Genomic DNA, 100,994 nt, shown 5'->3' on the forward strand with positions numbered 1-100,994 from the left:
AGTTAGTCAAGAGACTGTAAAAGAACATTTGCATGTAAGATAAACACTGCAGCCGCTTTGCGTTTCTTTGCCTTCATTTTGTTAGCGTGAGTGAAAAGTCGAGGGAAAAATCGAGCGAAAAATTGAATTGTTTGGCAATCCATGCTCGACTTCGCTCGATTTGGGGATCAAATGTTGAGAGAAAGATCGAGCAAAAAAATCGAATCGTTTGGCCAAGGCTTTAGGCCTATTGTGAAAGGAGCAAGGGGTGTAACGTAACGAATGAGAAATTATTAGATCAATGAAAGTAGGCTGCTTTCTGGAGAACTGCGGGAAAACTAGCTGGGCGGATCCAATTATTGCGGAGTAAACTGCCTCGATTGCGGAAAGACACCCGTTGCACCTAGGAACAATTAGCCCGAGGTACTTTACTTAGTTTAGGCGGATTCTTATCAAATCGAAACTACTGGGAAACTGCCTGTGATGTCTTTATGGAGCTTTTAAGGTATTGTAGATTCGCACTCGATTGTAATGCATCGTGGTGCGATTTTGTGCGGTTGCTTGTGTGATGAATTTATGGTCTCTGGTCAGGAAGATGTTTTGAATTTTTCGGATGCATGTTCATAAAAAACAATTTTCTTCGTATAGTTTTTCTTGGAATAAGTAGGCGATGACATTTACAATAAAGAAGTGAGAAACTCAGAAGAACCAATAAATCTGCATCAGAGATGTGTTTGCAAGATTTTAATCTAAATGGCCTGGTCCACTGCATGAGAAGCCGGAACTCAGTTTTTACAGCGATTGACTCGAAACCGAACAGATCGAATTCCAAGCTCTTTCTCCACCGGAACCAACGTAAGTGTCGGGATAGGCATCGAACTCTTATATAATCGACTGCTTCGCTAAAAGATTTCAATTTGGTATGTCTATGCAACTTCTGCTTGAAAAAAGAGACGTAAATCTAACCAATAAGGTTGTAGGTTGTCCCTGTAATGCTGTAATAGGTCAAGGCTCTTGCGCAACCGGCATGCTTTGCGACTTTATTTTCGAAACGAGCCTAGTATCGTATAGCATGTTAGTACCAAATACTGTTCAGTTCCCTTCACAAATGATGCTGGTTGCAAATGAACCTCTACAGCAAATGATGCTGGTTGCGCAAGAAGCATTTAAGCTGTAATTCATGTAAATTTCTCTTCGCTTTAAAAGAAACAATTCCGCTCTATGATCAATTTTTCAGGATATTTATTCTTATGAGAAGTTTAACATATGACGATGATGGGCATTTTTTTAATAATGGCAATATTTTACATGTCAATGTTTATTTAAAAATAATTAAGGCTAGATAGGTTTATCGAAATGCATAGGCGTGATAGATACTCAACACATTTTCGAAAGCCAGTTGACCAAAGTATGTGAACAAGTGTCCCGTCTCTTTTAACATCTTTACAACACGTGACAAAAGACAAAATGTTACACGAAGCTTATCCAAAATGCAAGACTTCGCAGTAGCATTCAACGGGGTTAAGAAGAAGAAACACTTCATTTTTTGTATTAAATCAAAAAGTACAGAAGGCAGCTGGATTTAGTCTTTTAATCGGCACTTTTTGTGCCTAAATGTAAAATATATGTAGCGAAATATTCGTTTAAGCCGTTTTTGGGGCAGAAAATCTGTTCAACATGATTTCTGCAGCTGCATTTTTGTTACCGATCAGTCTTTACCCCCATCTGACCAAACGCCTGTTTTTTATAAATACCATGACACTGCGCGCATTTCTTACCTTCTGCAAATTCTGAGCTGTTACAAGAAGCCTGAAGATTGCACATCAACAATAACATCGTCATTTCATATTGACAGTAAGTATAAACCTTTTCTTTTCCACTTTTTTGAATGTGCTATGTGAATTTTAGCTTTTCGCCTGAACAACCGCCTAGTATTTTAGCATTATGGATAGTTCATCTGATACTTTTGCTGCATGATTACGATCAGAAAAACGCTTGTTTGATGTTAATGTTGTTGAGTTAATGTAACTATAATTTTAGAAACATTTTGTCAATTCTAGAAAATGTCTGGTCGAAATCTCAGAAAATGTTGGCAATTTTCGCATATCCCTAACCACAAATGACGTACGTTCTCTATTATATTTATTAATAACACATGCATCTGGTTACAGTCGATTAACAAACTAAACAGCAACAGAGTGCAAGCAAAGTGACAGTAGAACATTAGATTTATTACTGACAAGATACACGTTACACTTATCTTTTCATTGTTCGTGTACAGGCCAGTCTATACATAAAAACATTTCAAGTATACAGCGATAAGTATAAATCAATTCGTAGGCCTGAATGCAATTAATGTCTGGCATTATCATAATAATGAACACCAGTAGCCTTTGGTACACGAATCGCATGTGCTTATAGTTTTCCTCGGGGATGCACCAACTTAACCTCTGTTGTGTCATCGCTCTTTTTCAATCTTAATCCAAATGTTTTAAAATGTTTATTGACTCAAGTTCAATCTTTTCTCCTCTTTCGTCAACCTATTAATATCTATCTTTCAGCTTGTAACTCAGACGGAAAAAACCTTAATGCTTGTTATCTTGTACTTAAACTTTCTTCGAAAATACTTTTTTCTATCAATAAACTTTCAGATATGCCAGTAAAATCTTACCCTAGTTCAGGCAGTAAAGTTGGTTATAAATATGGTTCTTTTTAAGTTTCTCTGATGACTAATGTACTTTCTTATCTTCTTCTCAAATCAAAATTTTGAAGTTTCACTCCGTTTGCAACATAATTGAAAAGCAGAAAAGATGTTCAGTTTAGTTGAGAGAAGACTTTGAAAAGATATGTCATGACTATTCCAAAGTTTTTGCCAAATACTTACCCTGTTCTGAAACCATGCCATGGCATTTCATGAAGTGGACCTCTTTCTAAAATTTTCTAAGTGTGAATTTTAGGGAGAAGACAGAAAGTGAATCCTCTATTCCACTCTCCAGGTCTAAAGAAGGAGAGTTTATTGAACAATGAAGTTTTTAGTGGTCGCATCAACAAATTGCTACGAAAAAGAAGGCGTTTACTGAAATTATATATGTTTAGTTGATGAAATAGGTGGAATAGTTTCAGAAACCTTGATTTGGGACACCTTTTTTCTGTTGTCAAGTGAGTTGAGAGTGGTGGGGGACGTATATAGAAGCGTTCGTTGAGGAGAGCAGGAGTTTTGATCAAAGAATACACCGTAATCAATTTTTGAGGTTGACCTTCTCTTCTTAACTAGGAAAGCACCAAGATGGACGACTGCTTATGGAGACCCCCAGCATCTTCTATTACAGTAATAGTCTGTAGCATCGTCTTCATGCCAACTGCTCTCTTTTCGTCGCTGCCTGTCATCGTAGCATTCTTCAAGAGAAAGGCAACAGGAGTCAAAACAGAGATGAATTTATTCGTACTTGCATCTACCATTGCAAGCCTGTTCAGCATTTTAGTAAACATATTGAGAGTTTGGTAAGGAACCTGCACAATTATTTTGTCTTTTGAAAGATCATAAGATCATTGTAAATAATCTTTTGGGAAAAAACTAGCAAGTTACTTAGCCAAAGGCCATATGCTCCAAACTAGCATACTATTCAAATGCTCTAACGTGAATAAAGTAGGCATAGAAGGGGGCCTATTATAGGGGGTCAAAAAGCCCAAAAAATCAGCAAAAAGCCGCAATCCGCAATGAAATTAAGCGCAAAGATTCGACCGCGCTCGCAAAGCGTGCCTTGGGTGAAAAAGCCAATTATTCGCTTATAAGAAAAAAAGGAAACCTTGCTAGAAGTAACTGTGTGTCAAATTCTTAATTGGTTTCCGCTCTCTTAGGCATTGACGTTTCTGTAAGAGTATAGACAAATCCTCCTATGAACCTCAATTTATCAAATAATACTCCAAAGAACAATTTTTATTGTAATGCACGAACAAGGTAATTTGTAAATCTTTTGACGTCAAGTGATATCTTGGGCTAAATCTTTAGCTTTTACGAAATTGAAACGTTATAGGATTTGAATTCTTTAAAAATTATTATTATTATGTTAAGCTAGATTCTTTGATTCTGTTGCGTGTTCATGTCACATGTTTACTCCCTTTCCGGGAAATGTGCGTCACTGTCATCGTGTTATATGATGTTTCACAGTGTTCCTTTGATTATGTGTTAAAATCATGTAATCCAAGTTTCAGAATCATTTAGTCTTACTGTTTTGACGATAGAGATAACATAAACGAAGGAGAATCTTTTGTGTGCTATCTATTTGAGGCTTAGGCCCGTTGGCCTAGCCCAATTGGTTCGCTTGCAAAATCACCGCCATAAGAAAAACCCGTATAAACATTTCAAAGCAAGACAAATAATAGCATATTATTATACAAATATTAAACTTCTATTTTTTGCAAAGTCTTTTCGGGTTTCACGCCGGCAATTCTGAAATCCTAAGAACATTCAGCAGTTATCAATCATTTAGTTGCACATTTGTTTTTACATGATTGAATTTAAGCTTAACTAAAAAATAACTTAAAGCTACATAAGCTATTTGAAATAATTACACTGTGGCTATATTTTCTTTGACGATGTATAAACCTATACTCTGTGTAAGGAACTAAAATGATGAAATCCTTTAATGGGTCTGCTGTTTAACTTATCCTTTTGAAGGTCTACCCTAATATTTCTTAAGCTATTCTTTCTATTCTCCGACTCCAGGCATCTACTTTGCTAATGTTAATAACTCAGTCAGCTGTGGCGAAGTTTTTTTAAGTCTAGTTTCGTAATTTATGCATTATTTTGACGATGCAAGATTTTAAAGCACTTCTTCGGTTGAATAGGCACCATTATTTATCGACAAAGAGACTAGATCCATTGTCTCTCTATCCGTCTGTTGCTCCTGCATTTGTCGCTTGTCACATATTCTGGATCTCCTCACAATTCATCGCAGCGCTGTGCATCGTTGCCATCTTGCTCCTCTACATGTTTGACCGCCAGGCTACAGCTCGACGCCTCCAGAAAACCCGTTCAACAGTTTGGTACACGCTTGCTGTTGTAGCCATCTACCTAACCAGCTTTGGCATTGGTTCCCTGACCACTGCAGTAGGGCTGTCAACAATGTTGAAAATCAAAACCATCGTGTTTTGCGTAATTGCTGTACCGAGTGCTGTTGTGTCGTTCTTTCTGATATACATAAGCTGGAATGATGGAGCATCCACCGAAGGCAGGCAAAGTACTGTAAGCATCAGCGAAAGAGAAATCCAGGCTTCTGGAAATGAGGCCTTGCCAGCAGGGGAGAAAAATGAAAGCATAACTGTTGAAGATAAGCAGGAGCCTGATAGCCGCCAATGTGATGCTCAATTTGATGTCTCTATCCTGTATAAAATATTCGTTTTTTGCGTATTTGCTCTGATGGAAGGTAGGTAGTGCATATAAAAAATGCCAATGGATAGATTACTAGGTGGGAGGATGATCTAGGGTAGGTCCAGAGCAATGCCTCACAGGCAAGAATCTATTACGAGCATGCGCAGTAAAGGGTTGATCCGTGGCATATTTAGCTGCGTCTAAAAGCACCAAAACAGGATTTGCTTGATGGCTGAATAATGTATGCTATCATTGCCCATGACATAATTAGTAAGGCAGGGAAGAATTATCGACAAATAGATAGGAAGAAATAACGATGAATTCTTTACAGATTTAAATAACGATGCAAGTCAAAACGAGGTCTCCTTGATAAACGGAACTTCTATTAAGGCCCCTCAATTTCCATCAAAATATCAGGTATTGAGAATGAATCAAAACAGAGAAAGGCAGAATACGGAGAAACAGTACTTAACAACCAAAAATAGCAAATTATTACATTGCTAAAATATTTCAGTTTTAAAATTTTGCTTCGCTTCTTCCTTGGCATTATGGTTTTAAGACAGTTTTTAAATGAGTTTGCGTCACACACCCGAGGTGATAATCTTTTTTCTGATTTTGCTGCTTCTAAGGACGGCGGTAAATTGCCAAATTTATGCGCTTCTAGCGGATCATAAAATAAATGGATTCAGAATGTATATGCATCTCTCTTCATAGCTTTGCAAATTATTTTCAATCTGAATAAAACTATCTATTTCTTTTTTCAAGTATTACAGTGCTGTGCATGCATTTTTATACAAATTAATTTTTCATCATGAAAGAATAATTTTTCGATTGGCAAATTTGCTGAGCAAAATGCGATAAAACATATGCTCAAATTACTTAGAATTCGTATTACCTGGACTTTCCAGCTTACTAGATGAAACTTAGAGTTCAAATATCTGATCATCTTCCCATCAAATAAACTCATTTTTATCATATCATACCTGTTGAAATCAAAAGTTTAGTAGCCTCTTTTTAAACTGCTACCTTGATGCTAATTACATATCCTGATTGGGCAAGATCCTGAATGTAAAGTATTAGAAATAAAAGTGATTTTTTAGCAACAATTAGCATCAGTTAGTGATGTCTTTATTTGTCAGCAAAAAATTCATCGAAAAGCAAGTCTTTGAAACAGCTTTGCCACATAACTGTCAAAGTTGTCATTTTCTACCCCTGCATCTTCAAAAGCTCATCAAAACCCAATCTTGCTTCTCCGGCTTCAGGGCCATATCTTTGTTGCGGAATGGAAATCAAAATTTGGGAGATTTAGGAAAAGGAATGACATATATTTGCTAATTGTTTCTGGAGCTATGCTGTTTTGTCCACTTTTTTTATTCTTTAAAATCAAATCTTCAAACATATGTCAAGCAAATCTTCTGTCACTGACATACAAATTGTGATTGTTTCTTTTTGCTTTTTCACATAGTTTTACGCCAAGAAGGCCAAACATCTAACTTAAGTTAAACTTCAAAAACTCAAACAGGGTTGTTGTAATCACTAGTCAAAACTTGTTGGGGAGAAATTTTGCAGCTACAGACAGTGGGGTTTGTTAATTTTTCTTTTGTTTTCAATTGCCAGTGACACTTTTATTTTAAGAAATTTCGCATGCCCAGCTGAAAATCACAGTAAGGGATTTTTATGTAATTTTTGAGTTTTTGGTTGCTGTTTCTTAAGTTTTGCTTTCAATACTCAAGTTTATTAATTCTTTCGTATTTTAATAATTCACTATAGCATTTTTTAAAAAACTGGGGTAATTCACTTGGGATTCTGTTTTCGCTTTGTGTAGAGAAACATTTTTCTGATGCTGTTATTCAATTCTAAATGTCTTACTGGCATTGATCTATGCAGCATTGTTTTATAAATTCCCCTTTATCAAATCCACAATTTCTACAACTACAGATCCACAGATTTAATTAACAATTTCAGAAAGTGAGTCAGATTCACATTTTAGGCCCTGGACGTGTCTCAAAGTCTGTTTGAGAAAATTCCTTCAATTATAATCAAATTAAGTGTATTAATGTTGTTGCTATTTTTATAATTCGATTTTGAAAATAAAAACTCAGCTATTGCCACAAAAATCTCACCAGCATCCTCAAAAACCCTTTTCATTTGCAAGTGCGTTGCACTATAGACGCAGTAGGCGCAAATTGCACGAGCTTCCAAAAATTGTTATGCTTGGTGCAGACGAGAGAGGATATTGTAAAATTATTTCAAAAGAGAAACTATTGCAAATCACATGAATGGTATTCTTGTTGGTATGCCTGTTAACACTGTACAACAGTACCTAATTTGTAGTTACCTTATATTATCTTGTACCTACTATCCTATTGTCTTGTTTTAAACTTAAAGATTTCTAATTTTCAGGCTTGCTGCTTTTTGTGGGAGGGTTTATCGATTCCAAGAAGTGTGTTGCATTGTTTTGGATGAAAGACATTGGATCTATCCTCATGCAGTGCTACCTCGCTACCAGCCCGATCCTGTTTATTGCTCTTTGTCCGTGCCTTAAAGCGGAAATAATCTTGATGTTTTGGACACCAAAAGGCAAAGTACAACCGAACGGCATTTAACAAGGTCAAACGCTGACCTTGAATGAAACTATAGCCATATAATGATCTATTCACGATTGCTAAATATTGATGTTATAACGATCGATTGATCATTACTCAAGAAAATCGAACAGAGGTGGGCATTGATCATTTTCTTTGGGGGGGGGGCACGATATTGTCTGCTCAACTGACAAGAATTTTTAGCTCAAAAAAATTATAAGGCGACATCAAAAGTATGAAAATCTACTCAGAATAGTTATATTTGGTTCAGAAGTCAAAGCATGAAGTAATGCCTTACTCCAAGACAAGCTTTTTGCCATATTTTAACTCTTTTTAGCCTTCGCTTTCCATTTACCAGTCTTTCGGCCACAAGAGTTAGCCCAGATCGCAACATTAAGTTTAAAACCCGAATAGCAAATTTTTCCGCCAATTTACAATCTGGTAGGGGCTGTTGCCCTTACAAATCCCCACATGTTCCGCCCCTGGCATCGAATCCAAATGCAACGTTGGATAAATAACTTATTAGGTAATTACCATAATGTATTTACATGTATTGCATGTACTGTATTGGCAAGATCTGTATAGCATTCAATGAACCAAAATCGAAATGCCATTTTCTCAATTAACAGTACAAATTGAGAAGAATGTCAATGACGCGAGCCAAACACTCCAGATGTAGTTTAGATTATAGATAAAGTGTTTTCTTTGAGCAGAGCACAAATAAACTAACACTAACTGTTTATACCACAAATTGACATATCATCTATGTAATAACAACGTCGTATTCAGTATCAAAATTTAAAAGTTTAAATCAAGAACTCGACTATTTAAAATATTCTATATGACGTTATATACACTAAAGCATCTTGGATTAGTGCCCTAGAATTGTTACGTAGGATTAAATGTTCTAATAAAAGAAATTCTAATCAATGTTTGCGGGTATAATCATCTTTTTGAACTCTGAAATAGAAAATGGAAGCTCATTATGAAATTATATAAACTACATCATCATCTTTACTTTACCGTTTATTATAATCGGGAAAACAAATTTCGGCTCTCTCAAAAAACAACAAAAATTCTGTGTCTAAATTTTGATTCTATTTCCCCCAAGGAGATACGAATTCGCAAAAATGAGTTGTATGATAAATAGCCAAAAAGACCACAGTGTGACGTGACTGGGGGCTATATTTTGATTGCATATATTTAAGACAGACTTTGTTGAAGAAGAAAAATATAAGCGGCTTTTGTTTTATTCTAAATTCAAACCTGCATCAAATCGACTCGAATCTCTAAGTTCCAAACTTTCGTCTTGTTTAATGTAATTGTTGCTCAGTGATATTTTGTTTGTATGATATGAAATTAGTTGCTACTTCATTTAGTACTACTCTACCACACCAATCCAGATTTAGTCAACACATGTAGCAAGTGATCCCCCTTGCTAGCTGCCGTTTCATTCTTTCTTATCCTGTTTATTGGACTTTACTTATTGCAAATTCTTATTCTTTTTCTCATTTTAAGTCGTTGTGTATATCAAAAAACACGTCTAGATAGTTTAGTGAAACGAAAGATCGTATCAAGATAAGGCCTATAGTTGCAGAATTTGAAAGCATGCAACATACCTTCGAGAGAGACTTGTCTATCAACATCTAGTTGAAACACTTTCAGAATCTGATCTTTATCTGTTTGTGAGCAGGTTTCCATGACATCGAGCAGCACTTCTCTGATGTCTACAGACGAGGCAAACCCTTTGTTAGTTCTATCAAATGCGCGAAAGGATTCGACTATTTCGTGATCCTCTTTCTCTGTATCACAATGTGTTGAGATAAAGTCTACAAAAGCTTTGAATCCAACTTTGCCACGCCCTACAAAAGAGCACCATGGGTTTTTAAACTCTGGTTAGGTTATGAGTATGCGTATTGTAGCTAGTTTATAGTAGGAGCTAAAGTTCAAACAATTTTTGGAGCTGAAGTTCAAACAAAAGCAAATTTTGAAGTTTTTGAATGCCAAATCAATATCGTTATTTTGCACACGCTTTTTTATAAGGAACCTACCTCAAGGCCTAGTTCCAAAAGTTCCTTATTCGTAGACCTCAAATCATCAAGTAGTACCGAAAGTTCCTTAATAGTTGCTTAATTTGTTTTGACTAAATAAGCCCCTTACACTTAATAAAGAAAAAGGCGAGACAGCATTTGCGGAAACTACTCAATGAAGCACTTGAAAAACGAATAGCAAACAATCTATGGGAGTATTGGCTGCAAATGAATGGAACAAGCTTTTTAGTTCTTGATGCTTGCAGTTATAAAAATTTTTCAAATCGAAAAGTTCCTTAAGGATTTTGTTTATAGTAGTATAAGTTCTTTAAATATCTCGGCCTTCTACATGTAGGTTCCTTAAAAAGTGGTTCCTTAAAACAAAAAAAGGCGTGTATAGGTTGAAATTCGAATGAACAGAAATATCATAGAATAACTTTCTCTGTCATCTTTTATGATAATCGTCTCACTCATACCCTTCAAAGAGTAAGCGTTGTAATCATATTTTAGCTTTTTGCTGTCACTAACCTATTTCTCTCCACGGGTAGTAAAAGACTTAAAGAAAGCTAAAAAACAATGAAGATGAAAATCAATCAATCAAGCCATTAAAAATGCCAGCTCCTCACGTTTATGAACGATTTCGAGCTCAATATTTTGACAATCAGTATCAGTTGGGTTAAAGCCGAGCTTCTTCATCGTCTTTGTTACTTCTTTCTTTGTCAAGTATCCTTTATGATTTGAATCGTAAGTGATAAAGGCATCACTGTACTCTGAAATAAAAACAGCAAGGCATCATTGGCGTTTTTATACTTTAATTTGCGTCAGGATAAGAGTTCAGTCATTTGTGACAGATTCTTGAATACATAGGCGAAAATATACGAATGAATTTTATTTTTAGGAATGATTGCATACTTGTTAACATAGTTTTACCAAGACATCAAGAATATTCTTTACTTTTGTTTCCGTTTTCAAACAATCTTGCATAATATATTCCTCGGTGACCAAACTTTTACCCATTAAACTAATTCAGTATAAAGCCAAATTTTCAAAACAAAATTTTGGTACAACTGTTTCCAAGCTTTTTTGCAAATGTTTATGCTAGGAAGTGCTAATCATGATAAATGGAAACTTAGGGAAATTCAAAAGAAATTCATATTTCCAGCTTGTCGATAAGGTATTAAAAATGTGAAGCAAATTATATCTCAAGCAAGAAAATCTAAAAACAGCTACATCGTTTAAAAGGTTTTTGCTGCATTTTTTGCATCAGCAGATTCTGGGTATTATGTATCGCAGAATAAAAGATTTATTTTGTAGTGATATTTAAGTTAAAATAATCTCGTACCTCTTAGATTTTCATCTGTAACGCATGGGCGCTTTTTAAGCACACGAATTGTCTGCAATAAAGTAAATCATAGCGTGTTTAATCGTGGAACAGGCGTTTCTAAAGCAAAAGTACTACCACGTTTGCACGGGACAAACTTGCTTCAGTGGAATCTTGAGCCAGCCATAAAGTGCGTATATGAAAAAATGGTTTCCCAAAAACAACCAGACCAAAACAGGCTCTAATTCAAAGAAGGGCCAGTACCGGATCTGTTCGGGGCCAAAAAAGAAGCATTTAAGGCCACAAATGGCGAGTTCGTGTCAATACAATCCCCTTTTCGACAAAAACTGGCGCATTCTGGTACCAGAATGCAAGCAAGTCACTTTCTTTCGTTTGAACGTCACACAGACTTTTTAATTAAGCATATATTCAGTGTCTCTTTTTCTTCAATTGTTTTCAATTGAGAAATGCGTCTTCAAAATGATAAAAATGATAGAATAATTTCTTCTGTGACATGCTATGGACAAAACAGAAATAATTAAGCCAGTTCCTAGTCTTATGCTTTACTATTAGAAGTTGTGCGATGTCCAACTTTATCTGTTTAAGATCAGTATGCATTAGATTATTCACATAATCGTACTACCATATCCGTTGTTCATTAAATGCAAAGAAAGAGGATACTTTTGATATGTAACTTTAAACGCTGTTGCTAAAAATAAAAGTGACTATAAAAATATCATACTTTTCGGCTGTGTTTTTTCTCCATGTTTTGTCAAAATTCTTTCATGCTGACTACTAACAGAAAATCGTCTTTGATCGGCTTTTAAGTCACTAGTTACCTGTCCCATATTCATTATTGAAAACAAAGATTACTTTAAGTGCTTAGCAACAAGACCGTTTTCTATCAGCAAAGGTGGACAGAACAGGTCCTAGATATAACAGCTCTGAATTCACGCTGCATGCGTTGACGCAAAGAGCACGATAGGATTGTTCCAGTGATTCTCAATGATTCAAAATGTTCATCTTTTCACAGTCACAAATCATAAATTAAATATGACCCCTCTATCGGCATGAGAAAGATCACGTCATATTGCGTAGTTGAAAATATGTTTACATTTTTCCTATTAGCGGTTTAGCTGTTGTCTTGGGCGATTAAAGAGGAATAGGGTATAGCCTCTATCGAGAGGCATTGTCAAGTGAGAAAATATCCTGACTCAATTTATGGTGAAATATCCTTTGAAATATGCGGTGTCCAGGACCTGCGCTAAAAGGAGGTCCGCGGGGCAAATTTTGTGTTAAATTGTGATTTTTTTTCAAGCAAATTGTGATTGTTTTGCTTGCATTTGTTGCATTTAATACGTACATTATTGCAGCAGAACTCATCAGGTTCAGTGATACATATTCGCCCTTCTTACGTTCTCGCTTTTGCTCTACATTGCGAAACAGTAAGAAAAGACCTTTTCCCATAAAATTCCAACCAATAAAAATTGCTAAAAAGATCCTCTGGAGAAACACTTGGTTTGTAGTTCTGTTTCGGGTTTACAGAGTTCCTTCAAATTTACATTACAGTGGTCAATTTTCCAGGCTGCTTGGGTGTTGAAAGACATCTGCTCGAAAGACCTGACATTGGAGCATTCAAAATGGAACGAACTATATGTAAAAAGTGCTACCATGTGCTACCAAGTGATTAATCAACGCAAATTATTGAAGTGAATACAGCCAACATAGAAATTGTAGAAACAATATCCCGGATTGATTAATTAAAATTGTTGGAAAAAATAAAATAAAATTCAAGTTTTTCAAGTTTTTTTCTAAACACGTGTGAACCGGCGGCCTTTCGGTATATAAACAGCGCCAAATGTTGAATTATCGATAAGAAAAGAAAAATTAAAAAAATCAATCAACGCAAATTAGGGCCCTTCTCTCCATTTTTCACTCATTATTTTGACTTTTTAAAACTGGTCTGCTTGATACAAACAGTGAGTGCATCGAGCATATATGCTGGAAATCCTTACCAAAATTTCTTGCGAGTACATAGAATTAATTTGTCATAGTTTCGATCATTTGGTGAGCAACACCTTTGAACAAGACTTAAAGGCATTGAGTCATGATAAAATGGATTGGGTATACCCTAAGTGCCAAAATCCGCTGAGTCATGATTTTCATTACTGCCATGCTATTGGTTGACCTGGAACTGGTCACATGAACTCACCTCGTACTAATTGACAAAACAATTTCCATCAATAGCAAGTTGTCAACAACGGATGCAAGTATCACATGAAACAGCAGCGATCACGCCGAAACCAAATGACCCCCTATAGAGAAAGCCTATTTACCATGACTCAATGCCTTTAAATCAATTTGTCAATTTTATTAAGATGTTAGGGTATTTATCCTAAAACGTTCTTCAGACATTTATATTTTTGCGACCTCATATCCTGTATGATTTTCTTTCTCAAATTCTTTACAGGTACCAGATTATTTTCTCTATCGAAACCGCTCTCTGATTAAAAGGCAGCTCTTTGTGTTGAAATAAGTAACTTTATTAATCATTTAAGAACAAATGAATGTAATCAGTTGGGAAGGCGCGCCTTATTTTGTTTTCTCACATAGAATGGTTACCGTTAAACGAAAAGCATTTAACTCTATAAATACAGCAACCAGCTGAGAAAAATGTGTAGAATGAATTCTTTGTGATAGAGCAGATCACTTGTAACAGGCAGTTGTTGCTAGAAGCCGCTGTAAGAGCATGTCGTACAATCACAAAAACTTATCAGAATAAGGATTGTTACACACTTTTTCGGTTGTATTCAAAAGCAAAAGCACGAGATACAGACTTTGGTATGACCTTCGTCATAAGTTCACTGAAAGATCGCAGATTTCAGAGTATAGAAAGAAAAATTATAGAGATTTGCAAATCTCCAGAGTTAGATTAGAATATGTTAGACAAAGTTTCTACTTCTCTGGTGTCAAAAACTGGAACAATATCTCTGACAGCACTCGATAGAAAGAATCAATCGCTCGTTTTAAAACAGGATTAAGAGAGTATCTTTTTTAAGGCTTTTAAAGTACAGGACCCCATTTTCGTGTTAAAATATTGATAAATATATATAAAATTCAAACGCTCTTTCAGAAACCCTACAAGGTCACCTTAGCTGGGAAGGATATCGAGAAAAAGTGCTGCACCATTAGTAAGGGCATAAAAAGGTAAATTGAATTGCTTCAGCTTTTTGCGTGTGTCCATTATCAGAGGTTTCTCAGTTTTTGTCTCGTATTTGTTTTCACGTTTCACGGTTAATTCCAGTTTTCTTCCATGTTTGATGCACTGCCCTAGTTTCCTTTTACAAGAAACCTGTCGTGAAAATATTTAGATAAAAAAAATATATACCCAGTTGTTGATCGAAATAGGCCAATCAGAAACGCAAACACGTGACTGTAAAGTTTGCCCAATAAGTGTCGCTTGCCTATTGAGAATGTTACAAATGGAGTCCTAAGGTAAAAATGAACTCCTGCTACACAATTGCTTTTTTCATGTTTAGGCAGATAGATTCCAAAATCGCTAGATTGAACGACGACCTAGCTCTACCAACAATCCAAAAATGTCGCCATAATAGCTTTAGGGACTGCCTGGGTCCATGTTGCTCCAACATAACAAAAAACATTCTTCCTGAGAAAATAGCCTCCTTGGTAATGGCTGAGAAAGTTTGAAATTTCGGCCGCAAAAGATCTTAAAAACATAGATTTTTAGCGAAGCTAGTCTTGCCAAATATATATCTAAGAATAAGCCTTGGATTTGGAAGAAGTTTTAGAAAGTGGTTATGCCTTATCTTGCAAGCTCTATTCAAAAGATCGTCAGCATACTCGATATACAAGTGAGGAGGTTTCTACTGTCACATTGAAAAGGGCTTTGTTTTAAATTATTTACAAAGAGATCCCATCATAGTAATTTGAGATGCTCCACTACTCGACTTATTCTAGGAGTATGTAGCAATTAGAAGAATTCCTTAAAACTTTACTCACACAAAAGTCTATTTTGAAAACCACATTGCACAGCTGCGCCTATAAGAGCTTGGTTGGAAACAGGAGAAATATGGTTTACTCTTGATGTGGTCTCAGAGTAAAATACCATTTCTGTATTATTGGTTTTTTCGAAGGATACCCATGATTTATTAATAATTCTAAGCTTCAATCGTATGTGTCTTTGAATTGTTCTAAATCATGTTAAGGTTTAAATGGTACTCGCATTATTCTCAGCAATAATTGCTATTATTCCATTGAAAACTCGCCTGTATATATCTAAAATATCATTATATTTTCAACAACAGCAACCTTATGCAGAAAATCGATCAACAGTGCGCTGATGCGGCTTGTTTGGATCACACAAAACTAACGTTGAAGCAACACCATCCGAGAGCAGGTCTTTTCGCTCACGACAGCGTATCTTTTGCCGTAAAGCTTCGAGAATTGATTGTTTACTCAACACCTGATCAAAGTGTCCTTCGTTTTAGATTCCATCGTAGTTCGGGTTTTGGATATTCGTATTATAAAAATACGTAAATCGGTGAAGACATTTGGCTGTTTTGTGAGTATAAAGTTTTGGTTTTAAAGTTGTTAGTTGCAAAACGCTTTTAGAGTAATTAGGGAACAGTAATCGCTGCAATAACAGCGCTTTATTGATTAAATGGTTTTTTACACAAGGTAAGAGTATAGTTTACTGTTAGTTGCTTGGTGGGCTGTGTCAGTAATAGCATTTTCGGGGTGAGCTTGGGAATTGGGGGGAGAAAAATATCTAGGTTTTATGAAGCCTTATTGGACGAAAAATTCTTCTTGAAAAAAAAATGTTGATATATTATATCACACTTGACATAAAAAGTTACTGCAATATCTAGGAAAATTGCGATGCAAAGTATGAAAAATGCTTGAGGGATGTTTGATACGATGCCGAATGAGAAGGAATACAAACGAGCTTTCATATATGTTGAAACTTCTTTTCAAAAAATCGGTTCGAAACTCGAATTAATTCAAAAACGTGATGTGTCAGAAAACGCTTTGTGGTAGAACCACCATATCTTAACAGAGTGTCTAGCAATAACCTTTCCTTTGCAAAGATCCTCAGTTCTTTTGATGAACAGTTAAAGCTTGTCACTAACCTGTAGGAAGCTTGTCACTAACCTGTAGGAGCTTGACACTTCTTTCAAAATATAATTAATGCTGTTAGATAAAACTTTGAAAAAAACGTCTAGGTCAACTTGTCAGGAACAGTGCCTTCATATATCCAAACACTGGTGACTGTCTTGTTCGTAGCAACAAAACTTCTTCTGGAATTTTCAAACCAACCCAGTAACTCAGGATGGGACAACCCCTAAACGATAATAGCGTTGCAAGCATAGTAAACTAGTCTCTCTTTATTGGGATAGGGCGATCCTCATATCCCTTTGTGAAAATCTTAAACTCCGTTGTCAATAAGATGCATTCAAATGTAAGCGTATGGTTGACTAAGACTGCAAATAGATGCTAAGACTCTCTTCTTGCAAAACATAATCTTTAGCAGCTACTTGGTTCCCCTATATCATGTTATCCTCAGATCAGCAGCGGTTTTTAATTTACAAAAAATCTTACTTTGATCAACTAAAAAGCTTTGTAATAGATTTAAGTCGATTACATTTTATTTCTAAAATAATTTACTGCTTGAAATGCCTTTTTGGAACTTGAGAAGTAATTTCTTTTAAAAATAATTTGGTATATTATCAAGGTAGATTTGACGTGGGCTGTTTCCCACTCATGTAAGTAAATAGCAGCGAATCAAAAACGTTATTGCTAGAATGAAATCTTCTAGTTTAGGCCAACCGACTCACTTAGATAAATTGTTAAAATGATTATAAATAGCATGGAGAAAGAGATTTTTGCTATCAAATTTATCTTCTTATGAATAAGAATGAATTTAACGCTGCCTCCAGAGAACACATGAATGTAGGACAAATGATTAAGCAAATTTGCAAAGTATGCTGCTAAGGAAATTTTACAATAAAAATCTGCGAGATAAACGACTGGTTAAATAGTAGTTTTCATCACAATAATATTAAAAATATTTTACAAAATTTCTTTTTCCATATCTTAAGCTGATATTTTTTAAGCCACGTTCTAGAAATTAGTCTTAAGATCCAACTATACGTCCTGTGAAAAGCAAAGATTGTCAGGACAGAAATAATTTTTCAAGTAGAAGGCAGTGTCGTAAAAAATCAAACAAACATCATTTATTTGATTTAAGATATTTAGGTTTAAATACTCCGAGTTGAAAATTTTTGTTTACCAAAAAAGCATTTTAACCGAAATCGTTAAAAGGATTTTCGACTGCCTTTCACTACAAATATTTTCCAATGCATACTAAGATTACATGCAAGTTTTTGCATAGTTTTAATCAAAAAAATAAATTTAGATCCTCTGGAGCACTTCAACAAAAAGATTCTGCTTTCTAGATTCTTTTGGAAACTTTGTTCATTATGCAGAATTAGCTGCTAACGAGTTGAATATCAGAAGCTAAATTTTGAAAACAGGCCTGCTAGTTTTGCAAACCAAAATCGATATCAGAGGATGATAAGATAACTGAGAGATAACTAAAAATTCACTAAAGAAAAAATACAGCAGAGGCTTTACATATGGATTACTGGCACTTATAATAAAAGATTGTTCGAAATGTAGTAATATTTCGAAACTGGGAAGGAGCACCTTTGACGTACTAATATGTGTTCTCGTGTTCCGTTTAAAGGCTATGTTGTCAGGCAAGTCGCAGAATACGCTGAAATCTTTAGCTATTATGCTCATTAATAATTTAAAAGTTTGAAGATTAAGGTTGTGAATTGAAGGCTGCTCCTGTTTAGGTTAGTCCTGTTGTGGCGATTATGCAAAATTATGCTCGAGAAATTAGGCATTAACAAAATAACATTATTCGCTGTCCAATTGGATTAAATCTAAAAAGTGGCCTTGTTTGCCTCACTGCTGTAGCGAAACAGCTGGTCAACACACGTTTTTTAATCAAATTTTGTTAATTAGATAACACAATCTTTCGCTCTTGATGGCTTGTAGATCAAAAATCCTGAGGTATGTCTACATGGCAACATCTAATAGCTTACTATTTTCAAACAGTAACCTATTCCCTGCAAAGCAATAGACTGGCAATTTGCTTCACTGCCCGACTTATGTCGTGTTTGTTTATGCCAATGCGGATACGGGAATGATGGAAACTTGGCATTCATTTTTTTTCACAACAAGCTAAGTGGATGTGATGGTAACAAGAAAATGTGATGGCACATATAACGGTCTGTTTTGTTGATGAAAAAAAAGTACGGCACAAAGTGCAATGCTATTTTTTTAATCTATTGATATGCAGACAGAGATGGCCCTTAGCCTACCAACAACATAGAAAAAAATTTTAACTACAATAAGCGTTATTCAACTAATTACAAAGAACTATTAAACTACTGAGCTACATAATCTTAACAAAAAGGAAAATATAAACCAGTAACATCAATAAAGTGATTATTACAATATAACCACGATCATAACTCGTAGAATCCTAGTTCCTGTAAGGCTAATTTAGGCATTTGGATATTTGATAAATGCTTTGCTGCAATATTTTGCAAGGTTGTACTTAGGTCTTTGTTTGCAGCCATGCAAGTTGATAAAAAGCTTTGTGTTTGTGTAGGATGAAAATCAACCCTTCAAAGACCTGAAATTTATTGATAACACGCTTTGTCAACAATCGGCTTGCTTCCCTGAAATAGAATTTCACGTGATAATCTTTGCAAAGCTCTCTCTCCAACAAAGATATATCAACTTTCGTGTCTATTAGTTATTCACATCTGCGTTAAAAGAAGTCTATAAAACCTATTGCATTTTGTTTACCTATACATTTCTTTTATCCAGCCTAAATTCTAGTATTGTACTTTCTCATCACCGATATCTTCCTTTCTCAATAACTCAAAGTAATGGCTGATCACCTGCGTGACGAAAGTCGTAAAAACTCTGTTTCCTCTAGAAGACAGTGCTCAAAATGTTCTCAAGAATCATCTGATAATAAGTTTTAAAAATGTTCTCTATTTTTCTTCACTTGGTACTTTTATGAAAACAATTAAGCTCCTGAGACATTCCTAATTTTAATGCAAATGTTTTCCTGTCTTCAGCGTAACATCACAGCCTAAAGCTAAGAAAACAGAAAATGTCTAGCCTATCATTTCATGTTTGAAACATTGAGATATCTTTGTGTCTACCTTGCCTTTCGCAAAATCAAATCCGCCATAAGAATTAACATAACTGGCAGGCCTACTTTTTACTGGTATGTTTGTAGAAATGATATCTTAGAGTCAATCGAGAAATTTCCATCAACGAGACAATCAGATAATAGAATCCTGTTTGTCTGGTTGATGAGTCAAGTGGAAAACAATTTCTTAAACAACTATTTGTTTGGGGGGGGGGCAAACCCTGATAAATAAGTAAAAACAGCCATATTTTTCAAGATCAAAGTATTTTACTTATAAAGCTTAAGTTTTTGGGGGGGCCAAGGCCTCCCCCCTGAAATCTCGGTCTTTGGTTGCAAATGCTAATGTGAAAGATGCTACCATGTGAATGGAGCAGGCACAGGCTTTTTTAACGCATTTACAAGGGAGACAATACCCTCAATCCTAATGACATTTCTTTGTTCTATACAATGGGCTTAAGATGTCAATTTTGCCTTCGCACTTATGTACATGCCCATATAACGCACTTTTTCATTGGTTCAGACAAATTACAGGGTTAAAAGCCATAAACAATAGGAATTTATACTTGTCTTCCCAACAATGACAGGTGTACTCTTTGCTAAACAGGATGGTAAAAATATGCCTAAACCAACTTGTTTACAGATCAGCATCATACTGTGCAAATTAACCATGATACCGTACATGTATGTTGCTTGAATATTCTAAATTTTTTTGCACCATCACAGAATGTACTTTCAAATTCACGAGAAATCTCACGGAAGCTAAATGCCCCTAAAAACTTTTTTTGAAAAACTTCTATTCCTTTGCTGAAGATCTTATCCCATGTTCCCCACTTTTCGCCTTTAATTAGAAAAGAAAACCAGGGATAAATGAAATATTAGGATGGATGGATAACATAGAGGCATAACTAAAACTTTTGCCATACTTATGTTCAGTCTTCATCTTTCTTTAAGAGCCCCCGCACCCTTGCTTTTTGAATTGTGCAATATAACTGAACTGAATTGTGAAAGTGCAGGGCTGTCTCCTCAAATGGAAGGAGTTTTCACTTGAATTCACTGGAGTAGTACCTTGTAAATATTTTCTAGCACAAATCCCCCTCAAAATGCAAGAAATCTTTCTGCTGACACAAATCTCTTAAAAATTTGTGATTATAAGCGTAAAATTATTCTTGAATCATTTTTTAGAAGAAAATATAAATATTCGCTTCTGTTTTGCTTCATCATAAAAACATTATGGAAAACGAAACATACTATAATAAGAAAAGCTTGATGAGTGTCACCTTTGTCCCTGTTGAGCAAAATCTTATAGAATTAAAAGTCTAGTTTAGCTATCATTCTTAACAAGTATTTAAATTTCGCCAACTTAGAGCCTCAATTCTCCATGTTAATACACAATTGTAAAATATCTTTCGAAATATTCGGAATTTCGATAATAAGTATGTACGAAATACACCGTTAAATAAAAAGTACTGACATAATGTTTCAAAATGTAATCCTTTTTAAACCATCAAAAATTTTGAACCAGTTCAATCTATTCATGAAACGATTTCAACAGGCCCTCCTTTCAAAAAACCCCTACTCCAAATACCTTGCAAAAATACCCACTTTCTTGACGGGCTACGAACGAGGGGTAGGTTTGAAACAGTGCCCGTAAAACTCCGATGCTATATGTTTCGATGCTAGATCTGCGCCTTTAGCAGCTAACAAGATATTTATATTGTACATTCATGCTTTCTCATTTAGTAAAGTTCTCTTCGCAGGAAGAGGCCGAGTTGAACTGCTCAACTGGCCTTAACATTTTCATCGGTCAATCGGTCAGTGATAAATTTTCAAAAAACTGAAATGAAAACCATTTGATGAGATACCAAAAGTAATGCCCGTTATTGGCATCAAATGACCTGAATTTTAGCCATATGCTGATTATTTTGACAACAGAATAAAAAGATTAAGACTGTGGATATATTCAAATCCTAGAATGAAAAACACAGGCAACATCTGTATTCGCAAATGAGGTAGTTTGTGTTCGGCACAAGATTTAGTGTTTTAGGCTGCCTTGTTGATTCTGGAAGGCCTGTTCATCGTGTTTCGGAAAGCAACTTCCAGATTGTTATATTCCGTGCCGAATCAGCCTAGAGAGCAAATACTTTAAGGGTTTGTAGGCTCAATCGACGTAAGTTAATGTTCAGTGGAGTTCTGTTTGCTAAGTGCTGCATAATGGTAAGCTTTTAAGTTTTCACTCGGTTGTTTGGTTAAGACGGTTTAAAGACTTCGAACAACTGAACTTTGTTGCGTTTAATGTGCATAACAGTTACTAACGAACGCTTAATTAAAAGCAACGCAGACATGTTTGTTATCATATTTACCTACAGTATCTATTTAAGAATATCAAATTATATATTCTATAAGAATTTCAAATTAATTCACTTCAAGATTTATATAACACATCAATATAACAAAAAATGTAACATGAATTCATAGAAGAAAAATGACCTATGAAAACTAGCCTTAAGACAATTTAATTCTAATGTTCATTCTTATAAGCATATATAGCTTTTAGAACGCACAACATATTTAAATCGGCATCTGAAAAATTTGAAATATCTCGATTAATCCCCATTGCCAAAACACCTGAAAAAAAAGATACTTGATTCAATTATTATCGTACAAACAAGAATGCAAATTTAGTTACTTTTTGTGACCAGAATGTCCTGCATTGTTCGTAGCTCTGGAGTTAATTGTCAAGATTTTGTTTTATTTGACACTATCAGATCAAGTCTCGGGTCGAGTCGTCGGCGACTAAACCTGCAAACCCACCAGGCGTGCCTGGTGAGGAGGGTAGCTAAATATCCAGTGGCAATGAAAACAAGAGCTATCAAAGGGCGGTGTCCGCGCGGGACGTCACTGGCCGTTAAGCTAGAGATGGTGTCTCATTAAAAACACGCGGAAGAAAGCAAGGGCAAACTGCTTCCGTACTCTGCCTAGTCATGCAAGTCAATAACTCTCGTCTCAACAACGGCGTAATTGGGATTACTCAAAATTTGGGTAATGTCTCGCCCGGTAGGGATACCCGTGCACAGCAGATGGGTCCAGATCGTTATCCAGTGCCTGCTGTAAAGTATAAAACTAAATAATGAAAGTAGCAACATAGAATGTTCACACGTTATTTCAATCTGGAAAACTTGAGTACATTAAAAAAGAATTTGTGAGATACAACATAAAAATGATGGGAATTAGCGAAAGAAGGTGGAAAGGAGCAGGCAAGATCACAACTGATAAACATACATTTGTATACTCAGGAGGAGATGTACACGAAAAAGGAGTTGGTATGCTAATAGACCAAGCAACAGCAGTCTATGATGGGGTATTTGGCACTATCAGATCGCGTAATACTTGTGAAGTTCAGAGGCAAGCCTTTTGACATATCAGCAATGCGAATCACAAGATGTTGTTCTTGTTATGGGAGATTTTAATGCGAAAGTTGACGAAGGCAAAGAAGATAATATTGTTGGGCCACATGATTTAGGTACTCGAAACGAACGTGGAGAGATGTTAGTTAATTGGTGCAAGGAGAATGATCTGATGATAACGAATACCTGGTGCTTGAATCACAAACGAAGAAAATATACATGGGTCAGTCATGTTGTGGCGCAATCAAATTGATTACATCATGATTAACAAAAGGTTTCGTAATGCAGTGAAACAAAGCAACAGCTACCCAGGAGCAGACATTAACAGCGACCATAATGAGATTGAAGAAGGATGGAGGGCCTTCGAAGAGACCTTGAACAAAAGTGCTGAAGAGAAAATACCTAAATCAAGGCTAGAAAGAAACAGAAATATATGACTGATCATATTCTCGACATGATGGAGGAGCGAAGGAAGGCAAAAGGAAAAGATGTATCAAAATACAAGGAGCTAGACAACGCAATAAGACAGAAATTTAAAAAGGAAAAAGAAGCGTGGTGGAACAAACAGTGTGATGAAATTGAGAAAGAGTTTTATAGAAATCCATCAGTAGCACACGCCAAAGTAAAGGAACTAGCAGGAAAAACATACTGTTCATTAAGTGGATGTTTGAAATCCAAAATAGGGAAGTATAATAATGGGAAAAGAAGATATTCTTAGTAGATGGGAAGAATTCATCGGTGATCTTTTTGAAAACGATAGAAGAGAAAGACCAGAAATCAATAAAGAAATGGAAGGACCACCTATTTTGAAAAATGAAAGTGGATGATATAAACCGCCTTACAGAGCATGATATATGAGAAAGCATCTCAGTAGAATTGATAGAGGCACTAGAAGACACTGGAATCAGTAAAGTAGAATCTATCATAAATAAAATGTATAACACCGGCACAATACCAAAAAGCCTGTCTAGATAAATATTTATTACATTGCCAATTACAATATTATTTCGCGATGGCAAAACGTCATGAGACTCTAAAAGCCATCTACTTCCTTATATGAGAGGGGATTGCAAAAAGTAACTGTTTTTATTATCCTTATTATCTGTTACAGCAAGTTAATGTGTCAATCCAAGCCTTTTAAAACATCTATTAACACATGGAAAGCGTGTGGCATTTATCAAAAACAACGAGTCTTTACCCAAGTACTTTTCACATACACACATTTTGATAAGAATACCTAATTTTTTGCTGAGCCTCAATATTTTTTAATTTTTTATAAGCGTGCAAGGTGTCGCAATGAAGTGTTGATGACTTCAAGGCCAGATACATCAATTTCAAGAAGCGTGAAACTCGCATTTGATTTTCCAAAAAAACTCAAGTAAACAAAAAATTTTTGAATCATATGAATGAATCAATATTCGAGAAACAAATTAGCCCTTCTGAAGCTCTACTAAATAAATCGGTTATTGAACCTCGCTGCGCGACCAAACTGTGAATCTGAGTCAACACGGAACACAGCCTTTCTCGCTAGTCCACCCATCATTGTATCACTTCCTCGCTTCTTGGAGACAATAACAAATTCATGAGTTATTGAAACGTTAATTGAAAGCTGTAAAATTTGCTTCTGAAGCTACAAAAGTTTTATTAGTGAGCCGAACAAATACATTTATTGCTATGTATATGGAAAATTAGAATTTTTGTTTAATTCTTTATTGATACGTATGTGTCCTTTATTGATAAGATAACTTCTCGACTAATTTACCCGAGGCGGCACCATGGTTGCCGCAGAAGGGTTAAAAATATTTTGATTATATTTGATTCCAGTTAACTAGAGAATGCACTTCTACCTACCAATTCTACCTATACAACATAATTGGACGGGTTTTCTTCATATCGGGACAAATTCTCTACATTGTGTGGTTGGGACAAAGTCTTGATATCGGAACTAATAAAAGAAGCTAGGGTAATGTGACAGTTCGTATAAAATGGACGCCGCGTGTAAAAATAGGGTCCAGGCCGTGAAGCCGCAAACCTATAACAGGCCCCCATCATTTGGGGGAGATCTAGGGCGGCATTTACTAAATAATTCGACAAAGGAACTATTGATTAATGATTCTCATAGTTTTGATTTTTTGTTTTGTTGCTGTAAAAATCTGACTTATGTTTCTGCATAGGTTGCTGTAGTCTGGATACGCCTTTGCTGTTTACCCTTCCTTGTGACTTGATCTCCACTAAAGATGTTCTCTTTTGATATAGGCACAACACTTCACAATGGCTGTTGCGATGAGGCGACGTGCTGTGAAGCACATTTTATCTGTAAGTTAGATATTTTGAAAACTTAAATTATCATTGTTGTAAAATTGTATTGTGTTGATCAAAGATATCTTATCAAGGCAGTCCCCTCATTGTTCTGAATTTGCAATCATGTTCATTTTATCAGCTTATCAGCTTTGGCAATAGCCACGTCCTTCGAATTAAATTGGCGCGAGAGCCACGTCCTTCGAATTAAATTGGCGCGAGAGCCACGTCTTTCGAATTAAATTGGCGCGAGAGCCACGTCCTTCGAATTAAATTGGCGCGAGAGCCACGTCCTTCGAATTAAATTGGCGCGAGAGCCACGTCCTTTGAATTAAATTGGCGCGAGAGAGTAGGTTAAAATAATCATATCATACTGTATAACAACAAGCACTTTTATAATTACCTTTTTAGGAAAGATTAACAGAGGAGCAAATTAGAGGTATGTGGTGAGCTACATGGCATTTCAGAGATAAACTGGAAAATTTCTTTAATATGGATATTGCTAGTATATGAAAAAACACGCGTTTGAATACACGCATTTAAATACACACGTTAACAATCATTCAAGTCAAGTTAGCTATCGAAAGATTTCTGTAGATTTACGAGGGAGCCGCTAGAAGCTTGGTTTATTCAGCAAAGCGTCAAGAAATTCTTGAACGAAATATGGTTGTTGAGAAATACTGTGGGGAATCCAAGGCCACGTTCGTTTAAATGTATATTCCCTGCGACACACTGAATAGATTCCCAAACGAAGTACGCCTCTTTCAACGCTATGATAAGGTACGATTTCCAGCTTAGGCCCGTATAGTTGTTCTCGGAGAAATCAACAATGCCCCGTGTTTATGTGTCCATCGAATCTCACATAATCCTCAACTAAAAAACCGAATCCCTACAGCAAGCTACTCTACCCTTATAAACTGTTCAACAGGACGTTTTTAGAATATACTCGTGCAACATTACGTGTGCAGGTATACAATTTGGAATAAGCAAGTTACAACATGTTACGTAAGGCTAACTCTGGAGGTTTCTACAATAATTTTAGTCAATTTTACTAGCGTGTTCTACTTGCAAGCATTATTAAGAAATTGCTCGAAAGGTCCAGTTCACCACAGTACCATATAAGCAAGTAAAGTTTCTCAGGTCAAACGTTACGTTCCAGCAACTTTTGAGCAGAATCAAAATATTAGCATATTAATTTGAAGTATCTGACAAACAAACAATTATGATAATTACCTGGTAACACTTCCTAGTTAAATTTATTCTTTTAAACACAAGGTTCACTTGTTGCTTTCTAAGGCAAAAACTTATTCTTTGCTTTTGAGCATTAAGAATCTAATAACAAAATTTCACAGAATACAACGACGCATTTCAAGCCTTCGATAAAGATGGCAATGGATACATTACCACTAAGGAGTTAAAATCACTGATGCGCTGCCTCGGTTGCAATCCTACGGATTCAGAAGTGCAGCAGATCATAAACGAGGTTGATGCAGATGGTAGGTTTCCCACTGTGAAAAGATAATTTACCCTTCTCATTATTGTATACTGCACCGTTATCTTTTGTTCAGTCAAACAACAGAACTCAATATAGACAGGATTAAAGTCACAGCAAGTAGATTGTTTGTTGATACATGGCTCAGGGTAAGGTGATTTTTTAGCAGAATCTAACTCCATCCTATGAATTCTTGTACACTTTCACAACGAATGCTTCTGTTTTATCAGATTCCCTTAAAACATTCCTAGAAACATTTCAATTCTAAAAAAAATACCACACTAGATTCAACGAATAAGAAAGATGATTAAACGACAAGCAAAGAAAGACCTTAATTTTGATCGTTCCTTTTCCTTCAATCTTGATTGTTTCTTGCAGCTAATCATTTTCGAATGTACATCACGTAAACCTTTGCAAGGAAATAAACATAAAAATTACTTAGAAATGTTTTCAGAAATGTTAGAAATTCTTGAAGATTAAAGTGTACAAAAATGAGTAACTTTTGTAGATTTGAAGTTCTGAGAAAAATTGCAAATATTACATTTTAAAAATCAAAAGATAATGAAAATCTTTGACAAGCACTTTTTGACAATTACAACTCGGGATCAAAAATTGCTTTTTGACAAGTAAAACGGCAGTTGATAGTCATACCCCCAAACCAGTGACAGGGCAGCTAAAATGCTTTCTTAAAACTCTAGGTAATGGCAAGATCGATTTCCCAGAATTTGTGCAGTTGATGGAGAAAATGATGAAACCAACAGATGAAGAAAACGCAGCTTTAGATGCCTTTAGGGTTTTTGACCCAGAGGGACGTGGCTACATTCCAAGCACGATATTGAGGGAGATTTTGCAAAGGTCTCTCGATCAAGTACCACAAAGTGAGGTATTCGATCTTCTTGACCACTCTGGCCTACACGAAGATAAAATGATTTCTTTTGAAGGTATGTAAGAGTCATAAATTTGTAAGAGTCATCAAAAATGCAAATATGATTTCAAACTCTTGATTTTCTCCGATCCTTTCTGTTCGATTCCTATGTCAGCAGATTTACTAGATTGATGTCAATCTTTAATGGACTGTAGTATCCAAAATATATGAATCTTGTTCATCTTTTTTCCTTTAGATTTTGCTCGTCTTGTGAAACCAAGAAATCCGTTTCAAGATCGGTTGAATCAAATGGAAATGAAAGATGGGTCTCCTTCAAGCTCCGCATCATAACTAGATGTACTTGAAATTTGACGTCCAGATATCTTAAATGGTCGGCAAAATTACAATTTCATCTCAACTGACCTTCACTGAGAAAGGTTAGCCCCCACCCCCTATCCCTCAACAAATGAGTGCAAGAGGACAGTTTTTTATGCTCATTATCTGTGATCGATAAACCATTTTACATCACAATAGATAAATGAAACATGTCCTTTAAATCATACGAGAGAAGGCGTGCTCATTTCAACGAAATAAAAGATCTTCATGTGTTGCAGCTTTACTTTCTTTTTGTATTCTTTATTGTTGTTATCAATGAATTTATCAAGAAAATCGATAATTATCAGAGGTAAAATCTAAGTAGATCGTAAGTGAATATCATAGTACTTGTAAGCAAATTTATTGAGATTATGAAGAAAAACATTGTTTTAAATTCTAAGAAAAACAGCAATACAGAGGGAGGATCAGTGTGCCTCTTTTAGGCTCCTTCTTTTGTTCAACTTGTGCATTTCTCACATAGCGCTAAAAAATGACTATTCTTTTGTTGCTCTGGTAGTTAGTTGCCAGAAAATAAACGAACTGCACGTATTTTTTATAAGAAACTAAGGTCCGGTGCTGGTAGGCAATTTCTTAAATTTTATGCCCATTTTGCTATCAAAAGTTTCTTACATATTTCTTAGATTTCTTAGTATCACTCACATTTAGAGATAAACTAACAAAGTGATCAAGGAATTTTGTTTTCCTAGAATGACTAACTCTGTTGATATCTATAAACAGTTAAACTCTTTGAACTTCATCAATGTAAAGTTGAAGTCAAAACAAATTTTTTAATAGAAACTTCTTGAGTGCGCAATTTACTGAGAATGAATGCAAACTGCATGTCAAATGTAGTGTTGCAATATACAGTGGTGTTCAATGTCAAGTCTGTTTCGAGTTTTAACTCGGAAAATTAAAACTGCAAATTATAAAAGTTTCTTAGCTTTTTTCAATTTGGGTAGGGTTGTTTCTTAACTTTCGAAAAATTAAGCCTACCGTTTATTATAACCTGTTTCTTATAAAGAAAATGCGTGTACCAATGTTATTGATCGGTTGGTAGCAAAGTATATCTGAAAAGATCAGTGAGATTTGTTTATCGCTTCTTGCTAATGGCTTTGTCATATAATCATGAAAGTTAATTTATCTATAACACATGTCACCCTTATTAAGATCAAGAGGAAGTGCATATTTAAAATGCATCTAGATCCAGAGCTTGTGTAAATTCCCTTTGTCGCTTTTAGTGTCTGTACACCAATTACTTCGTTTAGAATTTTACTCTCTTTGTCATTCTTCTTCCAATTACTCGTCTGTAGGTTGAAAATTTCCAAAAGTGAGCAATGTATGCTTTGTGTTACTGTGGTTGTCTGCTGCCGTCTCCAAGGCTCTGCAACAGCCTCATTATAATTTGGCTATAGTATTGGTGGCGAAGGGACCTAAAATCTGGTTCGTAATAACAAAATTCTTTGATAAGAAGTCTGTTACACCTTATGTTAATCATATAAGAAGTATCAACAATATAGCTGAAACGTCAGAATTCAAGAGACTAGTTACTAAATTCGCAAGAACAGAAGTTTGTAATATTACTTGAACTATTGCTGGCAAAATCATTGGTTTCACCACAAATCACACATAGTGCAGATGGAGAATATGCTAGTAGCGGGGACCAAAGATTTCTGTCGCAGTTATGCCATGACAAGCCACTTGAAGCAGAGATAGGCCACCTGGCTTTAGACCATGCTTCATTCAGAATAGGCCTAAGAAAGAAGAAAACAAGTCGCAGGCGGTTCTTTAAAAGTAGAATTTGTTACTACTGCACTGATATATGTCAAGCATCATTCCAAATAACAAAGAATTCCTCATTTAATCAACAAATTTTATTGTCTGGGGACATACATGTGAATCCTGGCCCAGTAAGAAATCCCTGTGGGATTTGCAAAAAACTCGATGATATGAATCTATCGAGATATTAAATTAAATGTGGAACATGTGATAAAAAGGTACACATAAAATGTGGGGGAACAAAACACCAAAAGAATATGTAAACCTCAAAAGAACAGGTTGCCATTGCCACACATGCAGATTGCCAAATTTCTCAGACAGCTATTTTGAAGTGGAAGATTCTATCCAATTAAACCAAACTGTGGTGGAACAGATAAACCAAGCCAGTGAAAATGTTAGTGGAAACATGTATGATGATCTAAATGAATAGTTATCAGTATCAGGTTTAAATATTGCACATTTAAACATCAATGGTCTGTTCCATAGCAGAAAGCTGTCTTGGCTCTGATTTGGCTCTGATAGCAGAAAGTGAAGCAGGGTTGCAGGAAAAGTATCGGAAATGACAGGAGGGTATGTTGAAAAAAGGTCTCAAAATTAATAGCAAAAAGATCGAAGTCCTTGCTAGCAGCAAAGAAAAGACAAGAGCGAGTATTAGGGACAATGAAAATAGTTATGAGTCGGAATGTTATGAGTGTTTTTGACATGACTAATGTTATCTCAGAGCCAACAAAGATAACTGCTGATGGCAGCTATTTAATAGATGTCATTTTGACAAGTAATTCATCTGTGGTGAAAGTTCAGGCAGCTATGATCCTGGTATCTCAGACCATAAGTTAGTTTATGCTGTTATAAACTATTTAGAAAGAGATCTAGACAAAGATAAGATTGGTTAGAACTCATGAATTATTTGATATAGACTCGTTACATAAGAATAACGATCAATGTAGGTAAATTGTACCAGGAAAAATTTTTTAAAATAATTAACGACTTTTCGAGCATAGCCCGTTATCAAGTGAGCCCATGGGCTTGATAACGGGCTATGCTCGAAACGTCGTTAATTATTTTAAAAAATTTTTCCTGGTACATTTTACCTACATTGATCGTTATTTTAATTCATCACATTGTACCGCACGCATTTTAGTATATCGTTACATAAGACCTTTGAAAGAGCACCTTGGGATATATGTGGGATTTTTGATGATTTAGATGACATTGCCTGGGCATGGGAACAGCTTTATAAAGACATCATACAAGAACATTTGCCTTTAAAGAAACTCAAAACAAGATCTGATAGCCTGCCTTGGTTGGATTCAAAGCTGCGCAAAGAGGTGAATATAAGATATAAGATCCTGAAGAAAGTTAAACAATCTATGAATAAAGATGACTGGTCAAACTATAAGATTCAGAGAAACAAAGTAAAGAGTTTGATTAGGAAAGCAGAAGCAAGGTACTGGAGAGGCAAGATTGGAAATGTTAGAAACTCCAGTGAGTATTGAAAAGTTATAAAGAAAATGCAAGGCAATACCAAGAAGTCACATATAGGACCAATTTTAAATGACAAACATGAATTAGTTACCAGTAAAAAGAAAAAAACAGAGTGTCTCAACGATTTATTTCTCAGCAATTGGAGAAAAGCTTAACATAGACCTGGGTCCTCCCCTAAATTCTGATCCTTCACAGCAAATGTATTGAGTTACACCAATAATGTGAGACAAAAAGATGGACGAGAACAGAGTTTCTGAAGCCTTAAAAAACATGTCAAAGAGGGAAAAAGTTGTAGAGCTGACTTTGTGGTGTAAAGAAATGTAGCTTTCCTTCCCAATGGAAAGTCAGTAGATTGAAGGCCCTATTTAAAAGTGGAGCTAAAATGGAGAGAGAAATTTTTAGGCCAATATCTTTTCTATCTATTCCAAGTAAGGCTGCGTACACACTGACAGCGAAAAAGCATAGCGAAGCGAATGAGCGAATTAGCGTTCAGATAGTTTGTACTGAAAACAATGCGCCTGTTCACATCGAGACAGAGCGATAGCGGCACGTAGCGAGAAGATTACTTCTCATGTATTTGCTCGCTAAGAAGGACATAAACAAAGCATTATAAATTGATATTAATGTAACCGTTGGAAAGAGGTTCCTAACCCTGAAAAGAATGCCACAGGTTGTTGCCAGTTTTTTGAGAGTTCAGCAAGATGATATTTCCAATGAAGTTGGAATTACGATCTAGCTAGTTGTTGGTTGGAACTAGCCACGCAATTGCTAGCTTTTTCGCTCCAGGGAGGTGCCCAGGCCTCATTTGCCAACAAAGTGAGTGAGACAACTTTCATTTACCTACAAATTTGAGAATTCACCGGAAAAGCACTCCCACATAACTAAAAATTCTCATTTTTGAGGTAAAACGTTGTTCAAAATTAAATTTCAAATCAGCTCAGCCTCAAAATACAAAGTCTAGTCACTGAGTCACACTACAGAGGTATAGAGTTAATTACTCGCAGGTACGTAAATATTAGGGGGCGTGGGAGTGTGACGCTCCCCCCTCCCCCCCAAAGTTTTGAAAATCCAATTTCAGTTGGAAAACTTAACAGATTACTTGGTTTTTTTAAGACCAAACTTGTGAATTATATATGTTAGAAATTTTGGGATTTTAATTGTAGATACGTTTATCTTATCAAAATAACAGGGTAGAGTGGACCCATCCAGTAATCGCTTTCTATGGTGAAGCCCTGTATCCACTGAATTTTAAATTGCACCATTGCACCATTGCACCATTGCGCCGTTTATTTTTTTTTTGACGAGATTTAAGTTGAATTAAATTATTTCTAACAGGCAAGGTGAATTTCCGTATAAGAAAATTGAAACTTTACAATCAGTATTGAGCCTACAGTTTTGAAAAGTTGATATCCTGTACTGATAAGAAAAATTTAAAGTGGCAGCTTTTTAAGAAACTACAAGTAGATAGTCAATCAAATTAAAAATTAAGAATCTTTCAATACTAGAAATGTTCAACGCTTTTTATAAAAACGAGTGTATGCTTTGCTGCCCCTGCTGTCTGTGAATGTCTTTAACTTCTTATGATAAATAAAATCCCTCTTATAAAGCTGATGTGAGGGCAGAAAACATTACAGAAGCTGCAGCAGAAGAATTTGACCAAAGAAAAGTGTTTCATCTTACGAATCCGGCATATGATTTGATCTCGAATCGCCCATATCATTTGTAAAGAAGCGAAAGGACATTTGGCCCTCTGAAATTGTTAAAAATTTCCTTCGATCAAAAACAAAGGTGCAAGACTCACTTCCTTGATGCTTTTGTATTGTTAAAGACATTTTTTTAGATAAAATTGATATGCAGCAAATTAGCTTTAAAAAGGGTAAAGTAGAAAAAGAAGAATCGCTGCTAATTGAAGCGAGGTCTCGTTAAAGATATATTATATTGGTTATGCTTGGATGTTGTTTTACTTCTTACGACCAGTTTAAATTCTTGTGTTATATTACATTAATCAAAATTTAGAGATTTCCTTCATCGTCTTTAGTTTTTTATACTTCAGGCTAATTAATATGAGCAAAATGTTGGTTGTGATAAAGACACTAGAAATCTGGAATCAGGGATATTTCCAAATATCTATTCTGTAGGTACAGTAGCTTCAAAGATCGAAAAAAAAATAACTCAATCAAAGTTGAATTTTCAACCTTCTACGACCCCCCAAAATTAGTGACTTGTTTTCGAATCGCAGAGGGGGTGAGTGTAATTCAAAACATGAATATATCGTTAAAATGACATTTTTTTTCTTTCTGAGAAAACTAAAATAGATAGAAAATTGTGAAGATTGGTGAAGATTGAGAGCCTGACATTATTCTTAAATTATTCTTCAATTTTAGCGATCTTGAGCGTCAGTCCACTTACAGACTATATCCTTATAACAATAAACATTACGTTTGTAGGATAGAAATCCACATGTTTGTAGGACTGACTGTAGGACACTGTGGTAAAAATATGAGCCAAACTCTCTGGTTTTCAATTGCTTCCTCTGAATATACCTGATTAAAGATTTGAAGTTTCAGGACACGTTCAAGTCATCTGACTTTAAGGATGAAGCAAGCGGGATTTTAAAACGATGTCTGAACTAATCCTTGAAAATCATTATGAGCAATAATTCTGTTGTTTTGTAGCCATAAAAGGAAACGCCGCTTGCTACCTTTGTTTATCTGGATGTTGGATGAAGTTGTTGCTGTTGACGTGTTTCCGAAACCAAAATGTTGTCACCCAACCGCCGGTATTTAGTATGAGGTGTCAACACGTTTAATGCAAGGGAGATTGTGACAAACTGGTAAAACTTTTAAACAGAAATTAAAGCATATATTTTGTCAGGGTTCCTTGTGTTCGGGGATGTATAAACGAATATTCAGGCCATAATAGGATATGGCGATATTCACAAAGCGGATATAGACTCATATGCGGAGAACTTTTGTATTTCCAGGTAGGCCTAATAAAACCACTTGAAATTTTAGATATTTTTTGTAAATTGTAAAGTCCATTGTGATATGTCACCCCTCAGTATTGACACACAATTCTATGAAGCAAACAAACAAACTCACAAGCAACAACAAATCATAACATATGTAAAATAGCCCTTGATACAAATTCTTGGGGAGCTTGCTAAAAGCCAGATTTATAAATTAACAGTTGAATAGCAATTACTCGACCATCCAGTTTCTGTTCCTTTTTGCTCACGAGTTTGAAGAAATTCTTTCAAGGGTTTAGTTTCTATTTGTGAGCAACAATGCTACTAAATTGTTCTTCAAGACTAAAATTTTTCACAGATTTCCAACCACAGTATGTTTACCGAAATCAAAAGAATTAAACATATGTAATATTTCCTTTTAATGATTTCATAGTTACTTGGTTGCAAAGCCATGTTCTTGAGAACAGTATTTTTTATGAGAAACTGTCTATGAATAAGAAGAATTTGAGAAATCACCCGAACTGCTTGATTCACATTCTTTTTAAGAATGCGCAGAAACTATTATTTTAGGTGGTTAGGTACCTGTACCTGTTTTAGGTGGTGTGACAGGGAGGTAAAAGTAATTGTACTTTTGCATCTTAAAATTGAAACTTAGCTGCAAATTCTAGGAAAACAATGTTTGCATTTAAATGCCAGACTTCATGGAGAAGTGACCAATTTCTCTACAAAATGCCCCTCAATAAACCTCAGTTACAAATATGAAAAAATGCTGCATGTGAATTTTTTAAATGCTATAGCAAGCAGTGTGAAGTGACACTAAAGATCTTCTCTAGCACAACAAGGAATACAGGCAAGAATTAGGATAGAAGAAGAATGGAGAGGGAAGATGGTTTTATTTTTTATATAATTGATAAACAAAGAGATTTAGTGTCTATTTTCATTTAACTGTATCAAGATTCTATGATTTTTCATTTTATTCAGTGCAAACACTGACAAATATGGAGGAAGATGCAGAAAACCTCTCTTGGGAAGAAAAGTACTACCAAGCAGAAGGCCAATTGCAGAAGTTTAGAACACAAGCTGGAAAAATCAGAGAGCTGCTCAATGAGAAGGTAACTTCAGTGTTTTGTTGCAAAGTTTTCTTTTGATATAGGCAATCAGACAGAGCAGATGTTTTCTTTCAATACAAACAATCAACAATAAAAATGTCCTTCAAATTAACAATATATTGATTGCTCATTTTTTAAAAGTTTTCATAGTTAAATAGCTAAATAGCTGATACGTATTTCCAAATATATTGTAACATTTTCCTAATTTTGCTTTCAAAACGTATGTTGAAACAGCACTTTTCATGAAGCACCAAATTTTATCCCGGCGGGTCAGTCCACCACGGGAATATTTATTAGAACAGAACGTTCAAGAGATACTGCTACCTGTAGTTCCAACTAAAAAGTTTAGCATAAGAATATTGGAAGGTATATTTCCCATTTGTTTGTGAGTAAATAGAAATAATTCTAAACCTTTTTCACATGTGTGCATTGTTTGCAAAAACAGAGAGGTAATGCTTTTTAAAGAATGTCAATATTCTTTACTTATTCTTGACAATGTATTAAAAGAGTATAAGTGTAACAATTGTTGCTCTAACTAGTATTTTTGTTTTGTATATCCACATAATAAATTATTTGTGTCATTCCAAAGCTTAAAGAGTTTGATGACAAACTTGCAATTTCCGAATCAAAAAGAGAGTTAGTCGAAGAGAAGGTTAGTACTGACTAAAGAAAAAATACTAGAAAGTGTTTAACTATATTTTTTAAAATTTAATCTAACTACCTCAAAATATTTTGCATATAATTTGGTGCTGGCATTTTCTTATACTCCCTCCATGATATAGAAGAATCCTATTTTGAAAATTTTGCCCTCTCTTGATTAATTTATATGCCTAAGAGGTCCTCCGCAGGCAGTAATTTCAAGATGCAATTTTGTAATTCTCTTTTTATTTCTTTATTGTAGTTTTTTGAATCTATTTCCATTTTGATGTATATTGGTATTTTTACTTGTAATGTAATGTAAAACCATGTTTTTGGAAATCTATTCAGGCCTTGCAAGAATAGGCCCTCAAGCTCTATCAAGCGCCTCTGCATGCCCCTAGAAAGTTAGGTGCTGGATTTATCTAGCACCTAGCCAGTTTATGCTGTTTAAAAACTAAATGTGAAAAACCAAGTTTTTTTATGATGATTTTTGATAATGCTCAGTCGAGTGCCTAGAAAGTTAAAGGTGCTAAGGTTTGTCAAACATCTGCTTTTTGCTCCTCACAAGGCCTGTAAATTATTGATGGTCTGTCTGGCAGAAATGACACTGTGAAAATCAAGATTAAACCTAAGAGGAGCATCTAGTTCTATTGTATAGGTACTTGCGAAACTTGTTTTATGGGGGCATGGTGTCCATTTGGCTTTTATTATTACACTAATGCTATTTTAATTGCTTTATTTCCTACGCCTCCTGAAATATTACCCAGCTTCACAGAAAAATACTTTTATTATTTCATTGTGAGGCAGGGAAACTTTTAAGTGATTTTCACTGGTGGGGAGCTGATACAAAAGGGCATTTTTTAACTTGACGCAACTGACTGCGAAAACAAAAGCAAAGGTCTACATAGTATTTAAGGTACGCATAGTATGTAAGGTTTCAAGGTCTTACAGATCAGTCCTTATTTCAATGCAGCAAAAAGCTACATATAACAACGAAAACAACATACAAAGCAGTTATTGGAGACGCGTCTAATTGGTTGTCAAAACAATTTTTAACAAAAGGGCACTTGCTAGTGGGAAATCATGGGCAAACTAGTGGGGAGATTTAAAGGCCTGGTGGGGAAATTCCCCTCTAGTTTGTATGTTAAAAGATCCCCTGTTGTGAGGTTTTACATTATAACCCACAAATTGATATCATCCTATTCATCCACTGGCAGTCTATTCCTAATTAATTCAATTTTAGAATAACAAATCAGTTTCTAAGAAGTTGCTAAGTGAATATATTTTGTTTAAATATTATTTTATGTTTTCTTTTTTATTCCTTTTGTCATAGATTGTTGAATGTTTGATGATTAAGACATATAAAGCTACTATAAAAGAATATTTCATCATTAGGCAAAAAAGCTGAAAGCTTCTGTTGCTGACAAAGATGAAGCAATCAGTGCTTTGCGTGAGAAAATAACTCTCTTGGTAAGTGTGTTTTGTAAATTACGAATTAGTTTCTTTCTTCCTTTGTTTATTTCCTAGTGAGCTCCTCTTTAGGCAAATATCTCTAAATATATATTTTGTATTTGAATGTTTTACTTTTTATATTATTCAATGTACATTGTAGTTTGTTTCATCTGTGTAGTTATTTGTTTTCTCTATTTTGGTAATGTTTCGTGTATTCTAAACTGTACTTAGATATATTTGTCAATGTCCTGGATTGCACCCTGCATATTTCAAATATATGTTGGATTCAGGCCTCTCCGGGAAAAAATACAACGTGGGCTATAAAAAGCTGTTGCCAGTTTGGCTGCGTGAGCTATTTAGCCCTTGCTGAACTGTTGTTAATTTTTTTATATTTGGGTACTTAAAAAGCCAAAGATACACTTCCTTGCTAATTCTCTAAGCACTATTCAGATGAAGAAGGCATTTTGTGTGTATTACTACCTTTAAATGTTGTATTACCACTCCTCAAAATGAGACAGAAGAGGAACATAACTTTTTTTGAATATAGACAAATTTTTTTAGGTTTTGCAGGTTAAATGTGGCGTTTTTGCGAATGCCTAGTTTATATGTTTTGACTTGAAAGGAGTTGTTTTGCATTTGACAGCATGGTGTAACATTTCTCACTTAAATTATTTGTAGTATTGATCACGCTTTATGTTGTTTCTTTCGTGCATACACATTTCCTATTCTATTGCAAGTTTTAGCAGCTAATACAATAGACATGTCCTATACAAGGGAACGGAAATCTCCTATATATAACGTCATTTGATAAACACATAGACATGTAAGACCTCTTTCTCTTTATTTCCTAACACCCTGATATTTAGCGGTAAGTAGTAAAAATATTGGGAAGCTAAACTGCGCGGATTATATGAGAACGTTGGTTTGAAAAACTACGCAGGCAGAAAAAACTCTCGCAAATTTATTTTGCGTGGGGTTTGCGCGGGCGCGGGCTATAGCCCTCGTCTACGGGAAAGGCCTGGTTGGATTGGCAATGTTTCCAGGCCTGCAGGTTATCATACTAAGGTAAAGCTCCAATCAAGTTTTAGACAATACATTTCTACCAATAAGTAATTTTTGAATCATCATGTGACCCAGTATGGTTACACCCAGTATGTAGAAATCACATCAAAGCTTTTTGTTTATAGAATTGAGCAGCATATTCAAAGAGCTTCTGCCATGTAGTTTTTTAATAAATGTAGATTAATTATAAGCAGCCTGTTGTCGACTGATCTGTGCAATCAACAGCTGCACACACTTTCATGTGTGGAACAGGAGAATTCTAAACTGCTTTACAATTTTTTATCAACTGAATGTTATTCTTGCCGATCATCTAAACTCTAAAAAATTTGGGATTCCGAGTATAGAATTATTCTTAAATACTTCCTTAGAAAAATTTTCAAATCTTCGCTACTGCTTTCTTCATCACAAAAACATTGTAGGAGATGAAACATACTAAAACACTTCAAGCTTGATGAGTGTTAGCAAACATTGTGCGCAGAAGTCACCCTTGTCTGTTTGCTCGAAAATTTCAGATCGATTTAGAGACAAAATACCAATGAAAATCCAGCTTAGCTATTATTCTTTATCAATTCTTAAACTTCGCCAATTTTGAGCCTCAATTTTCCTATACTATCTATTATTATGGAAATGTTGTGTACTCAGAGATTCAGGCTAATTGGTTGATACCTGATGATTGCATCAAGTGTGAAACCTATTTCGACACCTTAGAATCTTCATGTTTTATATATAAATAAAATCTTCTAAAAGTTTTATGGCAGTAACAATTGAAATTCTTGTTAACGAAGAGAGGGGTTTCCAAGTTCCCAATAACTCGATGAAGAACAAGTGCAAACACTGCTTATGATTTCCGTTATCCATCAAATGTGTACACATAGGTATACTTGTATCATATGTTTTGAAATTTTAATAAATAAATTATCTTTTAGCGTGATGAAAGAGCCAAGGAGAATGAAATCTGGGAAGAGAGAGAACAAGTTATGAAGAACTGGATAAAAGACAAAATGACTATGGTATATTATTTTATCAAAAATTAACTTAACTAGCAAGAGTATTAATTTCCTTTTAGCTTGCAAAACAAGATAGTTCACGGATATAATAGTTTAAACTAATTTTTTTTTCTTGTTTCGAAGCTGTTACAAGAACTTGAAGTTGCCAAAGAGGAAAAGAAATCAATTGAAAGAAAACTTCTAGGTAGACTTCTTCTCTTTTCCTTTTTTCTGCAAAGTTTTACAATAGGAAGGCAACATAATGTAACAGTACCTCCCGCTGCTCTCCTTAAAGGTTTCAAGCTTCCCAATCATTGCTTACAAATCCAGCCAGCACAAGTTTGCTTACCAATCATTAGCCCAAGTAACTCCAAAGCGATTTCCTTTTGAATTTTTGCGCTTTAGGTATTTTAGTCTCATTCTGCCAAAGATGTTTTTTCTGTTAACCGGATCAGTAAAGTTTCCCGCCAAATGCTAAAGTATCTCATGAAATCTAAAGAATCTTGGCCTAGCTACCTATGAATAAAAACATGATATTAAAGTAAATTATATTGTTTTAAAGTAGATAAATTGTTACGCTGTCGTTTCGTCCTAGAAAATGACAAGAAGAAGAGGGATACAGTAGACGAAAATTTTTACGAGGAAGTGTTCGATCAAATATTAGGAGACCTAAAGAGACCAAAGTTTGCTTCGCTATGGGATCATTCTGTACCCGGCTCTCCTGCTCCACTGTCACCTAGACGATCTCCAAACGATGAGACATCTTTGATCAGGCCTAAAGTTGCCACACCAGAACCTGTCATTCGTTCAAAGGCCATCCCAGTTATGAGGCGATGTGATTCAGACGACTATGGCCTAAGGAAGAGCCCGGCGTCTCCAAAGCCAGATTCGAGGCTAGCAGCTCGGTTTTCAGAACGACGCTTCTCTGACATTACCAATCCATTGTCGCCTGGTAGCGCGTCTCCTGTTCAAACAAGGAAGCGTTTCAATTTCACCCCAGGATCCCCATCTTCCATTTTAAGAAAGGGATCCTCTGCGGATGCAGTCGACATAAAATATAGCGCAAAACCATTCACTGTCGTCAAGGGCTATGAAAAGCGCATTTCCATAGGGAAAGAAGTCATAAATGATGGCCGAGAGACTTTGAAGGTAGTAGCAAATAGAATATTTTTTACCTTCTCAAAAAAGCAGAGTTATGTCACGTGATAAGCAAAGTAGCCTGCAACCAGGCTACCCAGAGCTACGATAACAAACGATTTAATAGTTGGCTAGGATAGCTTTTTTCAAGTCTTGGAAAGCTCCATTCCCCTTTTCATGGTCCCAAAACATTTTAAATAATCGTGCTTGTTGAGATTGGGTTGCTGTTTGAATATGTTTTCTTTCAATGATATGCTTTTCGTTAAGCGGTCGGTAGAACGCCATTTTGTCCGTCCAGACTTTTTGCAAGTCATCTCTATTGCTTTTTATAGAAATCCGCCATGCCCCTTTTTTGAAAAGTAGCTAATGCTTCTTGGTTGTCTGCTGCGAGGCAGGCTCACCGATATACGCGCCAACTATCCTGAACTTCAGCCCTACACTTGATCTCTCGATATTTTTCTGTCCTGACATTTTTTTTCTTACGTGTCATTCTTTTTCTTCCTCTGCCCCTTTTACCGTGTAACCTCCCCTCGACGACACCCCTTAGCAGTCCTCAATGGCTTATATTTTAACCAATCCACTTCTTAGGCCGGTTAAAGATAGTCGAGATCAATGTTTTTTCTTTCCAATCCTTTGCAATTCTGTCCAACTGATCTTCTCTTAAACTAGATATCTGCACTTTCCAAATTCCAGATATCCTCCTCTTTGAGTGCCCACCACTCTGACCAGTATAATGACACACTCCACTCCAAGTCCGTACTCTTATCTCTGTACTGCAATAGCCGTAAATTTGTATTACTGAGGACTATCTTAAAAATGTTATTCATCGTCACTTAACGTTATTTTACCCCCAGAGAGCTCAGTGTGAAGCTGAATTCGTCCTACCAACTTTCTCTTATTTATCGCCATCTCTGCACTTTCGATAAAGCTACATTTCATGAAAGTCATTTTTTACTTAAATGTTAATGTGAAGAATTCGTTTTTTATTCTTCATTTCATTGTATAAAGAGTTTGTTTTGCAGAATGGAGAGAAAGATGAAAACAACGAGGAGGAAACGTTGAAAAGAAACGAGTCAGGTAGGCCAATATTTTCCTTAGGAGCTCGTCGTCATGTGTGATTGAAGATAGAAATATCAAAGTTTTGGGGATGAATCTCCCAGAAACCCTCTTGACAGAAAGCATGGTTTTTTCTCTCACTACACAAAATAACTTTTGGGAATCGGGGTGAACATCTCTGAAGTCAGACCACGTATTTCGGACTCTCGCAAATCTCAGTAGCCAATGCTGAAATTTAACCACCTCAAGCAGTTATTTTGAACAGTATTATGATGTGGTCAGATGCTGCAAATTTCAGGTTTTTTTGTCAAAGTGGGCCCCTATGCCCCCTTTATTTATGATGCACGAAATTGTATTCGACTAAATGTTACATACAGACCTGTCATAAAGTTGTTTTGAAAGTTATCTATAGAAAATTTTCACTGCACAATTTTACACCATACACTACTACTTCGCCAATAAAAAACTCATTTTGTAAAAACAGCCTGCTTGGTTTCATATAGCCTAAATGGACAAAAAAATAGAACAGCTTTAATAATTTTTTATATGTAATAACTGCATTTGTGTTTGAATAGAAACCATGAAATCTGCTTTTATGTGGGTTATATTAAACCAAGTAATGGACAGATTGTTCAAATTAGGCTTTGACGTGATAATACTATGTAAAATAAAAAGCAGATAATATCAACTACCGTAGGTATAAGCCATGCGGACTAAATTCAAGGCTTATTAATTTTTTATATCAGAGTAGATATATTGCCATCTGACAGGCTGCAGTTCCATGCAAGTCAGTTTCGTATTGCCGGGGTAATACTGTATCACAAAAAGTTAAAAAGACAGCAGGATTTAATGTCCTTTAAATTTGTTAATTTTATTTGTCGGGGCAAATTTCTATGGGATTCCGACAAACATCTATGGGGTTTTGTTTTTTTGAGACTTGTTTCTCCATCGCCAGTTGGAATACAAGCCTCTGGCATTTTACCTTCACCGGCTAAATCAAAAGATTTTGTATTAGACTGTGTGCTGAAAATATTTTCTCATTTTTAAAGAGGGAAGTGATTTTGTCAGAACTCACTAGTTTCTTCTGTGTATGAAATATTGTTGGTGAGTCTTTTCATTTGTTCCATAGGATCGATAAATACACGCGGATATCGTTTATAACGAGCATTCGACAATTCTTGTTTCCTCTGTTTTTCTTGTCGGTAACGTAATTTTGTTGTTTGCAATTTCCCATTTGTGGTTTCCAATTATGACCTAGATATAATATGAAATTACATTTTCCGTAGATGCTGAGCCCTATTACTTTGTTCTGAAGGAAACTTACTGCGGGATCGAGTATGAGGTATGAGCAACAAATATCAGCATACCAAATTTTGACTAAACTTTAAATTTCTCAGTGAGTTATTTCAATACGCACGATTTATATGAAATAGTGAAACCGTTATTTTATGAGAGATTTCCGAGTCTTGCCTTAATGATCAGAGGGTTATGTTCATGCTTCTTCGAAAGTATACTTCAGGTAAGAAAATATCGCATTTTTAAATTGTCTTTTTTATTGCGAAATTCCTTTGCGCATCAGCGATCTCCGCATTTTTAAGCTCAAAAATATTCACTTTTTCCCTGGGAAGTCTGCACTCGAAGAGACTAACGGGGGCAAATGGCCAAGAAAAAGGGCAGACAATAGTAAAACAGAATAGTGCTCGATTTCATAAGGGCAAAGGGGAGTCACAGCCCCTCGCTGCCCCCAGGTGTTGGCGTCCTTGCTTATTGCCCCGATCATTCTTTGATGGAACTGATTTAGGGTCAAAACCTGTCAAAATGATAGCTCTATCTATGCCTCATACTATCTGTAATTCTGTTTTGCATTTCTTTGATAAATTGAATCACAAAATTAGTAAACATGAAATTTTTTAATCGAACTGAGCTCAAATCGATTACCTTTAAATCTTCAGGGCGAGAATCAGCCACCAGTTTATGCCACGCTGCGAGGGGTAAGTGAAGGCCTAGTTATTTCATCTAATTGCCAATTGAAGCGTTCCTGCTAGCAATCAGTTTTTCTATTTTTCATTATTGGCTACTATCATCATTATTACCTCTTTGCCACTTGTTTTAATCGTCTAACTGTGTTGCCACTAATGGAGGCTCCAGCTTATTTGGTTGGTCTTTTGAATTCATTTAGGTAAATAGCCCGTCTACACGGGTTCGACTTATTTTAGTAGATTCATATGGTATAGCATTTGACAATCACAATCGAAAGTGAACATACTGAACATACTATGTGTGAACACGTTTATATTTGGCCTCTGCATACTTTAAAAGAACCCTGTCTTACAAACGAACGGGTTTTTAAAAAGGCAACGAAAAAGGTGTTTTGTTATGAAATAATGAAAAAACCCGGAAAAATTGAGAAATTAAGGATTGTGGATGGAACCGTTTTGCCTCCATATTCTACCGTCGAAAACTCATCATTCAGGCTATTATGCGATTATCGTTATTAAGCCACCACTGTGTGTGAGCGAAGGTGCTGGAAGACACGGTTTATGTCAAGAAATTAGTGTGAATAGCTGAACTTGCATCGATATGTAGTGGGACTGCCTTATTTGCAGATATTTGCAGCTACTATATAGATTATTGCTTTTAGAGATCAGTTTTGTGGAGATTTTTGCCCGTTGATAGTTTTAAAAGTCGGTTTAACTTCACAGGTTGCTTCCCAAATTCGCATGACGCCATTCACCGGCGAATCAACTGATTCCGAGGCTGACCTCGCTGACGTCGAATCCCCGGCTGGCTCTCCGACGCAGTCGTCAACTTTCAAGAGCTACATTAGCGACACTAAGAGCAAGTCCAGCACTCTGTCGTCTGAAAGCATTTATGATTTGCCGTATGACAGTGTAACGAAAGCAAAGCACAGGGAGACATGGTTTATTACAAAGCAGAGCTCAGCAAAAAACAGTACAATGTCAAGGAGTCCGAAGATATTAAGGAAGTGTGCACCGTATACGGCTGAGAACATGCGGACCGTATGATCAGTTTCTTTCCTTTTGAAACAGTGACTCGTTCTTTTTGCCTTATAATCCCTTTCAAAAGTGATTGTAAGCTAGGTGAAGCACCCCTTATAGCCAATGCAGCGTTGGTTGTGCCGTTTTCTTTCCTGACGACCTTCTTGGTCAACAATGAAAATTACATGAAGAACCATTTTTGATAGGGAGACCTTTTGAAAATTTGCTAAAACTTCGTTTATGATATGAAGACTTGGCAGGCATTGTAATTATGGCTCAACCGTTAACAAAGGTTCACCATAAACAGCTTTCCTTTTAAAGGTCATTTTGATCAACCTTGAATGTGCCCAGTATATATCATATTTGTCTAAAGAAAGGCATCATAGAACAGTCGAACCCAAGCATGCAATTCAATGCCCCTAGCAATTTCTGGGAAATTATCTTCTTTATGCATAGAAAGAACCAACTTAACATTCATTTAAAGTTGGTAAAAATGTATTACATTGCTGTTCATTGTGTATATTGCCTGATTCTGAATTCTGGACTTTCTTTGCAGGAAGTTTTGGAAACGTCTGGGTACTTGATAAAACTCGGTGGTCGTGTGAAAAACTGGAAGAAGAGATGGTTTGTTTTGATGGATGGCAAGCTTAGCTACTTCAAAACGAAAGTATGTTTTTAATGTCTTGTATTCGATAACGTAGCAGAGGCAGTCTATATGCATGAATCTAAAAATTCATTTTTGTCAATGAACAAAATGAGTTTGATCAATGCCGAGGATTAATTGCCTTCCATTAAAAATTAATGTTTGAATTTTCAAAGCACGAAATAAGGTCATCTTAAAGGGGTGAATTAAGCATGTTTGGTCTTCTTTCTATATTGCAAAATCATTTGTTAGTACACAATCTTGACCTCTGTTTAAGTTGGTTTACTAGCCTAAACGCCTGTGAGCTGTTATAGCCAAAACTCTATCAATGATTAATAACTTAACTGTTATTTTATCGTTTTAACTACTCCGGAATGTGTCTGTAATGGCCTTGCTGTAAATTGATGCAGAAAAGCCATTCAACGCGTTATAAAATATATTAAGTTCAAATTCTTAACGTTGGATAAACAGTCTCTTTCTATTTTGGCAGGATGACATGATGCGAAAACCGCTTGGACAAATTTGCTTAGAGACTGTGTCTAGTGTTTCGCGCTCGGAAAGGCTCAATACTTTTGAGGTAATTAATCGATGAGCTAACCGCAATCAGCATTTTGACTATTAAAGTACGGATGATCTCAGTTTTATTCAGATGATATTTGCTTCATAAGCTTGAAAGCTATTAGGTCATGTATTCATTTTGTGCTAAATATACCGTTTATTTACAGTTGCAAAAGCGCCTTGTCTGCATTTGTCATTGTGAATTTAGAGGAACGTATAAAGAATTTATTCCTTTATGCAAAAAACTTGCATTTTGATTGAACTAGTAAGAAAATGATCGCCAGGGCAGGCTATTGTCGGATGGTTAAGATGAAGGCCAACTTTTTCTGTGAAAGTCTGTTACCAGAAGCCGTAAGAATTTATTTTGCCGACCTGTAGAACCGTTAGCATCGGCGTTGCCGATATATAAATGTTCTGACTTAACCGGAAGTAAGAAAAATTTTGTCGACAAACGACCGGCTTGGGTTCGCCACATGAAAACAATTTCTTCGTATAAAGCTCAACTCGAACTTGTAAGCATTTTTTGGTCTAGTGGTACCGTTCTTTCGTCGTGCGAGAATATTTATGGGTACTGTGATGCACGGAATTGTTCTTGCGTCGTATCATGACTCCTGGGTCGTATCACCATTCTCATATCGTATATAAATTCGTGATAGTCCAGCGATCATTCTTGCGACTGATCACAGGAAATTTCTGGTTACAGTTGCTTAAGCCTGGATTTTTAACTAATTAAGCACCGCTTACAATAGAACATGTAACAGAACAGGCACAACTTTCCGTCAACATTTGGTATGACTATAACCAGTTGTCGAGTTCCGTCGACGACTATTTTCCTTTTTCCAAGACAGCAAGTTGTAAACTACTTACTTTTGTATTCAGTGAAAGTAAACACCAATTTTTACTTTTAACCAGCTCAATACTCCAAAAAGAACTTACTACCTGACAGCTGATTCTCCCGAAATCGCCGAAGACTGGCTACGAGGTTTGTCCCATTTTAACTTCCATATTTTCATTTCATGTCTTGTGAAATCCTTTATTCGGTAAAAACCTGCTTATTTCTTAGTTATCCTCAAAAGGTATTGATGTTAGGAAGAAAATACTCAAGAATATAAAAACTTATTATAGTACTCTTTCCAAATTTATCCGTCTGTCTAAAAGAATATCTCCGTCTGTTTTTAAGTTGTCTGCCTTGTATCTAATCTGTTCTGCTATCGTTGTATCTAAAGCTCCAGGAGAAATCCGAAAACATAGATTAGCATTCATTATTTCATTTAAGCTTTGCGCAACAACCTAAAACGGTTTTCTGGTGCTCGTATACTTGCTCGAGCTGGTGAAAGAACTGTCCACGAAGGCTGGGTTACAAGGGTACGCTTTCTCTCCTTCAACTGATTATTTTCTTGTTAATTGAAACAAACTTCAAGATTATCCTAATATATATTCATAGTTGTTTCAGGAATAAACAGTCCTCAATGTTATATATTTACTTGAAATATCAATAATTTTATTTTTCATAAGTTTGATTTGAGAGAATTGATTATCGAAGTCATTTGATGAAGCTTCGCGTTTGTCAGCTGGATAAAAGCGTTATTCATCCAGAGCAGTAATTTTTTATTGCTATTCGGTGGAGGATTGCAACCAAAGCTGTCAAGGCGAAGCTTTGTATGCTAAGCATTGCTAGAAATTTCATTTTAGTTTTATATTTTAATTAATAGTGCGTTATACATCAGTGCTCTATTTAAGAACGATGCAATGGAAATAATTAATAGGATCCATCTTGGTGTATTTATTCTTTAAAAAAACGTCTTTTAAGAAGTCTTTCACAGTGTTTATGTTAGAGAATTACAGCGTTGAGTCTTTTTTTTATTAACACATGAATATGAGCAAAACTCGTGTTAACATTTATGTTATCTGTAGGTGAAAGGAGGTATTTCGAAACATTGCTGGTGTGTCTTGAAAGAGAAGACATTGTTATTCTACAAAAATGAAAACGAACATGTGAGTGGAAACACATCAGTGAAGCATATCTTGTAACAAGATTTTGATTCGTAGATTATCACTTAGAAACTTAAGTTCGGTATATAATAGAATTTTTACACATTTTGTATACTCTAATACGCTTTAAGACGTCGAAAAATCATCTTAAGTCTATTGGTGATGAAAATATTCTTTTAGATGACTATGACAGAAAAAACGAGCACAGAGATTCAACGTAAATTTGCTTTATTTCGTAGTAGCAATTTTCAAAGTGGTTTTCGTAGGAATATCCTTCGCTCGTTCATTAATTTGAAGTAGACAATTATTGGCCCAGTGACACAATGTGTTTTTTGAATGATCAAAATCGTATTAAAGAGTATTTGTCAAACTGCCCCTCGAATCCTGACCTAGACTTCCTCCACGAGCCTCCCTTGCGCTCTTACCTCACTTCACGGACCCTACGCCTCTGTTGTAGTATCCGTAAAGTTAGGCAATAGCGAAACAGAGACTCGTGAAGTACGTCTAGTCCCGCCCCTGTTATTGATACTGAAAAGCTCTGTATTTGTTATGGAGACATAAACCCAAAGTCTTCAAAGCAAAGGTCTTAAAAGCAAAAGTCTTTAAAGCAAAAATCTTTCGTTCGACACGTTCATCAAACTTAATCGTTATCGTACATTTTCTTTTGACTGTGAGAGGGAGGGCTAGGGCCTTTTATTAGAACACCTGTTTTTCTTCCTTGCATATATGCGATATATCAGAAAGAAAGAGGGCAATTTTTCAATTGTCTACTACCAACCAAGCTATTTCCCCTCTTAGTCTGTAATTTTCTTTTTTTTAATACCAGAGCCCCTGGGATGCTGTGAATTTACGCGAGGTTGTAAGCGTCCAACCAGTTCAACAAGGAACAAGCAGTTTTATTGCTGAAGAAGATGGCAGATGCACTCTCATGCTGCAAACATTACGCGATGATCATCCAGTTTATCTCGTTATTCCATCTGCTAGAGAAATGGTAATCAAAAGCTTCATTCTTTCGCACGATGCCTCGGTTCGCAGTCTTTGTAGCCATATCCAACTAAATATTTTGATAAAATTCGTGTTCACCATTTGTTGCTATTTTTATTCATTATAGAACTGTTAACAGTAGTTATACATTTTCTAATGCCTTGAAAAATAATTGCACCCAACGATTCACATAAATACTTTGTTAATACCAGGATAGACAGGTTATAAAAGACAGGTTATTTATACTCGGCGTTTATATCTAATTAGGAGTGAAATTTCCCTATGCATCGAAATTACATGGTGTAAATATTATTGTTTTGTGAAATTTCCATACTATTTCCAGGTTGAAGACAATAGGCTTAAGGTTTGCTTTAAGAATCTTATTCATTGTTTCAGAACTACCAATGTATTTCCAAACTACAGGGCACTTCAGATTCAGCCATGTTTTGCATTGAAACCCAGGCTTAGCTAATTTGGAATTTGATCAGTTTTAATTCCATGCTGCCTTTTCAAACCCGGAAAAATTTTGTCAAACATCACAAAACATGTACCAGTGCATAGATTGTAAATCTGTCAAGCAAATTGAGTGTGTTTTTATACATTCAATCATTGCAGTTATTGCATTATATCAATTTTGTCTTGCAGGAAGAATGGCGTTCCCAAATCATCAATCTTAATATTTGTGATCGTGAACTAGAAACAGATTTCGAAAACGTTGTCTCCAATTTGATGAGCGTTGATGGAGATTTAGGTACTCGTTTTAAGCAATTGTTCTATGACATTTTATCGTTCTAGTAGTATAGCTGCTACACTAATTTCATTATGTTGTATTAATTGAAGGTGTAAACAATCTGATTTTGCCATCTTTCTTAAAGCTGCACTTGCATCGACGACCTCCCTGCCGCATAAGCATTTCAACAGGTTGGACTGAACGCATTAATGTTCAGTCCAACCTGCAGAATTATCAATCATACTTTTGTCGTAGTTTCAAGAAAGTGTACAATCTTATGATAATCAGCCTCTTCCTTGTTACCCTGAAACTATTTCAATAATCCTTTCTGCTCAAAATTGCATCCGTTTGGCTAGCCTGCATGCAAACTCTAGGATTCACCTCCCAAGATTGACTGGATAGAACATAGGTGTTGCAGTGATTTATCACATTTTTCACAAGGCACATTTTTCATTGTGTGTAGTATCAAATTTTGGTGTTGGCTTTAAGATATTTACCGAAGAGGTTTTTGGACCTAAGATTTTTTTTTATTTCCTTTAGGTAGCAGATTCTGGCAAAATCCCTCGCTGATTCATTCCAAAGTCCTAATAAGGTGTCCATTGTCAACATTGCCATCACCTGAATTAAACAACGAAGCAATACGGCTATTCAAGGTATCTTATCATTACCGCATGCTTTATCCTGCCTATTTATGCATCATCCTGCCTATGCGTTATCCTGCATATGTATGGATTATCCTGCATATGTATGGATTATCCTGCCTATTTATGCATTATCCTGCCTATTTATGCGTTATCCTACCTATGTATACATTTTCCTGCCTCTATGTCTTTTACATCCTAATAAAGGAAGACGTGACAAGCATAAGAATAAGGGAAGTTCCCCTCATTTAAAGAATCTTTTAAAATCTTCTCAACTGCAGCTTCTATAACTCAAGCTCCCTATAGTGAAAGAGAAAATTTTTTACTATTTTGCTATTGTGTTTGTCATGCTCTATAGCTTTGGATGCGACTTTTTTGCTATCCGTGAAATAGGGGCCCCGTTTCAATGTTTTTCCTTTGGGCCCCAGATGCTTCCGTTACGCCACTGAATTTGGCGCTTAAAAGAAGACGGATCCACTCCAGCAACGCCACATAGTTTTAGAGTTGGTAGAGGTTGAAGTAGAATCATGCAGGTTTCTCTTACCGCCGGACGAGATAAGTTGTTGTATAGCTGTAGCCGGATAATGTTTGTGACTCTAGCGTGCATTCAACCGGCATTCTGTGTATAGATGAAGTGTCGCATCCTAGTGGTTTAAGTATAAGGAGAATATCTGTTAACAGGGGTGTTTGTAGATAATCAATGGCTCCAGTTTTATGTCTAGTGTTCAAGGTTTTTACATTTATGGCAGTGCTTTTTTATTTTAATGTGATCTCTTGTAGAGCCTTACATTATACTCAACTACACCGCTGAACGAAAAGGCCATTGATTATCACATATCGCTGGCGCAAGATACAATCCAGTCTTGCTTCAACCACCCAGAGCTGCAAACAGAAATTTATTGCCAGTTGATAAAGCAAACCACAAAACTTAAAGTCAAGAATGACAGCCGACAACTTATACAGGTAATTCCCCCAGAATCAAACATGAAATTTTTTTTATCGCAACCTCTGAAAGTAAACTTCTTGGTCAGGTATCATTGCTTCTTCCATTGAGTGTCTGTGTCAGCTTCTTACTTCAGTTATTTGTAGCAATCGAGATCTAAAAACACTCAGACGCACATGTTTAAGTACAGGATGTGTTGATGCTTCCAGAAGAAGCATGTGTAGCAAGAAGCTAGCATTCCTGCAACATTCACGGGCAAGAAAAGCATATTGTACACAGTCCCAAGATATGACTTGAGGGTTCTACTTTGGAACAAGAATATGTAGTTAATAATTACTTAGAGCCTTGTATTTCACTTTTTTGCGATTGGGCTTTGACATGCTGAGAATTAAATTCTCTTTGCATTTTAAGTTTTAACGGAACGGATTTTCTTTTTAGAGCTTTCTTTCTGGTCAGTCAGACTGGCTTTCTGATACTAGAGAGGATCAGACGATCGACTTGGGTCCTGTCCCCGAATTCACTTACGTGCAATGCTGGCATATAATGGCTTTATGCAGCAGCTTGTTTTTACCGAAGCTGAAGATCCTTTGGATGCTCAAAGCGCATTTGCAAAAATGTGCGAATCCAAGGTGCCCATTCCTTCATCTAGCATTTCCAAAAGACATGTCTTTCCATATGGATATCTGAATACTTCATTGGGTTATCCTACGCTTTTTAGAGGGCCTAAAGTAGAATCGGGATTTCGAACACGTGTTGCTTGATATCATATTTGCACTAGAGCGTACCCTCACTCTGTCACTTGCTAATTTTAAATAACCAATGGGATTATCATATCATGATTTGCTATGTCTTCAGGGTTCAATGCTGAGATAAAAGTCTTAAATTGAACATAAAATGTAGCCTTAAGAACAGAGTTGTAGTCTGGGAATCAGATTTTGTCATATGAGATATACCTACATAAAGGTGGCTGAACTAATCATGTATCTTATTTGTTTCAGCTCTGAAACGGGGCGTTATGCTTTGTACTGTATGAGGAGCCTCGAAAGAACCGTTGCTGAAGGTGAAAGAGAAGCTAGACCCTCAAGGCCTGAGGTACGTTCTTACGGCATGCCAAAGTTATCGTCTCTACAGTCCCGTGCTGACTTTCCATGTGGTAATTTGCTAAGCATGTGACTTTCGTTTCCACTGCAAACAATTCAATTGAAGATTCACATTATTAAGTTGGAGAACCTTATCATTGAGACCTGTTATGATCAAGATTCATTCTGGATCATGTGTGCATAATTCAGGCATTTGATAGCTAACCCTTTAGCTTCACTTGTAGTCAGACTCTCCTGGGAAACTATCAAACTTTTGAAGGATGAATTTTTATTTTAATTCACCATCATTAAGAAGTACTGAGAACCCTTGAAGCCAAGTTTTTATTTTGAGTAACCTAGCTGTTTAACCGGATTATCTTAATCGAAATTCTTGAAGATTGACAGATCAATCAACATCTATTGCTGTACCTATATCTGCTGCTTACATTTTGTTTGAACAAAGAAACATCCTGTTATAACCCATCCTATTTTAATTTCTTAGTGTGCTATCTTAAAAGGCTCTTGTGCAACCGGCATGCTTAGCGATAGCTGTCTTTTTACGCGAGTAGAAGTTGACTGTGTTTTGTATTTTCATGCTGTATGATATTAGGCCGGTTTTGAAAATATATTCGCAAGGCATGCCGGTTACCCAAGAGCCTTTAAGTGTGCTACTTCATATAATGTGAACGGAGAATAAAACTGATGATCAATGATTCGCTCATAGGAAAGCCCCTTCCAAGTCACACTGTAATTTGCAGAATCTACAAAAAGTTCTTCTTTATTTGTCTTTTACCAGCCATCTATAACTTTGTTTCTGTCTTTACTTATATCAATACCAGTCGCTGATCGTATCCTGCTCAATAAAGTGAATACTAATTTTAATTTTTCACCACCTTAGGTCCTGTCAATCATTCTCCGCAACCCATATTACCTTCCTTACCCCATGAGCATTCCAGTTTACTTCGTGAACCACGCCTACCAGGTAAGGAAACCTTTTTTTCATATTTGCATTGATTTCTCTGCATTTAAAAGCCATCTTAGTGCTTAGGCTTAAAAGATTGTATTGTCGTTGTAATCTGAGTAGGCAGCTTACATTCCTTGACATTCGCTTGTGTATTCTCACTAGCAGGGGCGTAGTTAGCGAGGGTTGTAGAGGTGTGACGACCCCTATTTCTTCAAGAATTTGTCGGTTAATCTTAAGGTTGGCCAAAATCCTTAGTTTGTTGGTAAAATTGCCTAACGGTAGACCATTGAAGAAACATTTTATCCTTCCATTTCTAAGAAAGCGATATTACATTTTACCGAATCTAGCAGTGACCCTCAGCCTGATTTCACCTTGGTAAGCTAAGCTATTAACTCTTATAGTCCCAGGCCTCTAAAAACACGTGTGAACCTGCGTATGATGCGAAAACTACTATTGGCCGGTACGTTACATAATACTCGATCCTGCATGGGTAGAGCTATACATTCGTTGGCTTGATGAATTAGGCAGTTCTAAGTTTCTTGTTGACTGCGTGTCAGTTACATGTTAGTTGCAATTAAAATAAAACTCAGGAAAATAGCCGATAATAATCCTGTTCTTTTTAGCTACTACGCAGTTAATCTGAATTTAATTTCTATTAACTGTCCCTCTCGTGATAGCTCCCTGTTTGGTTGACTCTTTGGCGTTTTTTCGGCATGACTCCGTTGATTTCAGCCCATGTTATCACTGCTTACTGCCTCTGATTCACAGGTGTTTACTTTCGATGGGTCAACGACTGTGGCCGAGTTTTGCGAGAAGATCAATATGGTATGTTTTGCACCTTTATCTCTATTCCCACCTTGATATCTTTTTATTTTGTATGCAAAAGACTGCGCATAAATCTTTCAAGTTGTATTTGACATGTTCACAAAGTGGCATTTGCCTTAAATCTCAGTGGCTTCTGATATAAGAGACATCTTATATAGTAACATTTTGTGAATTCAGTAACGTTGATTTGAAGTTCTGTAGGGCACTGATGTTTTCTATAATATGTTAACCTCCACTGCACGTTAAAAAGCTGTAAATCTAAAGGCAAGATACCATAGATTGCAAGAGTAGTCTTGTGTGTTTATTTTATAGGCCGTGCCAGTAAGTTACAGATAAATAAAGACAAAAGCTAATGATAATATCTTCCTTTCTTCTTGGCTTCCGGTTCTAGTAGCATTGCTTACTGCAGACATCATTTGTTTATATCTTTTCAAGGAAATCGGTATCCGTGAGTGCTCTGAAAGCGGCTATGCTCTCTTCAGCGATAATCCAATTGCTTCGGTAGAGCACTGCCTTCAATCGGAACTCAAGGTAAAATTATCGGAAATTTTCTCTTGTTGACAAACCTGACTTGATTGTATAAGTACTTGCCAAACTAGAAAAAACACAGTGCTACAAGTACTTGAATTAAGTACTTGAAAAGTTTATTCAATTGCAATAAATATCTGTTGATGTTTGTTGATGTTTGAAACCCAATTTATATCTGTAAATACCTTTGATTTAGTATCTTTGATTTTCATCAATTATCTTAATACTGTCCTGCTTGGGCTCAACTACCCACATTTGCCTCATGCGACTGTAACTTAATCAATTTTACAATTGAAGATTCATATATATTGTAATACGTTCTTTTGAATTTCCAATAGCTTTGTGACGTCATTTCGAAATGGGAGCAGGCACTGAAATGTCTGGGACAAGGCAAGGTTGAGCGGCAACGTGTTATAAAATTGACGTACAAAAATAGGTAATTCCTTGCTAAGAGACCCATTGGTAGAATTTTATTAAGCGATTCTATCATGACTCATGAAATTTTGAAATTAAAAATATTTATACATGCACACAAGTTTGTTTGCTTTTAATCAATTTTGTTACTTTCTTGATAATAAAGTGCACCGCACTGCAATCCACTGCGGCTCTTCTAAGCTTGTTGTGCTAATAAGTTTTAAAGATGGTGATGGTTGGTTCAACACCACAAATTGGTATTTTATCAAATCTAATTGCATTCTATCTGTTAATCCTACTTAGTTCGTTACGCACCTTTAAGAGTTGAACTTTGTACCTTTCGGTAAGATATGACATTCCCCATTTTAATTTCTAATAACTTCCCTAATTTGATATTGTGCAACGAAATATATATGTGATCTCATTTTTTATTAGCCAGTGTGATAGTTCTTTATCGCTCAGTTAGTGTTACTTGCTTTACAGGCTGTATTGCAAAAGCACGGCGAGACTGGAGACAACGAAAGAACGCTTTTTGCTTGCATATCAGGTAAACAATATTGCTATATTATTAAGAATGCGCGAAAAATATTTTTTATATCGATTAGTATTTTTTACTGCAAACCAAAGAAATATTTGGATATTATTTACATGATATTTATATTATTAAAGACTTGTGAGTGGTTTAATAATAATTATTGTGCTGATATCTTCTGTTGTAAAATCCCTGGAGACAGACTGGCGTAGCAGGAGGGGAGATTGGGAGAAGTGATCGAGCATTTCAAATTTAGGCCATAGTAACTTTGACGAGCAAACCCGGATATGCTGTTCCAAAGGAAAGGAATTCTAGGAGAAAAGGAAGGGGAGGTCAACCAATGAAGCTGTAGAAAGCAGAACAGAAAATTTGTTGATTGGACCTAGATATCATAATTATTTGATTTACTACCAACGGCTCATCTGCAATTTGAGGATTATTTTGAAATTATTGTAAGGCACACATTTTATTTTTCGGTAATGTGGAGGCTCCACAAGGCTCGGCCATAATAAGTCTTGTTTTCTCTGAATTTGTTTATATCCTTTTCCGTAGGCCAATGAAAGCATCTTAGCTGGGCATCTACAGCCAGCTCCAGAAACTGCATATCAGTTAGCTGCTCTTCTTGCTCAGGTAATAAGAACATTTATTCGATTCCAACAATCAATTTACAGCTTAGACTTAACAAAGTTACCTGTACTGGATCAGATAGATAGAAACATCAGAAGGCCATTACCATGTATGAAGGCTATATCAACTTAAATCGTCTATGGCAAGCACTCTTTAATAAAGGACTTTCTTCGTGGATGTCTAGAATCAGAATTTCGCATGTTGTTTTAGGCAAATTATTCACAGTGATCTTTCTATTGGCCTGATTCATACGGGAAAACTGTCGTAGATGAAATATTTATAATCAACAAGCAGAATGATGACTTCAAGATAGACATTCATAATGGCATCTTTCGCATGCAAATTTTGACTAATTGTTGTCTCTTTCGCATGCAAATTTTGACTAATTGTTGTCTCTTTCGCATGCAAATTTTGACTAATTGTTGTCTCTTTCGCATGCAAATTTTGACTAATTGTTGTCTCTTTCGCATGCAAATTTTGACTAATTGCTGTCTCTTTCGCATGCAAATTTTGACTAATTGCTGTCTCTTTCGCATGCAAATTTTGACTAATTGCTGTCTCTTTCGCATGCAAATTTTGACTAATTGCTGTCTCTTTCGCATACAAATTTTGACCAATGAAAATCTCTTTCTCAAGACCTTCACTTCACGACTATCCAACCCTGTCACAAAATGTAATGTACGCAGCTGTGATTTCCAGACGATTTCTGCTAGTTTCAACTTCAAATCTCCGTTGATTTTACTCTATACGTATTATAATTTTTAATTGTTTGCCCATGGATAGATTGAGTTTGGTGGTTACAGAGATAATTTCAAGAAACTAAATGAAGTCATCAGCAGATTTGTCCCCGATTATCATCGTGGCTGGACAAAGCTCGGCGATGCTGGAGGCTCCAAGAGGTTAGAACAACTTTGTCTATGCTACGTTGGTTTTTGTATGAACTTTCTTTAGAGCCTGCAGTTTGCGTGTTTAGATGCTAGAATGTGTAAGAGCGTAACTTGGTATGGTAACGATAGCTATTAGACACCGCTGCTATTTCACTTATCAATACGAGAAGCTGCAAAAATTTCTTTATTACTCGTAGAAATGCAATGCCCCATAGATCTCTGGCATGAGTGCACGTCTGTCCTTCCTTAGGAGTGCACACACTTTTACTTTGCTCAAAATGGCTCTGCGATTCGATTAGGTATTCTGTTTATGGTGAAACCTGGCACAACATCTATGAATGAATTGTTTTATTGTTCATTAGAAAGATGTACAAGAGCATTTCAGACTCATGGTCAGACCTCCGTGGAAAGAGTATCGATGATTGTGTTAATAGCTACCTAGGAATTGTTCGCAGTTTCCACCTGTTCGGTTCCAAGCTCTTTGAAGCTAAGGTAACTACCAGAATTCCCCTTAATGATGCTTTATAAACCTTTTTCTGTCAATTTAAGCATTACTCTTTACCGTTTAGTTCTAGTTTTTGTTTAAGTAGTTCCTAAGACTTTGAACTATAGACGTAGGTAAAATGACACCTCTGTCCACAAATTAATTACTTTTTGTAGGTACGTTATTTTCAAATCGTTTGTAAAAAGTTTGCATCTACAAAAATGTTAATGCAGTTGCTACTGTGTTGGCTAAATCTTTGACTTTTATCTAGTTTTTACACTCTTTAATCAAAATGAGACAGGCACCATTGGAGCTGTTTTGATCTTGTTTTATGTAGTATCTTATTTCTTTTGACTCTGTAAATAATTTCATCGTTTTTATTTCTTCAAGGAACGACTTTTTTCTGTCAAACGCGAAGAGCAGCGCCCTGTGATAATTGCAGTCGAAGAAGAGAAAATTGCCATACTTGACTCCTCCACACGGGTATGTTTCCACGGCGTTAAAACTAAAAAATTATTTTTCTTTTAAAATCAAAAACTAATTGAGCCAGCAGATATTTGCGTAATTGGACACGGTATACTCGAGAACTTGATCGGATCCAATAGTTTCTGGATTGTTTTGGATCAGACCCCATCTTTGGATCAGATCAGACCTGTTTGCGTTTACACAAGATCATACCCAGTTAAAAATCCCCAAAACTGTGCGCATTGGTCGGCAAAGATGACAATCAATGTTAAAAGATCTGATGTAAGCCAAACCCAACCTTTAACACTGGAAGTATTGGCTCTTTACTTTTTCTTTTGCTACACACTGATAGTAGTCCATTTTTGTGTTTTTACTTCTTGGCCATTAGACTAAATTTTAATCTCCGCCATATTGTTGATCGTTTCCAGATGGTTATAAGGGCATACAATTACACTTCGGTTATCACATTCGGTGGCTACAAAGACGATTTCATGCTTGTCATTCAAGATGACGTCATCAGCTGTAGCGGAAAAACTGATCGGCATCTTTTTGCAATGTCAAAGGGAAAGGTACCATACTTTATAAAGCCTCCATTTTATGTTGTCGTTGTGAAAGTTATTTTCTTGTTATGTTGGGCTACATGAAACAATAATATATGAAACAGAAATATGAAGATGAATTTTATTTACAAAATGAGTCGAGGGCTTATTAATTTTATAATGAGCTCATTGTTCTAACATTTTTCAGTGCTACTGTTTTGGCCCCGTTGCGTTACATTTAATCACAAAACGCTACAGCCTCAAAAAACGTTACAGATTGACACTTTCTTGCATTTTGCTATGTAAACTTTCCATTTTGGTTTTTAATTTTAACTCTAGGGCTTATGTCAAAAAATTTTAACATAAACATGTGTACTGTGATTTTAGGCCATAAAAATATTTCTGATTGAACGTAATTTGATCGTTTACATTTCGAAATTTTGGATGTTTATCACAATTGGTATGAGGAACGGGCCCGTTCGCACTATGCTCTGACATAAGTTCGTCAAAGTTGATAATCTCACAGTAATTAAAGGAGCATTTTCAAATCTAAAAAACTTTGTAAGATTTTCGTTCGCACTGACAACTACAGTGTTATGAATTATATAACATCACGCTGTCATTCGCGACATTTGATGGAAGGCAGTCTACAAGCTTTTACATTTCTATTCTGTTGTGACTCTGATTGCTCATTAATGTTAGAATGGATGAGGAAAACTTTTTACATTTAGGCTGACACTTGTTCCACTTGCTTCTATCCCAAATGTAGTTTCAGTTATTTATCAGCAACAAAGTAATCTTATTTTGGCTTTAACATCGTACAAGCAGTAACAAAACACACTAGTTTATCGAAGACACACAACTACAAAATCAAGCAGACCCGAAGTCTTTTGGAGCTTCCCTCAGCCTGAAGCATCCTTCTTTTAGAGCACACTTTATACGATGAGCGAATATCTGATTTGGAGTTCAAGAAAGCTTGAGGATTGAACGGAACACATTTTGGATCATTCCAAACATTGTGCCAAAATTATTAGTTTTTTTTCCAGAAAAACAGGCGATTGTTTTGTTTCATCTTTTCTTGAATATTGAGTACACAAGCACAGAATTGCAAGTCCGACAGAAATGATGGCGTTTATTTCCCGTTTCATGCTGGTTAATCCTTGATTTTCATAAAAAAGTGCTGCTTCGGGGCTCTACGACGGAACCTTTGAGGGATAAGTGAAAATCGGGTTTTCTGGTGAAAAACATATTTTACCGTTCGCACTGTACCAATTATACAGTTTCCTAAAAATCAAATGCCGCCTTTGAAGATAAAACAATAGGGATTAACTTTGAAAGGTTTTGACTCTGTAGTGCGAACGGGCCCGTAGATTTTTCGGTAATATGGTTCACACAAGCGAATTTCCAAGGTGTTATTTCAATACAATGATCGCTTGTCCAATAACGGCTATAATTTTGTCAAATGCATGTCAATGTGTCTTTTAGGGACATGCGACTTCTGATAAGTTAAATATACGCATAGGAAAAAATGGATACCTACCTTTCATTTTACGTGACTTCGACATAGCCGAGGTATCTGTAGTTAGGGACACCCTTTGTAATAGCAATAAATGATGTTAATTATATTGTATGATTACGCATTTTCCAATTTTTTTATCGGTAATTTGACTTTTGCAGGTTCTTGAAGTAACTTTTCTTATCGCAAGTTACATAAATTCTGTGGTGACGAAAAAAGGACTAAACCTTGAACTACGAAAAGACAAACCTCGTTCTGAGAGCAACCTGTTAGGAAAAAGAGGCTCTGTACAACTTTGGGACATGGAGAGTTTCGGATGAAGCTAATAGCTTTGTAAATAAGTTAAAGATTAAACTTCGAATATATGATTAATTTGTAGAGTTTGTTCATAGGAGAATAATGCTGTTCTTATGATCCCGATTTTCAATGACGACTTATGTTGAAATACGGCGACTTATGTTGAAATAAGGGGAATAACAATATGGTAATCTATATCTTTATTGTGGATATCTCAGGAAGAAGCCTAGTTATGTCAAAATTTTCATGGTTATGCAAATAGAGTATATAGTTGAGGGGACATATTGCCCTCCAGCTGACTAACATTCCGTTGATACCATACTTGTTCACAAACTTGAGAAGAAGCGAGATATCATATTGTAAATAGATAGTAGATTCCAATGCTTGCCTGAGTATGGCGCTGGTATGGTAGTTGCTTAGCTAACTACGAATACCTAGATATCTCAAAGTACGCAAGGGCCGGAGTGCTTTGCAAGATACAAGTGATAGGGCTTTTTGATGTATAGGCTAAATGCTTCAAATTCAAAGAAGAACATTTTTGTATTTATTATTTGGAAGCACGTATTTTGCCTGCATGACTGCCCCCAACTCTTCCCTGCCCCCACATCACTTTACACGCAAAGGAATGCTTTAAATCACAGTACAGTAGATCATTCCTTGTAATATTGATCAAATTACACAGCTGTAGTGAAAAAGGTCTTTCTTTTTAATTTTCATTTAAAAAAACTTGACAGTTGAAACCTCCTTGGTAGATATTCGCCCACTTTGAGACACGCCATCGTCGTTTTGTGACGATTTCAGGTTGATTATTTAAATCCCAGTCGACATGTTATATGATTTTTGCCACTTTGTCAAAGTGAGGCGGAATATTGCTGTGAGTTTTATAAGTAGTTGCTTGCAACAACATCCGTTTTTTAAAGGCTTATGTCCAGAGAACTTTTTGTAGCAGCAAAGTGAATAGTTTATTGCCTTGATTCGTTTCAATTGCTGTATCGTCTAGTGTAAAAGGTTTTTACGCATAGTTAACGGTATTCTTGTATGTAAGTTAGAAGCATTCTTAGATCTTTTGTGAAATTATTTTTGTAAAGTATGACCAGGTGAACAAATAATTTGTTTCTTAAAGATTAATTGAAAATCACTAGAAAGGTTCTAGAAAGAATTTGAGTGTTTTTATTGTTTATCTTCTACTTTAAGATATTGTGTTTATTGTCTTTTTGATTAAAAGACTTGCTAATATTTTAGAGCAATGAATAACTGTTTCAATCTGTGCTTCATGTAATTATGGTGCTGTTCAAGGACTCCGTCTCATTTCCAATTAAAGGGATTAGGCCTTACATATGCAATAGCCTTCCACTAGGGAACAGGATTGAAAAGAAACGGATCTCTCTCTTTCTCTTACTTAATTAGGATGCTGTTGAAGACAGTCATGAATTCGTCGAAGTAAGTAAATTTTCTTCGTACACAAAAATTCATTTATTTGTTGCAAAAAAAACTAAAAGGAAATCCAATACAGGGTTGTGGTTTTTTAGAGAGTTTAAAAATGCTAATAGTTGTTTATCCGAAAATAATTCAAATTTTTTAAGCTAGTGATTTCTTAATAATCACGATTTATTGTTTATCATTTCTGAAGCGATTTAAGCCATAATCAGCAATTTTGAAGAAATTTCATGATAATATGAAGATTAAAGGTAGTTCCCCTGATGATAAAGTACGTTTGGCCACGCGAGGTTTTTGTTATTATTGTGCGGTCACGATGGTATCCAGGAATAAAAACTTCGTAATGTAGTCACTGAGCGAATTTAAAGCATGTTCCCTTTTGGAAGGGATCATAATCACTTCGTAATGCTTGGTCAAAAATTCAACTCATGACGTAATTTTGCCAGTCACACTAAACAACATTCATTTTGAAAGTCTTTGTTGTTTATATCGTTCTTTCATTAACAAGATTTTAAAGTACCGAACTTTGGCAGAGTGTTAAATTGGCCATGCTTCTAGGCTACAAAATACCTATATATACAAGGGCTATGGGACACAGCTTCATTCGAACGAAGCACAAGATCTCAACAAAGCTTGAATCCAGGTACGTTTATTCTGCATTCCTTGATGTCTTATAAACTAAGAAATTTTGGTTACTGCAAATTGTCAGAATTTGTTTCTAGCTAGCGTTCAGCTGGCCTAGTTCAAATGAAATACTTTTTCTTAAGAGATAGTTTGTCTAGATTTCTTACTTTGAATACTTCCTTCTTTGAAATGTTTTGTGGTAGAAATGAAATGTTTTCTTTTTACCATAGTATGTTACCATGCTGAGCACAAAACCTTATGATAGTAAAATTTTCGCAAAATTGTTTCTCTTTACAAGCTAATAAACTCGAGCGTATCGCAAGTTAAATGCTAGTTTAGCATGGATCCTTTAATCAGACAGGTTTGATAGGATTTGATTTTTTCGTTATCAAGCTAAAACATACTTTATTTTATCATTCTGTCATCGCAGTTGTAGAATTTTCTTTTCAAAAATGCTCTGTTTTCCATCTAGCCAATCTAAAGATCAAACCAATCATGAAGTTAGTGGTGGTTGCCCTCCTATGCGCATTTTCAGTGGCACTTGCTTTTCCAAAACAAGAAGGTATAACTAACGACTTTAAAATTGAGTGTCACGTTCTAAAAATTAATTTGTTTAGATTAGAATTTGTATAAACTCGTCACATACTTCAGAAGGTGGATTAATCAAAACTAAGAGTATGACTCGCAAGTTTTTTTCTGTGAGAGCTATGTTCAAAAAAATGTTTAAGTTGACAAAAATGTAAAATGTTTTATACCAGAGTTTCAAAATTCGAGAAATTGCTTCGGCATGTTATTACGAAAGTTGACCTATCAGAATACAACGCGGTGGAACATTTGAATTGGCATGGAACCAACATTTATCTATCATTGAGGCAGTTTGTGTAAAATTGCACTTGGGTCTAGAGAGAGAGTTGCAAATGTAGAAATCTTAATCTTTTCACTATAACCATGCAAATGTTTTGTTAATTCTGACTCTCTGATATCATTTTCTATTTGTGTTTAGACGAGTTTCCAGAAGAAGACCCGTCCCCGATTAAAGGAGGTGCGTTTTCTCAAAGTTGTTTTGTTTTTGATTGCGCTATAATCTTTTTTTCGTTTGTACTCTTTCCTCTACACACTTTCAACATATTTCAAAGACGCCTTTGGCTATACTGTCTCTTGCACTAGTTTTTATGAGAAAAGCAAACCTGCATTGGTGAGATAACAACCTACTTGTTAATGTTAATGTAATAACAAAGAAATTAACTTGCGACATATTAATGATTCCCTTTCTTTACAATCTACAATATTGAAAGAGTCTCTTTCTGTGCAGTACCATACTACCCAAAAGGACATATTGGCAAAAAAGGCGTACCTGTAACAATCAATGGCATCATGAGAGTGAAAGGAGGCTGCGGTTTATACGGTCATAAGGGTTTGTGCAAGGGCTATGGAGGTCTGAAGGGAAGACTTATGCTGCTTCGAATGCACGGAGTCATGGTTCCCCTTGGCTACGGATATGGCCACGGCATTGGGCTAGGACACGGCCTCGGTTTGGGACTGGGTCTTGGCAAAGGTGTTGGACTAGGAGGCCTTGGAGGGCTTGGGCTAGGGAAAGGCTTTGGCTATAGAGGTCACTTGCACCACAAAGGCAAGAAGTAACCGGCTGGCAAACTTTTTGTTATGAACTACGATTTAAAGCTGACACAAAAGACAGATAGTTCTTTGTATATTTGAGTAACCAGAATGCAGAATTGTTTGCAATCAATTTAAAGTGTGTTTTCATTTCTAAAAATATGTTACAATAACCTTGTTGTTTTTACTCTGTGAGAACTTTCCTTCAATGTCATCACCCTCAAGTTGCTCATGTCATTGAGATTTTCACCACGAAAAGACAAATAAATCAACTTATTAGAAATTAGAAAAATTATTTTCGCAAGATAAGGCAAAAATGGTTAATCATACACTTAAAGACATCCGAAGATACCGTACTTACAAATAAAGATAAAGCTCAGGAAAACCACTTGTCTTCAAAATGTTTTAGGTCAAAGTGATGATTTCTTTGACTCTATTGAAGAACCAAGGTTGCGATGCTGCCTCCTTGCTGGAACTTCCTTCTGGTCTCAAATTATCTCTATTGGATCTTAAAGGCATGGGAATATTCCATAAAACTCCATTAACCCACCTGAACACAACATTTTGATAGCTTTTTATAAAGGATTTTGGATAGAAAATATCTTCTTTAACTTTTAAATCAGCACTAGCAAATTTTGACTGGAAATAATACTATCTGCTTTCTCTATGTTTTAAGAGAATGACATTTCGTTAAGCCTTTCGGTTCTGTCGTCCTATTCCAAAAGGCCAATAGACGAGGAAGCCAGAAAATAATGGCCAAAAGTCTTGGAAAGACAAGAAATGGTGCTTTATTTACACCTACTACATGCATGTTTGAAAGTTGGCTACTTTTTCGTGCATTAGATTTGCTTACACGTTTATAGCAGCGTCAACAAAAGCAACAAGAACATTCATTTGATATAGCCTTCCAGACAGAATGTTATATGAATTTTATTTGTAATCACGATAGTAAATGCTAAGGATCTGCTATCACCAAAAAGGATAGTTTTGCCCACTTTGGGCGAGAGGGGGCTTTTCCCCTCAGGCATCCTTGATCATGAACCGCTTCTTAAGCGGCCGCTTCCTAAGTGATCATGAACCTCTTCTTAAGCGGCCAGATCTCAGCCAATTTATTGATCTCAACATCAAATTGATTTAGAGCATTTAGAGGTTTTCTATGATGCACTTTCAGACCATGTGATTCAAATTCAAAAATGCTAAAATAGGTCTCTGTGACGTCATTACTTTAGAACATCGAAGGGAGGCTGACTACGCTCGAGGCTACTGCAACGACAACAACTGTTGTCAAAAATGTCTGACCGAGCATGGTTGTTTTCATAAATCAGGAATATTATTGAATTAGTTTGACCATTTAACGAAATTCTGATCAACTGCGACATGAAGCTAAAGGAACTTGAAGGTTGGTTGCAGCAGCTAGATAGTTTTGAGTCTCCAAAGGTTGCCTTAGAGCAGTATGCGACCACTGCACACATCGCAGCGCATATGTTATTTACGATTGATAGGACATTCGGTGACATAAACCAAAAAGTAGTTGCAGATTTTGGTTGTGGATGCGGAGTGTTATCCATAGGAGCTGCAATGCTTGGAGCTCAGGTTTTATCATTTGATATTGACTCGGATGCTCTAGATATTGCACAATGCAATGCCGAGGAGTTTGAAGTTCATCCTTCAATCGACTTCATAAAATCGGACCTGTCAACAGATGTCCTGTCAATCAGCGATGCTTCCAAAGGCATTTTAGTAGATACTGTCATCATGAACCCGCCATTTGGGACTAAGAATAATGAAGGTATAAATCATTTTTTCACACTATCTATTTCAGTAGTTCAGTTCAGTTTATATTTTAAAATTCACTACACATACATTATATCATAAAATAACTATAAAATACCCACAAAAGATCATACTACAAAAATATTAGGCAACATTACAGAAATTATTAATAACACAATTGAATAGATAATTTGAATGGAGAGAATTTCTTAAAGGAGCAAAGTCTCTCAGCAGCTATACTAATCAAGGAGAGAGCACCCCCTATTTAAAGGTGTCTCATTTGTATTTGACTTCTATCTTCATATCATGACTGAGAAACTTATCTCTGATCAGTTCTGTTAATTGAAATCTAAGAGGAAGGATTTGAGCTTTCGAAAAAACACAACACGAGATGGTGACTTTTTTATACACACAGAAATGTCATTCCAGAATTTAGCTGCACAGTAACACACTTTTGTAGATCAGTACTTGGTAGATCATTTTTAGCGTGAATGGGGTATTGTAGGATGCAAAAAGCTGCTGATATAGTATTTTATAACTATCCTTTTATTTTTCTTTGTTTACGGCACAATAACAATAGCATTGTCTTGATTTGCTGATTTCAAGAAAATAAATTTGATAAAATTGTGAATCTAGATTCTGCATACATTTTGGGGTTGAAGTTCATTGCCTATTTTGAAACTATTACCAAAATATTGCATTTCAGCCTGCATCATTAGCATAGATATAGAGGCAACATTTCTTAAAGAAAGCAACTTTTGATAAATTTTGTATCTCAGAATGCTTTTAAGAGTGCTCAAAGGTCCAAATCTTAATGTCATATCACTGAAGAAGGTGTAACTGTAAACAATGTAAACACAACTAATTTCAATATTCTTCCTTTGAAGGTATTGACATGAAGTTCCTGAAAAATGCTTTGATGTTGGCCTCAAATACGGTTTATTCACTACATAAAACTTCAACAAGGGAATTTGTTCTGAAAAAAGCCAAAGAGTGGAACTCAGAAGCAACAGTACTAGCAGAGCTGAGATATGATCTCCCAAGGACATACAAGTTCCATAAAAAGCAGAGTCTTGACATTCATGTAGACTTCATACGGTTCAGTAAAATTCCAACATGACGCTGAACATATTACTTGCAAGGTTGATTAATCATTCACAATTTGGTAATGCATATAGGTGCATTGTTCTAGGCAGAGGCAGCACCATATACCTTTTCCACAAACTGTATTCTTATCCCCAGAAGTCTAGATAACCTCACCAGATGGATAGTAACAAAGTTATTAGGAATTTCAGCTTTTCTTTAAGTGTGAAAACTGGAAACCTTTAGCAAACCCTACATATAGCATTGTAAATTTCTGATCCTTTTTATTCAGCCTAGCAAAATCTTTCCAGTGTCTGCAGTTCTCTGTTTAAAAGGCCAGCAGTTCTTTGCTTAAACAAATTTACTCTTGTTCAAAAAGTTTTTTATATTGCAGCCAAACTTCTCATTCTTCACCAAAAAGATTCTTTATATAGTAGGGCCTTTCACAAAATTCCTCATTTGCTCCACACCTTTTATTTGGGTTGGGCATGATCCCTAGACCTCAACCACCCTTTTGTCTGTCTATGATTGATCACTGCAAAAACCCTGCTCATACAGATGCACTTTCCATACTCCACATTTCACCGGCATTAAAAAATGTGTCTGTAAGCACATTGTATTGGATCCTCCATGCAGTTTCCTTTAGTAACTTGTGACATCAGCATTTCCTTATAGGTTTTCAGATGTTTTGCCCCCACAAACATTTTGCTAAGTCTGTCTCCATTGTTTGGGCAAATAATTCTGTTTTTCATTGTTTTAGTGTCAATGCAAAACAGGAAGCAAAACTAGATATAAATGTATGCATGGTAATATGAACACTAGGAACTGGGCCTAACTTTTAGGGACTTTGGAAACAAAAGATAAATAATGTGATTAACACGGAAAGATTGCATTGATTTTAAGGCAAAAGCTATTTTACAAATCAGCCCCCATCTAAAGGCAATCCTTACCTTGTTTAGAGAGCAATACAATAAAGCAGAACCAGATTTATCTAGCATTAGCCAGAAAATTGCAGTCCTTTCATGGTAAAGCAACATCATTGCTACAAGCATTTTATTTACATGTCTTTTTGACCAGCTCTCCAAACTCCTCAAAGGCCTTCTACACAAGAAAAATCAAGTTGGGCTGGGTTTTACCCACTGTTGAGATCTAATCAGATTTTCAAAAATATTTCATTCATAAGATTTTAAACCCAGCATGTGTTTATTTTTTATCTTTGCTTAATGCCAGTTCTTCAACTTTCCCATGGTTTGGAAAATCTTCTGGTTCACTTGGCAATGGTGTTTTTAGGTGAGAGGTTGGGAATTCTTCATGCCATTTTCTGATTTCAATGTGGACATTCATTACTAAATTTGTCTTTTATCATCCTTTAACACTGCAATCTTGAGGGCTTGCAGCACTACATGTTATAAAAAATCTTAATGTGAGTGTTGGCAATGAAACTATAAAATGAGTGCGAAAATTTGTATGAATTCTTCAACAAATAACTTGCCCAAGGTAAATTTACCTTGTTACAATGTCTGTTTTCTTCAGTTTTAGCAAATGGTTATTAGTAACTGTAGCTACAAAGACAAAAGCAAGTGAGAATAAACAGATGCAATAACAATTACTGTCAAACACAAAATTTAGCAAACTATTATTTGCAAACCATCTACAATCCAATTCTATAATGAAAAATAGGTAATAATTTGAGTATAATTTTTCAATTCAAGTGATTTACTGCCTTTGTCAAAACATTTCTAAGAATTACTACAAAAAATTAGTTAGTTAAAGCAAAGTATACTAGAAATTGGCTGGCTTTATTCAGAACGATTCGTTTGCATTGATAAATATAGAAATAATAAAGTTTAAAGAAAATTTTAAAGAGGTTTAATTTTTCTGATTATTTGGAATTTTGCAGTTTGAAAAGGGCTAAATCATAAAACAGTCGTTCTAAACTAAAATTATAGGCTTTTCTTTTGGTATGCCAATATAAAGACATAATACTATTTCAATTATGTATTCGCATGTATCTAAACAGCAATATTTTGGTATGATTATAAAGCCTGTTACAGTATTCCTACTTTCTTGGTTACTACATAAATCATAGAATTCTAATCCTGCATTTTTAACCTTCCGTGGTTACAGTATTACTTCAAAAGACTCTTGGGGTGTTCTATATTTTTTTAAGCTTTTGTAGGAGGTTAATTCGAGGGACGTTTAACGGAAGGAGGCTTTTTTGGTACTTTCATTTTAATGAGCTTTTGAAAAAAAACGTTTCCTACAGTTTCCGAAAAATTTCTTGTTTACAATAAACTGAAATAAATAGAGCTTGATAATAACACTTTCCAAGAAATTTACTGTTTTCTGTATACATTCGGATCATATAAGAGGGGCATTCGGGTCGTTAAAAGAGGGGGAACCAAGAAATGCCATATCTTGACATTATAGTAGTGAGGTTCAGGAGAGGAAGAGCTTTTGTTGAAAAGACCAATAAAGTGATGATAATATTGATAACACTAGCTATAACTAAACCTCTGCAATGAAAAAATATAACAAGGATTTGAATTTTTTTAATAAATGAAGGTATGTCAACAAAGTGAAACGAGATTCACAACTACAAGCACAATCTGTGGCTCCATAATTGCTAACGATTGAAGAATAAGGCCTGTGTGCATAGTGGTCTGTGATTTCAATGTCATATAAATAGTTTTTTAAATATATTGGGATGTGTTGTGATCTTCAAACGGAGCGAAATTTCGCAGTGATTAGAACAAGCGTATCACTGGCATTTACTTGAATGGTCACAAATCCAGTTTCTAAAATACTTAAATAAAGCAAATTACAACAACAACTAAATGAATAAAAATAAAGTGCACATTCTCTACAATAATTTCAAAACCAAACATAACGTCACGTATTTAGTAACTATAAATGGGACAAAACTTGTATGACGCGTAAAATGACTGACAAACGATCAAAGAATAATCTAATTTTGGAGTTATAATGAATACGTCCCGTTTTGATCAAATACAACGTTATAGAAACGGCAATAAGAAACGGTTAGCACATAGGCAGAAATTAATCCCTTCCAGGGTTAGAGGATCAACCTTTGTTCTACTTAGACCTGCCAAGTAACTAAAACAACTATCCACTAGGAAGGTTTTCCACTCAATTGCCAAGATTTTTCTTTTCCAGGAATTCATTATTTTCTTTCATTGCTTCTTTAGGTTTAGAAATGATCACCAAAGGTAGCGTTCAGAATTTACATCAACGTTGACGGGGGAGGGGGGAGAGGAGGGTCGCCTAAATGTGACAATAGTTGACCGGATTGAAGGAAAGTGGCCAGCACTGTCAAGAGTTGACATCAATTTCAGTACAAAATCTAAAAATAATATTCATGTTCAGGAATAGTTTCTATTTCGGAAACAAAATTTTACATTGATGAAGGTTAGGGGTAACTGAAAGAGGTTGTGAAGGGTTGTCAGAAATGTGAGAGGTAGCAGGGGTTGGCGTTGTGATGGGTTGTGAACGGTCTCTGAGCAAGTGCAATAGCTCAACAGGCCTTTACAAGCAATAACTCACTCGTCACAAGGCATTCAGAGACAAGTAAATCCAAATACAAAGTCTAATAGCAAAAATGACAAAAATCATTTTGTTCACAAAATTGACCCTGTGCCAACTTCCAAAATTTAGAGACAATTAACCTAGAGAAAATCGGTGCATCCTATTGGGTTTTTATAATATTGCTACAAAATCTATTTTATAATTGCAAAGGATTACAAATGCGCGGTCTTGAAGGAAATGAAGTTTCAAATTTCTTAAATATATTTGAGCATCCTTTGCAAATTAATTCTTAATCTGAAAAAGAATCAAATCTACGGCTACGTACGCTATCAATTCAAATTAAATTAATTCCCAGTCATCATCGGTCGGAAACAGCTGACTATACGACGGAACTTTTCTCGTGGACTGTGTTCCAAAGAAGTGAACCGTGTCTCTTTTGTAAAGCTGCCCATTTCTATCTATACCCCAAAGTTCGTCATCTGCAGTAACTGAAATGTGTTCGAAACATCCAGGAACTGTTTTCCAGTAATCTCCAACAAAATTTATAGATGAGATACCAAAGCGACATACAATGTTACCATTTGGGCAAAGTGCCCAGACCAAATTGTCGCTAACTGAAATGTCCTTCGCTCCCGTTCCTGCAACAACCTCCCAAGCAGTGCCAATAAGAAAACTTTCCGTCACATCTCTTCTTGCGTATACATTATTCCTATCATCAACAGCCCAGACACGACAATCATTTGAACCAACAGCCACTTTAGTGAATCGACAGCCATCAAACGGGGAGCCTTCCACCTGGATCCAAGCGGGAGAGAAAATAGCCTTTCTACTGTCCTCTTTCCCCATCTGAAACCAAACATTGCCATGAAAATCAACAGCCCAAACAACTACTATGCCACACGCTATACTGCAAATCCTCTCACTTCCCATAGTGCTCATATCAACATGCATCCATTTAAGCCCATGTGGTGCGGTCTCTGAAATCCCCTTTCTCATATAAACATCTTGGTTGTTCGTCAACGCCCAAAGAGACCTTGGTGAAGCACTGATGAACTTTAACATTGCTCTTGGTGGTGGCTGGACAACAAAACTTTTGCTCTCTGGTCTAAAGCAATGCAAATCTCCATTCGGTTGCAAGGCCCAAATAAACCCACCATTTCCAGTAGCACCCTGCGCTGAGACACAAGTCCAGAAGGTAGATGTAGCCATTGCTATGGGAACAGTCAGCTCCCATCTTGTTCCCAGCAGGTGCCCACGAGCTGCATGTAGGCTGCCATGCTTGCTTAAAATCCAAATTCCTGATATATCGTTGCCTGACAAAATTTTTGGTTCGTCACCTTTTGTGAAAAATGAGACGACTGTAGAGAAAATGGTTGGATCTTGCACTAAATATTCCCCAACTGATAACTGGTACCATTTACCTCCAAAGAAGTTGTGCTCAGACAACTCCAAGTTGAACCAGACTTTCCCATCCCTGTCTATGATCCAGCATACACCTTTCGGTCCGAGTGCGACGTTACTTGCAGTTATACCAGGAAGTTCAAGCCACTGGGCCGACTGCTCGTTGCCACCAAGGCAACTTAGATCACCTGTAAACGAAAGTCAATGTACTTTAGAAAAGATTCTTGCTTACAGCTTACACACATTCTAGTTAGTGACGGTTGGTTGGTTTTCAAGCATAAAAAGTTTGATCCAAAAGTGAATTTTTAAAATGAGGAGAGAATATGTTTCTGGCAATGTCAGATCACGCTATACAGTTAGTTTTTTAAAGATTTTGTTTTCATGTAAATAAAATCGAGAGGGAATGAAACCTAATTAATCAACAAATAATTGTGGTTCCTTTTCTAAACGAAAACCTTACGGAATTTAGTAAGAGCTGCTTAACAATGACATAATGCATTTATCTGTCAAATCTACATATATGCGCCTTTAAACAACTGCAACACTAATTAAATATCAACATTCTGCTAATAGCCTCTAACTCTAGAGAGAAAGGGAAAGATCTAATTATCGCACCAGCAGTCTCAGCAATAATAATTACCTTGGTAAATCTGCACATGGTTATAGATATCAAGTCCCCAGACCATAGAGCCGAGGCAAGTAATCTGAACCAGATCCGAGGCTGCTCGTATAGTTTTTCGTCCAGTTCCCTTTGGTTTTTCGGGTGAAACCCCAGTACAGACGAAAATGTCGCCATTTGTTTTGATTCCCCAAACAGACGTGTCGTCAACGGCAACATCAAGAACCTCACTCTCAACCGCTTCCCAATCATTTCCTGCCAAAAAAAAAAGTTTTCAAGGCATTCGGATGAGTGAGAACACGACAGTGGGAACAAATTCTATCAAGATTTTTATATTCTACAAAGTTCTAGATACTTTGTCACTAACTCTGTAGAAAAGTAGTTCATCATTAGAAAAAAGAGGTAGCCTTTTTAGAAAAAGGAAGCATACTTGTTTAGTTGATGCCGTCATTAATTTCCGAGGTATTCAGGGATCAACTACACTGGGATCCACCCACAAGAGTCCTTTTTATTCCAGCTAGAGCCCGTCTTTTTGTATGTGCTTTATCTCTTTGAGATTGAAGTTTGGAGTAAACCTCATAGAAAATCCTGCTATTAAGCCAACCCATTTAGAATGTAATATAATTGACCTTTCTCGATAGACAGAAAGAGAAAAGCTCTCTTTATCTAGAAAAATGAATGCACCAACACTGAAGAACAAAACTGATACAAAGCAACTAGCATAAATAATCTGTATTTTATCATTTGGACTAACAAGAACGGCAATTAGGCCGATTTTAAGAAATTCGAGAGCAATGGAGAAAAGGGTTGTTGAGAAGAGGCACGTATAAATCGATCCTACCTTGAGGATTAAATGGCTTCACATTGGTGCGGTATGAGGCCACTTTCTTCCTATTGACGCCCCAAATGATGGTTCCGCTTTGATTTGCTGCTAGCTTCCTTGCTCTTCCATCTACCCTCTTCCAAGCAACAACCGCTGATGACGCTGCGCTAACAAATAAGTGTTCGTGATTGTCAACACACCATATCAACGTATCCGTAACAGTAACGGACTGAGCAGATCCACAGCTCGGGACAGGGATATCGGCCCAGCTGTCAGCAAGCAATCGGAGTCGTTCAGACACTTTCTCCGCAACCGTATGCGACGAGGCTGGTAAAGGACTGTCAATTTCAAACACAGAGGGGGAGCTGCAATCGCTGCCTCTTACCGAATCTCTAGCACTACCAATACCATGCTTGTGCTGCAGAAACAGAGCTTCTGTAAGCTCTACTCCACCATCCTGATCCAAATTGATTGCTGGTGAGTGACAACGGTTGTCCTCAATGTCTGTCATCTCATCACTGTCAATAGACAACATTGCTAGGGAATCGATCAAATTGTCATCTCTCTCGCGGATTTTACTAGCATATGACGGCACATCATGCTCCGGTTCTGAGAAGGACACTTCTGATAAGCTTACAGTTTCTTGTGAATAAATTGAGTGGTAATTCATTTGTGGGGCGGGAAACAGTGACGGCTCACTGCTCACAGGGGAACGTGGAGGAGAATCATCAAGCTCGATTTTCTCGTCTCCAAGCCAAGAGTCGTCAGAGTCGTTCGAGTTCGTTTCTCCAAAGTAAAGAAACTCAGAGCTGTCAGTTCGTACACGAGTTCTTTCAAGAGCCTCGCCATATACAGTTTTACAAGGCTCGCTTACTTGCGAGTTTTTAATCGGCTCCTGTGTTGCAATTTCCACATTTAGGACTTCAGACGGATCGAAAATAGGGTCTTCCTCGTTCTCTCCATTCACCTCACTCGTAACAAGAGCTAAAGACAATGGGTCCTTCACTGCTCTCTTTCTGTCATCAAAACATTTCTCAATTGTAGCTTTACTTGTTGTATCTAATTCATTCTTAGTTGAGCGGTTGTTGATAGTCCCAGAATCAACGGGAGTCGCTGACGTTATTTTTGTCAGCTTTCCAGGTTCTTCCGACACATTGCCATCTAATTTACTTGTCTCATAAATTTCATTTTCGTTGTTTTCAATGTCCTTTCGCGGTGTATCTAGAACATCTATGCCATCACACTTAACCTCAGCGACTTTATCTAACGTTTTATCAACAATTGGCTTCTCCATTCCAGTTAATGCTAAAGTCTCTGAGACAGGTTTTGATGTTTCTTCTTCCTTCACAATTTCATTTTTTCGCAAAATTTCATCATCGTCCCTTTCGTCGGCTCTTTTTTGTTCATCTAAACCACAAGGTATTTCTACCTTCCTGACTGATGATTCGGTAACATTTTCAGCATTTTCAACTTCCGTTGAAACCAACACATCTGTCCCATTCACACCCTCGCGTGTCTGAAGCTCAACGTCACTAACCTGCATAATTTCATACTTTGGTTTCGAAGCTTCAGTTGTACGTTCTACGTCATCCGCAGCGGTTCTCGGCTTTTCGCAAGAAATGTTCTCTTTTTTTTCTGACTGAGTTTCTATTAGCTGTTCGGGGTCTAAAAACAAAACAAGCACATTATAATGAAGAGCTAAGACCCTATATTAATCAAACCTTACCCCTTTGGCAATTTGGCAGCTGTTGCCAAGAATTTAGCATTAAACCAAGTTGCTTTAAACTGAGCAGGGACCTTAAATGGCCAGAAAAACTATTTGATGCACAGAGTTTGCGCTTGTCATGAATACAAACCCCTTCCCTTTATTTTCCCGTGTAACTCGGGTTCACAGTTTTAAAGCATCAAATGAAACATACCTAGGCCAAGCCTCTTCTTCTTCCTCGGTTTTCGCTTTGAGGTGCCCTCAAACACAATGTCTGTATTGAAATCCTTTTCCGAAATATGATGAAACGGCAAAGGCTTCTCTCTCATGTCATGCTTGACCAAAACACTAACTGCCTTGTTATCTGTACTAATATCATCCATTGACTGTTTTGTTTCCTGAAAGTTCGGTGCTTCGTTCTCAGACCTTTCTTGATTTACATTGTCGTCATTCGGTAAACAATTTGAAGACTCGTTTTGAGAAAATTCGGTATAAGGTGATGGGATGACGACACAAGGACTCGCAACTGAAGGGTGTAGCTCCGAGTCCGGTTCAGATTTTGCTGGAGTTCCATTAATATTCTGTCGTCGAACGATAGTTATCGGGCTCGAAGCCCCCATCGAATCTGGACTTTCGCCTGCTGATGAGGTCGTACTTTCGTCCGATTCGTCCTTAGTTTTTATCTGTTCTATAGTTTTTACGACATTTCGCTTAACGCCGCTAATGAATCCGACAGTGCTGCTCATCACACCGCCAATTATTTTGTCGATTTTATCATTTTCTTCAAATTGATTGACAGAGCCTGCACGTGGTATTTTTTCAATGAACTCGCCATTTTCCTTCAAATCCAACGTCTTTACTTCAATTATGGGGCTTTGTGCACGGTTTTCGAAAGTGATTCTTCGCACAAAGTTTTCATCACCTTTCGTAAGAACGAATAACTCCTCATTACTTGCAGCTACACCTACAATGCATCCTAAATTGCTATGACAGCCAACGACAACACCCTGATTAGGGTCTAGTACCCAAATACAAGGACCTTGCCATGATACCAGGTAGTTGTCTGAAAACACCATAAGTGGTCCGAACTGCTTTGGTTCTGTTTGCGCAGGATTTTCACTGCAGGACGAGGCTAAATTAAGCGTGTTTATCTCAGGCTCCCCTTTTGTTATGGAGTCTTTGAAAATCATTGTTGCTGAAACTTTTCCTTCGATGTTTGCTCGCCATATTCGTAGGCCAGGCCTTGCAGCATAAATGCTTGGTGACGCATTTTGTTGTTGCGGAAAGAAGCATGCACCAAACTTTCCCTGACTGCAACGGAAAACATCATCATCTAAGAAATGGATTAGGAAGCTGATGCTAGACATCAGACATTAGTTAAGAAGGAATACTATATTGACTAGCTTGTAAGCCTTTATCAATCAGATTCTAAAATCGACAGCTGCAGATTATCAACAGCTACAGATAATATAAGCAATCCCTACAAAGTTGTGGGGGTGGTACATATGTTCAATTCAGTTACATCTGGAAAGGTTGCTATCTATGAAAATCTCGCGCACGCCAGATAGAATTTCATTAGAATTTCATCAATGCGATCAAACACGTGCTGCTAACGGGCAAATATCTTGATAGATTTCTGACGGGAGACAGGAAAAGAAATAAAATACAATATAAGAGAACACAGGTTACAACAGAATACAGCCGGCATCATACATAATTGATATCTTACATTTTTCTTTCCTGTTGGCCAACCTGAACTGGTGTCTTTAGGTTGAAAGGCCAAATAAGTGATCGCCGCAATGTGGAGACAACGAGTGCCGCTTGACATAGTGCTAACTGGGTTACAGTGCAGTCTTCTTTGCAGATAAAAACTGTATGTGTTTGACCCTGGAACATTAAATTTAACAGTGGCTATAAGAAAAGCTGATATTAAAATTGCAAAACTAGCGTTTGTTCAGTCTTGAAGATTTTAAATTCTTGATCTTAAAATTATCACTGCAAAACATGCCTAATACTGCCGAAAAGGTCAAGTTTTGCTGTTTCGTGCCATAATGTTTTATTATTATACAACAGTTAAATGTAAGGATAATTTTTCAAAGCTTTGGCCAGAATTAGCCTTATGCATTGACATAATTTGAACGTAAATGCCATGCAGGCCACTTCAATACTGCATCACTTCATGTAAGTTTCTGATTGTGCCTCCATACTGTTTGTGGAAATTTTCAGATTTGTGTCTGTGTCGTCTCTAGATACTCCTTCTTGAAAGACAACGAGGGACTACCCAATTGCACACTGTTTTAGAGTCTTTTTTAAGGTATCCAGTTTAAGATAATTACAAGCTGCCATGTTCAACAGCAGAAACGTTCTAAGCCTTGCACGAAATTAACTCAGTCTAAACTTCCGAAATAGGAGCAAAAATTTACCTAGAGTAAAATCTGTGCTTCCTTTGGAAAACTAATAGCACTTCTTGTGACGAATAACAAATTTAAGATCTTCAAGGAAGTTTACAGGAAACGGCAAAATGCCTTTTTCTCAGTTTACATTCTTGGCAAAGAGGAAAACAATCGACCATTACGACATAAGGCCAGAAATTTTGGAAACAGAGATAATGAATGACAAGTTTTTCTCTTCTGCTCGACAAACTCCAACTTTGACGAGCTTTCTAACTTTTCGAGTATTTAGAACTTGCATGAAAAACAGACTGTGTAATTCAATTAGAGACAGCCTGTTTATTTTCATCAATAGTTCTTCGAGATCATCGATTATTTCTATTGATATATAGGAGCAAACCTCAAATTAATTTTCGAAGCTTCTTAATAAATACCGCAATTACGAGTGCCTTTCTAATAATCTCACCTAAAATGTCCTTTTCAAAATGTTTCTTAAAAATTAAAAAAATCCATAACAAATTGTGACGTAATAACGAGGTCAAAATCGTCACGTGGTTATTAACTTGAACATTGGAGCTCGTCATGAATAAAAAAAACAAAAACTAAAATCAAATTTGCTTCATACATCGTGGATGTTGATAACAGAAATGGCCACATTCCCTTCACTATCCCCAGAAAACAATTTTGTCCCATCTGGGGTCCATTCAACACATGTTACAGGAGCATGGTGGTGGTCGTCAACTGTACACTTGAGTAAGACCTGAAGAGCGAAAAACAGATTTCGTCATACAGTATTAGTTTCATGAGATTCCTAAGAAAGATAATCATCTGCGTAGTACATCACGTTTCTCCAAATATCTAGTTATGCCCCCTAAAACTACAAATATATTTCTAGGAATCAACCCTTGACCAAATTTTACAACAGCTCCCTCCTTTTGCCCCCCCCCCCCATTTCTTTAAATCTCCAAAAAACGAGAGAAATACTTGAGTTTTCAAGAATATAAAATCGCAATCGAAGCTCTAAAAGACACTCTGAATAAAATTAGGTTTCTGAAATCAGGGAAATTTGAAAAAATTGAACTCTTTACATTGTTCGTCGATTATAGGCTTTCGTGTGCTTAAATTACATAGGATTAAATTGAATATCATTTCAAAGATATTTTAGCAATTAAACGATTTTTTAACACGTCCTTGCAATAAAAGAAAGCTAAAAATTACTCCCTCAATTTCTATCCCTGGATGATATTGGTTTAACAAGTTAAAAGTTGCCTGTAGATCGAATTAAGCGTGAAAGTCGGAGACGCAACTTAGAGCCTATCTGGTCTATACAACAGGTTTAACAGAAACACGGAAAAATTGCTTGTATCTGGTGATAGATAATTTGGTGGAAACTAATTTTCAACTGCTGTACAGGTTGGAAATAGACGTCCACGGAAAACTATTTGGTAGCGTTGTGGGCAATTCTAAATACATTCTCTTAAATTTTACAGATTATAGCAAATAAAACTCAAAATATTTTGATATTATTTAAAAAGTTTTTTTAATGGAGAACAACTCAGGATCAAAAGAATCTTGAAATTTCTTAACAACATTGCAAGTTGTTCCGCCAAAAAAGAAGGAAAACAACCTCATTGAAATGCATGCTTCGAACAAAGCTTTAGCGTCACTGACGGATTAAAAACTCATCTTGAATTATTAAAAGCGGATTTTTAACTTGGAAATTCATCAGACACAGTGAATTATCCTAAAGCAACCGCAAGAAAATAAAAAGAAAACTGTGTCCTTTTTGTTATGCAAAAATTGGCTTACAAGAAAAATGATCGGTTAATCGCAAGGAATGTCAACTTGCACAGAAAACAAAAGCTCCCATAAAGACATCCAGCCGCAGGCAACTTGTTACAAAGGGAAATTATTCAATAGTTAGCATGATTCACGATCAACCTTGGATCTAAATATATGTTTGGGTTAATTCGCCTGAAGTATGACGCAGAAAAAATGATTTAAGTTGTAAAAGTAGCGCAAGCTTAAAGCCAAGTTTAGTTTTAAGTCCGACTCGAGGGTGGTTTAGCGTGGAGTACAAAATGCAAAATTCGTATATGTCATCCTTGCAGTTCACATTTGTGACGTCAACTCATCTAAACGTGGAGTTATGTAACTGACCTCAATAAAAGGCATTTACGCAGCCTGATTGACAGTTATAGCAGCACAATAACAAAACTAGCATGTTTGAAGAAGTTTAAACAAAAATTTCATGATAGCAATAAGTTACATCGTGCAAAAAAGTAATTGTGATATTTTCTAAACAAACAATCACCTTGTAATTCCCATCCTTTTCCTTGCCATAGTTGAAAATTGTCAAGACACCATTCATCTGTCCAGTGACAACAAAGTTTTGGCTGGGCAGGATTTTCACACAGACGATGGGAACTTGCTTTGACTAAAAATACACACAAAATTGATAAAACTAGTAAATTTGCACAGTGAATCTATCTAAGAAATATTATCAAATACAAGGTTAAAATCTTAAAGATACCATCCAGGAACAATTGATTCATAATACGGTTACTTCCTAACTACCTAAAAAAAGTGGTTAAAAACATATTCAACCTACTTTGTTTATCTAAATTTCATTGAGGCTTTGTCGTGTGGCCACATTGTTTAAATAAAATTAACTATTTTGTTCTTTTCTTTCTTGCTCTGAGAGCATGATAAGTAACAAACATGAAACAATATGAATTAATTGTTCCCTAAATTGCTTAACAGGTAGATGTTTAATGTAAATATGCCTAAATGAAACTTCCTTCTGCTCTTTTCCAGTTGTAGGGCAAGGCTGATATCACTCAAAACAGCTGCTCAGGATCCTTACCTCAGACACAAACCTTTGAAGACGACCGAGCTTTCTGTCAAAGAAAAACAAAATGCCAAAATTGCAACCAAGGGCAATTAACTCTTCAGTGGCATCAATACATGTATACTCCAGCTTGATAGCATCTTGTGGCTTTGAAGACTGCAAAAACCGTTTCACACCTTTGTCACTCTTTTGCAAAAACTGCTCCTTGAGGGAGGAGAAGCCAAGTTGCGCTTTGGTTGGCAGTAGCTTTAACAATCTAGATTGGGCTTCTTTCTCTTTAAGAACAACATCTCTTCCAACTTGTGGCTCAGCCATGACCTTGTGTAAGCAAAATATAGGGTTAATTAGCTCAGTTTCACTGCTAACATAACAAAAGAGCCAAATTGGATGCTCACATAAAAAATTCATAAAAAGGTAAAACAATAATATTAGGATAAGACTTTAACAAGTAATTACTCTAGAATTCTTTTTAACTTAAAGAAACATCTGGCAGAGTTGTTTCTGAAAGGAAAGATGAAATTGGATGTCAATTGAAAACACCTAGGCAAAGCATGATTACAGTTTAGCATGAGGTAGTATTATATTATTAATACGAGGCCTGTTTAAATATAAAGCAGAACATGACATATCTATTCTTCAGTCTGAAGGCAGTGGGTATATAAAACCAGTCTGAAGGTGGTAGAAATATATGAAATATGGTTAAAATTGATTGTTAGGAGATTTATGCAATATGTAGGCAATAGGTATGTAGGTAGGTATAGGCAATGTGTAGGCAATGTGTAGGCAATTTGTAGGCAATGTGTAGGCAATGTGTAGGCAATTTGTAAGCAATGTGTAGGAAATGGGTAGGGGTAGAAGATTTACCGTAAAAGTTCTATCAAGCCCCCAAGGGGCTTATTTTTCAGTCAAGGAGGGGGCTCAAAAGAGAGGGGGGATTATTAGAGAGGGGCTTATTAAAAATTTGAAGTAAAAAGTGTTTTAAAAATGCCTTTGTCCATTACTTTCAAGAATGTTTTAAAAATGTCATACAAATGTTCTCAAAAAACTTTGCTAGCAGCTTTGAAAGTTTAATTCATCAATTATAAGGTCCTCATCTTCAACAACATCACCAGGATCAATTGAAAACCCTGGGACATCTTCAAAACAAATTTCGACTGACTTCTAAGGTGCACAAGTTAGTCTTTTCAAGGGCCGTTTTCAATGCACATGATCTTATCATCATAATCATACCCAACAAGAGCCACTGAATGTGCATTTTTTCTTTATTTGACATCAAAGGCTAAAGAGGGGGCTTAATAGAGAGGGGGGCTTATTTTAAGATTTTGCTTGATAAGGGGGTTTAATAAAGAAGGGGGCTAAATAGAGCTTTTACAGTATGCAAAGTCTTTACAAGTTGTATAAGCTAATAATTATTTAAAAAAAGCTCCCAAAATTTAAAAATTAATTATTCCTCATGTCCTTGATCCTTTCCTATAAATAAAGACCATAGATTTATATGAATAGTTACCAGAACTCGACAATTGTCTACAATCTTTTACATTATGACTCATTTTCCACTATTGGAATTGTAAATGAGGGAATCTTTCATAACCCAGCCTTTAACTGCAGGTGACTGATCACCAATAACGAGAAATTTTTTAGAATTACCAGAGCAAAACTCTGGCTTTGGCTTTACACACAAGATAAAACTTTCATCATAGGTTGCTTTTGACTTGCTACAAGTCTTCATTCTGAGTTTTCCCAGGGGCTAGGGCTGCCTTTCAGAATGTCTTCTGCGAAGGACCAGCTCCTTCAATGTATAAGGTTGTGTAACAAAGAAAAGTGAAATTAAGCTGGGGTTAGAAAAACCCATCATTTCTTTGATTATGATATACATTTGTCTATTCAGTTATGTATGGCTTTGAACACACATCACAATATATCTATTAATGACAAATCTGACTTGAGAGAAAACAAAGCCTTAGCCTGGATCAAAAATATCTATCATACAAACTGGTATACTTAACAATAAAAATGAGAATGTCACATACACTTCCCAAGCAATTTCTTCAACAAATGTTAACAAATATAGACTTTTTAGAAAAGATAAATTGCTCCCATAGTTGGACCTACTGCAGGCTTTTAGATGGCCTATGACTAGCCTATGACTAGCCCTTCTTGATTATTTTCATGTTGATAATTATCCCTGGTACCAAAGGGTACATCTTAAGGGTTAAAAATTGATATTGAATTACTGAAATATATGTGTGAATGCTTAATGTCTCAGTACAACTCTTTTCAAAGCAAACTAAATCAGTGTGTAAGTATTTTTATTATCCACAGCTATCCAATTTTTAAGGCCCATTTACATTAATATTTTTCAAAACAAAACAGTTCTTTGTGCTTCACCATACATTTACACACCAACATGATAAATATGTGATGCAAAGCTTACACATTTCAATTTTGAAAACATTTTTCCCCGGGGCTTTCAATATCTTTAATTTAAAATCGATCATTAAAAAGGGGCACTTGAACTGCATTTAAACGACAAATGAAGAATTGTTTACATCACAATAACTATCTTATATGCAATTCAGAAAGGAGGGCTCACGAAAACTCTGTTTTCGGGTCTGGCAAAAAGTTTCTTCCAAATTATTTGGCAAATGTGAATGGCCACGAAAAAATCTCCCACGAATGCGAACGAGAAGATGAACAAACCGCACCATTTATTTGTACGGGGGTTACCTAAAACGTATTAAATACGGGCTTTGAAGCATATTGCCATAAAAAAGTAATGTTGATCTCGTGAGTGATCTACTTGTAATTCACCGCACACTCCCGACAAAGTTTATTGTTTGGTCTCAGCGAGCTTGGTTTGACACCAACTGAGAAAAAAACATGAAGCCATTTGAAAAAACCTTTTCATTTTAATAACATAGGTCAAATCATACTATTTTACTCAAACCTTTACCAGTTCGTCAAAATATATTGTTTACTACGGGATACATTTGTAAAACAAAAACAATGAGCTGTAAAACTTCACAAAGTTCAATGATGATGTATTGGCCGACTGACGAGAAGTGAGAATATTATGATAAAAGCAAGAAAGATCGAGGATCACCTCGGCTCCTTATGAAAACAAGACAAACAGTAAAACTCACCGCTCCTTAACTTAACTCCGAACATTTCATCTTGATTGAAATAATCTTTATCACTCACTCTTTCTCTGTGAAAACTAGAAATTCATTGATGTTCTCCAAAACTATGGCCTAAGAAGTTTGGGGAGTAGATGTAGGCCACTGGAAAATTCCGCAAAATAAACAATGATAACAGCAGTATTTACCATATATCGCAAGCAATAAGACAAAATAACTGAAAACGATTATTTGTGCAGAGCTTTACTCAGTAATCATTGCCAACAACGCCTCCCAAAAGCGACAACAATCTCGTCTCGGTGACCGCATTGTGTCGACATGTCCTAGCTGCCATTTCCCCTTGGAAAGTATTATTGCATCACTGTGATCACAAATGTCATATTTTACAAGCTCCTAATTCATACACAGTTGTAGACAATTGGATACTCAACTAGATTCTTAGAAACCATGACATTTGGCAAGCCAGGTCTCGCTGGGTTCGGTTTTCTTTTGAAACCAAAGGGGGAGGTACCACTTCAGGCGACAGACAAAAGGCATCTCCATCGTGCGTGAGAGATAGAAATAATGTGATTCAACAAAAGTGATGATTGATTTGAGATTTTTGGAGAAAATATGTTGTGGTTTTCAGGTATGCATACTATGCAATTTATAAGGCATTAAAAAGTTTTTGTAAACGGCTACTAACGACAGCAACACAGTATCCATAGAACAACTACAATATCCAGCAAATCCAGAACTGTGCAATTTTAAATTATACCCTTGTTTTACTTGTTAACTTGTTAACTTGTTTTCATGAAAAGTTTTCAAAACTCCTGGATGGCAACCCCCATTCAAGTTATTATATTGCCATCTATTATACTTTACCTATTTTATCGATAGGATAGTTACGCTTAAATATTCAAACTTGTCGGCAAATGAAGATTGTATCGCTCACTTTGTTGGCAAATCGTTTTTGAGACGAAATTTTTAAGGGGGTTTCACAACAGTGTTAAAAATCACAAATTATAGTAGCTGAGCCTCAGCTTGTTCTTGATTTGTTCTTAGCATTTGAAACATTTTGAATCTTTTGCTCTTATAAGATTGTTCTTATAAGAAAAGAGTGTGTGGCAATGAAACAGTTTTTTGTTATTTATAAAAATCAAATACTGGGACCTTTGCCAAAAGCATGTTTCAGTTTCTTCAAAGTGGCATTTGCAGTGTTATATCTTTTTTGTACTGCATTGCGTGTGCGTGGCCACAAGGGATTCTGTGTTGCTTCTGTACCGTTCCTTCAATGATCTTCAACTCAAGCACCATGAACATTGTTTCACAGGCCGAAGTTTCGTGAGAAAGACTTAAAAAAGAAAGAACATTTTAACAACGATACAAAGTGATTACAATTACAATGCCTATTTTTGCATACAATTTGAAAACAAGGGTGTTTCCAGGAACTAAAATAGGGCGTGGCCACAAGACTTTTTGCGCCTTCTGTGAAAATTGATTGGCGCTCGGAGTGTCTGCCCCACAGGGCTCTTCCTGCCTAGAAACGGTCCTGGTGTCAAAGTTACAAAAAGTCAATTTTTTGATATGTATTCCCTTGAAATTAATTTCTCGTGGTAATTTTACCAAACCACCACTTTTCGTCGAGATGTTCACTTCGGATATTAGCAAAACATCTAAAAAGAATTTTCCACTTCCCACTGCAATTGATTATACACCCTCAGTTCAGGACGATACTGAGCACAAAAAATTCGCTTCACTGCCAGGTTGATAGGTGTCGTTATTGGCCACCACGGGCACGAAATTCCAACACTCAATGTCACTATGGTTGAAGATTACTAAAAGGACCCCATTTCCTATAAGGGTGACATGTCACTCTCTGTTTGCACAGTAGCTATGCACTAATTCAACTTGCGGCCTTATTTTGAAAAATTCTTCAAATCGGTACAAAATTTTTTACCTCAGATTTGGTTGAGATCAGGAATTTAAGTTTCCTTGGACGTTTTTATTTTACGTTATTGCCCACAATATTGATTTTATGACGACATAAAGATAAAAATTTTATAATGGTTTTGACCGTAATTGGCGACTAAGGGGGTAAAGTTTCACCCAGCAGGATTTTTGCGGTCAAATCTCTTACATGTTTTCAAACTTCTCTTCTCCGTAAAATCTGAAGTACAAACTCAAACAATTTAAAAAAATGTATCCGGCCTAAAATTACAAGGATAAAAAACTAAATCGAGCATTTATGATCTGAGTTGAGCAATGAAGTTTTGATAAATATCCAAAACGAGACTGTGTGCTGAATAGTTGCATTGGGAGCGGCGATTCCCCTGAGGATTGGGGTTTAAAAATACAACTTAACGGCTTTAGTAGAATGAAAAATTAATCTGCTTTTCTTTAGCCGCCGTGGAGGTAATTACACAATATCCAGGATAAGGAAATAATAAAAGTAATACGGAAATACATTGTTACTGCGAAATTGTGGAGAAAATATTTTCTTACAAAGGCAGGATATATGGAGACAAAATAAAGATTAATCTATGATGTAGGTAACGGTTTATGTTTGCAAAGCAATTAAATCTATTGATTTCAAAGTTTCTATTGTAATATTCACCTTGACGACAGTAATCCTATTCTTTTATCTAAAAATCCCTAGAAATCATTTTGTTTTAGGGAAAATCTCGTACGCTATTTGCAAGAGTGAATTGCCCTCGTACTGAATAACCATGTTCGCGGATTTTTATCATAATTTTAGCGAACTTTGCCATAAACACACCACAGTCGTTATCTTTCTGGCAATAAAAGCATGTAAGGCCCTGAACGCACTGATTTCTTACATAAAACTCATTTTCTTTGTCCAAGTGGAAAATCGAGAAAACTTTTGCAATTTCCGCTGGAACTCAAGAGATCCGTTCATGTATGGGCTGCCGTTACCATCAAAATTGTGCATATGCTTTTTTGTAAAATTGTACCTTGCATCTATAAAATGGTACCATTTGTTTTCTGAAATTGTACTTTATGTTTCACCAAATATTGTACCTAGTTTCGAATAATGGTACTCTCTGTTCATAAAATTGAACCTTTTGCTTCATTTAGTTGTACCTCGTTTCAGAAAGTGGTACCCGCTGTTTTTAAAATGGTAGTAGTTGTTTTGTGAAATTGTACTCCTATGCTATAAATGGCACTTTATTTTTTGTAAAATGGTACTCTCTGATTTATAAAATTGTACTTCCTGTTTCATAACATGGTAGATTTTGTCTAAACTTGATATCCTTTTTTATTACTTGGAGCCTGGAAAAACCCAACATAGAGTATCAAGAGTACTAAGACACAATAAGCCCGAGGACCTTAAATGACCTCTTTGGACAGCACCATGGAAGGGCTCATAGAAGTTGTACGCCAAAGTATCGAAAAAGTATGTTTTAGCTTAAATGCTAATAATGATATTGATTTTGGTTCAGTTTTAATAACTGTTGATTTAGTTGTGGATGCCATCAGTTTCATTGAGTCAGTAACACGCTTGCCTGAAGACATCTATTCAGACGCTCTAGCTGCACGAAGGTCGATAGAAGATGCCAGTAAGATGGCTAGGGTGCCATTAACCTACAATGGACACCAGGGTAGACCATCTTTTGACATTTCGGAGTTGCAGGTTTTGTCTCTTTTGGATTTGGGGTTCTCTGTCCCGCAAATCAGCAGCCTGTTGCATTTTTCCACGAGGACAGTCTAACAGTTGAAAGACGAATTTCATTTTACGGCTTGAAGGCAAGGGGGCACAGCCAAATTCCAGATGAGGCATTGGATGTTAGAGTTGCAGAAATTAAACAGTTCAATCCAAACTGTGGTTCAAAGGTCCTTACCGGTTAGCTATCTTGCAGCGCAAGGTATAAAGATTTCGAGGGAACGGATTCGACAGTCTTTACGAAGAGTCGATCCAATTGGTGTAAATGCTCCGTCTGAAGAGAAGCACTGGCATCACTTGCCGGGGGTATTTGAAACCAGTGGCGGATTTAAGGGGGGCAACTAGGGGCAGTTACCCCTCCCTTGACGAGTTGAAGCAATTCTGGCGCCCCTTTTTTGGAAATTGTGCGCCCCTTTTGAAGAATGAGAGTCAGGGGAAAAAGTTTCTGAGACCGACAGGTTAATTTGCTTCAAGGATTACCTCAAAGCTATGTTGTTTATTCTGAAAATGGATCTGAAATTGTTGTATACAGCGTACTCTCGTCACCAATTTTTGAAAATTTTTTAGCGCCCCCACTATCGACTGCCTCTCCTTCAAATTTGCTCTGGATCCGCCTCTGTTTGAAACCTCTGTCGTTGGAGTTGAAGAAAGCTGCGATGCAACCCTTAACAAAAGTCGAGCAGCATCTGCAAATACTTTATCGGCCATTCCTGTGGCCGGGCACATACCGAGACACCACGCTACTGCTCTGTACTGCTCTGCTGTTTGCTAAACTCCAGAAAACATACCACTTCACAAAACAGAGGAGTACCATTTAACGCAGCAAAAGGTACCATTTTACAAAACTAATGGTACCATTTTATAAAACAGAGGGTACCCTTAATGAAACAGACAATTTCGGCGGTAACGGCACCCCATAGTCATGAGCTTTCTCGTCGCAGACGAAATTACATAAAAATGAATCAGAATAGCGAAAAACAATGTAATATAACATTGGATATCATTGTGTCGCAAATGTAAAATTAATAATTTAAGGCAAGCAGAGGTCTGGGAAAGTTTTTCTGGATTATTTGCTATGTGACCCTGTTTTGCCCCCCCCCCTTCTCTATACTTTCTCTAGCTGCACTCTGTTGTCTGTAAATTACTTAGATATGAAAATAAATCAGTGTATTGAAGAGAGCCACAAAATCTGGTTTCTTCCTTATACTCGGCTTTTGATTAAATACTGCTACGAAGTGATTCTTAAATAAAAATAAAAGCTAACGATATGTTAGGGGTATGGAACATCGGCTAACTGAAATAAGCGCTGGTTTTAGGGACTGCGAGACCCGGGACCGAAAGCATTAGCAGGGCCCTTGTTAGACAATTTTCATTGACCAAGTAGCTAATGATGCCTCAAAGTTCACCATGTATCTTTTTATCTAAAACAGGTTGGTTAGTATCTGTTTGCAAATTTCTGCCCCATTGAGTTTCTCAAGTAATTCAGCATTAACTTGAGCTTTGAAAACAAACGCTCTCTTCCTTTGCAGTTGGTTGCAAACATACGAGTACACAGGTATGGTTTTAGTGCATATGGAGCAGGAGCGTTGGTTTTCAGTGATTTGAATGTGATTTGAAGTTCCGGCGGCCAACTCCCATTAAAATAAGACAAGGCAAAAGGGGACAAGGTCTCATGCCCATTACCCTCCCGCTGCAGTAGCTGGCACCGCCGCTGCTTGTAGGTCTAGAAACACCGTTAAAACTTGTGATCAGACAACATCTTTAATTTAAACCAGATTGTGCTAAGTATATAATAACGACGTGTTTCAGATAATTGGCAGAGGCAGATCGTCTCTTCATCTAGCTGTTTTGGAATAGTCTTTATTGTATAGACAACAGGAGCTCGCCTATTTCGATCCACAACTGGGTAGATATTTTCCATCTTGTTTTCGGATACTTATTCTGACGTTTTATACTCTGAAGAGTATCATACAAAAAGCTTCTAGTATGTTATAAACGTTTGCTTCTTTCAAAGTTATTTCTCGAACAGTGTGATATTTAAGGGCAGAAATGCGCCCATCTTTTATGTTCCAATTATTCAAATCAAAAAATTAATACGAGAAAAACAGCCTGCTAAACCAATGCGATAGTTTACAGGAACAATTCTTTCCTATTTAGAGGAAATGTTCGCAGATTAAGATACATGTAGAATAAGAGCTGGAAGGAAGATGCTTGCTGTTGCAATTTTGTAGGACCTGTTTTGCTGGAGTGATCACCACAGTACTCCTCTTTTAAAGCTAGTTCATTTTCATTTCATTTCATCCTTTTATTTAACATAATTAACATAATTTCTTTAATTACGTGGAAAGGTGTGACATTTTACAAAGGGGTGGGCAATCCTTTTACCCTTCCCCCTTCTAGGAATTTCTAGGAATGATCAGCTTCCTATGTCAAGGGTCGTGAAACCATGGGGCTTATTAAATAATCAGACTGCCCAGGGATGTGCCTCCCAACAGGCCTGATTCTTGGCTAAAAGTGCAGAGTAAGGATTATACATTTTGTTATTTTCTGCGACAGGTATGCCCATTGAAGAAACTTTTTCTAGGACAGATAAAATTTGTGATGTAAATGAAAGTGCTGTCTGCTTTGTCTCTTAAAGCTCCAAATTCCATGTCAATTCAGAAAGATTTTGTATGTCTAGGTAAACCATTGATCTTCTTCCACAAGGGGTTTCAGAACTTTGTTTTTTTTATGAAAATATAGATTTCTCAACCAGAAAAACTAAAGCTGCCTTTGCTTACAAGTGGTACTTGAAAATAAGCTAGGATACAAGTTAAGATCAAAGGTTCATATTTTAAGATAAAAGAAATCCAGCGTTGCACCCAATACAAGTCTGTTATGAGCAGATATGTATGAAGTTTGAAGACAGTGATGATAAAGTAAAATAACAATAAATACAAATCAGCAAAACATGAAACAAATTTTCATTTATTCAAGAAGTTTGAATACAGTGAGCCCCAGCAAATTGGGACTTACAAAGGGACTAACAAAAATGGTTATCGATTTAAGAAAAATGTATCTAAAAGATAATTTTAGGAGCCTCAATTTATTAGGGGTATTTTTGTATGAAAATATTGATCAAGGTTCAAGGGTAATGCACAAAACATTGGATTTGGCAAATGCTGGATTCACCAGGTGTTAAAGTTATTAGGAATTTATTTTATTGACTGAATAAACCCAGTAATTGGTTTCAACAGTGATAGATCTATTTCAAAACAAGCAGAGGGCACATCATGCTAAAGAAACTATAAGAAAGCCAAAATTACTTTTGTATACTAACAACATTCTTTTTCCTTTCTGGGACATGTTTAAATGTTCCAGGTTTACTGTGCAATTCAACATTTCTTTGTTTCCTTCTAGCAGACTTGATTTCTTCTCTTTTCTGTTTAGATGCTTTGTACACCATAGCAGGAACATGTCTGTGCCTCAAAATCCTCTTTATCTTTGGATGATGTTGAAATTTTTCTTTCAGCTTATCATTATATGATATGGCTGCTCTTTGTCTAGGAGCCAAAGGCCCTAGCTGTTCAGATGCATTGGCTTTCCAGATACGAATATTAGTTTCATCACTACCAGACAAGACAAATTTAGAATCTGAACTAAATTTGACACAGAAAACTCTCTGCATTCTTTTTGTATGATAAACCTCTCTACTGTGTCCTTGATCTCTGGGAAAAATTCTTATTGTTTTATCAAAACTTCCTGTCACCATTTCCTGACCAGTTGGTGCATAATCAACATCTAAAACTGCAGCTACATGGTCCATATGAACATTAACAGGCATGTTTAAACGCCTCATGTCAAACGTATAAACATTTGAGTCTTCATTTGCAATACTGAATATATATGCCTCCATAGGGTTCCATGCTATTGCATTACTTTTCATTTTCATCACTACCTTTCTCAAAGGAGATCCACCTCTGATATCACATAAGAAAACTCCTCTATCTGATGAAGTTGCACCAAGAATGTGTGTCTCAACACAATTAAACTTTAAAGAAGTAATTGTATCTAAGCCCCATGAAAAGTTTCTAATTGGGACAGCTTTACTCTCATCCCATATTTCAACTTGCTCACCACAAGTTGCAAACTTATCCTCTACCCAGTGATGATCAATACCTGTGAGCAAAGTTTTGTGGATAATGGTATTCTGGGGTTCACTGATTGAGCCAAAATCCGTATTGTTCCACTGCTTGATTATTTTGTCATCCCCAATCGAGAAAAAGCTGTCCCCTTTAGGATTAAAACAGAGCCCACGAACGAATCCGGAGTGCGCGTTTATCGACACCAATTCTTCTCGTCTTGGCAGATTCCACATTTTTATTACTCCATCACAGGAGCCGGACACGAGGAGTGATAATGACCTTGGGTTTCTGGATAAACAGTTCACGCCATCTGTATGTCCTTCAAGTGATCCAACAAATGGCTTTGCAAAAACACGCTCAAGTTTCGCAGCATTACTGGCTAGAGTGTACTCCCTCGGTGCTTCAAAAGGGTGAAGTGAAGGGTCTAAATTCCGTGGTACTTTGTTGATATCAGATGTACGTTCACGAACATAATCACTAGGATTTCTTGACAATACTTTAACCTTCATTTTCAATCACAAAGTTCTCGAGCGAAATGTTCTTTTTCAATGATGCTCTTGGATTTTCAATTGTGACTGAAAATAATATCCGCCATTACTTCGTAACACTGTACAGAAACCATTTGGCTGAAGCCTCTGATTCAGTTTTAATCCAAAGGAGGCTAGAATTCCCAGCAAAACAAAACACTTCTTTCTCTTTTCGTGTTTTCGCGCCATCGGCAAACAAAAATGGCGAAATTAGAAGACCTGAAAGAAGTACTTAAAGAAACATTAGAGAATCGAGGAGTTCTCGGGCAAGTTCGTGCAAGGATAAGAGCAGAAGTTTTCAATGCTTTAGATGAACCATCTGAAATGAAGCCAACACTCTCAAACGAGAACTTCCTAATAAATGAACTCATACGAGAATATTTAGAATTTAACAAGTATAAGTACACAAGTTCTGTGTTAACAGTCGAGACTGGGCAACCAAAGGACCAAATGGACAGAAGATATCTCATTCAGGAACTTAATATTGATGATGATTCAGAGCCTAACAAGATACCTATTTTGTATGGCTTGTTGTCACATTTTTTACAAAGAGGAAAGAGCTCGTCAAAAGCTGCCAACAAGACAGGTGAAAGACGCGCTCCGGAATCAAATAAAGAACCGACAAATTTCTCATCTTCAGAAGAACTGTGCAAAGATGATGATATCAATCCTAAACGTGATTATTTTATAACTTATAAAAATTAAACAGTAAATTAGAATTACACGTTTCTTTTATAAGAAAGTTTTTTTCAGCCCAGCCCCCAGACTTTCTTAGCTCTTTCCTAATATCAGCACTAAAAATTTCTTAACACTTTGTTAACATGAAATTGAAATGTTTTACGTCACTAAGCATGCGCAGTGATGGAGAAGATGAAATGCTATAATATGCTATATTTCTCAAAAACCCTCAATGTCATACTGTATTTGTCGTTTCCTGTTCAGCACATTAATGTATTGTTGAAATATTTCACTCTTACACCACAATTTTCTTTGAAACTTTGAATATCTAAATTTTTCAATTTTCTTAGGTTTCAAAGATCCAGCCCTGAAATTTCTTAACTTTTTGAAGAACCGAGCACCACTTAATGCCAAAAAACCATCAAATCAAGTTTAATAAGGAATTTATGTATTGGGCTTAGCATATAGAGACCAATGATTTACTACAAAATTTCAGAAAAATATGTTCAATGCAATTTTAGATTGCAAGTTCCTCTTTTTGTCAAAGTGAAGATGTAGTCTCATTGCTCAATCCTGATAATATATGTGTATGTTTATAACCAAAATGTATTCCATATAAACCTCTTGCTGTAAGCTATACCAAGGCTTCTAAAATTGGTGCTGGGTGCTTTTCCGAGCTTGGTGCTTTTTGGAAGAAACAAGGTATTTGAAATTTACAATCCCTGTTTAAAGACCCAATAATGGTTATCAAAATGAAAAACATTTTTAAGTAAAGAACCCTTCAATCTCTCCAATTCTTTTATCAAAAATCACCAGTGAAGAATAAAATCAATGTCATAGTTTTGTCAAACAATAGAAGGAAGTTTAAATATCAACAATAGCTCCTATGGTGTACCCTTGAATGCTCAGCAAATGAAACAGAAGATAAAGAAATGAAGTATAATTTCAAACTAAATTATTTTATTTACATAATTACATACAACTTGCTTCAAAATATAAATTCTAGATAAAGTACTAGAAAAGATTCAAAATTCTAAAATAAAATCTTGTGGCTTCAAGCAAAATTTATTCATAAACAAACAGCTTGCTAAATTATGCATAATTTTTCTACAGGAGAAATTTCCTTTCCTAGCTTATTTTCCAGAAAAAGGGTAAATATGATAAAAAGACATATACGGTATTCTCCATGTATTTCCTCCCTCTCTACTATTCCTGCCTCACTGATAAATTGTTCTTTCTTCTGTTCTTTTTAAAATTAATCCCATTCCTCTGATAATCCCGCATGCAGGTAAATTAAGATAGAAAATCAATGTATTGCAAATATGCTTGGAGTTTTGTAAGATTTGTGGACATTTAGCGCTCTTATTGTCATGTATTGTCATTCTTAGTTAATAATAGCAAGGTTGAATAATAATTTAGCAAATCAGCCTAATTTTCCCACAAATCATCTAAAGCCACATCAAAATCTGACAACAAAATTATAGTTGACTAATGCACAATCTAGTATAAGTGCTTAATATTTTCAAGAATTCTTTTCCTTGGCCCAACAGGAATTCCAGCTCCTTTTAATTGTTCATCACTTGTATATGGTAGCTCCATTATCCCAATTTTTGCCTTTTGAAACAGTTTAGAATATTCCTATGAGATCAAAAGTTAGATATCTTTAGGTATAGATTCGAGTTCAAGAACAGTAAATTAATCGCACTAACTAAGGTCAAATATCGAAATTTTGTTCATTTAGGTCACATTCCCTTGTAAAAAGCCTGGTAAAAATAAGACATTTCCCACTTAGGAGTTGCCTCTAAAAATTTGGAATTCCATGTTTATATTTCACCCTTGTTTCCATTTTCTTATGTCCCCTTTGATCTGAGATTTTTTCAAGTCAGTGTTATGCCGGGGCGAAATATTAGCCACCGTTAGTTTACGTATGTTTATTGTTGTTTGTTCTCGGCGTGCGCAGTGTTCCTTGTTTGCTACAGTCTTATATTCTCTCTTTTGCATGACAACGAATCCCCTCTGCCAGTCAACAACAAATTTTGCTGCCCCTGCCATATTGAACTTCTATCCCATGTGAAAAAAGGTCAGCTGGCTTGTTACACAAGGATGTTAGGTAGCAAGTGATAACAATTTGTTGGGTCTAGGTCTAGATACTGGCTGTATGGGCCAAGATATTGTTGTGAAATGGTAAATGTTGGCAAGGTCAAATCAAAACAAGGTCAAATTAGAAATGCATGTTCAGATTAAAACCGTACCTCATATCCAAGCTCTTTGAGAAAATTGTACAATAGAGGATGTCCAGGGTCTTCGCCAAAGAATCTACAAATTATAACACAATGAAACAGAATAAGTGATATATACATGCATGTTTCTGTAAAACGTAAAAAGAAAAATCTTATGTACAGCTCCAAATGACAAAGTTATCTCAATAGCGCATGCATCCCAAGAATGGACACATCCCAAAATAAATAATCTCTACCATGATTCCACTGTCTAATCTAGCACAATAAGGAAAACGAATACATCCCTCAAAATGTTAACCTTTCAGGTTTCCACTAAAGGGTGCATCTAAATAAGAAACACACCCTAATAACGTGCTCCCCTAATAATGAACACAGCTAATGCATCCCAATAATGCATCCAAATGGACTAGCAAAGCACGAAGCCATTTTGTCGTACAGTACATCTAACAGATATATCTAATAGCAACTCAATCAATATTAAGTTGGAGGCTCAAAGAAATTCCTCCTCTTATATGTGCAAATTGCGTTCTCGTCAGCGCAGCAGTCGATTAATCACACACCCATGCACTTGTATTCGATATCAAGGCCGTCAACGATGTTAAATCGTCCATCATTGTATGCCTGCATTTTCTACCAAATATAAACAAAGCATTTGGTTGTGGAAGGGGAGTTGCTTGAGAGGAGGGCTGGAGAGTGCAGTTTTCACCCTTTTAATAATGAAAAATAGTTAAATATAGATGGTGATCTCATTTGTACCAGACCCTGTAGCAGATCCTTATCGCTAAGAAAAGTCAAAAATTATGTTTACCATCCTTCTTTGAAACGCAAAACTCTATGCAAAAGATCTCTGCCCGTAAGGGCTTATACTTAAATTTAAGCTAATAAAAGATTTGCATCATTAGATCTACATTACCTGCGAAGTTTTCTTATAGTTTTTTGTGATAACTTATCAGTTTCCACGAGTCTTACTCTTTCTTGCAAATATTGCAGTTCATTAGTTCGTCTGCTCTTTACGTCATACATATCTTTCTGAAGAGTGGCGACCTGATTTCGAATTGCATTCTGGGACTTTAATTCCGCAGAAAGGTGTGCCACACTTCTGGCTAAAGTGACAACATGAGACTCTAGCCTGGTGAACCGTTGCTCTATCATCCTGCAGAAATATGTTTACATCAAAATCTGACAACGAGGCAGGGACAAGACCGTAAGAAAGTATGACATATAAAAAGTACGACAAATGTTCTTCTGGAAGAAGCTGTTTATCAGGTTTATAGCACCTACGCGTTTCAGAATGTCTCTAAACTGGTTAAAAACTGGTTTGCTGTGCAACGAGATGGCTAGGCTATGATCAAGCAATAAACAATATATGAAGGAACGACAATTTAAAAAAAGGTTATATTTGTTTTGTTGTGTAACGAGCCACCTCGTAGCATACTTGCTGTCGAAACTTTACATTAACTTTGAAGGAGAAAGTTTGTAATAGTTATATTCGGTCACTAGCTACAATATGTTACTTAGAACTTATAAATAGTCTGTCGTTTATATCATTAAGATTGCAAAGATAGCTTGTTTTTATCTGCGAACTCCGAAAACCCGGGCATCGAAGAAACTTCATAAAAAGTCCAACCATTGCAGTAAATATTCAGATGAAGGTAGTGATAAACCAGCAGCTGGATTATAGAAAAGAGAACACGTGGGAAATTCTTAGTGATTTTTATTCGAAATAGGTCCATAAATAGGATAATCATAACCATGTAAAGTTTTAATGTATAGAATAGGACGCTTGTAAGTTGCTACTCCGAGTTTCATCCCGTTCACCCACATAAATGAACGTCAAAAAAAAGATGAAATTGTACCTCCTATCTCAATGAAATATTTAAAAAAATATTTAAATGTTAGGCACTAACCTAGTTTCGTTATTTCTTTGTTTTTTTAAATGTCTTTCCTTCCTGTCTGCAAAAAAAAAGTCCAAACAGTTAAATAAAATAATTTACGGATTAGCTTGTATTGCATTCATCGTTAATATAGAAGTTAAGATGGTTCAGCCCGTTATATGCTGACTAGGATAGTCACTTCATCATTGCAGGTCTGCCCACTCAGAGATCAAGCCAAATCTCATGTGAACTGATAGTAAATTGAAGCGATCGATTCCTCCTAGTTTACAGCTTTGATTTTAACTGAATTTCAAAAGGTACAAATACAAACAAGGAAAAACATTTCAAATATTTTTAGAGGCTAGTATGGAAAACTGCGTATTGAATTCTGCAAAAACAAAACTTCGATTTGTTTACATCCTTACCGGTCACATCTGATTTGCGTAACAGCAACTTCCGCTGACTTTCTACAGCTTCTGCTAGAACTTGGTAATACTTTTGCAGTGAAATAACCTTTGTAGAAAAATGGTACTTCAAAGCATTTCTAGTATATATGAAGTTAGTCAACTTAGAAGGTTTTTATTGCTCATGTATTAGCTGCAAGAACAAAAGGAAGTGACAAATATGCGTGCACCAATTTACAGGGGGGCCTGCTTATATGGGAAAAATCATCCCACCTTCAATCCTGTAAGCTGAGAGGTAGGATCCCACCATCCTAAATCTTTGTATCTTTGTATTTTATCGTCTTGCGTTTGCATTGCAAACAAGCCAGCCCTGTTAGGAGAAATTTGGCATTGCCCCTTTCTTGAAAGAGCTCCATAAAATTTATCAGTTGACGGTATCTTTTACTTGCACAAATGACAGAAATGACTGCAAAAAGTCATTCTGAGATGTATTTTAAGCTTATCTAAAAGGTGTGTTTGCCACGGGACCTTTTTAACTTCTCTGCGGCCTTGAGCATATCTGATGCAGTATTAGACAGTACTAAATCATCAATCAAACAATATATGATGAAATTAAAACTGCTTTCGAATATATATCTAATTTGAATCACGTAAAGATCAGCCAAACTTTCCATCAAATTTTGCCAAACAAGAATTATTCTCAAATGTATTCCCCACTGACAAAAAGAATGAAACTGGGCAGAAAAATGAAAAAGAAAGAAAAGATTAAATGCAGAAAATAAACTTTAGCCATAGTGTCTTTGGTGTCTGGTAAATACTGTCTTTGGTCTAACTCTCGTATCACCACTTTCCTTAGAAGAGATATCAATGATATCAAAAGTCATTAATGAATTTTTCTTCTAGTTACTAAATTATAGGGCGTGGTCCGCAAAGATTTCTTAAAGGTCTCGCCCAAAAATCAATTGTTTCGTCAAAATGTGCAGTGATAAATTTTCATTAAATATTTATAACTGAAAATGGACAAGCGATATCTCGAATTCTTAGATTTCTACGGCAGATAAAGATACGTCTATACCTTTGACTGCAGATCTGTGTCAAAACCATTTTCTTCAGCTTCTACAACTTGCAAGAGAAATAATCGGATTAGAACTACACCTAGGCAAGACTCAGATATTAAAGTCAATTTTTAAATCGGATTCGAGGACAATTGGAATTCAGAGCTCATGATTAACCAAATATGATCCTGGTGGGAGTTTAAGTTACAGTGTTTTCTGCCAACTCTTTGTGTTCTTGAGGAAGGGGTAGTATTTCTTTATTTCAAAGCTGGAAAACGCGCACTGCAATCGAGAACCTCCAGTAGCTCCACCATCCCCCCGAATTCAGTTGAAAGAACTTTATAATCAGTTACAAAGTTTAAAACTAAATGAACAATGAAAAAATGAAATAAACGAGAATGGAACGAAAATGCTATCACTTTGAGTTATCGTCTCAGCAGAGAATTTTGAACAAAAAGATTGTGATATATTAGCAAGTGGAACAGAACTGCTTATTGCTTTGCTACAAGGATAGAATATATTTGCATTCTATCAAAACTCTTTAGATTTTCAAAACTTTTATTTTCATTCCTTTCAAAATAGACAGTTATTTACCCAAGATGCGGATTCTCGCGTACGGATGAATAGTATCAAAGAAACACGAGATAGGCATGCAAACGGATTGTGTCAGGCTCCCTAGCATTTACTTCCTGTTTCGTCACTAAGTAAAAAATATATTTCTAGGATTCTTACCTGTAGAGTTTTGTACTGGAATCCTGCTTCTTTGAAACGCTAACGTCGAAAAATCAGATTGACTTGATTGGTCAAAACCTCTGTCAATTGATTCTTCTGAAGATGACAAGGATAATGGCGGTAGAGATGGTGTTCCAACCGACCAGCGATCGTCAAAGTTATCATACTCATATTCATCGCTTTCAGCGACCAATTCTACACGGTCAATATCCAAATCACTGAATTCCTCTTCATCGAAATCTTTTTCGACCATTCCTGGAATGGACGACATCCTTTCTATGTCCGGATGCTCTTCGTCGTTAGCTTTATATGAAACTGGACCGTTCGCATTTGGCTCCGGAGGATCGCCATTGTGTTGTAACTGCACAGTCCAAGTATCCTGAAAACTATAACGGTAAGATTAGGACCAGAAAGGATATTATGTATTTAGAAGTAGAACATCAATATTTTGTAACGTAGATGCACGTGGTATAAAGGCGTGCAGTGTAACTAGATGCATGTAGTCCTAGAAAACGATTTTGAAATTTGGTACCTCTTGCCACGGTCAATGTTGGTTTCAATCTTTTAAAACTGACAAATGGAGACATTTCACAGGTGTAGAGGCGAAGAGGTTAGAAGAAGGGCTATGCATACGTGCTATACCTGCCATATCTTTTGGCGTTTCTATAAAAAACTTTGCCCTGGGTAGTTGGATGTGTTACTATTATCACGTGACACATGAATGATAGCTATATCCAAAGAAAGTCCCCAGCAAATGCTGATGAATACTTGATGAGCAGTAAATGCTTAAACGACTAAAGAGACTTTTTCTTGAAGTTATGGATGAAAATGAGTTCTAAATTGTAAAAATGTTTTCTTGGCCTTCAAAAAGAAGCGAGTAAGGAACTTAGATTAAGATTTATCGAGGTTCAGTATTAAAAATACAAACCTGGTCAGTGCGCTATTTTGCGTTTCTTCGTATCCGTTGGTCACCTTCAGTCCGACTTCAGAAGATCTTTGCTTCAACTTTGGATGCGATGGCTAAAAAGAACACTCGTTTAAAAAGCAACTGCATCTTAAAACTGAAATAACTTGAGATTGAGAATCATAGGAAAGGAAGGATTGGAAGAATCTAACCCCTTTTTTTTGGATACATATAAAGTGCCAATTCTATCCGTCATTTCAACCTCTGAAGGAAATAACATCCAAATTCATTTGTTTTTTGAATACCTAAGTGTTTTATTTTGAAAGATCATCTTTGCGAAAATTAGAGCAGAGCATATCTAGAAACTCAGTAATCCTTTGCTGTAATCCTCATTTACACACGTATATTTTTTGTCACAATGGAGCTGTACTTTTTCTGGTGCAATTTAGCATAAAGTCAGTCATATTTTTCATATATTGAGAACAAGAATGATATCAAAATAGCAAGGGGGCTCTTGCGCAAAACGCTACAAAAAACAATAGCAAAAGTAGAAATTGGCTAATTTTCGACAGTAACAAAAGAGGCACAGCCCAAGCTTGAAGAAGAAACCAATGTTCTGAGTTTACCACGTAACCAACTCCATCAATCCCATCCAGATTCTTCAGCAAGGAAGAATGGTCACTTTTTCTGGCAGATATCGATTCCTTGTAAAAAAATAATTGCACAAGAAACGTTAAATGTCTGATGCAACTATACAACACCTAATTAGACATCTTCATGCAAGGGAAAATCATTGTATCTGTCTCGACAAGGGACAATCTGTTTCGACAGCCTCTGAGGAAAGTCCCCATAGTTCACAGACTGATTTGAGATATATTTGAACTTTTCAAAACCACATGGTTTTTCATTAAGTCAAAGGGCTTAAATAATCATTCAGCGGTGACTTGCATTAGTGAAATTTCAAAATCCTTTTCTGACATACGTTAGATTGACGAATTAAAAGGGCAAAAGAGCGGATTAAAGAATGAACTTAAACCTTTTTTGGTTTCAAAGATTTCTTTCTTGAGACTCTTCTTGGCAATGATATATCATCTGTTGATGGATCTGAAGAAATGGAAATTGAGTACATAACAGCTGCGATCAACGTGCTTAAATGGATCTTAGATAAAGTGTAAACTTTTATTATGAATGATGTATGTAAAATTTTCAAAACAAGTTTTAGAAATTAAAAATAGGCAACAAAATTGAAAACCACGAAAGTTATGAGGACTTAAAATGTTTGCAAAACAACAAGAGCATAATGGGAAAGGGCAGGGGGCACTTGCTCCCTTTTGAACAAACTTGCCGGGAGATGTTGCATTTTTTCGGAAAAATCACAAATTATACGTGCAATTTTTAAAACCATTCTCATAACATTAGTAGAATTCTCATAATGCTGATAATTTTCACGTAAATCTTAAATTTCACGATAAACAAATTTTCTTACTTTCAATAA

At 36.1% G+C, this 100,994-nt stretch overlaps 10 protein-coding genes across 13 annotated transcripts; 6 read left to right on the top strand and 4 right to left on the bottom strand.

Moving 5' to 3' along the window:
• The first annotated feature begins 1,196 nt into the window (after positions 1-1,196).
• On the top strand, positions 1,197-8,528 carry LOC135684462 (uncharacterized). 2 transcript variants are annotated; one of them, XM_065200040.2, is made up of 4 exons: positions 1,197-1,833; positions 3,254-3,480; positions 4,828-5,405; positions 7,754-8,528. In XM_065200040.2, exons 2-4 carry the CDS (start codon positions 3,266-3,268, stop codon positions 7,954-7,956), a joined length of 996 nt encoding a protein of 331 aa, XP_065056112.1. In that variant the 5' UTR covers positions 1,197-1,833; positions 3,254-3,265; the 3' UTR covers positions 7,957-8,528. The 2 variants fall into 2 exon arrangements, with proteins under 2 accessions (XP_065056112.1, XP_065056120.1); XM_065200048.2 differs by lacking the exon at positions 1,197-1,833 and having other exon boundaries at positions 1,840-3,480.
• Positions 8,529-8,673: 145 nt separating this feature from the next.
• On the bottom strand, positions 8,674-12,113 carry LOC135684504 (uncharacterized). 2 transcript variants are annotated; one of them, XM_065200095.1, is made up of 5 exons: positions 12,029-12,113; positions 11,308-11,359; positions 10,592-10,735; positions 9,555-9,662; positions 8,674-8,895 (listed from the first exon to the last, which is right to left on the bottom strand). In XM_065200095.1, the coding sequence occupies exons 1-5, from the start codon at positions 12,050-12,052 to the stop codon at positions 8,858-8,860; spliced, it is 366 nt and encodes a 121-aa protein (XP_065056167.1). In that variant the 5' UTR covers positions 12,053-12,113; the 3' UTR covers positions 8,674-8,857. The 2 variants fall into 2 exon arrangements, with proteins under 2 accessions (XP_065056167.1, XP_065056160.1); XM_065200088.1 differs by having other exon boundaries at positions 9,555-9,797.
• A 2,923-nt stretch (positions 12,114-15,036) lies between these two features.
• Positions 15,037-28,600, top strand: LOC135684487 (calmodulin-alpha). Its single transcript, XM_065200072.2, has 7 exons — positions 15,037-15,403; positions 15,795-15,868; positions 25,204-25,263; positions 25,657-25,684; positions 26,598-26,741; positions 27,436-27,678; positions 27,859-28,600. Exons 1-7 carry the CDS (start codon positions 15,391-15,393, stop codon positions 27,951-27,953), a joined length of 657 nt encoding a protein of 218 aa, XP_065056144.1. The 5' UTR covers positions 15,037-15,390; the 3' UTR covers positions 27,954-28,600.
• A 5,358-nt stretch (positions 28,601-33,958) lies between these two features.
• On the top strand, positions 33,959-61,692 carry LOC135688896 (pleckstrin homology domain-containing family H member 1). The gene is made up of 33 exons (XM_065205956.2): positions 33,959-34,221; positions 35,188-35,318; positions 35,905-35,967; positions 37,350-37,424; positions 39,395-39,478; positions 39,599-39,659; positions 40,050-40,603; positions 41,614-41,668; positions 42,934-42,989; positions 43,600-43,638; positions 44,350-44,667; positions 45,203-45,313; positions 45,780-45,866; positions 46,760-46,829; positions 47,124-47,212; positions 47,762-47,842; positions 48,666-48,830; positions 49,469-49,574; positions 50,094-50,206; positions 50,975-51,157; positions 51,576-51,766; positions 52,136-52,229; positions 53,115-53,198; positions 53,949-54,005; positions 54,441-54,536; positions 54,872-54,969; positions 55,431-55,494; positions 56,032-56,109; positions 56,890-57,005; positions 57,356-57,485; positions 57,868-57,960; positions 58,371-58,511; positions 60,159-61,692. The coding sequence occupies exons 1-33, from the start codon at positions 34,197-34,199 to the stop codon at positions 60,315-60,317; spliced, it is 3,867 nt and encodes a 1,288-aa protein (XP_065062028.1). The 5' UTR covers positions 33,959-34,196; the 3' UTR covers positions 60,318-61,692.
• A 623-nt stretch (positions 61,693-62,315) lies between these two features.
• LOC135686471 (uncharacterized) lies at positions 62,316-64,156 on the top strand. Its single transcript, XM_089110574.1, has 4 exons — positions 62,316-62,374; positions 62,828-62,917; positions 63,359-63,397; positions 63,668-64,156. Exons 2-4 carry the CDS (start codon positions 62,851-62,853, stop codon positions 63,994-63,996), a joined length of 435 nt encoding a protein of 144 aa, XP_088966700.1. The 5' UTR covers positions 62,316-62,374; positions 62,828-62,850; the 3' UTR covers positions 63,997-64,156.
• Positions 64,157-65,247: 1,091 nt separating this feature from the next.
• LOC135688410 (rRNA N(6)-adenosine-methyltransferase METTL5) lies at positions 65,248-67,314 on the top strand. The gene is made up of 2 exons (XM_065205251.1): positions 65,248-65,758; positions 66,630-67,314. Exons 1-2 carry the CDS (start codon positions 65,347-65,349, stop codon positions 66,860-66,862), a joined length of 645 nt encoding a protein of 214 aa, XP_065061323.1. The 5' UTR covers positions 65,248-65,346; the 3' UTR covers positions 66,863-67,314.
• A 1,125-nt stretch (positions 67,315-68,439) lies between these two features.
• LOC135688401 (tectonin beta-propeller repeat-containing protein 2) lies at positions 68,440-83,656 on the bottom strand. Its single transcript, XM_065205241.2, has 9 exons — positions 83,304-83,656; positions 80,176-80,478; positions 79,624-79,746; positions 77,935-78,069; positions 76,649-76,806; positions 75,134-76,230; positions 73,233-74,879; positions 72,413-72,646; positions 68,440-71,960 (listed from the first exon to the last, which is right to left on the bottom strand). Exons 2-9 carry the CDS (start codon positions 80,473-80,475, stop codon positions 70,711-70,713), a joined length of 4,944 nt encoding a protein of 1,647 aa, XP_065061313.2. The 5' UTR covers positions 80,476-80,478; positions 83,304-83,656; the 3' UTR covers positions 68,440-70,710.
• A 5,365-nt stretch (positions 83,657-89,021) lies between these two features.
• Positions 89,022-91,715, bottom strand: LOC135686052 (DDB1- and CUL4-associated factor 13). Its single transcript, XM_065202206.2, has one exon. It carries the CDS (start codon positions 91,592-91,594, stop codon positions 90,263-90,265), a length of 1,332 nt encoding a protein of 443 aa, XP_065058278.1. The 5' UTR covers positions 91,595-91,715; the 3' UTR covers positions 89,022-90,262.
• A 98-nt stretch (positions 91,716-91,813) lies between these two features.
• On the top strand, positions 91,814-94,241 carry LOC135686462 (centrosomal protein 20). Its single transcript, XM_065202695.2, has one exon. It carries the CDS (start codon positions 91,814-91,816, stop codon positions 92,315-92,317), a length of 504 nt encoding a protein of 167 aa, XP_065058767.2. The 3' UTR covers positions 92,318-94,241.
• On the bottom strand, positions 93,791-100,603 carry LOC135686037 (uncharacterized; the record flags this gene model as incomplete). Of its 2 annotated transcripts, none has more annotated exon segments than XM_089110950.1 (10): positions 93,791-93,928; positions 94,543-94,606; positions 95,444-95,683; positions 96,438-96,483; positions 96,830-96,917; positions 97,884-97,924; positions 98,596-98,981; positions 99,524-99,615; positions 100,126-100,203; positions 100,536-100,603. In XM_089110950.1, coding segments are annotated over 10 exon segments (1,241 nt in total), but the record flags the coding sequence as incomplete, so codon positions are not given.
• Positions 100,604-100,994: the final 391 nt, after the last annotated feature.

This window comes from Rhopilema esculentum, chromosome 10, assembly GCF_057945365.1.
Source record: "Rhopilema esculentum isolate cy_ngs chromosome 10, ASM5794536v1, whole genome shotgun sequence".
In the NCBI taxonomy this organism is placed as follows: Eukaryota; Metazoa; Cnidaria; class Scyphozoa; order Rhizostomeae; family Rhizostomatidae; genus Rhopilema; species Rhopilema esculentum.

What these genes read in the sequence shown, in the direction of transcription:
- LOC135684462 (XM_065200040.2), top strand. Translation starts at nt 3,266, where the DNA reads ATGGACGACTGCTTATGGAGACCCCCAGCATCTTCTATTACAGTAATA. An exon ending in GTAAACATATTGAGAGTTTG is followed by an intron (nt 3,481 to 4,827) that starts GTAAGGAACCTG and finishes TCGGTTGAATAG; the next exon opens with GCACCATTATTTATCGACAA. An exon ending in CGTATTTGCTCTGATGGAAG is followed by an intron (nt 5,406 to 7,753) that starts GTAGGTAGTGCA and finishes TCTAATTTTCAG; the next exon opens with GCTTGCTGCTTTTTGTGGGA.
- LOC135684504 (XM_065200088.1), bottom strand. Translation starts at nt 12,052, where the DNA reads ATGGAGAAAAAACACAGCCGAAAA. An exon ending in GCTCGAAATCGTTCATAAAC is followed by an intron (nt 9,798 to 10,591) that starts GTGAGGAGCTGG and finishes GCTCTTTTGTAG; the next exon opens with GGCGTGGCAAAGTTGGATTC. An exon ending in TAGACAAGTCTCTCTCGAAG is followed by an intron (nt 8,896 to 9,554) that starts GTATGTTGCATG and finishes TTTCTATTTCAG; the next exon opens with AGTTCAAAAAGATGATTATA.
- LOC135684487 (XM_065200072.2), top strand. An exon ending in TGAAGACATTTGGCTGTTTT is followed by an intron (nt 15,869 to 25,203) that starts GTGAGTATAAAG and finishes CTTTTGATATAG; the next exon opens with GCACAACACTTCACAATGGC. An exon ending in AAACGAGGTTGATGCAGATG is followed by an intron (nt 26,742 to 27,435) that starts GTAGGTTTCCCA and finishes TTAAAACTCTAG; the next exon opens with GTAATGGCAAGATCGATTTC.
- LOC135688896 (XM_065205956.2), top strand. Translation starts at nt 34,197, where the DNA reads ATGCGGAGAACTTTTGTATTTCCAG. An exon ending in AAAGGCTCAATACTTTTGAG is followed by an intron (nt 45,867 to 46,759) that starts GTAATTAATCGA and finishes ACTTTTAACCAG; the next exon opens with CTCAATACTCCAAAAAGAAC. An exon ending in CAAAAATGTGCGAATCCAAG is followed by an intron (nt 51,767 to 52,135) that starts GTGCCCATTCCT and finishes TATTTGTTTCAG; the next exon opens with CTCTGAAACGGGGCGTTATG.
- LOC135686471 (XM_089110574.1), top strand. Translation starts at nt 62,851, where the DNA reads ATGAAGTTAGTGGTGGTTGCCCTCCTATGCGCATTTTCAGTGGCACTT. An exon ending in TGCTTTTCCAAAACAAGAAG is followed by an intron (nt 62,918 to 63,358) that starts GTATAACTAACG and finishes ATTTGTGTTTAG; the next exon opens with ACGAGTTTCCAGAAGAAGAC. An exon ending in CCCGTCCCCGATTAAAGGAG is followed by an intron (nt 63,398 to 63,667) that starts GTGCGTTTTCTC and finishes CTTTCTGTGCAG; the next exon opens with TACCATACTACCCAAAAGGA.
- LOC135688410 (XM_065205251.1), top strand. Translation starts at nt 65,347, where the DNA reads ATGAAGCTAAAGGAACTTGAAGGTTGGTTGCAGCAGCTAGATAGTTTT. An exon ending in TGGGACTAAGAATAATGAAG is followed by an intron (nt 65,759 to 66,629) that starts GTATAAATCATT and finishes CTTCCTTTGAAG; the next exon opens with GTATTGACATGAAGTTCCTG.
- LOC135688401 (XM_065205241.2), bottom strand. Translation starts at nt 80,475, where the DNA reads ATGGCTGAGCCACAAGTTGGAAGAGATGTTGTTCTTAAAGAGAAAGAA. An exon ending in GGCCAACAGGAAAGAAAAAT is followed by an intron (nt 76,231 to 76,648) that starts GTAAGATATCAA and finishes TTTCCGTTGCAG; the next exon opens with TCAGGGAAAGTTTGGTGCAT. An exon ending in CCATGTGCAGATTTACCAAG is followed by an intron (nt 71,961 to 72,412) that starts GTAATTATTATT and finishes TTTCGTTTACAG; the next exon opens with GTGATCTAAGTTGCCTTGGT.
- LOC135686052 (XM_065202206.2), bottom strand. Translation starts at nt 91,594, where the DNA reads ATGAAGGTTAAAGTATTGTCAAGAAATCCTAGTGATTATGTTCGTGAA.
- LOC135686462 (XM_065202695.2), top strand. Translation starts at nt 91,814, where the DNA reads ATGGCGAAATTAGAAGACCTGAAAGAAGTACTTAAAGAAACATTAGAG.